General features: G+C 45.4%; 5 protein-coding genes across 6 annotated transcripts; 1 reads left to right on the forward strand and 4 right to left on the reverse strand.

Moving 5' to 3' along the window:
* Positions 1-3,476: 3,476 nt before the first annotated feature.
* Positions 3,477-17,725, reverse strand: ndufa11 (NADH:ubiquinone oxidoreductase subunit A11). Its single transcript, XM_078198450.1, has 4 exons — positions 17,553-17,725; positions 13,241-13,333; positions 8,446-8,568; positions 3,477-3,695 (listed from the first exon to the last, which is right to left on the reverse strand). The coding sequence occupies exons 1-4, from the start codon at positions 17,629-17,631 to the stop codon at positions 3,583-3,585; spliced, it is 408 nt and encodes a 135-aa protein (XP_078054576.1). The 5' UTR covers positions 17,632-17,725; the 3' UTR covers positions 3,477-3,582.
* A 5,020-nt stretch (positions 17,726-22,745) lies between these two features.
* On the reverse strand, positions 22,746-41,326 carry LOC144479755 (serine/threonine-protein kinase NIM1-like). 2 transcript variants are annotated; one of them, XM_078198788.1, is made up of 5 exons: positions 41,227-41,326; positions 35,819-36,520; positions 30,199-30,467; positions 25,472-26,257; positions 22,746-23,082 (listed from the first exon to the last, which is right to left on the reverse strand). In XM_078198788.1, exons 2-4 carry the CDS (start codon positions 36,096-36,098, stop codon positions 25,505-25,507), a joined length of 1,302 nt encoding a protein of 433 aa, XP_078054914.1. In that variant the 5' UTR covers positions 36,099-36,520; positions 41,227-41,326; the 3' UTR covers positions 22,746-23,082; positions 25,472-25,504. The 2 variants fall into 2 exon arrangements, with proteins under 2 accessions (XP_078054914.1, XP_078054915.1); XM_078198789.1 differs by having other exon boundaries at positions 22,946-23,082; positions 35,819-36,148; positions 41,227-41,325.
* Positions 41,327-45,424: 4,098 nt separating this feature from the next.
* On the forward strand, positions 45,425-66,377 carry pole4 (polymerase (DNA-directed), epsilon 4, accessory subunit). The gene is made up of 4 exons (XM_078198452.1): positions 45,425-45,678; positions 59,215-59,299; positions 59,518-59,559; positions 61,927-66,377. The coding sequence occupies exons 1-4, from the start codon at positions 45,472-45,474 to the stop codon at positions 61,938-61,940; spliced, it is 348 nt and encodes a 115-aa protein (XP_078054578.1). The 5' UTR covers positions 45,425-45,471; the 3' UTR covers positions 61,941-66,377.
* LOC144479700 (bone morphogenetic protein 2-like) lies at positions 66,184-72,732 on the reverse strand. The gene is made up of 5 exons (XM_078198729.1): positions 72,432-72,732; positions 72,195-72,337; positions 70,594-70,716; positions 68,897-69,092; positions 66,184-66,942 (listed from the first exon to the last, which is right to left on the reverse strand). The coding sequence occupies exons 1-5, from the start codon at positions 72,730-72,732 to the stop codon at positions 66,539-66,541; spliced, it is 1,167 nt and encodes a 388-aa protein (XP_078054855.1). The 3' UTR covers positions 66,184-66,538.
* A 12,183-nt stretch (positions 72,733-84,915) lies between these two features.
* pnhd (pinhead) lies at positions 84,916-102,001 on the reverse strand. Its single transcript, XM_078198730.1, has 7 exons — positions 101,932-102,001; positions 99,456-99,545; positions 94,637-94,779; positions 92,876-93,143; positions 88,696-88,877; positions 88,528-88,586; positions 84,916-85,075 (listed from the first exon to the last, which is right to left on the reverse strand). Exons 1-7 carry the CDS (start codon positions 101,999-102,001, stop codon positions 84,916-84,918), a joined length of 972 nt encoding a protein of 323 aa, XP_078054856.1.
* Between the last annotated feature and the right edge of the window lie 42,178 nt (positions 102,002-144,179).

A 144,179-nucleotide genomic window follows, 5' to 3' on the forward strand; every position in this document is an offset into this window, starting at 1 on the left:
GAGAAATGTCTCATTGTTGTGTTACTACACTATAAACGCACGTTGTTGTTAGAAATGCACCCTTTTGATGGTGACAGTAGAGAACACGCTTCACATAGTAGCACTTTAGCTGAATGGTCGCAAAATGTGTATCATATAAAAAGTCAGAGCGATAGTTCAGATATAAGTGAGTAATGGGAGGGTGGGAGGAAGGAGGCTAGCAAGCTAGAATGTCAGATAGGAGGATGATATCCAAAGATCGTGCTCAATAAACTGATCAATAGTAACAAAGTTGAGGAATAGTTAGAGCTGACGTCCTGTGCTCGAGCAGCTAGCAGGGATAAACCATTATAGAAAACGCTTTAGTCCGCAGCGCTACTGTTGCCCACACAGCTGTTATTAATGACCACATGGAGCGACGGTTTTTCACCTCTTGGTTTCACGTGAGCAGATCATGGCAGTAAATTAGCATGGTCTTAGGCAAAACAAACACAATGGGATTCCACACATGTGCCACAGACATCACTCCTAATTGTTTGCAGAGGACGGGGGAGTGCTGCTTTGTAACAGGCTTAGGGAGTTAAAAGGAATTACTGACAACATTCAGCAGGGCTGAGTTTTGTAAGCTTGCTTTACTTGTTGCAAAACTGGCCCCTACTGTCGGGATTCCAACTGACAAAAGTTTCGGGATCAAATGGAAAGAAAGACATCTCACAATGCTTCTGAAGATATATGTCTCATGTGGCTAATGCTGAGCCATATAAACATAGAACGTGCCAGGTTTGTTCCCTGCTCGAAGGTAAATTAACTGATTTCATTGGCATCACTCCCAAATCCAAGGGTAGCAAAAGTAGGCGATAGAAATCTCCCTAGACCACTATTCAGGCCTCCAGCTGAAACCAGACAAGTGAGAAAATTGCCAAACTTAGCATCTTTATCTTGTAAATATTTACTATCTGAATTTCTATCAAGAATTTCTATCTCACTCCCCTGACCTTCCCTCCCCAAGCCATCCAAGCAGCAGCATTAAGCAGGCCTACGCATCACTTTTAACATTTCACCTTCAGAGAGGCAGAGATTTGCATGGTTGCCTACCCACTAGGATTAACCTGTAACTTCCTGGAGTTGGAAGACTAATCCCCAAAAACGTTGCTGCAGGCAGCCAGGTGAAAATCATTGGGATATCAAAAACACATTTCACGTTCTGATTTTCTTTGAACATTTTGACTCATTGGTTATAAACATATTGAGATGGAGAAAATAAATCGACTGAGTCAAGAATCACCCAGTCAAATAAGCTGTTTGAATGGGAAGGCAGCGTGCCAGAAGGGTGGACATGACGGGCGGCCAGGAGCGTGGGGTTGAGCAATTAAGATGAAATCTTCAGGAACCCCACGTTTTCCCTCTCAAAATGTATCTGGTCAATTCAGACTCAGCTAATGTTAAACTGGATTGAAAGTCTCAGGATGTAGTAGCACTTTGCCTTCTGCCTGTTTAACTTATTTAACTGTAGCAGTCCCTAGCTCCTTGTGGATTTTTTTGGGGAAGCCTGCACACTTGTATCAGAGCACATATACTATCTTTTGGATAGTCTATTTCACTTGTGTACACACCTGAAATCTTGGCTGCAGAGGATGGAGTTCTTGAATAAAGGCACAGCTTCTGCGGAATAGATCTATCAAGTCTTGTGTATCACTACCGTAATGTTTGATACAGTTTCTCTTCCAGTGTCACCACTGCAGCCAATTTACTTTGAAGTCTCACTTTAGGATTTCACCAAATTTAAGGATGAAAATGATCCCAATGTTGCCAAAATACACCACTGCAGCCACCTTTAGAGTTGGTCGTGTTGTAGACCAGGCCTCAATGTCCTTTGCTTGCTTGTGCACCTATGACTGCTGCTGCTGATTTTCATCCACACAGGATTATGTATACATCAGGTACCTCTGAAGGCCTGGGGCGTTGAAATTCTCAACATAGGAAACCCTTGGCAGCACTCGGGCAGAGACTCTGCCCCAAATAAGGCCATCCACATTCTTCAACATAATATCTGGAGCCAAAGTACCCAGGTCCCAGCTACTCCAACACAAACACAGTTACTGCAGGGAGCACACTAGAACCACCATGTATTTTTGCAGCCTGAATCTCCATTAAGCAAGTGTTGCACACATTGGCACCTTATCATGACTGGAGTTCTCAACAGTTGTGCCAGAGGGCTTCATTGTATCCAGTCACTACTATTACAACCTCATAATTGGAACCTAGTTCTACCCATTTGGAGTCATGAGGGCATCTGTCCATATATTCTGAAGTAATCTCAAAGTTCACATTTTGGATAATTACAGAATAAAATGTCCTTCACTGACCTCCAGTGGAGATTAATTGGTGCAGTCAGACATTCAACTTCCTTTTAAACATCACTGTGCAATACATTCTTGTTTAGGAGCATGAGAGAATACCAAAAATACAGATGGCCATGAAAATTGTCAAATTATTAGTGAATTATGTAGAGATAAATTTCCTTAAAATATGAGCTTTCATTCTGGTATTCAAAATACACAGTACTCCAACAGTGGACAGAGTTTGGCAAATCTCTGGCAAATACCCAGGAAGGCAGCTAGAAGGCTCAGAGATTGGGGGCCAAATCTTTATCCTCCTACAACCTAGAATAACCTTCAATGCTTTATGTGGATGTGGATTCAGTCAGAACAAGCAACTATTTTACTGTTGATGAGGATATAAATTTAAAAATTGTCGGGGTCATATATATGAAATTAAACATAGCAATATAATTGACTGATAATAAGCTTATATCAGAAACAAGCATTTCGTAAATGCAAATATTACAGCAGAAAGAATACTTTCCAAAAGATAAAACAATTAATTTCTAAACTGCAATAATAAAAAAGGCTCCAGTCTCTTTAACCAATATTTAACGATCACTATCCTGTTTGTTCACTGAAGTTCCTACAACTTTCAATTATATACCACTTTAAACACATCACAATCCAAGTGACTCCCCAGCTCTGCCACTGCCAAGGAGGGGGTTTAGTTAATAATGCTGAAACAGCAGCAATAGATTCTACCATTGAGTCATCACACTAATATTTAATGCAATATACAAAGAAACATGGACCATGAAAAACCACACTTCCCAATACAAACGTGCAGGATTCTCTCTTCCCACGTCACCATCTCAGGTGGATCACTGTAATTGGCCTCATGAGGAAGGGGAAAATTGCACATTGGCTCCAGCTAGATACGTCCGGCTGAAAATAAGCTTCACTTTAATGTTAACGCTCGAATAGGAAAAAAGAGCAACTTGAGTGAAATACTGAGGACCTGGGAAAATGTTCCATCAACAGGCCTACATTTTGAGGAGCAGAGCGAACAATACACAATCAGCGCACATTTCTAAAGGTGCCCTGGAGAAGAAAATGAAAGGGACTGAAAACTGAAATATTAAAGCTACTTTCACTCATTTGGCAACCCAACACATATGCACTTGGCTAAGTTTTGAAGTGACACCGTGAAGCAGAATTATATTTGTTTTATTGGACAGAATACACTATATTACAATAGTTTGCACTGCTTGAGCTGTTTTCAAAGTTTGGGAGGTCCTGATATGCGCCAACCTTCCATCTTGCCCATCTTCATGAGAGCGGCAATTACGCCAAAACCAAGGCAGGCGGAGGTACCCGTCATGTAGCTGTGAGCTGTGGAAAGAGACAAGGTATGTATTAAAATTATCACAGTTCAGATGAATCATCAACCTGAAATACTTAACTCTCTACACTATTGCTGCCAGACCTGAAGTTCCAGCATTTTTCTGATTCTAAAATTGTACAGCCCTTTCCGCTTTACTAAAGCAAATAATACACCAATGCCAGAACATGAAATATTCAGCACCGAATCAGGTCAGATCACCACACATTCAAAAAAAACATGAACTGGACACACAGTAAGAGCTACATGTGTGAAACATTGTAGTATCTTCATCACAAATACTCAAGAGCCCATTCTATGAGAAACCATTACAATGAAACATACTGGAAGCATTTCAAAAGCACGCTGGGACATAGAAACCAGCATGCAGAATTTCAAATGTTACTTGTTAAATCACAAATCATGGGAAATGCTGCTCCAGTGAGAACATTACCATGTTTGGACCTTAAAGTGTTCATAAAACCATCTATCTGGTGCTATCTAGTGGACAACATTAGGAACAGCAGCTGTCGCAACAACCAGTCAACTACTGAGCCATTAATCACAGGGCCCCTCAATTGTGAGCCCTCCAATCGAACGAGAAATCTGGCTCAAATCCAACTGGGAAAAAGAGGGTGGGATAAACTGCTAATTCAGATACTCCAAATTTATACCAGTTTTTCAATAAACCAGGGGATTATCACAATTGAAAATCTCCCACTTCCGCATCCCCATCACTTTAGGGAACCTCTGGAATACACATTTGTTACAAGTGCCACCACTCTTCCCAATTATCGCTAGAATGTTCACTATACTGCTGCCTACTGTACATAATATAGTTCAAGAACCTCAGGATGGGCAGCAAAGTTAAAAGGATACAATTCCAAGGCCAGTATTCATCTTGCATGGCCCAGATCAGGTGTAAGGGATCAGGGTGGCCAAGGCTTCACCTGATGCAATTTTTTTAAAGTCATCGTGACCTTTTGGCCAAGATAAAGCACAGCTCGAGCCCAGGAGTGGGTGCAATGCCTCATCCTCTCAGCTTGGATCTTGCTTGATCAAGCCCAAGGTGGGATGTACACCCTTGCTTTATCAACTTGGATCTGGTTTGCCCCTCATGTGGGGACTCTGATTGAACTTCATTGGCTTTTTGATTAGGAATGAAGTACCAAAAAGGCACAAAAAAAAATTGTCAATCAGTCCAGTAATTCAGTTAATACCCTATCCAGGATCAGTCAGTCTGATCACCAAAATTGAGCAGGGGAGCCACAATTCAAACACAACTCAGTCATCAAATTGACTTCATACAAATCACTTAATACTCTAGAGTAATATTGTTTAATTCTATCAGATATTTGACGTGAAGATGCTGGCGTTGGACTGGGGTAAGCACAGTAAGAAGTCTCACAACACCAGATTAAAGTCCAACGGGTTTATTTGGTATCACAAGCTTTCGGAGCGCTGCTCCACTCAACTGATGAAGGAGCAGCGCTCCGAAAGATCACGATACCAAATAAACCTGTTGGACTTTAATCTGGTGATCAGATATTTAGACCAAGGGAAATTTGAGTAACTCCATTATAAAGGCTTACACACGTTGGCATGTGCACATTTAAGAATTCGTTCAATTCAAATGGGAAAACCTATGCCAAGTGCTGAAGGGGCAGAGTAGGTTTGTTTTTAAATTTCAAAGTTCTCACTGCAGATCACGGCTTCATTGGTTGAAATTTTTTCAGAACTTTTTTTTTTTTAAATGGTGCACCTGCTTAGTGACTATGCATTATCTTTTTTCCCTGATGCCCAGCTCTCGAAGTCTCAAAGTAGCAGGTTTACAGCTTATAAAATAAAACAGCTAAAAATCCACTGGCCTACTCGGTGCTCACTGCCAACCAGAAGGGAGAAAGGCCTCAGCCAGAATTACCAACAGTTGCCCAAAGGACAAGAGTACAATTTCAAAAATCTCCAAGTTCAAGCAAATGCCATTAGTTCGGCTGATGGACCACGACAATTTTCAGGTCATGAAATGTTAATGATAAAAACAGTAAAGACATGGATGACAGTGAATCTGGTAGAGAAAGGGCCCATGGATGTTGTTGTGAAGATGTGTGACAGGTTGAAATATGCATTTATAGGTGAGCTAGAAATAATGTCAATCTATAAACTAAAAGACAAAACCACGAAACAAAAACCCAATGCTGATGAGGCATCTGAAGCATCAGTAAGGACCAAATGCAAAGTAATAAATGTGCTGGCTGCTATCTCTTTACTTGGAATAATGATATAAGCACTTTACTGGTCCATTACAAGACCTAGATCCATGAAGATATTTCTGATATTGTTGAAAAGGTATGCCAAAGAAATAGCAATCTTTCCTGGGTAAGGCACTCTTTCGGCCTCCTTCTGCACAGAATTGTCCAGGAGGGCTAACTTTTCCTGGATAATTGTGCAGTGTCGAACAGTCCGGACCCCGCCTCCACCAATGCCGGCTGCATTCATCATCTCTCTAAATTCCCCCTCCCTCCAACCACCCTCCCCACCCCCCCCTCCCCCTCCAACCACCCCCCCCCCTCCCCCTCCAACCACCCTCCCCCCCCCAACCACCCTCCCCCCTCCAACCACCCTCCCCCCTCCCCATTTTCCCTTCCTCCCCCTCCTCTCCGCCAATTTATGTCCCCTCCACCCCTATCTCATCCACTTGCTGCAGAAACTTACCTTCCCCCTGGCCTGTTATTTTCAATTGAACCTTTAAACTCATCTGCTTTGTAGTAGCTAGTGCCGTTAAAAGGGGGGTGAGTCCTCCTGTGCTTTGCTGCTCGAGTCTCACCCGGCCCGAGTCCGGAAGGTCAGGCGTGACAGAATTGAAGCATAGGCAAGTTGGCATGGTAACCCACTGCGGATTGCCACTCCGAGGAAGTTACAGCCCAACTAGTAACGATTTATACAGACCCTCAATTTTTCTTTTCAATAATTTACCCATTGCTGAAATGAAGGTGACTGACCTGTAGTTACTTGGCCTATCCATTTTAAATAATGGTACAACATTGGTAGTCCTCAGGCACCATGTTTGCAGCCAGAGAGAATTGGAACTGAGTCCAAGTTCTGGACTCAGAGGTAGGATCTGAAGGCATCGGAGAGAGTTTGGAGGGAGTACAGAAGAGTTCACAAGAATGATTCCAGGGATAAACAACTGTAGCTGAGAGGTTAGATTGGAGACATTAGGAATGTTTTCTTTGGAGAAAAGGTGGTTGAGAGGAGTATCAATAGGGATATTCAAAATCCTGAGGGTATGAACAAGGTAAATAGTGAGAAACTGTTCCCTTTCAAGAAAGCACAGATTCAAAATAATTGGCAAATGAGTAAAAGTGATAAGGAAAACTTTTCTCATCCAAATGGTGGTTGGAGTCTGGAACAAACTTCCAGAGTAGGGGAGGTAGGTTCAATTGAGGTATTCAAAAAGGAATTGGATTGCTATCTGATAAGAAAGAATGTGCAAGGTAACAAGGGAGTGGGACTAGGTAGAATGTTTTTTTCAGAGTCAGTACAAACTCAATGGGCCAAATGACCCAAGGTGGCACAGTGGTTAGCACTGCTGCCTCACAGTGGCAAGGATCTGGGCTCGATTCCTAGCTTGGGTCACTGTCTGTATGGAGTCTACACGTTCTCCTCATACTTGCGTGGGTTTCCTCTGGGTGCTCCGGTTTCCTCCCACAGTCCGAAAGGCGTGCTGGTTAGGGGCATTGGCCATGCTAAATTCACCCTCAGTGTACCCAAACAGACGCCAGAGTGTGGCGACTAGGGGATTTTCCCAGTAACTTCATTGCAGTGTTAATGTATGCCGACTTGTGACTCATCAATAAACTTTACTTTTTAGTTTTAGGCCCAAATTTCTTACCCTGTGAAAGTCATCATGTTACGATCACTCTGAGATCTAGAGGATCCTTTGCTATGAGGTTATTAATTAATCCTGTCCTGTCTCATTACACATCAGGTCTAAAATTGCCAGTGCCATGGTTTGCTCCAGAATGTATTATTCTAAGGAAGTGTTCCAGGTACACTATGAATTCATCCACCAGGCTACCTTTGCCAATTTGATTCATCCAATCTAAGATTATTAAAATCTCCCTCGATATTGCTTTCTTATAAGCCCTCATTATTTCTTGATTTATATTCTGTCCAACAGCATAGCTATTGGTCAATAGGGCTGTAAACCTTATGGCTTCTTTCCTTTGCTACCAATTTCCACTCAAGTTGATTCTACATTTTGATCCTCCAAACAAAGATCAATTCTCACGACTGTACTGATCTCATGCTTCATTAACAGAGGAACCCGACTCCTTATCCTTTCTCCCTGTCCTTCTGAAATGATAAATGCCTTTGAATATTCAGGTCCCAGCTGTGGCCACTTTGCAACCATGTCTCTATAATGGCTATCATAACATATCATAACACATTTCTATTTATGCTATCATCTTGCTATCCAAATGTATACAGCTTTCTTAAAGGAATGTTTTATTCATCATTTTTTCTAACTCTGACCTGACTTGTGTACTCTTAATTGTATGCCCTTTCGCTTTCACTGCCTTCAGCCCACAAATAAATACACCCAAAGAAAAAGACGTGAATAGACATAATGTGAATAAGTACTCTGCAATGTTTAAATTTTTTAAAAACAGATTATTTTTTTGACAGGATCACTTTCCAAAACCTTATCAGAGATTTCTAGAATTCAAGCACCATCAGACAGCTGTAACAAGCACTCACCTTTCACTCCGAGGAGGGCACCTGAAGCACAACCTCCAATGAAATAATTCAGTGGATCATCTTCTGTTCCTCGGATTTGTGCAGTTAGGCAAGTGGTCACTCCAAAAATTGCGCCAAGTGCGGCTAAAAGGCAAGCAAACGGGCATGAGCTTGTTATATTCCTCAATATACAGCCCTCAAAATAAGACAAGAGAAAGAACATGATGCAGCTGCTAATTACACAAGGCTTTCGATCAAACAGCAGCAGCAAAAAATATCCAGAATATAATCTATTAAGAGAGAGTGAGTCATGGAGGTTTACAGCATGGAAACAGGCCCTGCGGCTCAACTTGTCCATGCCACCTTGTTTTACCATTAAGCGAGTCCCAATTGCCCGCATCTGGCCCATATCCCTCTATACCTATCTCACCCATGTAACTGTTTAAATGGTTTTTAAAAGACAAAATTGTACCTGCCTCTGGCAACTTGTTCCAGACATTCACCACACTCAGTGAAAAATTGCCTCTCTGGACCCTTTTATATTTCTCCCCTCTCACCTTAAACCTATGCCCACTAGCTTTAGACCCCCCTACCTTTGTGAAAAGATGTTGACCCTATGCCCCTCATGATTTTATAGACCTCTACAAGATCACTCCTAAGCCTATGCTCCAGGGAAAAAAATACCAGTCTTCTTATAACTCAAACCATCAAGTCCCGGTAGCATCCTAGTAAATCTTTTCTGCACTCTTTAGTTTAATAATATCCTTTCCACAATAGGATGACCAGAACTGTACACAGTATTCCAAGTGTGGCCTTACTAATGTCTTGTACAACTTCAACAAGACGTCCCAACTCCTGTATTCAATGTTCTGACCAATGAAACCAAGCATGCCAAATGCCTTCTTCATTCACCCTGCCCAGTTGTGACTCCACTTTCAAGGAGCTACGAACCTGTACCCTCAGGTCTCTCTGTTCTATAACTCTCCCCAACACCTTACCATTAACTGAGTAAGTTCTGCCCTGCTTCAACCTACCAAAATGCATCACCTCGCATTTATCTAAATTAAACTCCATTCATCAGCCCACTGGCCCAATTGATCAAGATCCCATTGCAATCCTAGATAACTTTCTTCACTGTCCACTATGCCACCAATCTTGGTGCTTTCTGCAAACTTACTAACTATGTCTCCTAAATTCTCATCCAAATCATTAATGTAAATAACAAATAACAGTGAACCCAGCACCAATCCCAGAGGCACACCACTGGTCACAGGCCTCCAGTTTGAAAAACAACCCTCTACAACCACCCTCTAGCTTCTGTCATCAAGCCAATTTTGTATCCAATTGGCTCCCTCACCCTGGATTCGGTGAGATTTAACCTTCTGCAACAACCTACCATGTAGTACCTTGTCAAAGCCCTTGCTAAAGTCCATGTAGACAATGTCCACTGCACTGCCCTCATCTACCTTCTTGGTTACCCCTTCAGAAAATTCAATCAAATTCATGAGACATGATTTTCCACTCACAAAGCCATGCTGACTGTCCCCAATCAGTCCTTGCCTTGTCTCTCAGTTCCTACAGATCTTATCTCTCAGAATACCTTCTCACAACTTACCCACTACAGATGTTAGGCTCACCAGCCTGTAGTTCCCAGGCTTTTCCCTGCAGCCCTTTTTAAACAGCAGGGTAGCACAGTGGTTAGCACTGCTGCTTCACAGCTCCAGGGACCTGGGTTCGATTCCTGGCTTGGGTCACTGTCTGTGTGGAGTTTGCACATTCTCCTCGTGTCTGCGTGGGTTTCCTCCCACAGTCCAAAGATGTGCGGGTTAGGTTGATCGGCCATGCTAAAATTGCCCCTTAGTGTCCTGAGATGCGTAGGTTAGAGGGATTAGTGAGTAAATATGTAGGGATATGGGGGTAGGGCCTGGGTGGGATTGTGGTCGATGCAGACTCGATGGGCCACTGTAGGGTTTCTATGATATCAAAATTGGCCTTGCCCCAATTCAGAATTTTAACTTTTGGGCCAGACTATAATTTTCTATAGTTATCTTAAAACTAATGGAATTATGGTCACTGGTCCCAAAGTGATCCCTCACTAACACTTCTATCAAGATTGACAATATATTCAACACAATTGGATTTGGGAAGTCAGCAAAGGAAATTAGCAGCCTTTAAAGTAATAGATGCACCGGCAGTGTAAGGCAGTACTCCACGATAATCATACTCTGGAGAAAGTAGACTTGATTATCTGAAATGTCTTTTCTCTCTCTGGATTTTAACACTCAGGAGATCAATCATTTCAGTTGCAGGATTTGACTGCAGGAGCTCCTCAGGGTAATGTAGGAATCACCTTCAGCTACTTCATTAATTACCTTCTCTCCACTGTAAGGTTAGAGGTGGGGATGCTTGCTGCTGATAATGCAAAGTTCAGCACTATTCACAACTTCAAATACTGAAGCATACCGTGCCCTTATGCATCAAGACATGGACAACATTCAGGCTTGGGCTGATAAATGGCAAATTACATATGCATCATACAATGACCACCTCCAACAAGAGAGAATCCAACCATCGCCACCTGACATTCATTGGCATTACCATCACTGAATTCCTCATTATCAACATCCTGAAGGCTACCATGGACCAAAAACGGAGCAGGAAAAACCATATGATTACAGTGATTACAAGAACAGGGCAGAAACTGGGAATTCCGCACCAAGTGATTCGAATCCTCACTCCCCAAAGCCTGACCACCATCTAAAAGGCACTAGTTGGGAATGTTTTGGAATAGTCTCCACTTGCCTGGATGAGTGCAACAACACTCAAGAAACTCGACACCATCCAGGACAATATAGTCCATCTTAAACATTCATTCCTTTGACCACCAACACACAAGTGTCAGCAATGTGTACCATCTACAAGATGCACTGCAACAATTTACCAAGGCTCCTTCGACAGCACCTTCCAAACTTGCAACCTTTACCACCAAGGACAAGGCAGCAGATGCATGGAACACTACGACCTGCAACACACCATTCTTCCTTCATTGTTGCCAGGTCAAAAGTCCTTCCCTAACATCACTGAGTGCAACTACACCCACAGGGATTGCAGTGGCGGTTCACCACCACCTTCAAGGATAAATAGGGATGGGCAACAAATGCTGGCTTAGCCAACAACACTCACATACTGTGAAAGAGTTTTTTTAAATTTCCAACCATGTTTTTTAATAATTGACATTCTGAATGAAGTCCACCCTTTGACATGAATTATGCTTTTCCATTTCCTCCTTGGGCCTCAGCACAAATCTCCTCCATTAAACTATCTTCTCCTCAATTTCCTTCTGTTCCCACACCGAATTATACTACTTTATCTCTTCGGTCCCAAATAACATCAACCACTGGTCCCTTTGCTGCAGAATTGCTTCAATGCTGTTCCCTTCACCTAAAATCAAAAGTGGAGATGTTCGCTGATCATTGCCATGTCAGTACCTCAACTCCTTAGATACTGAAGCAGTCCATGCCTACAAACAGCAAGGCCTCAACATCATTCAGGCTTATGCTGATGAATGGCAAGTTCCTTCACTGTTGCTGGGTCAAAATCCTGGAACCCCGTCTGAACAGCACTGCGTCAGCATCAACACCAGTTCAAGGCGGCAGCTCATCATCATCTTCTCAAAGGCAATTAGGAATGGTCAATAAATAATGGCCGAGCCAGTGATAGTCATATCTCATGAACAAATTAATAAATTCATACCACAAATGCCAGGCAATGACCATCTACCACTTTTGCTTGCCATTCCTCACTATGAACATGCTGGAGAAGCCACATAAGTTCAGTGGCAACAAGAGCAGGGTCCTGCCCACCCACAGTGGCAGCAGTGTATACCATCTACAAGTTACACTGTGGCAACTCATCAAGCCTCCTCCAACAGCACCTTCCAAATGCATGACTACTGCCTCACAGACAGGCAATGGAGACAAATGCATGAAAACACCACCATTTGAAAGTTTCATTTCATGTCACCCACTATCCTGACTTGGAAGTTTATCATTCTTTCACTGTCACTAGGTCAAAATCCTGGAACTGCCTCCCTGTATTGACACCACATGGACTGCAGTGGATCAAGAAGCTGGCTCACCACCACTTTCTCAAGGACAATTGGGGATGAGCAATAAATACTGAGTTTGTCAGTGATCTGCCCCATCCACATTCCAAGAGCCAATAAAAATACTTTCCTCACCTTCTTGAAGTCTGCTGTTGACATCTACTTTATTCCCATAACAGCATTGATGATATAAATCTCCTGATGCCTGTTTTACCATTCAGCAACAGTTCTCTTGCTGTCTCGCTGCCTAAAGCTGCACTTATGTTAATCATGTCAGCATCACCATGTAGGTATGTGGGAGTAAAACTACTGAAGCGATCAGGACTCCTGATTTATACTCCACATCCGAATCTTCAAAATCAATATAACACTCCCATTTCCCTTCCTTAATATTTTAACTATTTATCTTTAACTTCACTGTTACTTTCATACTCACCTGTGTTCAACTTCTCTTTTGCTGTGTATCATAGTGCCCCACTGCAGACCACAATGACCTCAGCATTCAAGCACTCCAGAGAGTCAGTGCCTCCGAAGGGTTCATGCAGCCCAATGGAGCTACATTTCCCAAGACCACATGCATCCACAGTAAACAGTACACAAGTAAAATAATAGAAGTTCTTGGTGAAAATTGATTCTCCTGAGAATCATATCGAGCGAAGCAGACTTCTTCACAAACAATCTTGGACTGGAGTGTAACAGAGATGTCCTTACCCATAGTCAAGGTGCCATTGGTTGCTCTCTGCACCGCTTCAACAACATTTGTAGGTGGCAATGCAACAATATGATAGGCTGAGCCAACGAGGCCTATGAAGAGAAGTTACAAGAATAAGACAATCAAAGGAAGATCTGACATTCTGTAGAGAATGACTGTTTTATTATGACACAAAGTTACACCACCACAGAAATCTAGTTACTGTACCCCTTGTACCCCTTTCAACAGCTCTCAAATAGAAACAGGTTGAAGTGGCACCTCTGACAAAATGGATCACAAACAATTTCCAAATGTTACCGTCAAGCCTGTAACTGATAATATCCAAAACGTAACTATTTACATTTTACCTCCCCTTCAGATGCAAATAATCATATCGCTAAATGGTCAATCTAACTGAAAAAAACTATCAACACACATCCGTGGTCAAGAACTCACTGCGTAAGGTTAGTCTTAAACATAAATAAAGGCAACTAAAAGGGTAAGACAACAGAAATGGTCAGTACGATAAAAAGGTTAAAAAGATGGTAGGGATTCAATGCCAGATATGTATCCAGGGCCCAGAGATGGGGATACACCCGATACAAAACTTTAGGGCCTGGGAGGGTTAGAGAAGGTCATGATGTGGAGATGCCGGCGTTGGACTGGGGTAAACACAGTAAGAGTTTTAACAACACCAGGTTAAAGTCCAACAGGTTTATTCGGTAGCAAATGCCATTAGCTTTCGGAGCCCTGCTCCTTCGTCAGATGGAGTGGAAATTTCCTCTCAAACAGGGCATACAGAGACACAAAATCAAGTTACAGAATACTGATTTAGAATGCGAATCTCTACAGCCAACCAGGTCTTAAAGCTACAGACAATGTGAGTGGAGGGAGCATTAAGCATAGGTTAAAGAGATGTGTATTGTCTCCAGACAGGACAGCCAGTGAGATTCTGCAAGTCCAGGAGGCAAGCTGTGGGGGTTACTGATAGTGTGACATAAACCCAACATCCCGGTTTAGGCCGTCCTTATGTGTTAGAGAAGCCCAAGCTTGATGTCCTAAAGGACACCAAGATCTGAAAACTTGGCTTTAAAAAGCAGAGGGCAGTGACAATGATCAATGGCAGTTGTCATGGTTACTATGATTGGCTTTTTAATTCCAGATTTATTAATTGAATTAAAAATAAAATCAGAACCATCAGCCTCACTTTTTTTTAAAGTTTTGGTCTCCTTATTTGGTGAAGGATGTGGTGGCATTGGAGGCAGTTCAGAGGAGGTCATCAGATTCATTCCTGGAATGAAAGGGTTGATATACGAGGAGAGATTAAACAGTTTGGGCTTATATTTGCTGGAGTTTAGAAGGATGAGAGGGGATCTGATCGAAATATGTGAAATGTCAAAAGGAATTGATAAAGTAAATGTAGACCAAATGTTTCCTCTTATGGGGCAATCTAGAACAAGAGGTTACAGGTATAGTGAGAGGCAGTAGATTTAAAACTGAGATGAGGATGAATGACTTCGCAGAGGGTGTGAATTTGTGGAACTCACTGCCCCATAGTGCATTGGAGTCTGAATCGTTGAATGGCTTCAAGAAGGAGATAGATATATTTCTAATAAAAAAAGGTACAAAGGGATATGGGAAATAGGTGAGAAGGTGAATTTGAGACCAGGGAGAGCTCAGCCATGATCTGACTGATGGCGGAGCAGGATCGAAAGGCTGAATTTGCTTATTTCTGTTCTTAATTCCTATGTCCCTATGTTTAATGGGGTTGCTGCGCTGCAACTTTCAACCTTGGGCGATTTCATGGATCAGAATTTTTTTTAAGCCAGACAACTCTGAAGCTGTCCGAAGGTCAAACTGACAGCCAAGCAGTGACTGGAGGAGCATCTGGCATGGGAAAGATAGACTCCTGATAGATAGTGCCTCCAACAGGTCCTGCTTCTCCACTTGTGCACTGGCCTGCAAAACTCTTCTGATAACCTTTAGTGAATACAGATTTTTTAAAGATCTGTTACAAGGGGATTTATGCATTGAACTCATTGGAATAAAAATGGAAGCCAATCTGATCAAAATACAGAAGTTACCGTTAGAGATGGTTAGGACAAGAGGCATGGGGTGGAGAGAGAGAGAGCGTATGCCCAGGACTACATGCCGAATGACTCACAATGCATACAGTGAACATTACATGCATCTCAGTTGTACTGAAGACCTCGGAGTGCAACTTGTTCTTTGGAGACAACCTTTAAAACAACTTGGCAATCTTTGTAAGGACCATTGTAAAATGTCTGAAATATTTCCTTTACTGTACTGAAGCATCTCAATGTTCCTTGATGAATGTAAAGAACATGAATATTACTGCTTTTTGTATCATGGCTATTTTGGAATGTTTGTAATGTTCTTTCAGATTTCTTATGAATAAAGTATATTTTTGGGGGGAAAAGCCTCCATTGTCCATGGCGAACTAGAGGTGGATGAAGGTGCATATGGAAATATATGCAGGTTCGAGGTAAAGCAGCAAAGATTTCTTGGGCTCTCATTTTTGCAGGTATTCTATGGGCCCATGGGGCTGTGGCACGTCGGGGGTGGGGTGTGGTTTCAACAGCTGGAATCACACCTCATCTGTTTAAGGTTTCAATGGAAACCTGCTTATTGTCTCAAGGGAGTCAGATGAATATTTGTGCTTTTCAATATTTTTTAGGGACCAGCACCAGGGATATCCGTAGAGCGGTGCTGCTGTTGGCGCAAGTAATCGTTTGTATATCCATTAAAAATCATCAGGGCTTTCAACAGCATCAAATTCACAGAATTAAAAAGATTACGGCCACCATGCAGGAGTCTTTCAGCTGTAATGAACAATTAATGATAACATCTTCTGGGAGATCAAGGAAAATCAGAAAATTAAAGTAGAGAGTCCTAGTTGGTAACAATGCCAGTGCAGACCCGGGAAGCTGTCAATCAGCCTTGTGCCAAGATGGACCCGGTTGTCATCCACATATGCTCCCAGGGAATTGAAATGTCGCTTCTAGTGATACCAAGTTATCTTGAGTGATGTGAGTGAGTGCTGTCAGTATTTCCAGGGAAGGAGAAAGGAGTTCAGGCAGCAGCAAGCGAATGGGACCATCTCTTCTCCTCCATCCCTCTTTCCCTTCTACAACTATCCAACAATGAAACAATGCAAGCTGCAGCACCGGGACAGACTCTCTTTTCTCTATAGAGCAAGTAGCTGAAATATATAAAAACAGAACCAGAAAGCTTTCCTTGCACTCTGGTTTACAAGTATTGAATCTTTCTCCCAAATTTGAATTTACTGCCACCAATGTACAGAACATGTTAAAGAGGCAATCATAAAATCAGTGAGATTCTTTGCAATGTTATAAACAATCAGATATTTTCCTGTTAAATTAACAATGTTAAACTAAATTTTGTACTGAGGGTTTATTTAATAGTCAGGTTTAATAGTCACAAGCTATCACTGCAGCTCTTAATAGTAATGATCCATATTGCACATATATTAGAAAATATTTTTAAACAGATGCCAAGTTATTTAGTTTAGTCATTAGTGTCACAAGTAGGACTGTATTAACACTGCAATGAAGTTACTGTGAAAATCCCCGATCCACAACACTCCGGCTCCTGATCGGGTACACTGAGGGAGAATTTAGCATGGCCAATGCACCCAACCATTACATCTTTCGGACTGCGGGAACAAACCAGAGCACCGGGAGAAAACCCATGCAGGGCCGGAGAGAACATGCAGACTCCACACAGACAGTGACCTAAGCCAGGAATCAAACCCAGCTTCCTGCACCATGAAGCAGCAGTGCTAACCACTGTGCCACCGACCTCCTTAAGTGATGAGATACTGACAATATCAAAAGTCATTTCACGGCTCAATTGCCATGGATCCTTAATTTAAACGTAATATCTTTAAAGTGTTGAATGTGCAGGGTCCTTTCTTCCCAGTTTTGTTTTCATCTGAAACCTTTATTACACATCATAGACTTCATTTAATCACAGTCTAAACTGATTTACTTCACCTTGATATCCAACACCCATGGCCCTTCCTTGTTTTTTGTTCGGGCTGTTCCCCCTCCTTTTGGGGAGCTGCTCCTTTTAATTTGTCCCTATGTTAATTTGAGTTAGTTTATTTGTTTGGTATTCAAAAGGGATACCCATGGCCCTTAGGTTTTGCAGTGTTAACGCAAGCCTACTGGTGACGCTGGCTCTGTGTTAATTAGAGGTTAGGCTGGGCTCTCCCCGCCTGCCTCCAGCTCGGTATGCCACCCTTCGCCCTGCCGCTATCCTAAGGCCCCGAGCCCTGCCCTTACTCACCGAGGCCGACCCCGGCCCGGGTGGTCTCCCAGGTTTTGCTGGGACATTCCTCGCCATCCGCCGCCTCCCAGTAACCCATAGCCGCGCGCCTCAAGGACACGGTCACCGGGGGAACCGACTCAAACACCGCGAGAGCTCGGCGCCGCCCATGTGATCACCTCCCAGTCGTCACGTGACCGCTTTTCTCGGCCGCCGGCCATATGCCCTGGTGCGCAGGCGCAGTCAGGCCAGCCGTCTGTCGCAGCGCGCAGGCGCAGTCAGGCCAGCCGTATGTCGCAGCGCGCAGGCGCAGTCAGGCCAGCCGTATGTCGCAGCGCGCAGTCGCAGTCAGGCCAGCCTCAGCTGGAGCCTGTTTAAGTTTCGGCCTTTTGGCGAAGATCAAGTGTAGTATGCGGATGCTGCACTTGGTTGAGGTCATTAGATTACATTTAAGCTTCATTTTCATATGAAGCAATTTTTAAAAGCGGCATCTCGGCCTTTTGGCTAAGGTGCAAATGAGATCAAGCCTTGGAGGAGGAAGACCTGCACCTACTCCAATCAGCTTGGCTCATGTCGATCAGGCCCAAGACAACATACCCTGCCTTGTCAGTTTGGATCGGAAATGTCTCAACTTGTTGAGACTCTGAATTGGATTTGATTGAATTGGGGAAAGTATGAAAAGAAAGTCTATTTACTACTGTCACAAGTAGGCTTATATTAACACTGCAATGAACAGAGAGATCTTGGGGTCCATATCCACAGATCTCTGAAGGTTGCCACTCAAGTGGATAGAGGTGTGAAGAAGGCCTAAAGTGTGTTAGCTTTTATTAACAGGGGGTTGGAGTTTAAGAGCCGTGGGGTTATGCTGCAACTGTACAGGACCTTGGTGAGACCACATTTGGAATATTGTGTGCAGTTCTGGTCACCTCACTATAAGAAGGATGTGGAAGCGCTGGAAAAAGTGCAAAGGAGATTTACCAGGATGCTGCCTGGTTTGGAGGGTAGGTCTTATGAGGAAAGGTTGAGGGAGCTAGGGCTGTTCTCTGGAGCGGAGGAGGTTGAGGGGAGACTTAATAGAGGTTTATAAAATGATGAAGGGGATAGATAGAGTGAACGTTCAAAGACTATTTCCTCGGGTGGATGGAGCTATTACAAGGGGGCATAACTATAGGGTTCATGGTGGGAGATATAGGAAGGATGTCCGAGGTAGGTTCTTTACTCAGAGAGTGGTTGGGGTGTGGAATGGACTGCCTGCAGTGATAGTGGAGTCATTTAAGAACATAATAGGAACATTTAAGTGGTTATTGGATCGGCACATGGAGCACACCAAGATGATAGGGAGTGGGGTAGCTTGATCTTGGTTTCAGATAAAGCTCGGCACAACATCGTGGGCCGAAGGGCCTGTTCTGTGCTGTACTGTTCTATGTTCTATAATGAAGTTACCGTGAAAATCCCCTCGTCGCCACACTCTGGTGCCTATTTGGGAACACCAAGGGAGAATTTAGCATGGCCAATGCACCTTAACCAGCACGCCTTTCGGACTGTGGGAGGAAACCGGAGCACCCGGAGGAAACCCACATGGACTGGGTGCTCTTGAGTTAAAATTGGGGTTAGCTGAGTTTCGGGATGAGCTGAAGTTTTAGTGTGGGTGAAAAGTGAGAGCCTGGCCCAAAGAGCATTGGAACACTCGGGTCTGGAGGTAACAAATGCCAGGATTTCAGCAGCAGATGGACTGAGGCAGGTGATATTAGAGAGACGGATAGGATCAGAACTTTAGCCCAGAGTTAAATTGGATGGCAACATTATTAACAGTGATTCAGCCTGGGACTTGTGAGGAGGGGGAGAGGTGGAGATGGTGTATTGCAGGCAACATTTTTAATGCAATCCTTCTTCACAATTTTTAATTGGAGATGAAATTTCAGCTCATCTACTACTGGATATTAGAAAAGCACAGTGACAAATCAAAAGCATTTAAGCAGTTCGAGAGGTGATGATGAGGTGGAGTTGGATGTTATTAGCGTACACATGAAATGCGTCATTGTATTTTGACCCCCACTCCCCCCCCCCCTCAAAGATATGCTGGGAAATTTGTCTTGGAAAATCCCACGTAAGCGTTTACCCAGCAATTGTCCAGAAGAGCTAACTTCCCCTGCAATTTAAATTACTAACTTTGGATGATTCTCCCAGTTTTACACTCAGTGTTACTCTAAGAGTAAGAAGAAAAAGAAGTATTCTAACTTCAGTGTATCTTATAGCTCCTGCTGTGTCCAAGACGGCAAGAAACTACAAAAGGTCACGAATTAAGTCCAGTCCATCACTCAAACCAGCCTCCCATCCATTGACTCTGTCTACACTTACTGCTGCCTCAGAAAAGCAGCCAGCATAATCAAGGAATCCATGCAGTCCGGACATACGCTCTTCCACCTTCTGTCGGGAAACAGATACAAAAGTCTGCGATCACATACCAACCGACTCAAAAACAGCTTCCCTGCTGCCATCGGATTTTTGAATGGACCGACCTTACATTAAATTGATCTTTCTCTACACCCTAGTATGACTGTAACACTACATTCTGCATGCTCTCCTTCCCTATGTACGGTATACTTTATCTGTATAGCGTGCAAGAAACAATACTTTTCACTGTATACTAATGTGACAATAATAAATCAAATCAAAGGGACGACAGCGCGGCTCCCACCACCACCTACTCAAGGGCAAATAGGGATGGACAATAAATGCTGGCTTAGCCAATGATGCCCACATCCCATAAAAATGAATCTGAAGAAAATTGCAAATAAAATCATTTGCTTATTTTGAAAGAGTGCTTATTTTTGATTCCTGTAAATCGAGAATTCATAGTGTAGCACGCAATACATTTTATGAGCTGGGATTTGGAGTGAGTGGTCACTGTCCTGATCCCGGGTAGCGTTTATCATTCAATTAGATACTGGACAAGAAACAGACAAGAAACACTCTGGATTACTGGGGACAATGGGGGGAGCGGGGTGGGATTTTAAGGCCTCGCTTGTCCCGAAACCGTAAAATCCCACTCAAGATCAATGGACCTTCCCGTGCTCTGCCCCTCACCCACTCTGATTCCCGTGGCGGGCAGGCCGGTAAAATTCCAGCCGAGATCTCTTTGCAGGGGTATGACAAATAATGCCGATATCTAGTGTGCAAATCCCAGAACTGTGACAGTAGGGAAATGCAATAATCAACTTGTACACAACAATATCTCATAAACAGCAAATGACTTGAATAAGGAGTCCATCTGTTTTTGTTGCTGTTGGTTGGTCATGAAGGGGATTTTGGCTACCATGCTGACAGAACTCCATGCTTTCTAATAATTTTACAGAATTTTCTATATCCACCCAACATGGTAGACAAAGCTGGAGTTCTGCAGTGAAGCAGTGCCCTCTCAGCTCTGTCTGCTGATGTTGTCTAGATTACACCCACTTGTGATATTGTTGTTCACGCTTAACTGCAAGGATCATGTAAGATTATGGAATGGTAAATCTACAAAATCTGTAAAGAATATGAGTTGTGCCAACTCCATGTTCAGCACTTTCACATCAGAGCTTGACTTTGATTCATTTTACACCCTCTATTCCCTGTTTTATTAACAGGTATACAGGCCCAAACCCATCACAGACAGGACACTACGAAAATTTCTCTACATGCAAGGCATCACAATCAAAGTCAGACATGGAGATGTACCAATTAGCACCACTTTAATTAATTAATCAATGCCTATTGTAATACAACAAATGCCACCGTAAGGTTAAACATGAAGATTTACAATAAGAACTTTATCCCTAAATGTATTAGTCTTTTTTTATTTACTGTTATTATTACAGAGCTATGTCCAATATCCAAGATTGTGATACAGTTAACAAGATTAAATTTACAGTTCACATTCAGCGTAACACTGTCAAATCCAGGCTACTTCCAAAATGAAAGCATAAACCTACGACCCCCTTCCCTGAATAGGTTGGTGCATATAGCTTTATCTTCCTCGACTATCATCATCTTCACCCCTCTTAAGTAATGTAGCATGCATTTTATCTCATTATAATGAATACAATTACTTTCTTCCAGTTTGGCAATGTAAACCATTAGGCATTATCTATAGAATCATAGAATTGAATCATAGAATTCCTACAGTGCAGAAGGAGGCCATGAGAATGTGAAAGATGAGAACTTGTAAACTCCACACAGACAGTCACCAAAGGTCGGAATTGAACCCGAGTCCCTGACACTGTGAGGCAGCAGTGCTAACCACTCTGCCACCGTGTTGCCTCGATGATCCACTTTTGAATTTATTTCTGTCTACATATTCTCTGCTGCTTTCAGAAATGCTTCAGAAATTCTTTTTATGTTTTAGCTTTCCTGGAATCCTTCTGAATTGTTTTTTTTCTCAATTGTCTACATTTTGTTCTGAACTATATGGGGGTTGAATTGATTAGCCCTTGATCAGGGATTGTTGTGAACCCATGCCCTTTCAGTGGAATGCAGGGGGTATATGATGTGCTGCTTGCTGATTATCATTGGGATCCAAACATTATTGCTGCCTGGCACTACTAAAAACTGGCCTGTACTGCTTAAAGTTTGCCTGCACCTTTACAAAGGAAGGGGCATTGTGGCTGTGGGAGGTACTGAGATAATTGGGGATGTGTACAGTGCAATAATCAACAATGGTTGGACATGGAAGAGAGTGGACATCAAGGTTTTCACGTGCCCCACTAGAGATCTTCGTGAAGAGCTGGAAATGAGGAAAAGTAGCCTGTGCTCTCAGGGCATGCTCAGAAAGCAGTGGCAAGGAAAAACAGAGAGGCGCTAAAGCAATTAGTTCCCGGTCAGCTCTGCTTGTTCAAGATCTTCTATGGACTGGACTTGTATTGCTAACCCTTGTAATGCTGTGGATCTCATCTTGGGCTATAATGTGGCTGTGGTGCAACTCTAATGGAGACTTTGTCCTTCGCGAGAAACTGTTTATTCAATAGTTTGTTAAAAACCCATACCTTGCCTGCAATGAACATGGAAATATCTGCATTCTTCAGAGCTGCAATATTTAGGGCTGTACACCTCATTTATTTCACCATAGCAATGCGTTGTGTCGTTCCAGTCTGCATTCGATTGAATCCATCAGCTCTTTTCTCCTTTCAATTATATTTCATTTGACACATTTGCTTGAACCGGAACCCAAATCATTTTGTGATATGTTTTATTTGCATTCGAGTTCATTACTTACAGGTGCTACACTTCAACAAGTTCTGCAGTGAATGAACAGCTCTTGTTTATTGTCTGAGTCCATCAGTAGCATCACATCTAAGTGCCTGATAAACTCTGAAACAGTTCAGTGAGTATATGGTTGGCTTGCTGGTAGTAATACGAAGTGTACCATGTGGAGGTCAGTCCAGCATTCCGCTCCATGATGCTGGTCATCTTTATGCACTGCAAATTACGTTGCCAGATGCTGATGTAATCAATAAGAAGCCATATCCTTGTTACAGGGAGCAGTCAAGATGTTTCGTATTGGTCTAGAAAAAGACTGTAGAAGGGAAAGAAAGAATTTGTATTTATTAGTGATAACCAGCACATGCTTGACATAGTGGCCACAAAATTGGACTCCATAATGTCGCTGGGTGAAACCCGGGGTACCAAATATGGTGGTCAATCCACTACACTAGTGTGAGCGTGCCATGTATATGTCAGAAGCATGTGGATTGGGCAGATCACTCAGCATGTAATGCTAACCAGCTCCCCCCACCCCCCACCCCAACCTCTTCCCCTCCCTGTTTACTTATAGTAATCAGCATGGGACTTTCAGCTGAGCTCCCTTTGACATTTTGTGTTCAGCAGAGTCAGTGGAAGATCCGTCTATGGTTTTGTTGCTAAAAAGTTGTTGGAGTCAGATGGGAAAGGTGCTGGATTTTCCTAAGGAGTTCAGTAGCATTTCGAGATCGCCGGGCAGAAAACCGGCACTCAACTCCTGAGGCTCAATATTTGCAGTCCCTGTGGGGTTGCAGAATGAACAGGGAGCATGGGCAGCGGAGAGGGGAAGCTATGCATGGAGGGAGGAAAAGGAAAGCTCTCGGTAGAAGGTTGTACCCAGCTAGGGTCTTCAGGGAGCATTTCATCAACCTCCACCTCAGGCAGGAGCAGTGTCTAACGAGCAAGAAGGTGATCTGTGCCACCTCCTTCATGATGTGGAGATGCCGGTGTTGGACTGGGGTGAACACAGTAAGAAGTTTAACAACACCAGGTTAAAGTCCAACAGGTTTATTTGGTAGCAAAAGCCACACAAGCTTTCGGAGCTCTAAGCCCCTTTGCTCTGTTTGTGAACAGAATTCCCACTCACCTGAAGAAGGGGCTTAGAGCTCCGAAAGCTTGTGTGGCTTTTGCTACCAAATAAACCTGTTGGACTTTAACCTGGTGTTGTTAAACTTCTTACTGTGTCCACCTCCTTCAAACAGACCTGAGGTATTGCTTTTTAGAAGACTTGCAAATAGTTCCCCACACCATTCATCTAATTTTGCTAAAATTCCCAGAGGAGAATATAGGTTTACAGTACATAAGCAAATGAAAACAATTTTTCACAATTTTAAACTTACATGAAATTGTTATGCGAAACAAATTTTTAAATTTAAATAGCTGTCATTTAAAATTTATGTAAGTTATAATATGCAACTCAAGTTGTGTTCATTTGAGCAGTATTGAAGGGTGCTGCATTGTTGTAGGTGCTATCTAGCTTTCAATGAGATATTGTGGGTGATTTTATAGCCCTGTTCACCATAGGCACAAATCCCATTATGGCCAGAAACTCTCGCGAGAGAGCCATATGGAGAGAGCCTATCTCAGTTTGAGATCTTCCCCGCCCTCGGCAGCAATGTAATCTGGTTCACAACCAGTGAGGACATGACATTACCATACATTAACATCTATTTAAATATTCAAAATTGGCTTAATACCGTATCTTCTGGGAACGTCAGATGTTCCCACCTGCCGGCATGAAGTAACGCCGGTGGGAATCACCACTGATCTTCAGAAATTGGAGACCAGATGTGTTGAGCACACCGGGGGAGCTGGGAGGCCAGTGTAGCCTTAGGGTGGTCATGGACATGGCTGTGCAGTGTCCTGGCACTGCTCCCTGGCACCGCCAACCTGGCTGTACCAACCTGACAATAATTTCCAAGTCCCATCTGCCTACTTTGTTAATTCTGGTTAATGCGAAAATCACTATCTCACTACCTGAAGAGGAGCAGGGAATTCGCCTGGTGTCCTAATCAAATAGTCCACCCACGACAAAAGTTACTAAAACATTCATCTCAATGTTGTTTGCTTTGGGCAAAATGGCCACAACATTTGTCTACAAATAATAGTTGTTACTGCCCTTGAATGCACAATAATTGAAAGATTTTTTGGGAGTGTTTGTAAGAAATGTGTTAAGATTTCAGAAAAAAAGGTAGACATTTAGATGCTTTTGCATGGGTGTTTGTTTAATGAAAGTTATGGCAAACAGTACTTCTGTAGAGCCTTTTAAACCTGTCTCTCTTATCCCAGTGATAGAATGATGCATCCACTTTTTCTATTCTGAATATCTGTGCAGTATAAAAACATTATTTACGTTTCTTTTAAAAAGGGGTGTAAAAATTAGAATCCCCTTCCTTAATCATCTACTTAATGTTAAATTGAGTGTATTTATCCACCTGGTCATTTATTTAATCTGTTGGAATGTTCGTGGCATGTGAGAAAAAAAAATCAACATTTCATTTATTTTCATTGGGCCATTATACGCAGAACCTACACAGGCCCCAGCTGAATCCCAAACCTCTTATGGCTATTTGCCACTTGAAAGCCAGAGAAGCTTCTTCATATTCACTGCCTCATTGCCAACTCCATCCTCAGCACTGGCAACATCTGGCTGCAACTTTTCCTACCTTGTTAGAATGACACTGGTGTATGTGCTGATTTTATAAAATCAGACACATCCGAGAGGTCTGCGCACGTGCTTTGAACCGCCGCCTCTTCCTGCTTTCATTCAGCCTGTATCTTGCAGTGCAGTGGTTCGCCATGGTAGAACCCTCCGGAAAGTGCCTCTTTTGTCTCCGATGGAGAATGATGCGGTAAATCCCAGTTATGGCACTGTGGGAGTCCTGAGTAGGATTATTGCAGATGTGTTCCTCCGTGATTCCCAAATTTCTCAATGCTTTCTTCACCTCCTTTTCCTCTTCGTTTAGAGGGAGAGAGCTGGCCAAGTGGGCTGGGTTCAAGCGGTATGGTAGGTATGGCTCTGGACATTCTATTCCCTTCAACCATGGGCTTTCCAGGATGTTGGATAGGGTGTAGCGGTTTGTTGGGATGTTCTGAAGAATTCCTTGGATGAGTTTCTGGCAGGGTTCCGATACATAGGCTGGAATTGTGTATGATCCAAGTAAAACGCACTTTTTCAACTTCCTGATGTTCTCTGCACGGAAAGGCAAGGTTCCTGTCACCATAAAGTAAAGCAGGATGCCCAGAGCCCAGATGTCCACATAGATTCCAAAGTAGCTCTTTTCTTGAAAAAGTTCTGGGGCTGCGTAAGGCGGGGAGCCACAACAAATGTTTAAGGGTTCACTCAGAGGACACAGTGCACTGAAGCCAAAGTCACCCACCTTCACACAGTTAGTACCTGAGTAGAACACGTTTTCTGCTTTGAGATCCCGATGGATCACATTGTTCTCGTGCTGAAAAAGGAAAATGGAAAGTTAGTCAGGCAAAATGAGGAGAAATCAGGGAAGGAACAGATGAGAACATTGAGGAGATGATAGTCTATCAGTTGTAATACACATACCAGGGCCACCCAGTATCAGGACTATCACCAGTACCAGCTCCATTTTTCCATTCTAGCAAAGACTTCTCCCCAGAGCACAGCCAAAATTAATTTTTGCATTATTATCAATCCTTTCTCTTTACTTCTCTTACAATAATAGGGCTGCATTTTCCCACAGGGTTCAGGATCCCGATATTGGGATCAATAGAAGGACCCGGACCTGCACACTTCCCAATAAGCAAGACTGGCTCAGCAATTCTCTGGGAGGCAGCCTACCAACTGGTTCTTTATGAGCTTCTTTATCTGAATAAGGTAGCGGTAACTCTTGTACACCTTCCTGAATACTAGAAACAAACAGATCTAACTCAACAGCACAATAGCAGTTCGGCCATCTTCGTTCCAATTTCTGTTACATCTACCCAGTCCTTTCTGTTGGACCTCCACTGTGGGTGCCCTTCCTGCACTGTGGGAGCCCTTTCTGCACTGTGGGTGCCCTTCCTGCACTGTGGGTGCCCTTCCTGCTCTGTGGGAGCCCTTCCTGCATTGTGGGTATCCTTCCTGCTCTGTGGGTGCCTTTAGCGCAGGACAGTTGTTCTCTATTAGGAAGCGAAAAGGATAAAAATCAACAGAGAGACACTCATCCCAATCACGTTGATGGGATTGACCATTTTAAAGTATAGGATGGCTATGGTTTAAGGTGGGTATCCTGCTTCAACTTCCACAAAAGCTGCCTTCCTTGGTTGCTCTTTCTTCCTTTTTCTGGGTCAGTGCTGAGGTAGTCTGGGAAGGATCCACAGATGTTAAGTTCTGCTTCCAGAGGAGACATTTCCTATGAGGTTACTTGGGTCACTACAGACCTCTTTGGCCCTAGCCGTTGTTTTATCAGATAGTTAACATTCACTGAAAGATCACTTTTCCATTAAGAATACAAATAGCTACATCTTGGGCTGAAAGCTTGGATACAGAATGCTACAAATTGGGTTGCCCTGGTTTTTGGAGGTGAGGGAAGTGATGCCCATACAGTCAGTTTTTTTTTTGCCCATACAGTCAGTAACACACAATTGTCATGTACCCATTTCAGCTGTACGATTGTGGAACATTGGTTTGAGCAGTTCCAGTGATGTTTCTCTGTCCTCCAAGCTATCTGCAGCCTCTGCGCACAGTATCAGTTGCTGATCACGAGCTACCACTAGGCTTCCTATTAAAGAGAGGCTGCATTCCTGAGACTATGGGTGGGATTTTATGGCCTCGCTCATCCTGAAACCGGAAAATCCCACCCGAGGTCAACGGACATTTCCATGGTCCGCCCCTTGCCCACTCCAATTCCCATGGCGGGCGGGGTGGTAAAGTTGCAACCTATGACTGAGGAAAAATCATTTCGAAAGATTGGGAGAATGTCGCAGCAGGCAAGGTTGAGGGCTTATTTCTTTATTGATGCTGCACTGGAGGCTCTGATCACTTGAGATGGACTCCTGGATGGAGTTTTCCCAAGTGGGAAAGAAATCCAGAAGGCACAGCCTGAAGAGACAATGGGAACATTTGCCCTGAAGGTGAAGGCCTGGAACCCGGACAGGGGCAGACCTGCTTAGGGATGTCCTGTACAGCAATCTGCTGTCTTCCCCAGTGCAAGTCAGCAGCCTTCCATCAACCACACAGTAACCACAGGGGTAGCACTGTGTAGAGGCAAGAGCACTTATATGACAGACTCTACAGGATTGCGCAAGGGGGATTAGTTCATTGTTGTTTCTATAGTTGGACATGCTGTTGCATAAAGATGCTTTGTAAAGGTCTTTATTGGTGACCTTTATTGCTGGATGTTGGGCAAGGAGTCATTGTGATGGAGAGCGTGAAATGAATGTAGGGGTGGTGCTAGGTGGGCCCATGTTGAGACGGGAAAGTTGTTTGAAATGGAAATGTAGCTTCACAATCCTCCGTCTGACATTCCATTTAGCTACGGGACGCAGGAAGCCAACAGGGATGGCAGCAAAGACATGTTTGATGGACATTCTGCATATTCTGCGAAAGGTTACAGCTAACCACTATGGATCAGGGCTGATCAATTAACAAGCTGATGTAGGGGCAACAATCTTTTATTTGCTCAGGCTAGAATAACAGAGGCCATGATTATTCTACCTGGATCAGTTCAAACAGGGAGAGCTACTTGTAGGTTTATTCATGATCCACCCAACTCAGTTGTGACTCATCATTGATTGATTACTGGAGCTTTGCTACAGGATGTGAGCAGAGATTACCCTCTTTGTTAGAACATAGAATCTTTGAAAAGAAATGTTGGTGACCTTCGCCTAATATCTAAACTGGTGACAGGATCAGGATGGTACTTTATTATCTGAGGGCACAAAGCAAGTTCCCTTAGCTCAGAGGAAAGCTTCAGTGCAGTAACCCTACCCTGATCCTTCAGGCCGTTTGCTAGGAAACTGGTGAAACCAACGCTTACATTCACATCACATAGTGGGGCATGGTGGCACAGTGGTTAGCACTGCTGCCTCACAGCGCCAGGGACCGGGGTTTGATTCCCAGCTTGGGTCACTGTCTGTGCAGAGTCTGCATGTTCTCCCCGTGTCTGTGTGGGTTTCCTCCGGGTGCTCCGGTTTCCTTCCACAGTGCGAAAGACGTAATGGTTGGATGCATTGCTAAATTCTCCCTCAGTGTATCCGAACAGGTGGAATGTGGTGGATCGGGGATTTTCACAGTAACTTCATTGCAGTGTTAATGTAAGCCTACTTGTGACTAATAAATAAATAATCCCACCTGGTTATTACAGATAACCACACATTCAATTTTTAGGATCACAGAACATGGGTCTATGCAACCAAACAGTTAGCTGGCTTATTCTTACTGCGTCATGAAAGATGCATCTATTGTTGTAGTTTAATTGTAGTCACAGCACCTACTTTTCACTTTCCGAGATTAAATGTCTGGCTTTTTGAAGGTTGGTTTGTGATTAAGTATCTCAACCTACTCTGAAAGCTCAACTTTCTCATTTCTAGAAATCTCAGCTGTCACCGCGCCAGGAGATGATTTTTCAGACAACCCCTTCTTTGCAGGCTTCCAATGCGATAGGGACCGTCTTCATGCAGGGGGCAATACCATATGTGCTTGTATTCAGGCTGAGTGCAGCGCAGTCCTATGCATAACATGCGCAGGTGATCGCTGCATCGGAACGTGCTTTAACAGCATTCCCACAAGAAGTGCCCCTGTTGATAGAGGCAGATGAGGATGACGGTCTCAGGAGTTAATATTGCTCTTGGAATTTTGTAGCAAACATCATCTTGGATCACTGACCTTAGTCATAAATGCTTGCCTATTGAGTTGGGGAAATCAAGGTCAGGAGGGTGATCACATTGATTATGCAGTGTCTGTCTGCCTCATAAACAGCCGGATCACCACAGTTAACTCCAATTCACTTCAGTGAAGGATCAGTGCTTTAAGACGCAAGTGGTATATGGAAGAGTGCAGAAGAAGTAAAGAATGACCTACCTTGTAGGGTTTTCTTCATTCTCTGAATGCTGTGGCAATCTCTACACTATGCTGCTACCTTGTCATTCCATAAGGACTTTGAAGGATATAAAATTGACACTGTTTTCTTCCTCTCACAATGTTCTCTGGCAGTCTGAAAACTAAATGCAACCTTGTGGACACATCAGAATTCATTAATGATGCTGGAGTGGAAAGATCAGATAGACAATCTACTTTAAACCATCTGACCTTAAAATGAGATTGCCCATTAGGTGAATTTGTGCAATTCGGTGGTGTGTAAAGCAGGTGGCATCAATTCAAAGATGACAATACAAGACAGACTTTTATTTTTAAGCCAAGCTTAAATCACCCACTTACCATGTGTTTGACAGCCGATATAATCTGAACAAATATAAATTTACACTCATATTCCAAAAGTCGCCCATGCATGGAGACCTTGGTGAACAGATCCCCTCCATCCGCATACTCCAAGACCAGGTAGAGTCGAGACTGTGTCTCCAGCATCTCGTACAATCGGATGACGTTCGGGTGATTAAGTTGCTCCATACACTGGACTTCGCTCATGAATGGTTGATGTGACTTATGGCTCAGATGCTTTTTATCCATGATCTTGATCGCTACCTTCTCTACAAATTACAAAGAGAAAGACATTGGTTACTTTCTTGTATGAGTGACAATGTACTGAGTGTAGTCTCTACACTTCTATATTGCAGTCAATGGAAAGAGTAGATAAGTTTGTGTCTGATTCCTCATTTAGGTGACTGGACGTGTAGCGTGTTCAGAGGATTGCATTACATACCAGGGTAGCATGTACTGGGATGCTTAATTTACTGAGATACTGTGTGCTGACTGGTGCTGAAGTAATCCAAGTGGTTTATAGCCTCTGCATGTTTTTGAGCTGCTTTAATATGGTCCCTCCCAAGTTAATCATGGTTTGTAATCTCCCTGAGGACAATCTAATGTGGTTTTGATGGATCTAATATAATCTTGGAGAGATGTGCATTGACAGATCAATATTTCTTTATGATGATATGATTATGTTGTCATGGGTCCAAAAGGGCAATCCAGGGAGCAGGGTTAAGCATGCTTATTATCAATTTCAATGGCTACTCATGAATCTGATACTTTTCATGTTGGTATTACTCATTTGATCTTACTACCTCTTCTTATCACCCAGAAACAGGCTTGGTAATCTATCACTCGAGTGTCCCATCCAATGCTGACTGTATCTGGTCTCGGCTGTTACATCCATTATGGATGAGAAAAAAATTAGATGAAAATCCAGGATTGTTGGAGGCAGCATTCTTTTTATAGTGCACCTCATGAGTAAAACTGGGAAAATGGGGAAGGGAAAAAACCATTTTGGAAGCTGTTCAACAGGTCAAGAGTGGCCCTTTTCCATATCTTTTATTCTTAATATGAGGGATCTTCCTTTACTGCGTCTTCTTCCTTAGAATCATAGAATTCCTACAGTGCAGAAGGAGGCCATATGGCCCATCAAGTATACACTGGATCTCCAACAGAGCATCTTACCCAGGCCCTATCCCCGTAACCCCATGTATTTACCCTGCTAATCCCCCTAATTTACACACATTAGAATACTAAGAGGCAATTTAACATAGCTAATCAAACTAACTGGCACATCTTTGGAGTGTAGGAGGAAACTGGAATACTCAGAGAAAGCCCATGCAGACACGGGGAGAACGTGCAAACTCCACACAGTCACCCAAAGCCAGATTGAACCCGGGTCCCTGGCGCTGTGGGATCCGCTAACCATTGTGCCGCTCTTCATTCGTCTCTTTCACTTTCTCCAACTGAGCAAGTGACAGTGCAATATTTTATAATAACATTATAAATTTATAAAGTTTAATTACTCATGTCACAAGTAGGCTTACATTAACAATGCAATGAAGTTACTGTGAAAATCCCCTAGTCGATACACTCCGGCCCCTGTTCGGGTACCCTGAGGGAGAATTTAGCATGGCCAATGCACCTCAGCAGCACGTCTTTCAGACTGTGGGAGGAAACCAGAGCACCCGGAGGAAACCCACGCAGACAAGGGGAGAATGTGCACACTCCGCAGTGACCCAAACCGGGAATCGAATCCAGGTCCCTGGCGCTGTGAGGCAGCAGTACTAACCACTGTGCCACCATGCGGCACTAAGACTCATCTAGTAAAGAAAGTGTTCATTCCCAGCCTTCAGTGTTCAAGATTACGAACATCCTTGACAGCCTGAACCAATCATATCTGTGCTCTGGGATGGGATCAGTGAGATGGCGGGGTGGGAGGGTCAGGAGTGGTCCTGTGCCTTGCTGAATAAAACTCGGGAAGATTATTGTCCCAGTGTCCATGCATGTGATATATGACCATTACTAATTTCATCATCACTTAATTACTGGCCTGAATTATTAGATTTCTGTTTTAGTCCCAAGAACAGACAGCTAAATCTTTACCAACACAATGCGATTTAATATTCTTTCATTCACAATCTCTTGATGTGCTAGGATTTATGAATCTTGCCTTTTAGAATAATTTTGTGTCTTATCAAATGCCAGATCTCATTGTAATGGGTATATTGTAATTGCCACTGTCACCAACTTTAAGGATTGCTAATGTACAATGCTGCTGGGCATTATGTACCTGGTTAAAAGCAAAATACTGTGGATGTTGGAATCTGAAACAAAAACAGAAAATGCTAGATGCAGGTCTGACAGCATCTGTGGAGAGAGAATAGAGCCAAAGTTTCGAGTCTGGATGGGTCAAAGGGCCAGCATTTTCTGATTATGTACCAGGTCCGAGTTTGGCAAAATACTGAGACACAGATCACTTCACAACTCGGTTGTGCTTCAAATAATTGGAGCCTCCAGTGCAATTGAATATCAGATTAATTGATTGGTAAGGGTAGAAGAGGTGCACAAGAGGCCAGAGTCAGAGAAATTCAGAGTTTAGGTGGGGACTGAAGGTATGCAGGAGGGTACAGAAATAAGGAAGGGCAGAATGAGTATTTTAAATTTGAAACACTGTCAGGAGAAAGCCAATGTCAGTGATTGAGGGAAGGAAGAGAGAATAGGGTCCTGAGCTAGCAGACAGTGATTCACTCACAGAGTGTCATTCTCCTGTCTGGTCAATCAATGAGAGTGGCACAGTGGTTAACACTGCTGCTGCACAGTGCCAGGGACCTGGGTTCAATTCCGGCCTCGGGTGACTGTCTGTGTGGAGTTTGCACGTTCTCCCCGTGTTTGTGCGGGTGCTCCAGTTTCTTCCCACAGTCCAAAGATGTGCAGGTTAGTTGATTGGCCATGCTAAATTGCCCCTTGGGGTCAGGAGGATTACCTGGGTAAATACTTGGGGTTAAGGGATAGGGCCTGGGTGGAATTGTGGTTGGTGCAGGCTCGATGGGCCAAGTGGGCTCCTTCTGCGCTGTAGGGATTCTATCTATGATTCCCACAGACGGAGAGCGTGGGTTCAAGACCGCCCCTAATGGCTTTGGTCTTCAAACCCTCTGTTTAACTGAACCACTGTGCCACTCTCATTGATTGACCAGACAGGAGAATGACACTCTGTGAGTGAATCGCTGTTTGCTAGCTCAGGGCCCTATTCTCCCGAGTTGAACTTTTAAGTCCACATCTTCATTGTAACGGAGTTCATCCACTTCCACCTCCACAAAATGCCTCATCCTATTCTGCAGCTGAAATACTCATCCACGTCTTAATGCCTTTAGACTCAATTACATCAATGCTGCAGGCTGGAATCCCATCGTTCCCCCTCTGATATCCTTTAAGGGACTTGATGGACCAAATGGTCTCCTTCTGTGACATTATGACTCATCAAAACTCTGCTGTTTGTATCTTATCCCGCGTCAAGTCCCGCTGATCTTTCATCCTTCCCTCAATCACTGACAGCGATCTTAGTGAGAGTGCATTTTAGGTGAGAATGGAATCAGACGAGGAAAAATCCACTGTGCTGGACAATGGAAGGGAGATATTGGAGGATATTACAGTGGGAGACCACATCAAAGGCTGTGGAAAGATTGAGAAAGATAAGATAATTCCACCATGGCCACATTCAGATAGGATGTCAATAGTGATTTTGGTGAGGGACATTTCAGTGCTTTGCCTCAGGAGAAACCTAATTGGAGATTCAACCGTAGAATTACATAAATCTGAACATAGATTTGGAAAGTAGAACCATATTTAATTAGGTTGGAAAGGAAAGAGAGATAGAACATGAAGCAACGGTTTGCAACAACAGAGGTTGTGATTTTATTTTCAGGAGTACCCCAATATGGTGATTTTGAAAGGGAGAAGGGCAGTATCCTCGAGCCATTTATAACGTCAAATGGCATGGGGGCCAGGAAAGGATCTGAGGTTCCATCGATGTGGAGTCAAGGGAGCAGAAACTGGGTTTCGTGAACAAGACAGGAGATAAGAGAGAAACTAGAAAAATATATGGGTTCAGGGCTAAGGCGGGAGAACTTGGTGGAGAGAGAGTTTGGCTTGGTAGCTAAAGGAAGCGATGCTGCAGCAGAAGTTATGGGGATTATCTCTGTAATAACTTTACCGAGACCAGTATCCCTTCACCAAAAGTTAGATTTATTTACAATAGCTAATAATACTCCGACAGGTATTTCTCAATACAGAGTGTACACTCTGAGTGTCAGTAACCCAGACACTCCACATTTTCCCATTGGACAGTGTTAACTGCCTAAATCAGGGAGCTCATATTCTAACAGGTCCACGTCGTTGACCTCGATAAAGTCATTACAGTCTCAATCTTAGTAACATAGTCTATGAGCTCCTCAGACTTATTATTGGAGGTGGGCATGGAGGGGCACAGGGCAGGTGGACTGAAGGAGATGGTTGCTCTTGTGAAAAGGAAACCAGGATAGTTTTAAGCCTGCACCAAATTAAGGTAATTGTCATGAGGGGAGAGAGCAAAGATTTTGCTAGCACTTGGGACACCAGAGGTGGGGTCGGAGTGTGGTTGAACAAACTGAATGCTGCTTTAGTGATGAAGAAATGAAGGACTGTGATCTTATTGAATAAGAGACAGGCTCAAGGGAATGAACAGCCCACTCCTGCTCCTAAATTCAAAAGCTAGGCAAACTGCATGAGGACAGGATTGGAACTATAAGAACATGTGTCCATGACATTCTGTGCTCTTCACCCCCAGTGCTGCTTCAGTCGTGCCTCCATTGGTCCGTGTTTTCAAATTGTCAGTTTAATAATGTCAAAGATTATTGATAATTGCTACTCGTATTTTCCTCTACCAGTTTTAGCTAATCACTGAATGCATTATTTATAGATGGATTGCTTGAAGCACTAAACTCCATATTTGTTTTATAATGTTTAGTTTAGAACAATTTTAGCATTACATCATTTGATAACAGCAGAATGACAGCATGGCACCAACTTGGACATTATAATAATTTGGATATTATATGGTGGCACAGTGGTTAGCACTGCTGCCTTACAGCACCAGGGACCCGGGTTCGATTCCAGCCTTGGGTGTCTGTCTGGGTGGAGTTTGCATGTTCTCCCCGCATCTGTGTGGGTTTCTCCCGGGTGCTCCGGTTTCCTCCCACAATCCAAGTATATGTAGGTTAGGTGGATTGCCCACACTAAATTGCCCCTTAGTGTCCCAAGATACATAGGTTAGGGGGATTAGCAGGGTAAATAGGTGGGGTTTCAGAGTATGCCTGAGGTATGAGTCGGTGCAGACTCGATGGGCCGAATGGCCTCCTTCGGCACTGTAAGGATTCTGTGATTCTATTCTATGATAAGGCAGACAGTGTTATTTCTAATCTTGATACCAGCGTGAGCTGTTCCTAAAGCTCTGTAGCTTTGTGTATATCCTCTTCCATTGCAAATGTAGACAGCCTGTTCAAATAATCTTTTAACAATATGTTTACCTTATCTCTTAATCAGCCAGAGTGCTCAATATACAGGGTTGATTGAGTAAAGTAAATTCATTTACCTTTCGTCAAGCAGTGTATTCCAAGCTTCACCTTTGAGAAGTTCCCAATGCCAATTTCTCCACGGAGTTGGTAAAATCCAATCCTTTTTCCAAGTATCAGTTCATTTTTCACTATCTTGTTGTTCCGCATGTCATAAATAGCTTTCTCAAAGGGTGTGAGAAACACATTTTGCTGCTCTCCCTCCTCGTCATCCTCCGTCTTGCATTGTATCAGCCGCTTCACGTCTTGTGTCGGGCTGAGGTAATCTTCAGTGTGAACAGAAAGCTTTGCTACGGCCATCGTGAGGGTTCACAGTTTGTATCTGAGAAACTGGAACTCCGTCACCATCCCTTTTAAAAAAAAATTCTGTCAAAGTCAACAAGGAAAATTTCCCCTCTCAAAGAATGGTGGAATAGCTGGTCTTTATGGAATCTCATCTCTATGGAATCTCTGTGCCTAATGATCTTCTTTCTCAGAAGAATCTTCCCAGACTTTGATACAAGTTATGCTTGTTAGTCTCTGCAGAGAGTCCAGATCTAAGTGATTTTGCCATAGAAGATGGTTGCTGCTTATGGGTCTGGAATGTTGTTATTTGATCATCTTAATCAGTTGTAAGTTGAACGGCAACTACTTTATCTTCTACTCAATGACTGAATGGATTCTGAATGGCGAGAGTACCTTCTTCAACTTCTAGACACTGTCTAAGGTTCTCTGAGATGAAACTGGAGGAAAAATAAATTGAATTTCAGTAACGGGCATTAAGTAAAGCTGTGCAGAGAGCGTTCGTTTGGAGGAGTCACAAAAATCCACTTGACAGCTTGTAAATTAGGAGGAAATCAGCCCAGAGAAAACTGTTTTGAATTTTATGTCTTTCTGGCAAAGTGCAGTTGGAGGGTCTTTCAGCAGTTTACACAGTACTAAACCTCTCTTCACAGAGGAGAAAGCAAACACTGAGCAGTGACGGGGAAAGCACGTTCACAGTCAAATGTAACACCCTATGTGATGGGCTCTACCCCTCCTTACCCTTCTTGAACCATCTGTGACCTTTGACGTGATTGACCACAACATCTTTTGCAACGACTCTCCGCCATTGACCAGCTGGATAGGATTGCCCTTGCGTGACGATACTTTGCCTTTGAGAAATGTATTTCAGTCATGTGCAGGATCTGTTTTAGTAGGCTTTTTTTATTATCAGTGCTGCTGGGTCTATAACCGGCATCTTCCATTGTTACTGCAGCAGTATAAATGCTCCTAATTGCTAGAATGTTTGTTTTAATTTGAACAATGTTGCTCTGCTGATTTTAGTGATTTTCCCTGGGGTTTTGTAGAGTAGGACATGATTGGGTTGATTGACAGTAATATCAGGTGACTGGGTGGAGCTAGGCTTACACAGAGAAATCAAGCTCAGATGCTGCTTAGAGTTGATAGAGAGCAGTACCCCTCTTTTCTCTCTGAAATCTGGAGACTGGGATCTGCCAGAGACTAGGTTTATTTCTTTGAAGTTCTGCTGAGGATATAGCTTTCTCTGAGAGTCTGCTGTATGAGTTGGAAGACAGATGTCTGTTTGGATTTCTGTCCAGAGGTGGTGGCTGGAAATCTAGCATCCACGTAAGCATATCTGCTTTTGGTGCTAACTGGTTCTGAAGAAGAGATTTATATCTATGGGGATACTGCTAAATTGGAATAATAGAGATGGATAGTTGTCAAGAATTATAGTTTGTCATGTTTAAATATTTTAATTGGTAAAAGTTATGCTAATTCTTATTATATTTGAACTGTGTTCTTAAATAAAGTTTGTTCTGATAAAAGCTTCCAAATAGGTCAATTGAATCATACCTGGAGTGAAATCCGTTAATGCCAAAACCAAAAGGAAAAGTTAGAGTCTAGGCTAACTTCAAAATATACCTTTGAGTTTCTGATCTAGTCCCTAACACTTGCCTGGGTCAAACATTAAATCATAACCAGAGAATCCCCGACAATGGCTTCTCTTCCCACTCCTGCACCATTCCCTCTGGAGGCTCCCAAGTACTTATCCTTGTCTCCTTCCTATTTCTCATTAATATGCTGCCCCTCACTGACATCATCCGAAAACAAGTGTGATTCCATATGTAAACTGATGAGACCCAGCTCCATCTTACCACCACCTCTCTTGACCCCCTTCTCATTGTCACGCTACTTGACCAGCATCCAGAATTGGGTCTGAAATATCCTCCAATTAAATATTAAAAACACAGAAGTCTTTTTCCTCAGCTCTCCCTACAAACGTCATTCCCTAGCCGCCAATTCTCTTCCCCTCCCTGGCCACTGTCTGAGACTGAACCAAACCATTTGCCTCCCCCGTATCCTCCCCAACACCAAATCAACTACCTCCATAAAATCTCTCATCTATGTCCTTGCCTCAGCCCATCAGCTGCTCAAACCCTCACCCACACCATTTTTAACATTACACTTGACGACTGCAATACTTTCCTTGTCGACGCCCTCAGGAATTTCGAGTTTATCCAAAAGTCTGCTGTTTGCACCCTACTCACATCAGGTCCTATTCTCCCATCATCTGCCCCCTACATTTGATTTAGCTCAGTTGGCTGGACAGCTGGTTAGTGATGCAGAACGACACCAACAGTGCGGGTTCAATTCGCGTACTGACTGAGGTTATTCATCAAGGTCCCGCCTTCTCAACCTTTCCCCTCGCCTGAGGCATGGTGATCCTCAGGTTAAATCACCACCAGTCAGCTCTCCTCCTCAAAGCTTATCATCTGGGACTACGGTGACTTTACTTTTACACTGGTACCTGGTCCAGCAACGCCTGTATTAAATCACATGTTTTTGTGATCCAATCTTTCGAAAGTTTCACCCCTCCCTATCTCTGTAACTTCATCTAGCCCAACAACCCTCCAAGAACTCTGCATTTCCTTCATCTCACCATTGATAACTCTGACTTCCTTTGAGAATATAATTCCTGAGTGATCAGTATGCGACTAGTTTTGGGAAAATGAGAGTTATGAGCAAATTAGTTGTTCACATAATGACATATGTAAATTAATTTCCAATGCTGATTTTGGAAGAACACTCTGTGCTTGCATAAAAGGCCCTCTGGGAAATCAGCCAATAGGTGTGCAGAATGCACGTCTGATGGCTGATCAGTGATTTAGGGCGGCACGGTAGCACAGTGGTTAGCACTGCTGCTTCACAGCTCCAGGGACCTGGGTTCGATTCCCGGCTTGGGTCACTGTCTGTGTGGAGTTTACACATTCTCCTCGTGTTTCCGTGGGTTTCCTCTGGGTGCTCCAGTTTCCTCCCACAGTCCAAAGATGAGAGTTAGGTTGATTGGCCATGCTAAAATTGCCCTTTAGTGTCCTGAGATGTGTAGCTTAGAGGGATTAGAGGATAAATGTGTAGGGTTATGGGGGTAGGGCCTGGGTGGGATTGTGGTCGGTGCAGACTCGATGGGCCAGATGGCCTCTTTCTGCATTGTAGGGTTTCTATGATTCTATGAATGGAGAGCTGGCAAAACGGTTCCCCATGTAATTTTCTGGCATGCCTGAAACCAATTGGTAGGAACCATGCCAGGCAGATAACTGACCTCTCAAAGAGAGAAGATGGGTAGGGCAGTGGAAGAGAAAATGAAGTAGCTGAGAGTGAGCATTCTGAGGGAGTGTAGGCGAATTTTCGGATTTTAGGGGCAGTGGAACAGAGGCTGAGGAAGGGCCATCAGTGCAAATTGGGCTACGTGCAGATAGGTAGTTACGTAGCCAGGAGTTGAGTTGGGGATAGTTGAGCATGTCCCATACAGGAAACAAGCCTAAAGGGTGCAGGGAAAAAGAGTGTGGAACAAAAGTGCCGATTTGATGAGTGATACAAGATCAAAGTGGAGGAGTCAAATGTGTGGAGAGGTAGAGCCAGATGTTATCAGCATACTTGTGAAAGCTGTCATAGAATCAATACAATACAGAAGAAGGCCATTCAGCCTACTGAGTCCATTCTGGCTCTCTCTATACAGCAATCCAGTGAGTCTCATTCTCCTGCTGCATCCCTGTAGCCCTGCCAGTTTATTTCACTCAAGTTCCCTTTTGAACTGACTGACTCTCCATTTTCACCACCCACGTAGGCAGCAAGTTCCAGATCATTAGCATTTACTGCTTAGAAACATTTTTCCTCATATTTCCCCCTGCATTATTTGCTCAAAACTTTAAGGGCAGAATTTCCCTGTCCCACCTGCATTACGCGAGCAGGAAAATCCCAACCTAAATCTGTGTTACCAGTTCCTTGTACCATCAGCAAATGGGAACAGTTTTATTTTCATTAGGCACAAGCTGTTTCTGTAACTTCAAATGTTGGCCAATCATAATATGGTCCTGCTTATGGAGGACTGAAAGTCCTACTCTCCCACACTCTTCCCTTTGGCATTCTCTCTTTAGGGAAATTGCAGGTCAAACTCTCTTCGGTCAAGAAGGTCAGCACAATGGAGCCCATAAAATACGTGCAAAGAAGCTAAGGCAAACATGAGGTAATGCTTGCAAACAAAAAGAATGGCAAAGACTTTCTCTCTCAGGTGATTTACTGAGCTGATATTATTAATAGCTAACCGGACATACCCAGTTTATCATGGTGAGGCCTCCTGCATGGACAGAACCTGATGTCCCCAAATCTGTTCAAAATGCTGAGGGAATTTGCATATATTTTCGAGCCCCATCTCACAAAAAAGACCCAAACCCTGGATTTGGTGCACGGTGGTCTTGACCTGACTTTGTAACCTCACCGACTATATGTGTGATGTGCTGCCGGTGAGACTGAGGGTGCGGGATCCAGTATAATCAGGGCTTCAATGTCTAAACTGAAGAGTGGCTACTTGGACATAATACCTGGGACCAATTGACCTTGTTGACCTGTATCCAAACAAAAAGTCAATACCTTCAGAACAGCAAATTTATGTTTTAAAAAAGCCAACTTGGCAACTTCACTCACGAGTACTCAACGAGTACATTCAAGTGAAATCCAACATATCATACTGCAGGGCTAATGCTTCAGGTTTGAGCAGATTAGAGTTTAACAAATTGGAGTGCCTCCTAGTGACCGTACATGAAGGAGGTCTCTTCCTAATTCTCTCACTCAGCTGCTGTTTACATTCCAATTGCGCTCTGCCCTGTCCCAACCTCATGATAACTGGATTGCGACTGCACCCTGGAGCTGGCAAAATAGTAACATACAGTACGACACAATCACACATAATTTCTAGGTGAGCACAGCATTAACCTTCGGATTTGTTCTGGTATCGGCAAAGAAGCTTAACAGTGTCCAGCAATTTGGTGCACGAATAATTTTAGAATTGAATTAAATTGGTTACAATATAATTTCTTTTGAATGTCCAATTGCATACACTTTTAGACAGAAAATGGCTTGTCATGCATTCACAGGATTAGTTAGTTACCTGTTTAATTGGAATTGTGTTTCCTTCTCCGTCTGTTGTAACTTATGTTGATTGGTCACTTTTGCTTTGTCCTTGTTGCATGGGGCGCCCCCCTCCCGATGTCTTTTGATGTTTTCGGTTCTCTGTCAGCTGCACTCGAGTCCGGGGAGAGCTTCAATCTCTGAGGAGCGTTACAAAGAACAGGCAACAGTGAGGCTGCTCACTGGGTTAATCTAATTCGGTCATGGCAGTCTTAAGAACGAGGATTAATGGGGGTTACTTTTCTTTTTTCTATCTGGCCTGGTTATTCTTAACAGGATTTCAAGAATTACTGCCTGAAATGAAATGACACAATTTATTAAAATGTGTCATTAGTGCAATCACTTCTTCTAACAGAATGTAGACAAGCATCTTACAATCACCTGCCAGTTCTGCTGTAATCTATCATGCAAAGCTCCTAAAGCCACTTCTCGCACGACATACCTACTTACATTAATATTTAGATTTGACATGGAGGGAGAGAGTAGTCTCTCAGGGGCAGATTGAGACAAAATGTAGAGAATCGGCAGCCAATTTTTCAGCGCTAGCGTTTTTTAAATTTTCCATTGACTTAGAAATTATTGCCAAGATTCTTAATTTTAAACCAAATAAAAGCGACTGTGACGAGGAAACAGATTTCCAAAAAAACCTCAAAAAATTATTGTTCTATGAACCAAAGAATCCCCACAGTGCAGAAGGAGACCATCTGGCCCATCAAATCTACACCAACTCTTTGAAAGTGAATCTTACCCAGGCCCACGCCCCATCCTCACCCTATCCCCATAGCCCTGCACATTTCCCATGGTTAATCCACCTAACCTACACATATTTGGACACTAAGGGGCAATGTAGCTTGGTCAATCCACTTAATCTGCACATCATTGGACTGTGGGAGGAAACCGGAGCACCCGGAGGAAACCCATGCAGACACTGGGAGAACGTGCAAACTCTACACAGACAGTGACCCAAGGCCGGAATCGAACCCGGACCCCCGGCGCTTTGAGGCAGCAGTGCTAACCACTGTGCTGCCTTGGCTGAAAGAGTCAAAAATCAGCATCACTACGAATCTGTTTCGCTTTGCTAGTGTAGGTCCATCTTATCCAAGAGGTGTGTATTAAGGAGGGTATTCAAAGGAGAAGCAGTTGGAGAGGTTCTGCAAAGGAATTTCAAGGCAATCGGGCTGAGATGACTGAAGGCACGCTCAACAATTGTGGGGCAAAGTGAATATGGGATGCATAAAAGGCAGGAGCTGGAGGATCCCCACTTCACTCACAAAGGTGTGCTTGTTAATGGGTGCTTCAATCTTCCAATTTTCACACTGCAGTGTGTATATGTAATACCCAACTAAATCATGTGTATGTCTGGCCAATTTATAACACACCTGTGAAACCTTGAGATAGTTGACTTTGTTAAAGCTGCTATATAAATGCAAGTTGTTGCTGTTCTCCACTTTTGCCACTGTGTTGTGGTTTGTAAACCCAGCTATGCTTGCCCTGCCTCCCACCACTATTCCCCTCACCCCATTCTTGAAGTTGCTGTCCTGGTTTCTCTGGGGCAAACCTTTGCATCAGACAGATTGAGTCCACCATCTCTAAGGCTGTGTGACCAGCAAAAGCTTCAGGCTGACTCTGCAGCTTATGTGGAACCCACCTGGACCCCAGAAGCAGGATTTTTACTTAGTCAGGTTGTCATTACTGTAACAGGAGATAATCCAGATAAATATATGCCAGCACTTAGTGGGAGCAGGTCATTAAAGGGGTGGCGGGAGGGGAGGAGAAGAAACCTGTCACTGGATAGATTAAAAACCTGCTTGGAGAGGAAGCAGTTAGGTGAATTTCTTTGCAGCATATGTCAGCATGCTAATACAGTAAGAAGTTTAACAACACCAGGTTAAAGTCCAACAGGTTTATTTGGTAGCAAAAGCCACACAAGCTTTCGAGGCTCTGAGCCCCTTCTTCAGGTGAGTGGGAATTCTGTTCACAAACAGAACTTATAAGACACAGACTCAATTTACATGAATAATGGTTGGAATGCGAATACTTACAACTAATCCAGTCTGGAGACTGTCTGGACCCCCGGCGTACCTGGGGTACCTGGACGAGCACTCAGAGCCTGCGCGGACCAATTGTCGGGGGTATTCGCAGACATCTTTAACATAGCTTTACATTGTCTGGAGACAATACACATCTTTTTAGCCTGTCTTGATGCTCTCTCCACTCCCATTGTTTTGTTTCTTAAAGACTGGATTAGTTGTAAGTATTCGCATTCCAACCATTATTCATGTAAATTGAGTCTGTGTCTTATAAGTTCTGTTTGTGAACAGAATTCCCACTCACCTGAAGAAGGGGCTCAGAGCCTCGAAAGCTTGTGTGGCTTTTGCTACCAAATAAACCTGTTGGACTTTAACCTGGTGTTGTTAAACTTCTTACTGTGTTTACCCCAGTCCAACGCCGGCATCTCCACATCATGACTAGCATGCTAATATCCAGGGAATACTCACCTAGCTTACTTGTGTTTCTGCAAAGTCAGGTTTAGACAGGACAGCATCACTTCCAGGTACCCAGTGACTTAACGCCAACTGCATTACAAGTGTCAGAAGTTCCAGGCAGGTCCCCGTAGCCAAAAGACCAAAGTATAGAATTCATGTTTTCTCAGAGGCTAACACACAGGTGCTAATAGAATGGATCAGACTTGCAGGAAATGGTGACTGGGTATTCATGGAAGGAAACAGTGAAAGGAGTTAGAATAGCCATGTGTGGGGAGCTTTCGGTAGCTACATGTCTCATATTCAAGATTTTCAGACCAGTGTCAGGAGTTAACCCAATGACCCTGACCTATACAAGAAATCCAGATATGATCTACGGAGATCCTTCAAAGATGCCAAAAGACAGCACCGGACCAAGCGAGAGTCCCAGGGTAGCCACACAGACTCCCACCAACTATGGCAAGATCTGCAAGACACAACAGGCTACAAGATGAAGGCATGTAAAATTGCCCCTCCCCAATGAGCTCAACACATTCTTTGCCCATTTTGAGAAAGAGGTCAGCGAGAGCACGCACTCCACCCCGAAATCCTCGGACGAACCTCTATCCGAGGTCACCATCGCAGACATCAGAGCAACCTTCTCGAAAGTCAACCCATGGAAAGTGACTGGCTGGATGGGGTACCTGGACGAGCACTCAGAGCCTGCGCGGACCAATTGTCGGGGGTATTCGCAGACATCTTTAACATAGCTTTACATCAATGTGAGGTTCCTATCTGCTTCAAGAAGACAACCATTATCCTGGTACCAAAGAAAAGCCAGGCAGTGTGCTTTAGTGACTATCATCTAGTGGCTCTGACATCCATTATTACGAAAGGGTTATAAAGGTTAGTCATGGTACAAATCAATTCCGGGTTACCAGATTGCCTGGATCCACTACAGTTCACCTATCGCCGCACAGTGGTTAGCACAGCTGCCTCACAGAGCCTGGGACCGGGATTGGATTCCTGGCTTGGGTCACTGTCTGTGTGAAGTCTGCACATTCTCCCCGTGTCTGCGTGGGTTTCCTCCGGGTGCTCCAGTTTCCTCCCACAGTCCGAAAGACGTGCTGGTTAGGCCTCTTTTAGGGCAAACCAAATAAACCAACTCAAATTAACTCAGGGATAAAGTAAAAGGGGCAGCTCCCCAAAAGGAAGGGGAACAGCCCGAAAGGAACAGAAGTGCAAAGGAAACTTAAAACATCAAATCGTAATGTGATTATCGGGGTCTATAACGCACCCCAGCCCCTGCGGTGCCCAAGGGGCGCGGAAGGTGTCAACTGCGCCCGTGGAATGGGCTGGTTAAGGTGCATGGGCCATGCTAAATTCTCCCTCAGTGTACCCGAACAGGCCCTGGAGTGTGGCAACTTGGGGGTTTTCACAGTAACTTCATTGCAGTGTTAATGTAAACCTACTTGTGACAATAATAAATAAACTTTAAACTTTAGTGACTTTAGAGCCCTGCTGCTCATTGCACTCTGATTGGTTAGCAACTCATGCTAACAATCTGATTGGGCAATGGCCAGTGGTCATCTGTTGCGTTATTGGTCAATTCACCGGGTGGTCCGCCTCTTTCTCTCTCCTGATTGGTGGAGGCCGTGCCCAGTTCTGTGTTCTGATTGGTGGAGGGTGTGATTGACAGTGGGGAAAGAGCGCGCTGATTGGTGGTTGTGGGGCGGCTGCCGGTGCGGCGGGAAGGCCCGGTGATGGAGGAGATGGAGAGCGGCGCGACGGCGGCAGCGGAGCCGGGGCAGAGCCTGCAGCTGGAGGCCGAGGCCGAGAGGCCGGGCTCGGCCCCGCTGCAGCACAAGCTGCTCCGGCTGCCGCTCAGCCGCATCAAGGGGCTGATGAAGGCCGATCCTGACGTGTCGCTGGCGAGTCAGGAGGCCGTGTTCGCCATCGGCAAAGCCACGGTGAGAGAGAGTGAGCGGCCCCCGGGAGGCGGGCCCAGGCTGTCAGTGTGGCCGCTGGGCCCGCCTGTACTCCAGTCACCGCCGCCATCCTGGTCCCTGCCCAGCGCTGCTCTCCTTATTACAGATATATTGACCCAGAAGAGGGGTGCAGAGTATATTTGCCCCAAGGAGGGGGGGGGGGTGCAGAGTATATTTGCCCCAAGGAGGGGGGGGGGGTTGCAGAGTATATTTGCCCCAAGGAGGGGGGGGGGGGGGGTGCAGAGTATATTTGCCCCAAGGAGGGGGGGTGCAGAGTATATTTGCCCCAAGGAGGGGGGGTGCAGAGTATATTTGCCCCAAGGAGGGGGGGTGCAGAGTATATTTGCCCCAAGGAGGGGGGGGGGGGTGCAGAGTATATTTGCCCCAAGGAGGGGGGGGGGGGTGCAGAGTATATTTGCCCCAAGGAGGGGGGGTGCAGAGTATATTTGCCCCAAGGAGGAGGGGGTGGGGGTGCAGAGTACATTTGCCCCAAGGAGGAGGGGGTGGGGGTGCAGAGTACATTTGCCCCAAGGAGGGGGGGTGCAGAGTACATTTGCCCCAAGGAGGATGGGGGGGTGCAGAGTACATTTGCCCCAAGGAGGGGTGGGGGGGTGCAGAGTACATTTGCCCCAAGGAGGATGGGGGGGTGCAGAGTACATTTGCCCCAAGGAGGGGTGGGGGGTGCAGAGTACATTTGCCCCCGGGGGCGGGGGGGGGGTGCAGAGTACAATTGCCCCAAGGGGGGGGGTGCAGAGTACAATTGTCCCAAGGAGGGGGGGGGGGGGGGGCGGTGCAGAGTACATTTGCCCCAAGGAGGGGGGGGGGTGCAGAGTACATTTGCCCCAAGGAGGGGGGTGCAGGGTACCTTTGCCCCAAGGTGGGGGGTGCAGGGTACATAGAATCACGAGCTTTCGGAACACTGCTCCTTCATCAGATGAGTGTTGGCCTGATGAAGGAGCAGCATTCTGAAAGCTTGGGATTCCAAATAAACCTGGTGTTGTGAGACTTCTGACCGTGCCCACCCCAGTCCGACGCTGGCATATCCACATCAGAAGATAAAGGCTAACTACTGCATAAATTCCCACTATAAGACAAGGGACCAAGTGCTGGAAAGTGGGATTGGAATAGGTAGGTGCCTGGTGGCTGGTAGAGACACGAAGGGCCTCTTTCTGTGCTCTAAAAGTCTGACTCTGTGAAAAGCTAAAGAAAATAGAACATCTTAAGGTACTTCACCGCAGTATAATTACACTAGAAGTTGACAGGGTACCAAAGAGGAAGTATTGGGACAGTAACCATAGGCTTGGTCAGAAAGTAGGTTTTAAGAAGAGTCGAGAGAGGTTTGAGAAGGGAATTTGAGTTGAAGCCTAAGAAAGCTAAAGTCACGGCTGCCAATGGTGAGATGAAGAAGTGGGATCAATCACAATTTATTTAGTACAAGCAACTCCAAATATCATGTTCATCCTTTGAGGCTACTATGGGACAATTGAATTTTGGATGAGTTGTTGCTTGGGGTTTCTTCTCATGTGCTATTGTGGACCTGTTGAATCTTTGTGATCAATTTCCTTGGGCAGCCGAATGTTTCCATTACTTTCCAAAAGACCTTGGAATTGAATCTAAACGGCATTGGTCAGATCAAAAAAAAGTGTTGTCGAGATCCATGTTCTGTTCATGGCATTTCTCCTGCACTGTCTAACTGCAAACAGCATTTCAGTGGTTTCTGAAACCACACTGACTCTCGCAGCAGCTTAGCTCCTGGTTGAGATGGAGCACTAAGTGGTTCAAAAGGATTCTGGCAAAGGTTTTGCTGGTGATGGAAGGAAATGAGATTCCTCTCTGTTGGAAGATTGAGATCCTTTCTGCTTGTTCAGGTGGACAATGCTCGCACATATTCTGAAAGAATTCAGTGAGCTACCGTACCAGGTATTGATCTGCCTTATAGTCCTCAGCTGGGATAGCATGAGCTCCTGGAGCTTTGCCCTAGACAGGAGTTTGATGGCATTCATCATTTCTAACGGTGTGGAGAGCAGTGGATGACAACCTGTTGATTGCTTCTTCATTGATGGATGAAGGCTGATTGAGGTTGTGGTTAAATTGCTCTGCCCATCTTTCTAGAATTTGAGCTATTTCTGCGAGCAGTGTTGACCCATCAGCACTGAGGATTGGTGTTGAATCAGTGGACTGGCTGGGGCCCATAGACAGATTTCAGAACATTGTCAAATCTCTTCCAGTCTTTGTGGTTTGTATATGACTGAAGTTCATCTGCTTTCTGATTCAACCAAGTGTCTTGGATCTCTGAGTTTGCATTTGACCGACCCAGCAAATGTTTTGGTAGGCATTGTGCTTAGGTAGTGATAACTTGTCATTAAGGTAAATCGTCTAGAGGCGATGTTTCTCCTCCAGTAGTTTCTGGATTACCTCATTGTTTTCATCGAACCAATCTTGATGCTTATGAGAGGTTGGGCCAAAGGCCACTCGAAGGTGGAATACATTGAGGCAAATTTTCCACGTGGATCGTAGTGGGTGAGGGGCGGGCCATGGAAAGGTCCGTTGACCTCGAGCAGGATTTTCTGGTTTCGGGGCGAGTGTGGCTGGAAAATCCAGCCCTATATCTTTGAGGGGTCATTCGTCGTCCTCAATGCAGAGAGTGCCTATTTTCACTGTACAGGGAGACTCTCCAGCTTCTCTGGGAGAGATTTCATCATTACCGTCTATTTGAGTCTTGAGGCATTTCTCAACTTCGTGCCTTAAAGGTGTCTAGAGGGATAGATCTTGATGTTTAGCCATGAAATGATATGACTGGTCAGTCCAGCAGTCAGTGCTTTTGTTACAAGTTTATCCTACCTATTCTTCTGATTGATGATGACAGTCAATTAGCTACCAATGTATAGAGCAGGGGTGCATTCAAGATACCTTGTGATTAGGGAGGTGGAAAACTGTAGTGGTGATTTAAGAGCTCATGCTCAGCATGCATCTTCAGTAAGAGGAGACCAGTGCTGTTAGAACGGCCAATCCCATTTCTCCCAATTATCCCTTCCCACGGCTGATGATCTGCACCAATTCTTGTCTTGAAGTCACCAAGAACAATTAGCTTGGCTGACTTTGGTACTGTAGAAATCAAGAAGTTGAGGTCATCTGAGAGCTTATCCTCTACTTAATCAGGATTGGTCATTGTAGGGTTGTATATACAGAGAGCTTGTCTGTTGCTGTGAAGGGTGGGTTTAAGCAGCATCAGATGATCATTAATACCCTTGGGAAGGCAAGTCAACTTATGGATGAGATGATTAATGAGGCAAAGCCTACACCAGCTTCATGCAGTTATTCTTTTCTATGGCCATTCCAAAAGAATGTGTAACTTGCACAGATTTCCTTGAGCTGGCGAGTTCTGTGAGGATGGCGATCTGTACATTGTACCTAGCCAGCTCTCTACAGACAAGAGCAGTTCTTCTCAGGTCACACCGGGACCACGGGAGGAGGGTAACTGGGTAACAGTGAGGAAGGAGAAAGCTCAGTTGATGGTGAGCACCCCGGTGGATGTGCCCCTTAATAATAAGTACTCCTGTCTGAGTACTACTGGGGTGGACAGCCCACCTGGGGGAAGCAGCGGTGGCAGTGTCTCTGGAGCTGAGCCTGGCCCAGTAGTGCAAAAGGGTAAGGAAAGGAGGGTAGTGCTAATTGGGGACTCTACGGTGAGGGGGTCAGATAGGCGTTTTTGCGGACACAGACGGGACTCTCGGATGGTGGTTTGCCTCCCTGGTGCAGGGGTCCGGGATGTCTCTGGTCGAGTCCCAGAAATCCTGAAGGGGGAGGGAGAGGAGCCGAAGGTCGTGATGCATATAGGTACTGCTGACATAGGTAGGAAGAGGGAAGGGGTCATGAAAAGAGAATATAGGGAGTTAGGTAGACAGCTGAGAAAGAGGAATGCAAAGGTAGTAATCTCGGGATTGCTGCCTGTGCTGCGGGAGAGTGAGAACAGGAATCGGTGGAGAATGAATGCGTGGCTGAGGGACTGGAGCAAGGGACAAGGATTTGGGTACTTGGATCATTGGGACCTCTTTAGGGGCAGGTGTGACCTGTTTAAAAAAGACGGGTGGCACTTGAATCCCAGGGGGACCAATATCCTGGCGGGAAGGTTGGCTAAGGCTACTGGAGAGACTTTAAACTAGAAAGGTTGGGGGGAGGGAATCGAAATGAGGGGACTGAGAGCGAGGAGGTTAGCTCGCAAATAGATAAGGAATGTAAACAGGGTAAGAGGGAGGTTAGACGAGTGATGGAGAAGGGAAGTGCTCAGGCTGAAGGTCTGAGATGTGTCTATTTTAATGCCAGGAGTGTAGTGAATAAAGTGGATGAGCTTAGAGCGTGGATTGCTGCTTCGAATTGTGATGTGGTGGCCATTACGGAGACTTGGATGTCTCAGGGACAGGACTGGGTGCTTCAGGTGCCGGGTTTTAGATGTTTCAGGAAGGACAGGGAGGGAGGCAAGAGAGGGGGGGGAGTGGCACTGTTGATCAGGGATAGTGTCACGGCTGTAGAGAAGGTGGACGCCGTGGAGGGATTGACTACGGAGTCTCTGTGGGTGGAGGTTAGGAACAGGAAGGGGTCGGTAACGTTGCTGGGTGTTTTTTATAGGCCGCCCAATAGTAACAGAGATGTTGAGGAGCAGATGGGGAAACAGATCCTGGAGAGATGTAGGAATAACAGAGTTGTCGTGATGGGAGATTTTAATTTCCCAAACATAGATTGGAATATCCCTAGGGCTAGGGGTTTGGATGGAGAGGAGTTTGTTAGGTGTGTCCAGGAGAGTTTCCTGACACAGTATGTGGATAAGCCTACTAGAGGAGAGGCTGTACTTGATCTGGTGCTGGCTAATGAACCTGGACAGGTGGAGGATCTCTCGGTGGGTGAGCATCTTGGGGATAGCGATCATAATTCTATCTCCTTCACGATAGCATTGGAAAGAGATAGGATCAGGCAGGCTAGGAAAGTGCTTCTCTGGAGTAAAGGGAAATACAGTGTCATCAGGGAGGAAATTAGACGGGTAAATTGGAAGGAGGCATTCTTGGGGAAAAGTACCGAAGGAAAGTGGAGGATTTTCAAGGAATGTTTGTCTGGAGCTCTGCATGACAACGTTCCGATGAGACAGGGGGGTGTTGGTAGGGTACGGGAACCGTGGTGCACGAAGGTTGTGATGAACCTGGTGAATAAGAAAAGAGAGGCGTACAGAAGGTTCAGAGAGCTAGGAGGTGTTAAGGATTTAGAGGAGTATACGGGATGTAGGAAGGAGCTTAAGAAGGAAATTAGGAGAGCGAGAAGGGGTCATGAGAAGGCCTTGGCGGGTAAGATTAAGGAGAATCCCAAGGCTTTCTACAAATATGTCGAGAGTAAAAGGATGAGATGTGAAGGCATAGGACCCTTAAAAGGTGAAGGGGGAAAAGTTTGTGCGGAACCGTTAGAAATGGCGGAGGTGCTTAATGAATACTTTACCTCGGTATTCACGGTGGAAAGGGATCTGGGTGGTTGTACTGCTGGTTTGCGGTGGACAGAAAGGATCGAGCATGTGGACATAAAGAAAGAGGATGTGTTGGAACTATTGAATGGCATCAAGGTTGGTAAGTCGCCGGGACCGGATGGGATGTACCCCAGGTTACTGTGGGAGGCGAGGGAGGAGATTGCGGAGCCTTTGGCGATGATCTTTGCATCGTCGATGGAGACGGGAGAGGTTCCGGAGGATTGGAGGATTGCAGATGTGGTCCCTATATTCAAGAAAGGGAACAGGGACAGCCCGGGAAATTACCGACCGGTGAGTCTAACCTCAGTGGTTGGTAAGTTGATGGAGAGGATCCTGAGAGACAGGATTTATGATCATCTAGAGAAGTTTAGTATGATCAAAAGTAGTCAGCACGGCTTTGTCAAGGGCAGGTCGTGCCTTACGAGCCTGGTTGAGTTCTTTGAAAATGTGACCAAACACATTGACGAAGGAAGAGCGGTGGATGTGGTCTATATGGACTTCAGCAAGGCGTTCGATAAGGTCCCCCATGCAAGACTTCTTGAGAAAGTGAGAGGGCATGGGATCCAAGGGGCTGTTGCCTTGTGGATCCAGAACTGGCTTGCCTGCAGAAGGCAGAGAGTGGCTGTGGAGGGGTCTTTTCTGCATGGAGGTCAGTGACCAGTGGAGTGCCCCAGGGATCTGTTCTGGGACCCTTGCTGTTTGTCATTTTCATAAATGACCTGGATGAGGAAGTGGAGGGATGGGTTGGTAAGTTTGCTGACGACACCAAGGTAGGTGGTGTGGATAGTTTGGAGGGATGTCAGAAGTTGCAGCGAGACATAGATAGAATGCAAGACTGGGCGGAGAAGTGGCAGATGGACTTCAACCCGGATAAGTGTGTGGTGATCCATTTTGGCAGATCCAATGGGATGAAGCAGCAGTATAATATGAAGGGTACCATTCTTAGCAGTGTAGAGGATCAGAAGGACCTTGGGGTCCGGGTCCATAGGACTCTTAAATCGGCCTCGCAGGTGGAGGATGCGGTCAAGAAGGCGTACGGCGTACTAGCCTTCATTAATCGAGGGATTGAGTTTAGGAGTCGGGAGATAATGCTGCAGCTTTATAGGACCCTGGTTAGACCCCACTTGGAGTACTGCGCGCAGTTCTGGTCACCTCATTACAGGAAAGATGTTGAAGCCATTGAAAGGGTGCAGAGGAGATTTACAAGGATGTTGCCTGGATTGGGGGGCATGCCTTATGAGGATAGGTTGAGGGAGCTTGGTCTCTTCTCCCTGGAGAGACGAAGGATGAGAGGTGACCTGATAGAGGTTTACAAGATGTTGAGAGGTCTGGATAGGGTAGACTCTCAGAGGCTATTTCCAAGGGCTGAAATGGTTGCTACGAGAGGACACAGGTTTAAGGTGCTGGGGGGTAGGTACAGAGGAGATGTCAGGGGTACGTTTTTCACTCAGAGGGTGGTGGGTGAGTGGAATCGGCTGACGTCGGTGGTGGTGGAGGCAAACTCGTTGGGGTCTTTTAAGAGACTTCTGGATGAGTACATGGGATTTAATGGGATTGAGGGCTATAGATAGGCCTAGAGGTGGGGATGTGATCGGCGCAACTTGTGGGCCGAAGGGCCTGTTTGTGCTGTGGCTTTCTATGTTCTATGTCTGTTGATTTGTGTGCTGTCCATGAGGGTGCGCTCTTTCTGTGTGCCAGTGGTGACTATATCACCTTTTACTTTTTTGTGATTGCCTTATGACCGCATTGATGGGAGCACTGCCAGCTGTGGCCTACTGGCCAGGGAAGTGAAGCTGCCAACTTTTAAGACGTATTTTCTATAGGGTGGTAATAGTAGGGGATTTTAACTTTACCAACATTGACTGGGACAGACATAGTATTAGAGGGTTGAATGGAGAGAAATTTGTTGAGTGTGTTCAGGAGGAATTTCTCATTCAGTATGTGGTTGGCCCGACCAGAGAGGGGGCAAAACTTGACCTCCTCTTGGGCAATAAAGAAGGGCAGATGACAGAAGTATTAGTGAGGAATCACTTTGGGACTAGTGACCATAATTCCATTAGTTTTAAGATAGCTATGGAGAATGATAGGTCTGGCCCAAAAGTTAAAATTCTAAATTGGGGCAAGGCCAATTTTGATGGTATCAGGCAGGAACTTTCAGAAGTTAATTGGGGGAGTCTGGGAAGGCAAAGGGACGTCTGGTAAGTGGGAGGCTTTCAAAAGTGTGTTCATCAGGGTAAGTACATTCCTCTTAGAGTGAAAGGCAAGGCTGGCAGAAGTAGGGAACACTGGATGACTCGGGATATTGAGGCCCTGGTCAAGAAGAAGGAGGCTCATGACATGCATAGGCAACTGGAATCGTGTGAATCCCTTGAAGAGTATAGAGGGTGTAGGAATAGAGTTAAGAGAAAAATCAGGAGGGCAAAAAGGGGACACGAGATCTTTTGGTAGATAAGGCAAAGGAGAATCCAAAGAGCTTGTCCAAATACATAAAAGGCAAAAGAGTAACAAGGGAGAGAGTAGGGTCTCTTAAGGATCAACAAGGTCATCTATGTGCGGATCCACAAGAGATGGGTGAGATCCTAAATGAATATTTCTCATCTGTATTTGCTGTTGAGAAAAGCATGGATGTTAGGAAATTTGGGAAATCAATAGTGATGAATGGAGGAGTGTACATATTACAGAGAAGGAGGTGTGGAAGCCTTAAAGCGCATCAAGGTAGATAAATCCCCGGGACCTGATGAAGTGTATCCCAGGACATTGTGGGAGGCTGAGGAGGAAATTGCGGGTCCCCTCGCCGAAGTATTTGAATCATCGATAATCACGGGTGAGGTGCCTGAAGATTGGAAGGTGGCAAATGTTGTGCCTTTTTTTAATAAGGCTGCAGGGAAAAGCCTGGGAACTACAGGCCAGTGAGCCTCGCATCTGTAGTGGGTAAGTTGTTAGAAGGTATTTTGAGAGACAGGATCTACAGGCATTTAGAGATGCAAGGACTGATTAGGGACAGTCAGCATGGCTTTGAGAGTGGAAAATCATGTCTCTCAAATTTGATTGAATTTTTTGAAGGAGGTAGATGAGGGCAGTGCAGGTGATGTCTACATGGACGTTAGCAAGGCCTTTGACAAGGTACCACATGGTAGATTGTTGCATAAGGTTAGATCTCACAGGATCCAGGGTGAGGTATCTAAATGGATACAAAACTGGCTTCTTGACAGAAGCCAGAGGATGGTTGTAGAGGGTTGTTTTTCAAACTGGAGGCCTGTGACCAGCGGTGTGCCTCAGGGATCAGTGCTGGGTCCACTGTTATTTGTCATTTATATTAATGATTTGGATGAGAATATAGGAGGCATGGTTAATAAGTTTGCAGATGACACCAAGATTGGTGGCGTAGTGGATGGTGAAGAAAGTTATCTCGGATTGCAATGGGGTCTTGATCAATTGGGCCAGTGGGCTGACGAATGGCAGATGGAGTTTAATTTGGGTAAATGCGAGGTGATACATTTTGGTAGATTGAACCAGGGCAGAACTTACTCAGTTAATGGTAGGGCACTGGGGAGAGTTACAGAACAAAGAGATCTAGGGGTACATGTTCATAACTCCCTGAAAGTGGAGTCACCGGTGGACAGTGGTGAAGAAGGCATTCAGCATGCTTGGTTTCATTGGTCAGAACATTGAATACAGGAGTTGGGACGTCTTGTTGAAGTTGTACAAGACATTGGTAAGGCCACACTTGGAGTACTGTGTACAGTTCTGGTCACCTTATTATAGAAAGGGTAGTATTAAACTAGAAGGAGTGCAGAAAAGATTTATAAGGATGCTACCGGGACTTGATGGTTTGAGTTATAAGGAGAGGCTGGATAGAACATAGAATAGTACAGCACAGAACAGGCCCTTCGGCCCACAATGTTGTGCCGAGCTTTATCTGAAACCAAGATCAAGCTATCCCACTCCCTATCATCCTGGTGTACTCCATGTGCCTATCTAATAACCGCTTAAATGTTCCTAAAGTGTCTGACTCCACTATCACTGCAGGCAGTCCATTCCACACCCCAACCACTCTCTGCGTAAAGAACCTACCTCTGATGTCCTTCCTATATCTCCCACCATGAACCCTTGTTATGCCCCCTTGTAATAGCTCCATCCACCCAAGGAAATAGTCTTTGAACGTTCACTCTATCTATCCCCTTCATCATTTTATAAACCTCTATTAAGTCTCCCCTCAGCCTCCTCCGCTCCAGAGAGAACAGCCCTAGCTCCCTCAACCTTTCCTCATAAGAACCTCCAAACCAGGCAGCACCCTGGTAAATCTCCTCTGCACTCTTTCCAGCGCTTCCACATCCTTCTTATAGTGAGGTGACCAGAACTGCACACAATATTCCAAATGTGGTCTCACCAAGGTCCTGTACAGTTGCAGCATAACCCCACGGCTCTTAAACTCCAACCCCCTGTTAATAAAAGCTAACACACTATAGGCCTTCTTCACAGCTCTATCCACTTGAGTGGCAACCTTTAGAGATCTGTGGATATGGACCCCAAGATCTCTCTGTTCCTCCACAGTCTTCAAAACCCTACCTTTGACCCTGTAATCCACATTTAAATTAGTCCTACCAACATGAATCACCTCACATTTATCAGGGTTAAACTCCATTTGCCATTTTTCAGCCCAGCTTTGCATCCTATCTATGTCTCTTTGCAGCCTACAACAGCCATCCACCTCATCCACTACTCCACCAATCTTGGTGTCATCAGCAAATTTACTGATCCACCCTTCAGCCCCCTCCTCTAAGTCATTAATAAAAATCACAAAGAGCAGAGGACCAAGCACTGATCCCTGTGGCACTTCACTAGCAACCTGCCTCCAGTCAGAAAATTTTCCATCCACCACCAACCTCTGGTGGAGACTGGAACTTTTTTCTCTGGAGCGTAGAAGGCTGAGGGTGATCTTATAGAGGTCTATAAAATAATAAAGGGCATAGATCAGCTAGACAATCAATATCTTTTCCCAAAGGTAGGGGAGTCTAAAACTAGAGGGCATAGGTTTACGGTGAGAGGGGAGATGTACAAAAGGGTCCAGAGGAGCAATTTTTTCACAGAGGGTGGTGAGTGTCTGGAACAAGCTGCCGGTGGTAGTAGTAGAGGCGGGTACAATTTTGTCTTTTAAAAAGCATTTAAACAGTTACATGGGTAAGATGGGTATAAAGGAATCATAGAATCCTACAGTGCAGAAAGAGGCCATTCAGCCCATCGAGTCTGCACCAACCACAATCCCACCCAGGCCCTATCCACATATCCCTACATATTTACCCACTAATCCCTCTAACCTATGCATGCCGGGACACTAAGGGGCAATTTAGAATGGCCAATCAACCTAGCCCGCACATCTTTGGACTGTGGGAGGAAACCGGAGTACCCGGAGGAAACCCACGCAGACACGAGGAGAATGTGCAAACTCCACACAGACAGCGACCCGAGCCGGGATTCGAACCCGGGTCCCTGGAGCTGTGAAGCAGCAGTGCTAACCACTGTGCTACCGTGCCGCCCCATGTGGGCCAAATGCAGGCAATTGGGATTAGCTTAGGGATTTAAAAAAAAAAAGGGTGGCATGGATAAGTTGGGCCGGAGGGCTTGTTTCCATGCGGTAAACCTCTATGACTCTAACCCCTTCGTCATACGAGGAAGCTGAGCAATATAGCCCTGTTCAGTTGCTCAGGGCTGTCGAGTTCCATTACCTCAGTACAGTGTAAAACAACTCTCTGGGCTAAACTACCTTTCTGCAGATTCACAGCTCAAAATCCCAGTGAATTCACACTTGCCGTCGTGTTGCCCACTTATCGGCGCATGATTCTTGATGGGTAGATAATACATGGTAAATAAAAAGATGGTGAACATGACTTGTGTGCGAATTGGATTATAGTGAGCAAGGGTTGCTTCTTGTCAGCCTCACTCTCTTATCCTTACTTATCTTGATCCATGGTGAGATGAGACTAGACAGCTGGAGATAAATCTGGATGTAGTGAGTAACCAGGACGTCTTTATCTTGTCGAGCTCTGCACATTCCACAACATAGTGCTTACCGACCTTCAAGACCTCACATTGGTCGCATTGCCCAGTTTGGGGACGTCCACCTTCGCATGCCAAGGTAGACCAATCTCTAGATTGCTGAGAATAGGAGACCAGATGGCTACTCTCGCCTGGTTTGGCCAAGCCATTGGAAGAGTTTCCTGGGGTATGGCCCCTGTTGCATGCAAACAATACTTGGAGCCACAAGCAAAAGCTGGGTGATGGTGAGGGTAAATACAGGATAAGCAACTCCCAAAATTTGCAGTGAGCACGTTATGAGAGGCACCAACCCACCCTTGTATTCTGCCTCCAATTATAGGATTATTCCCTAATACGATCAGGCTCCTATCGCACTGATCCAATTTTTACTTACGGTGTTCATGTGTACTCTTTCTCTTCCCCTGCCATTGTCCTGTGTTAGATTTAAATCAGCATTGTTTAAGCACACTGAATGTGTTGGGATGAGCTACAAGTGGAATCAATCCTGAGGGAGCTGCGCTTGAATTTGCTACGTACTCAATTGAGATCCTTTTGGCATTCGGAAAATAATTCTATACATTGCAGTCTATTAAGTATCTGTATGTCCTAAGATTGTGGAAGGCACTATAAAAAAACACATCTTTCTTTATTAGCTAATTGAAGGTTCTGTAAATTGTTGGGATCTGATTCCATTGGATGGCTCACGTGTCTAACCTGCCTCACTCTTTAAATATAACTGGTATATATGTGAGTTTAGGAGTGTCCGGCGTTGGGAGGCCAGCAATGCTGCAATTGCCAGTATGAGCGGTGAAGGTAATCCATCCTGTTTTCAGATGTAAAGTTAACTTAGATGCTATTCGCTGCTTTGCATGCTGCTGATACCAATGCCAATATATTTATTTTATAGGGCTACCTTCTTGGTCATCAACAATTGTAAAGTATAGTGTGCCAACTCTGGCAGTCACTTACATGGGTCATCTTAAAAAGCAGGATCTGCATGAATACAGTGTAATGGACAGCTGCAATGGACGCAGTCACTGTGATGGGAACCATTAGGATGACTGGCTAATGGGCATGGGATAAGTGAACAATGACACCTTGCATTTATGTGGCTTTTTATGTTTAACATAAAATATTCTAAAGTGTTTAAAGGGGTGTTTACAGGGGTGTTATAAAGCAACATTTGTTTAAGGTTTATTTATTAGCGTCACAAGTAGGCTTACATTATCACTGCAATGAAGTTACTGTAAAAATCCCCCTAGTCGCCACACTCCAGCGCTAATTCGGGTACAGTGAGGGAGAACTTAGCACGGCTGATGCATTTACCGGCACATCTTTCGGTCTGTAGGAGGAAACCGGAGCACCTGGAGGATACTTATTTCTTCAAATGTTATCTTGCTCATCTTAACTTTTAAATTGAATCCCATAGTCCTCAAATAGTATAAGGAAGGGAAGAACCATTTGTATCCCCCAAAGTTTCCACATCTGCAAACATGTTTAATGACTTTTAACAAGTCTGTTTCCACCCCATTCCCTGAAAACTTTCCTCCAGGGAACAAAGTCCTTGGGTAAATGATCTTTTTTTCATATTTATCTGTTTGGCACTTGACATATTGTAAACTTATTTTTTTCAGCTTCATTTCACTTACTTTGTTATGTCAACGATTCTACCTGAGTTTGCATAATCGTTTAATCTCTGGTATTAAACAGTGACATTGAGCTTGCATAAGAGTGGATTCACAAAGCTTAAGACTTAAGAAAAGCTTCCATCTTGCTCCTGGGTTTGCTACTAATGAGGCATTGATAACTTTCCTTCTTTAGTAGGGTCGTCTGAATGAAGACATGCTGGCCTGCTTAGGAAAAATACTAGAGCTGTATAGGGCCTACTGGAATTATGTACTGAATCTCTGGAGAGGGGAGGCATACCGGACAATCTGGGTACCCCAGTGACTGAATGTGTTTGGTTTCTCTGACAGGAGCTGTTTGTTGAAGTGATCGCAAAGGATGCGTACACGTCCGCTTTGCAGGGAAAGCGGAAAACCATCCAAAGGAAGGACGTGGGTAAGACTGCCAGCAGTGCCTGTTATGTCAGACTCTTACCAGAGCAGACACCAGGGTCTTAGTTCTTGGGATTTTTGTGTGTGTGAATGATTGGATTTTGATCTATTGAGCTTATCTGGGGTGCGGGAATGGTCGCTTTGGTGAAATAGTCAATTGTGGTTATGATTGGAAGTTGTCCATGTTGTTGAATGATGCCTTTCTTTTTATTCCTCCTTCAGATAATGCAGTTGATGCCACGGACGAATTTGCATTTTTGGAAGGTGAGTGCTTCCTCCCTCTGTTTAGCAATCGGTGCCTTTGTTCTGGCAGGTTCTTGCTGCCATTACTTGGTTCCTTCTTAATTCATGGACACTGGAGAGCACAAAACAAACTGATGATACAACTCGGCCAGTAGAGGAGGCATTGTTGCTGCAAGTTGCCTCAGACACAGTTACCTTGAGTTGAGGGACTGATGTAAAGGCTTAAACGTTGCGAATTGCACAAACTATCTGACCTGTTCATAGAAATCACAGAAACCCTACAGTACAGAAAGAGGCCATTCGGCCCATCGAGTCTGCACCGACCACAATCCCACCCAGGCCCTACCCCCATATCCCTACATATTTTACCCGCTAATCCCTCTAATCTACGCATCCCAGGACACTAAGGGGCAATTTTAGCATGGCCAATCAACCTAACCCGCACATCTTTGGACTGTGGGAGGAAACCGGAGCACCCGGAGGAAATCCACGCAGACACGAGGAGAATTTGCAAACTCCACACAGACAGTGACCCAAGCCGGGAATGGAACCCAGGTCCCTGGAGCTGTGAAGCAGCAGTGCTAACCACTGTGCTACCGTGCCGGTGGTTGTGGAAGATTGTTAATCAATCTTCCACAACCACCGATGTAATCTATTCCTAACTGTTGATGTGGTCCCTACTTTAATCAGATTTTGATAATACATTCCACAGTTTTTTAAGTTCTACATCTTTTTGCGTTTAATCTTTTACCTATGTCCCCATATGCACAAGGAGCAGGAGTAGGCCATTCAGCCCCTCAAGCCTGCTCCACCATTTCATAAGATTATGGCTGATCTGTTAGTAACCTCAAATCTGCATCACACCTACCCCCGGTAACCTATCACCCCTGATCACCAAGAATTTATCCACCTCTGCGTTAAAAAATATGCAAAAGCTTCTGCTTCCACTAACTTTCAGGTCTAATGTGGAGTTAAGGATTTTCTGGTCAGTCATGATCTCATAGAACGGCGGAGCTGACTTGATGAGCCGAACGGTCTCCTGCTCCTAGGTTTTATGGTTTTAAGAGAGTTCCAGAAGATTCAGAGAGAGAAAAAAATGAATCTCATCTCTGTTTTAAATGGGCAATCTCTTATTTTTTTAAACAGTGACCACTAGTTTCAGAATCTCCAATAAAGGAAACATCCTCTCCAAGTCCACCCTGTCAAGACCCCTCGGGAAGCTTATGTTTCTAGACTCAATTGCTTTAAATATTTTCTATCCACTGTCTCACCCTTTCATAATTTTAAGCACTTATCAGTACACTTATAATAGCACAATGGGTGTGCCTGCACCGAATGGACTGCAGCAGTTCAAGAAGGCGCCTCACAAGCCCCTTTTTGAGGACAATTGCGGCTGGGCAAGAATTGCTGGCCTTACCAGTGAGACGCTCATCCCGTGAAAGAGAAAAAAAACCTTAAATTCATAGAGTTTCATAGAATCCTACAGTGCAAAAGGAGGCCATTCGGCCCATCGAGTCAGCACCGACCACTATCCCACTCAGGCGCTATCCCTACAACCCCATGCATTTGCCCTAGCTAGTCCCCCTTATTATTATTCTTCCTTTAGAAATGAGAGTGGGGCATCTTTCATTATCACATTATAATGTTTCAAGTCTTGTCTTTACATTTGCATTTTTACATATATGGCAGCAATCCAGTAACCCCCCTCCCCTCAGTTGTTTCAACATCCTTCTATACCGTAAGCCCCAAAACTGAATTGTACCCAATTGTGACTTTATGGTTTAATTAACCATTCTGTTGTTGACTCTTCTATATCTCTCGAAACCTAATACTCTGTTAGCTTTTCTCGTATGGTCCTATCCTGCTGCTTTTAATGTCTTGTAATCCTGAACTCCAAACAACCTTGCTTATCCGCGTCGCCTGGCCTCCACTTCAATTAATAAGTCATTACACTTCAACCTCGCTTCCCTCTCACAAACAATTTAAAAGTAATTAATTGGCTGCGCACTACTTTGAGATGTGGGGATATCGTTCACTTGAAACCTTAATGCTGTTTAATTCTCCACAAATACTGTCTGACCCGCGATTTGCAGCATTTTGTTTGTTCGAGCACCTGCAATATTTTGGGTTGGATTTAATCTCTTTCCCTGTCTCTTAAGCCTTTTCCCTTCTGTATATGGTGTCTCACTCGCCTTCATAATTTGATTGTTCCAACTCCCTAAATTCCATTGGTAAGGAATGTCTTCATCCTTACTTTCCCAGGTTCTGGTGGTGCTGTTGCAATACCAGAAAGGTTGAGACAACAAGTCACTGTTTTTGGGGCTGGCATTTTGTTATATCTGCTTATTCGTACGTTCCAGAGAATTTCAATACACTTTATTCTTCCAGGAACTCTCGATTGAACTGGAACCGATCTTGACTAGAGGCCAAATTAACTGTAGATGGGAGAGTTGTTCAGAGATTCTCATTTTGTAAGTGTGTGTACATTTTGTATAATATGTAAAAAGGGTGTTGTACCTGTTTAGCAATTGATATCGGGTTTGAATGTTTGCAGATTAAATGACTACATTAAGAAGCTTCTGTAATTTTTATCTTGAATATTACCCTTGACCACAAGGCCTTTCAGTCATGCTGCTGGTGGGGCTAGCATGTGATTGTACAGAAGAAAATCCCAATACGATTAGATGGGATCAATAGCTTACAGAATAGATGATCTCTTGGAATATAATTCTAATAATACACCGCTAGCTAGCATCACCACCCAATGACGCATGCCATCTTAGTAGGTGTGACGATGTTACGAAAAGTTAGCACTGCAATATAAAATCACTGGCTTTTACACAATTACAAATACATAGCAGGATCCGATCTGAAACCTGTACTGCTGATGAACAGAGGAAGACTCGAAGGGTAACTGAACTTGCGGCTAATTCTAACCTGAAACTTATTCCGAGGGGCCCACTATTCTATCCAGATCGTAATAGTTTCTACCTCAGTTCATTATCTTTCTGTATTGTAGGAGGATGGTATGTGTTAAATAATGATTGTATGTAAGTTTGTCAGACATTTCAATTCACTGTTGTGTTTATACCATCTGAAGTCGCCTTTGTGCTGCACAAGTGCCAAACCTCAATTAACACACTTTTGTATCCTTCTCCTCTTGAACCAAAATCACTCCACCACACCCTGCTCCATTGTTCTTGCTTGTCTACCTGTTCTGTAGCACAGGGAATTATTTGCCATGTGTATCTAAGAATAATGCACTTGCTTAGTTTTTCAAAAAATTATTTTATTGTCACAAGTAGGCAATGAAGTTACTGTGAAAATCCCCTAGTCGCCACACTCCAGTGCCTGTTTTGGTACACTGAGGGAGAATTTAGCACAGCCGATGCACCTAACCAGCATGTCTTTCGGACTGTGGGAGGAAACCAGAGCACCCGGAGGAAACACACGCAGACTCCACACAGACAGTGACCCAAACTGGGAATTTAACCCAGGTCTGTGAGGCAGCAGTGCCTCAAAAGCACTGCCTGCTTTCAGGGGCCTTAGACACTAATAGTACATTTTGTTACTCCATGTGCAAGGATTCTTGAGCTGTGCCATCAGGTATTGCAATATGGGCTTGGTGGTAAAGGGTAAGATTTATAGGTAAACTTATGTAACGTGTAAGATCCCAGTGACCTATATTCGAATGATGATCCTCTTTGTGGAATCCCACACAACCTAATTCTACTAATTTAAGTGACCTGTGCTGTATCATATTTGTCTGCTCTCTCCTCTCACAAATGACAAGAATACAAAATGTCTCCAATGAATGCAATTAGATTAACATTGACCAGGAATTGTTAAGCTGGATATAAAGCTGTTCACCATGCTTGTGAATGCTGATGGCCTGTAGCAGTCAGTCTAAGGGTCTGAAGCTTTAAAGGATAGTTATTGATTAAGGAAGGCTGTGTGTGCTTTACCTCTTTGAGCTCAACTTTTTTCTGACCTTTGTGCTTGGTGGTTGAGTTCTGCTCTTTTTCCACCTAATTTATTGTAGGAACTATTTCAATTATCTCTCAATCCAGCTGAATCAAGGGCCATGTTTTGATTTTGCTGTACCTTTCTGTGCAAGCGATTATTATGCCTGGCAGTACAATGACTCATTCTTTGGGGCTGGTTATCTGAACTGAACCATACATTATAGAAACATATATAGGAAATTAGAAGCAGGAGTAGGCTATTTGGCCCTTCAAGTCTGCTCCACCATTCAATATGATCATGGCTGATCATATTCAATCTCTTGATCCCTTTGGCCCCTAGAGCTATATCTATTTCCTTCTTGAAATCACACACTGTTTTGGCCTCAACTACTTTTTGTGGTAGTGAATTCCACACATTCACCACTCTCTGGCTGAAGAAATTTCTCCTCACTTCAGTCTTAAAAGGTTTACCCCTTATCCTCAGACTATGACCCTAGTTCTGGATTCCCCCACTATTGTAAACATTCTTTCTAAATCTATTCTGTCTAACCCTGTTAGAATTTTTTAAGATTCTATGCCATCTCCTCTCACTCTTCTAAACTCCAAAGAGTATTATTTTAACTATCTTCATATGACAGTCCTGCCATCCCAGGAGTCAGACTGGTAAACCTTTGCTGCACTCCCTCTATAGCAAGGGCATCATTCCTCAGATTAGGACACTAAAACTGCATGCAATACTCCAGATGTGGCCTCATGAATGCCATATATGATTGCAATAAAACATCCCTATTCCTATACTCATCCTCTCGCTATGAAGGCCAACATACCATTTACCTTCTTTACTGCCTGCTGTACAAGCACGCTTATTTTCAGCAAATGATACACGAGGACACCAAGGTCTTGCTGAGTATCTACCTCTCTCAATTTGCACCCACTTAAATAATAATCTGCCGTCCTATTTTTGCTACTGAAGTGGATAAGCTCACTTATCCAAATTATACAGAATCAAAGTCTTTTTTCTTTGTCCCTTGATTGCAGAAGACTGTGGGTCCAAGCCTCTCGGTATGGTTTGAGCAGACAAGCCTGATGTTTCAGGTCAATGTTGCATCAAATAGAAATAAATATTGATGAATTGATCAGAGAGGTAAAGAAAAACCTGAGGAAGAGAAACAGGGCCGTCGGTGCAAACTATAACAGTAAGATGTTCCTTCAGTGCTTTATCAGTGAGGGGTTATTCAGGGAGGAATGGAAAACCTTCAGCATGCAAATAGGTTAAAAACGTGACTGCTCGAGAGTAGAACTTCTTCATGATTGAAGGTATCAATCCTAGCCTGGCTGAAAGCTTTTACAGTTAATTAGACGCCAGGGATAGATGATACTTATCCCATCGTACTATTTGTGTAGTATTGGCAATCATTGAGGGTGTTGCTGGACTACATGAAGGGATTATAAGATTTGCAATAGGTTAACGTGGTCTCCTTATTTGAAAATACTGAGCTATTTAAAGCAGCCAGCTAGAATTTGTGAAACAAACAGCCAGTAGGCCCCAAAGTAAAAAGCTATCACCACTGCTACAGGCCTTTCTCTCTTTCTGAATGCGTGGTCATGTCTTTAAAGAAGGTTAAGTCCTGAATCCCAATATAGTTGGATTTAGGGGAAGTAAGGCGGGGCAGATTTTGCTTTATTTACATCCAAGCTTTTGGATTGTGGATGAGGAAAATCAGCTTTTAAACTCTATATGAAAGTGGGTAAATCAAGACTAAGGAAATGGAATTGAGATATCCACGAATGAGCAGCACGGTGACATGACAAGAGAAAATAACAGGAGCTTTGAGATTGTGAAAATAATGATAAAGCAGTGAAGGAAAGTGAAAAATCATTGAAAGTGAGCAACGGAATATAATTGGGTTTGAAGTGAGTGACTAGGGAGGAATGGTCCAAGTAAGAAACCAAATTGCAGTTAGTGGTGGGGAATGTGAATTATTGAGAAGACAGATAGCAGAGACTTGGAGTATAATAATGGGAGGAGTGAACAACAAAACGGGGAGGCGATGGCCTAGTGGTATTATCGCTAAACCATTAATCCAGAAACTCAGCTAATGTTCTGGGGACCTGAATTTGAATCCTGCCACGGCAGATGGTGGAATTTGAATCCGATTTTTAAAAAAAAATTGGAATTAAGAATCTACTGATGATCGTGAACCCATTGTAGATTGTTGAAAAAAACCCATCTGATTCACTTGTGTTCTTTAGGTAAGGATGGCAGATTTCCTTCCCTAGTCTGGTCTACATGTGAATCCAGAGCCACAGCAATGTGGTTGATTCTCAACTGCCCTCCAAGGGGCAACTAGGGATGGACAATAAATGCTGGCCAGCCAGCGACGCCCATGTCTCATGAACTAATTTTTAAAAAGGAATCTGAGGGTAGAGAGAGACTAGGATTGAGGGGTGAAGATAATGAGTGCCATGAAGAGCAGTGAAAAGACTATGAACTAATGAAAGAATAAAATTGAAGAGAATGGGAGGAGAGGGATAGTGTAATAGTGAAAAGAGTATTTTTCTCTGTGCCACAAGTGAGGAGAGATTGGAAGTAAGAGAATGCCTGAGAGGGATTATTCTGTTTGTTCGTGCTTCATTTGGTGTTTGGAAGTTTACAATGTGTTGAAATCACAAGTTTAATATGTTGTATTCATTTATTCTGTATCATACATCAATTTACAATGATTAAACTCTGGCAGTAATCATGAACCTGCATATATTAATACATTTCTATAGAATTATATACACATATGGATATTTTACAGCTAACTGCTTTGCAATCACCACACCTTTATGAAGTGACCTATTATTTTAAATAAAACGTCAGTTTCTCAGACGCCTTGCTCATGATTGCAGTAATGAAGAGATTCTGACTGATCCCACTGTTTCCAGATCGCTTGAGATGTGCCACTGTACTCCCCTCAAACCAATCATTAAGCAATACTGGTATGATCATGGTTCTCTGACTGGGTGGTGATTGAAGTGTCAATAACGGGTTAGTGGCACCCACAGCTGCCAGCAACCATGTCGTCATACTGTTTCAGCACCACATTCTCGTCGTCATCAAAATAAAGAAGATTAATAGAAAAGAGCTTGTCTGGAATGCAACATGGAGATGCCACATCATTGGCTAGCTTAAGAGCATTGATAATGGACTGGACAGTGGCATGGTTGGTGGGCCTCATATTTTGACCCAGTGGGAAGACGCAAGCTCCTTTACAGTGGTAGGCATTATAACCTCGAGGGGAGATGATCCAACCAGCCCAGCCAATGTCTTCAAAGTCTACATATAGAGGATACCTCTGACACGCTTGGAAACCCAAGGACCTTGTATTCCGGTTCTGGCTTGCTTTGTTCTGGAGTTTAGCATGGGGGAGTGATGGAGTCTCTGTGGGCACATCTGAAAGTGAGCAATGTAAAGAGTTAAAGGAAATTACTGCCGATGCTGGAATCTGAAACAAAAATAGAAAATGCCAGCAGGTCTGACAGCATCTGTGGAGAGAGAACAGAACCACCGTTTCAAGTCTGGATGGCTCTTCGTCAGAGCTCTGACGGACAGCCCTGACAAAGGGTCAATCCAGACTCGAAACATTAGCTCTTATTCTCTCTCCACAGATGCTGTCAGACCTGAATGTAATGAGTTGAATTGTCTCATTTATTCCAGGTGCTATTTGCTGATGTTGAAAAAGCAAATACTGAGTATTTCCAGCATATTATTTCGTCCATGGAGAGAGAAACGAAGTTAGTTGATGACCTTTCATTGGAATTGATACGTTAATTATTTTTCTCCTCTTTGGCTAGGCAGCCTGGAGTATTTCCAGCATTTTCTGTTTCTATTAGTACTTTCTACATTCCGGAGTGACAACAAGGATTCAACTTTCTCAACTGTCCCCTTGACTGAAATCAGTTTAGAAAAAACTGTGCTGAATTATGGTAATACTTAGAAGCATTAGTGCAGTGAAGAGGGAGAGAATCATTGAATTCCTACAATGCAGGAAGCCATTCAGCTATCAAGTCTGCACCAAGCCTCCAAAAGAATAGCTTTGACTATTGCACTTGCTGATAGTGAGCTGAATATTTTACTCCTTGATGTGGGCTACATATGGAGATTGCTAATGATTTGAACTGACCGTAGATTTGCCATGTAGATACATTGGGCTCTTGACGGTATGAAGCGGGCAGGTTAGAGAATGTTATAGAGCCTATAAGGCAGTAAATCAGATAGGAAAATCTCGGAGACTGAACCATCCAGAATGAAGAATTATAGTCACGCTTTCAAACCCTTCCCAGCTAACAGCCAATGACCCTTTCATTGGCCTTGCAGTCAGCACACAATTAGTAACTTGCAACTGATGTTTCTCTAGTTCTTGCTTTGCAGTAAAACTTTTGAAATAGTAAAACAAGAACCCTAAGCAATTGGGATTAGGCAACAAATGCTGGCCTTGCTAGTTCCCCAATCCACAGCATCAGTCGCCTGTTTACAGCCAAATCCTCTTTAACCAACACCCTCTCATGAGCACTTTGGCTATGGTTGAGATGCAGAGAAGTCATTTAAGAATTTTGTAAAGCCAATAAATAGTTGCGTGGGAAGTAAGGATATTAAGTGATTTGTAAATGGGATTAAAAGATAAATAGGTGTCACATAGGTGAAGGAGCCATCCTGTCCTTACAGCAATTGGGAGTGGTTGCACCAGCTGTTCTCTCAGCACCGAGATTAACTGTAATTCTGTCTGAACTAATGCAACAAATTAGGAATTAAATCTACAACATTCTGTGCTGCATGTCTGAGCAGCACACAGGACAATGCACAAGCCTTTTGAACCATCAGGAATTAAAAGTTACTCATTGTATGTAAGTGAATGGAATTGCTACTTTTGAGTCTCATTTAAATGCGTCTGGAGGAGACCTCCAAGGTACAGAAGGCGGCCATTTGGCCCATTGAGTTTGTGCAGACTCTTACAGAGCATCTTATCCAGGCTCTATCCCTCTAACCCCAAGTATTCACCTTACTAATCTCCCTAACTCAGACATCTTTGGATACTAAAGGGCAATTTAGCACAGCTAATCCACCTAACCTGCATATCTTTGGACTGTGGGAGTAAACCAGAGCACCCAGAAGAAACCCACGCAGACATGGGGAGAATATGCAAACTCCACACAGTCAGGGACTTGAACCCTGGTCCCTGGTGCTGTGAGGCAGCTGTGCTAACCACTGTGCCACCGTGCTGCCTAACCAAGACATTAAACTGGCTTGTTCAGGCATGTGTCTAAGGACAGCTTTTTGTAAGTGTGTTTAAACTCAATGCAGCAGTGATGTGGGTCCTACTCTTTGGGGCCAATCATAAGGATCTTACCTTTTAAGGAAGTTGAGGCGGCAATCCTTCTCCTCTCATCATCTGTGAAGAGGACCAGCATTGGTTGCTTGCTGGTGTGGTGGTCTCTGCCTGTGGCAAAGCGGACAATGTGATTGTTGAGTTGCTGTCCAGCCAGAGTTTGCACAATGACCAGTAAGCCTTTGTTGCTCTTTTTATCCTGTGTCCAGGCATACACCTGCACAAATAAACAAATCTTTCATTAGTGCTGTGCAGGACTCCTGTGTCTCATGATTGAATCACTGCCAGGTCAGGTACAGCAGCTGCAGAGCAAAAGAATCTCACTTTTCACAGCCCAAACGATATATCTTAACCCTCAACTGCAGAACAGCACTATTTTTTTAACCCATGCCCTGCTTGTTCTATTCTAGCATCAGTCCAAAAAGGGATCAGTCCAATACCTTTTCTTTGTACCCTCCCCGTAGATTGAATAAGCCCTTTATAAGCACTTAGACTGATTATTTTCAGTGGCACGAGGTCTTTATCCTCAGACTGACCTAGAAGTTTGTTGACACAATGTCTGTAATGCAGGAGCACAACTAACTCCCATGTCAAATATGCTGGTTGGCATATGCATTCTGCCCAGCACACTGTCAAAGGCTGAGGCCTGGGTGTTCTTCCCACAATCCAAGAACACAAATAAGAGTTTTTAGGTTGGGATTTCTAATTCTATAATCCCCAGTAAGGAGAAACACCTACTCTGACAAGTCATAACAAGGTTCTATAAAGCCCAAGAGTCTGAATAGTTAAGCTAGATGGGTATAATAAGCATTGATTCATTTACTGTTGCTGGTATCTCAATGATTGATGTGGTGACCACCATAGCTATAACAATCAATGTGAATACTTATCATTGAATCACTTAAGGCACAGAAGGGGCCAATCGGCCCATCAAGTCTATGCCTGCTTTTACAACGCAACTATTTTTCTCAAAATTCTATATACTCTGGACACCCTCCTCTCCCCACCCCTGAAAGTTAATTTCCTTTAAATACCCACCAATTTCCTTTTGAAATCATTGATTGTTGCTACTTCCACCATCTTTGTGGGCAGTGAGTTCCAGATCATAGAATCCCTACGATGCAGAAGGAGGCCATTCGGCCCATCGGGTCTGCATCGACAACAATCCCACCCATGCCCTAGCCCACAATGCCACATATTTACCTCACTAATCCCTTTAACCTTCATATCCTGGGACACTAAGGGGCAATTTATCATGGCCAATCAACCTAACCTGCACATCTTTGGACTGTGGGAGGAAACTGGAGCACCCGGAGGAAACCCACGCAGACACGGGGAGAACATGCAAACTCCACACAGACAGTGACTCAAGCCAGGAATTGAACCCAGCTCCCTGGCACTGAGAGGCAGCATGCTAACCACTGTGCCACCGTGCCGCTCTCATTGCTACTCGCTTTGTAATAAAAAACTTTACATTCCTCTGCATCTCTTGCCCAAAACCTTATACCGATGACCCCCCTCCCCCTGTACTTGTATCATCAGCAGTTAATGGGAAGAGTTTTTCCTTTGTGTACCCGTCATGATGCCACTATACGAGAGGCCAGTGTGGTTACTTTTGCAAGCTACTAGAGGGGATAGTGATTTGTTATGCAAGTGTGACAGCGGATCAAAATAAAGTAATCCCTCTGGGTATTATTGAACACAATAATGTAACTTACAGCCTGAGTGATAGTGAAGACCTCCCATGTGCTGTCATGGGCTGCCAGTACTCGGGATGACAGCAAGTGTTGCCCCTCTGCAGTAGACGTGTTATTCGTGTTTAATATCTGGTAGACATTGACCTGAAACAGAGTATACAGCTCAGGCAAGTTGTTGCAGCCGATTAGATTTTAAACAAAGCCAGAAAACAACCCAAGTGGAACAAGTGCACTGCCTCTGGCCATCAGTGGTTTCCACAGATCTGTAGGGGAAGCAGTGGCGTTGTTGTCACTGGACTAGTAATCCAGGGACCCAGGGCAATGCTCTGGGGACTTGGGTTCGAATCCCACCATGGTAGATGGTGAAATTTGAATTCAATAAAAATCAGGAATTAAAAGTCTAGTGACGACAATGAAACCATTGTCGATTGTTATTTAAAACAAACATCTGCTTCGCTTTAGGGAAGGAAATCTGTCATCCTTACCTGGCCTACATGTGGCCTCCAAATGTGATTGACTCTTAAATGCCCTCAGGTAGGGGCAATAAATCATCCCACATCCCATGAACGAACCATGGTGCGGCAATACATCCTACTGAGGTGGCAGTAGATTATTTCCCTCCCAGCTGTCCCATTATTCCCTACCTGAGAAACCATCCCATCATTGTGTGCAACCAATTGATTGGAAAAAGAACTACTGAGGCGCTTGTTTCCAGCCCCTTACAAAGACACCGAGAGGGGAGAGGGAGAGGGGGGGATTTCCTGTGGGAGTGGAGGTGGTAATCGAGAAATTACACCAGTATAACCATTCATTCAAACATTTGCATCCAGATGTCCCGCCAATCTCGTTGGTATAATTAATGCAGACATTAATGTGGGCGCTAATGTAGAAATCATTGTAAACAATGGTCCCCAATGAAGTGCCAAATTCATACCATATATTCTCCTTTAAGTATGATAACTAAAGCTTCGAGCCATCCATCATTCATGTGTATTAAGTGCAAAAACGTAGCTGTCACTTTATGGAGAAATGGCCACATATGATCAAATTCACTTTCACCTGCTCTACACAAGCCTTCAAAATCAAAATGATCCCTTTTTTTTAGATAATCAGAATCCAATCGAAGAAAATTCAATGCAGATCTCAGTGTGGACAATAAAAAGTGCAGAAAGCTCACTCCCGCTGCATCTACAAGCCTGGCTGCAGCTTTACAGAATTCTTCAAGCACTGTCACTTTAAGAGTGTTACAAACGCTAGTGTGTGTTTGGGACTATTGGAACCTGATGTCCCCTTGAGTACAGGGATCGTTAGACAGGCGTAAAAGACTTGAGGAAATTCGGGCGGAGCGTAATTCTATACCATCGCTCAGGCTTCCCTCTACCTATTCAGTCCCTATTCGACATAGTCTGCATGTACAGCAAATCCCACCGACACTGGCAGGGCGTGTGTAAATCTGCTCTTGAGTTTCTGAGTGTTCTTGCTCAATCTGTACTCTGTTTTCTCTGAATTTCTTTCTGCCTTGCTGCCCCTATCTCAGTTTCTCCCGGGATGTCTCGAATTCTCTCTCTGTTGCTATGTCGGTGCAGATTCCTGCAATACAGAACCACTCGCCCCTCTCTTACCTGGTAGAAGTGTTGTCTGCGGTACAGGATGTCCTGGCTGGGTCGGGCACGCAGTTTGAAGAGGTGTAACTCTGCGGTCAGAATGGTCTCACTCTTGGCCACGCTGGACAGGTTGAAGAAGAACAGGGACCGCTGGCTGTGGCCTGGGAAAGAGGAAAGATGTAGAGGTGAGCAGGGGGGGTGGTGCTGGGACAGTGACAATTTCTGACACTGGGGGAAATAACTGAATTCTCTCACTTCTCTCGGGGAAACTGCGCACCGTGTTCCCCAGCAGCAAGTCTGGAGCCTTGGTCACTCCGTCCACATCTGCCACCGTGTTGTAGAGGTCCAGCATGTACTGGGGGGGCTGGCGGAGCCTGTGGGGCGACTGCGGGGGGTCTTCCATCCCGAACACCTCCAGCAGCCTCTTCAATGCCTCGGAACGTACCTGCTGGCTGTGGCCGGGCAGAGAGACCGGCCAAGCCTGCCGCAGAGACAAGAGCAGCAGCACACAGGCACCGAACCTGGGGCACATGGCACTCAGAGTCGGGGTGGGCATTGGGATCTCTCCTGGCCACTGAGAGAACCGCAATATATCCTCAGTGCCCCCTCCCAGGGCAGCCCATCAGAATGCAATATGCAAGCGTTCAATTAGTGGGTGTGAGGGGCTCCTGCTAACGAGGTGTGACCCTACACCCAGGAAGGACAGTGCTCCTGACTCTCTAATACACAAAGTACTGACTGATCCCCGCCCCACATGGAGAGTTCCCCCCTCTCCCTCCCTCCCCATTGTACTGGCACAGTGGGGGCCGCTTGCTGAACCCTCCAGTGATTAATTTCCATCAGTGAAACCATTAGCTGTACAAACAGAGGCAGCTGGCATCCCCTGACATGTACAAAGGCCACAGGGAGGGAGACTGGCTCAGAGAAATAGCCCGAGTCACTTGAGAGGGAATTTGGGCCAGGGAGGGAGATATAAAATACTCAGATACAGACTGGTTAGAGCAGGGAGGGGTGGAATCTGAGTCTAACTGTGTCAACTAGTTTACCAGGCTGATTCTGCGGGTTTACCAGGCTGATTCCAGGGATGGCGGGATTGATATATGAGGAGAGATTGACTAGGTTAGGATTGGTTTTTTTGGAGTTCAGACGAATGAGGGGGGAATCTCATAGAGACTTATAAAATTCTAATAGGACTAGACAGGGTGGATGCAGGAAGGATGTTCCTGATGGTGCGGGTGTCCAGAACCAGGGGTCACAGTCTGAGGATTCGGGGTAAATCATTTAAGATGGAGGTGAGGAGATGTTTCTTCACCCAAAGAGTGGTGAGCCTGTGGAATTCATTACCACAGGAAGTAGTTGATGCCAAAACATTGAATGTATACAAGAGGCAGCTAGATATAGCACTTGGGGCGAATGGGATCAAAGGTTATGGGGAAAAAGCAGGATTAAGCTATTGAGTTGGACGATCCGCCATGATCGTGATGAATGGCAGAGCAGGCTTAAAGGGCCAAATGGCCTCCTCCTGTTCCTATTGTCTATGCTTCTATGTCATTTCCTGCAGCAGCTACCCTGGGCTGGTTCTTGCTGCAGGTTGGTGCTGTACCTGGAGGCCTGCTTTGCTCTTCAGATAAAAAAAGTGATGCGCAGACAGCAAGCAAGATCATCTGTTTCATTGAGAAAATGCTGGAAAATCTCAGCAGGTCTGACAGCACCTATGGAGAGAGAATAGAACCAACATTTCAAGTCTGGATGACCCTTCGTCAGAGCGCTATTTCTTTCTCCACTGATGCTGTGAGACCTGCTGGGATTTTCCAGCATTTTCTGTTTTTGTTTCAGATTCCAGCATCCGCAGTATTTTCTTTTATCTGTTTAATTGATGTTGGTTAAGGGATAAATATTGGTCGGGAATGGAGAGAATCACAGAGTTATGGAATTGTTATGCTCCAAAACCCCATGGAATCATAGTATCCCTACACTGCAAAAGGAGGCCTTTCGGCCCATCAACTCTGCAATTCTCAGACAGAGCATCTTACCTAGGCCCTATCCCCTCATATTTACCTCATTAATCCCCCTAACCTATGCAACTTTGGACACTAAGGGGCAATTGAGTATGACCAATCCACCTGCACATCTTTGGACTGTGGGAGGAACCCTGAGGAAACCCACACAGACATGGGGAGAATGTGCAAACTCCACAGTCACTCAAGGCTGGAATCAAACCCGGGTCCCTGGCGCTGTGAAGCAGCAATTCTAACCACTGTGCCAACGTGCAGCCCCAAGGAGGCCATTTGGCCCATCATGTCTGCACCGGCTCTCCAAATGAGTATCATGACTTAGTGCCATTCCCCTGCCTTTTCCCTGTACCCCTGCACATTGTTTCTATTCAAATAATCATCTAATCCCCACTCGAGTGCCTCAATTGAACCTGCCTTCACCACACTGCCAGGCAGTGCCTTCCAGACCCCAACCGCTCGCTGTGTGAAAAGGAATTACTTTGCTGTACTACAAAATGGGATGGTTTACACCCTCCTGAGAAGTCAGGTGGGGCTTTGGATTTTATGCCTCTTCCAAAGGATGGCTCATGGAACAGTGTGGCAGACCCTCCATACTGCACTGGAGTGTCAGCCAAAATGACATCCCTGAGGGGAACTTGAACCCGCAATCTCCTGACTCAGAGGGGAGAGTGTCATCACTGAGCCACACCTGGCAGCAGGAGAGAGCACTGAGGATGTAAAGATGAAGCACCCCATGTAACTATGGTGTTGCAGTAATACAAAGACAAAATACTGGCTATCATAGAATCCCTACAGTGCCGAGGAGGCAATTTGGGTCTGCACCAAATCACCTTTTTGTCTCACTCAGGCCCTATTCTCATTACCCCACATGCTTAACCCACTAATCCCCCTCACCTACACATCTTGGGACACTAAAGAGTCATTTAACATGGCCAATCTACCTAACCTGCACATCTTTGGACTGTGGGAGGAAATCGGAGCACCCGGAGGAAACCCACACAAACACGGGGAGAATGTGTAGATCGGAATTGAACCCGGTCCCCTGGCGCTGTGAGGCAGCGGTGCTAACCACTGTGCCGCCGTGCCACTGAAATAAAAATGGAAAAATGCTGGAAAAACTCAGCAGGTCTGGCAACATCTGTGGAGAGAGAAACAGAGTTAGCATTCAGGTTGTTTAATCAGAACTCCGGCAGTACAACATTGTGTAGCACAACTCAATCATGGACACCAATATAAAGAAGTCCAGGCATGAATGCAACCATTTATAACAAAGAAGGAAGGTAAGATTAGGGAAAATTGGGAAGCTAGTTCTGAGAAGGGAAAAGATTTAATTCCCATTCCTAAGCAAAGTACATCACAAAAGCAGATCAATGCCGAATCTTATCCACCATAGAAATTGAACATTTTAATACATTTCAACAATTGAATCCAAATTCCTTTCACTTTCTCTTCACTGCCTCCTGAAATGATAACTTTTCATTACCATTAACTATGTAAATTTTCTAATTAACTTACTATTTGCAATTCGGACAGCAGCATTAATTGCTGGTGTGGGGCTCAGTGTGCAGTAAGACATTATCCTAAAATTAGCAATACAAAGGCCAAGACATGGCAACAGGATAATCAAGCAAAATGGTCAGTGCTGCACATTCATGGAAATTACTTCTGAGTAGACTGGTAGCAAATCATAGAATCATTCGGCCGGCCCATCGAGTCTGCACTGACTCCCTGGCAGAATTTCTTACCCAGGCTCTCTCCCCCGCTCTATCCCCATAACCCCACACATTTCGCATGGCTATGGCTAATCCCTCTAACCTACAAATCTTGGGATACGAATGGACAATTTAGCATGGCCAATCCACCGAACCTACACATTTTTGAACTGTGGGAGGAAACTGGAGCACTCGGAGGAAACCCACGCAGACACAGAGAGAAGGTGCATACTCTAAACAGACAGTCACCCGAGGCCAGAATTGAACCCGGGTCCCTGGAGCTGTGAGGCAGCAGTGCTAACCACTGTGCCACAATACCACCTCCATGTGATAATAAAAGCAAAATACTGTGGATGCTGGAATCTGAAACAAAAAAATGCTGGGAAAGTTCAGCGCGTCTGGAAGCAGCTGTGGAGAGAGAAAATAGAATTAACTTTTTGAGTAGATATGACTCTTCTGAAGTCATCTGGACGCGAAACATTGGGCAGGATTTTATGGCCTCGCTTGTCCCGAAACCATAAGTTCCCGGCCGAGGTCAACGGACCTTCCCATTGTCCCTCCCCTCGCTCGCTTCGATTCCCGTGGCGGGTGGGGCGGTAGAATTCGGCGATTGACTCTCTTTTCTCCACGGATGCTGCCAGATCTGCTGAGTTTTTCCAGCATTTTTCTGTTTTTGCTGTGGTACTAAATGTTGCTGCTTTTAAGTTTCTGCTACTTTGTTTTATGAAGTAGGTTTCTCAGATGCAGTGCAAAGCCTCATCTGTAGGAGTATGATGAGCTTCCTTGAATATATTTGTGGCAATGGTGAGTTGCTGAGATGACATGGCTCCAGGAGCAGCAAAAAACGCAAGCAGGGGGAAGCAGAAATTAGGTCACTGGCACAAACAGGAACCTGATAATGATCTAAAAGATAAAAATGCACCTGAAGTAGAAAGGAGTTGGTCTGGGAGAGTAGAGCTGTAAGTGTGAAAGAACACTGTCCGAAGATTTGCAGGTTAGGTTGATTGACCGTGTTAAATTTGCCCTTAGTGGCCCATGGGTTAGAGGGGTTAGCGGGATAAATACGTGGGATTATGGGGTAAGCCTGGGTAAGAGTCAGCGCAGACTCGGTGGGCCGAATGGCCTCCTTCTGCACTGTAGTAATTCTATGAACATCAATAAATTGGTTTTTAAAAAAATATCTTCTTTCACAGACACCACACCCAATGGAAAACAACTTTGGAAATCTCTTGCAAAGAGTCACTCCAATGTGACAAGAACTGGGACATTCTGAGCCATATCAGCCTCTGAGCCCTGATGAACCAATCTTCAAAGATCAGATGTGTCCTTGTATTTTGTACTGACTGATTTTCACTCTGTGAATTGTGTGTGAAGATTTGTACTGTATCTTCAGCACCTCAAGCCTGCCTGCCTTTCAGTTTACGGCTGATTTCTACGTAATTTCCACTTATTCACCTTTGGCCCATATAACTGGATACTTAAAAACAGCCAATCTCCAATCTTGAGCATATTAATTGAGCCAGCATCTATATTTATTGGGGAGAGAGAGTTCCACATTTTCACCAATCTTGGCATGAAAAGCTACTTCCTGATTTCAATTTGAATGGCCAAGCTCCAGGTTTAAGATTGTGCTAAATTCCTGTACCAGAGGAAATAACTTCTCTGTATCTATGCTCTCAAATTCTCTCATGCTTTTAAACACCACTGTTGAATTAACCCTCAGCTTTCTAAACTCAAGGGAATGCAGACTTTATATGAAACCTATCCTTGAGCTCTGATATCATTTTGATTAATCTGTGCCTCGAATTAACTAGTCTCTAGAAGGCTAACATATCCTTCTAAGGTGAAGTGTCCAAAACTGAGTACAATATTCCATGTGGCATCTGACTAGTCTCTGTACAATGAAGGATAACTTGCTCCCCTTTGAATTCCAGCCCTTTGAGATACAGGCCAATATTTCATCAACCCTTGTACTTACAGTTCCTACATAGCTTTTAGTGATTTATTTGATCATGGGTCGTAGGTAACACTGGCTGGGTTGTTGCCAGTCCCTAATTGCCCTTGAACTGAGCTAGGCAACAGAGGGTGTTTAAGAGTCAACACATTGCTGTAGTTCAGGAGTCACATGTAGACCAGATCAGATAAGGACGGCAGATTTCCTTCCCTAAATGGCATTAATGAAATAGATGAACAATCCAATGATTGTTTCATGGTCACCGTTGGAGTTTTAATTCCAGATTTTTTTATTGGATTCAAATTTCACCATCTGCCGTGAACCCTAGATCCCCAGAGCATTACCCTGAGTCTAGTGACAATACCATTACGCCATTGCCACCACCTCTCCTTTGTTGAATTCTAAGTCATAACTCCAAGATCTGCTTGTTTCAAATACCTAAAACATGTGAGAATTTAATTGGATTTAAACTTAGTAAGAGAACCCAAGGTACACAACTATGACCAAAGACCAAAGCCTGGACATCCATTCTGTGGATCATGTGCCACTTCATACGTTTGCTCTCATATAGGTGTGATCTCATGCACTACATAATCTCTAGTCTCTTTTCACAGCTCAATTATTTTGAGAGGGATGTATAATATTTCTGGGCATCCTAGACAGAAAGTGACAAGAAATGCTCATTCTTACCACTATTGCCCCTCGATATTCAATGACATTACCTTCACTGAATCCCTCACTATCAACATCCTGGGGGGGTGTAACCATTGACCAGAAACTGAACTGGACTAGCCATATAAATACCGTAGCTACCAGAGCAGGGTAGAGGCTAGAAATCCTGTGAAGAGTAACTCACCTCCTGACCTCCCAAAGCCTGTCCACCATCTACAAGGCACAAGTCAGGAGTGTTAAGGAATACTCTTCACTAGCCTGGATGAGGGAAGCTCCAACAACACCCAAGAAGTTCAACACCATCCGGAACAAAGCAGCTCACTTGATTGACATCCCATCCACAAACAGTCACTCCCTCCCCCATCAGCACTGTGCACTACCTACAACATGCCTGAAGGAACTCACCAAGGCTCCTTAGACAGCACCTTCCAAACCCATGATTACTACCACCTAAAAGGACAAGGTCAGCAGACACATGGGAACAACATCACCTGGACATACCCCTCCAAGTAACTCGCCATCCTGACTTAGAAATATGTCGCCATTCCTTCACTGTCACTGGGTCAAAACCCTGGAATTCCCTCCCTAACAGCACTGTGGGTGTACCTACATCAGATGGATTGCAGCGGTTCAAAAAGGCAGCTCACCACCACCTTCTGAAGGGCAATAAATGCAGGCCTAGCCAGGGATATCCACATACCATAAATGAAAAAAAAAGTGCCACGTGAGGCCAGTAGAAAGAAAACCTGAGAAGTGTAAAAATAGCAGACTTCCCAGAAAAGCAACCAATACATATAATAGAAATTAATCAAGCTAGGGCAGGATCCCCAACATGCCTGGAGGAGTACAAACCTTCTATTAGCCACAGTTGGAAATCCAGCTGCATTGAAGCAATGGTAGTGAAGCTTATCCACACTGGCAGAGCAGCCTCTGTTTTGTTCCCGGAAGATTCTTTGTGACCAAAACCTTGGCCTGAATCCTAGACCCATCCTTCCTATAAAACTCCACACTTTTAGCACAGCTTCACAACTGTTAAACAGTTATGTACATCTGCTACTAATCCATACAGACCGCGGCTATGATCCCTGGTGAGAAAACGTTTGACTGCTATTGCATTAGCTAAGTTAGTGTGACATCAGGAACACTCATTACTCCTTCGAATTACTGCCTGTTGATATCTTGATATAATGTCCCGGACGACTATACAATGCATAATTTCAAAGTTTGCAAACACAGAGTGTTAAACACAATCTTAAAGAGTGTTCAGGAACAGGTAGACTTGGGGGAGTATGTACACACATGTTAGAAGTTGGTGGTAGAAGTTGAGAACCCTGTTAAAAAACTGATAAGATTCTTGGATTTATTAATGGGGGTATGCAGTACAAAAGAGGGAAGTGATGCTAAACCTTTCTAAAACTGGTTAGATCTCAGCTGGAGTATAGTGTTCAATTCTGTTATTATTCCATGTGATGTTAATACAAGACAAATCCGATTCCAGAGGGAAATCTGGTTTGATAGATCCTAACGTCTTATCTTGAATAGCTCTTTCAAAGAACTGGCACTAGTATGATGAGCTGAATAGCCTCCTTCTATGCCTCATCATTCTATGAATCTATGATAATTATTTGCCGCAATATACTCCAAATGTTTATTGTCAAAAGAGAGCATTTAATGTGCATTTTTCTGAAATTGAACCTCTTAAGCATTTGTCGGCTAATTATTTTCCTTCAGAGATGAGTTAGTTCTGATGCCCATATTAAAATCCAGCCCAGGCTAATGGGTTGGCTGTTTCCTCTGTCAGGCTCTGTAGGGTTCCGATGGGATATGTTGGATGGGAGCAATTCCATTCCAATTCCTGGTGCATCCACACAATGTGATTTATATTGGTAATCTCATTCAGAGAGGCCATTGGAGCAGTGTTTTTTTTTATATTCAATTCGTGGGACATGGGCGTCACTGGCTGGCCAGCATTTATTGCCTTTGTATAACTAAGTAGCCATTTCAGAGGGCAGTTGAGAGTCAACCCATTGCTGTGGCTCTGGAGTCACATGTAGACCAGGCCAGGTAAGTTTCCCAACCAGGGTGCCATGATGACCCCCCAGGGTGTGCCATGAAAAAGACTCAATATGATTCAAAATTCATGTCATTAAACTAAAACTAACTTTTGTCTTTAGCTCTGCGATAGGCATCTCTAAGACCTGATGAACTCAGGCCTCCCACGCATGCGTCGGCTGGGAAAGAGCCACACATGCGGTTTAGATTTGTTATGTTGGTCATGCCTATGACTATTGGGACTTGGAGCTAAAGACAAAGGCCCCATGTGCCCGCACAAATAGTAAAACTCAAAATGGGCACAAAAACTCTTGGAGAAGCGAGAGAGATAGGGAGAGGTTAAAAAAAAACAGGTCAGAGGACAGGGAGGAGTTAAAAACGAGGTTCCCAGTAAGGGAAGAAGACAGAGAAAATAGGAGGTGTGCCTCAGGAATTTTTTATAGTATAGAGGTGTCCATGATATATAATAGGTTGGGAATCATTGCATTGGAGTGTGAGAAATAAAAGTAAGGTGTAGAGGGTGCTCTTGAATTATAGAATCGCTACTCTGCAGAAGGGGACCATTCGGTCCATAAAGTAGGCATCTTAACCAAGCCCTCCCACCCCCATCTTTGGGCATTAAGGGGCAATTTAGCACATCTTTGGAGTGCGGAAGGAAACTGGAGCACCTGGAGGAAACCCACGCAGACACGGGGAGAATGTGCAAACTCCACATAGACAGTCACCCAAGGCTGGAATTGAACCCGGGTCCCTGGCGCTGTGAGGCAGCATGCTAACCACTGTGCCGCCTTCTGAGGTTCAGGGTAACAGAGTGGTGGTAGAACTTTCATTTATATAGCACCTTTCATGACCTTGCAACATCCCACAGATCTTTATAGCCAATGGAATTTTAAATTTACTCACTATTGTTGTTGGAAGAGTTCAACTGTGTACAGCTGTACAAGTACATGCCTTGGAAATGGATAGACAGTTCTGCTACATCGGGTGCTCAAAGTATCTTCTTGCAAGCACTTACAAACTTGTACCTGACCTGAGCTGGGAGTGACTGCTGTTGACAATGGGGGATAAAAGTGGAAAATAGTCCTTTTTTTAACAGTGAGAGGCGATGGCTTAGTGGTATTATTGCTAGACTATTAACTCAGAAACTCCAGAAACTCAGCTAATGTTCCGGGGGCCTGAATTCGAATCCCGCCACAGCAGATGGTCAAAATTTAGGGTGGTACGATGGCACAATGTCTAGCACTGCTGCCTCACAGTCTGCACATTCTCCCCGTGTTTGCGTGGGTTTCCTCCGGTGCTCTGGTTTCCTCCCGCAGTCCAAAGATGCACAGTTTAGGTGGATTAGCTATGCTAAATTCTCCCTCAGTGTACAGGCGCCGGAGTGTGGCGACTAGGGTATTTTCACAGTAACTTCATTGCAGTGTTAATGTAAGCCTACTCGTGACTAATAAATAAACTTTAACTTTTGATGTTCCTCCACAAAGAAACCAAAAATTACAAAGGGGAATAATGTGCCAACGTATATCATTCGGGATAGGTTGGAACAAGTTCAGTGAAAGACAGTTGGAACATTGTCCTGAGGGCACTTTCAACTTCCACACATTAAAGTCAACAGCAAAACTCCATTCCAAGAGATTACACTGCCGCAGATAGAATTGCTATAAATAGAGCAAGGCTGTCACAGGGCTTCAACGAGTTGTGTTCGATTGAATGACCTCATTGTTTAAGTGTTGTATTACAGAGACACTTCAAGACCATCTCATCAGCCTGCTGTTTGCAAACAGCTTTAAAGGAGCATCCCGCTGTGTGCTAGCTGTCAACATCCAACACCAATTTAGCTAGCAGCAGAAACCAATTGGTGAGGCTTCATCTAATCACACTCAGTTAGTTATATTCTTCTATAGCCTTCAATTCATTTCATTAAGCAGTTTTTTTTGTTGGAAATTACTTTGGTTTTCAGCATCATTTACCTGAAACTGAATAATTGATTTGGAGTATCTGTGCAATATCTAACCTCTCAGAATGTCAGACTCTGCAGTGTGACAAACCGATTAACCAAGGAAATGCAGAAAATGCTGGAGATACTGAAAGTATCTGGCATAACCTGTGGAGTAAGAAACAGAGTTAACAACGGTTCAAGTCAAGGACCTTTTGTCAGAGCTGGACAAATGACAAGGTTTTCATCTGTAAAGTTGTGTTATTTATTCACACAATAAAGCTTATTTTACATCTGGCTCAGTGTAGAGTCGTTACATAGGATCATTACATAGAACCCGACAGTGCAGAAACAGGGCATTCGGCCCATCGAATCTGCACTGACAACGATCCCACCCAAGCCCTTTTGCCGTAACCCCACATACTTACCCCGCTAATCCCTCTAACCTACGCATCCTGGGACACCAAGGGTCAATTTATCATGGCCAACCAACCTAACTGGCACATCTTTGGACAGTGAGAGGAAACCAGAGCACTGGAGGAAACCCACGCAGACACGGAGAGAACGTGCAAACTCCACACAGACAGTGACCCAAGCCGGGAATCGAACCTGGGTCCCTGGCGCTGTGAGGCAGCAGTGCTAACCACTGTGCCACTGTGTCGCCCCGCCATGTCAGAGCTGGACAAACAACACGGTTTTCATCTGTAAAGTTGCGTTATTTATTCACACGATAAAGCTTATTTTACATTTGGCTCAGTATGGCCATACTAGACAAATGTATTCGCATATTGAATACACAGAGCTATTGGAGCTCAATCGAGAGAACAGCAGCCACTGGGAACATGTCTGGACTGCTTGTTGTCGTTTTCCTCAGACGGACTTGTATACTCTCTTTGCTAAAGTGGGATCAATCCAATAGAATAGATCCAGCCCAGTTTAACAATCTCTTGAGCCCCAGTGGCTACATATGGGGCTCAGTGCATCTGAAACTCCAATTGTTCCCTGGGAGGAAAAGCAGCGGGTCATTACTGGTATCACCAGAGGGGTCAGAAGCCGATCCTGCGGGGAAGCCGCCCATATACACTCTTAAACAATTTCCCAAGAACAGAAACAAGGTACATTTTGCTAGTGCCTCCCTCCCCTTACCCACCTCCACCCACCTTCAAGTGGCACCTCTGGGAAAACTCAGGAATTCTGCCCAAAACACTCAACGGTCTTTAGGGAAACAAATACTAACTGAAGGCTGACATGAAATCACAGAAGTCCCAGGAAAGGCCCTGGAACATGTACAGTCATGAGTAGATCCCAGAGGGGACCAATTACTTTCTGAGAGATCCTTTTGAAGTGGAAGATTTGATTCAGTGAGTCCTTCCCTGACTTCCTCTCCGCTGTAAGAGTTTTAACAACACCAGGTTAAAGTCCAACAGGTTTATTTGGTAGCAAATGCCTGGTGTTAACCTGGTGTTGTTAACCTGGTGTTGTTAAAACTCTTACTGTGTTTACGCCAGTCCAACGCCGGCATCTCCACATCATTCCTCTCCGCTGTCAGAAGCAGGTTTGTTGCTGGTTGCTGGAGTGAGTGCTGCTGAGATGTCCTTACCGACACAGGCCTCTGCTCCCAAGTCTGCACATTGCCCCATTCATGTGATTTGTGATCAGGTCCCAGGCTCAATACCTCTGCTGTGCTGAGTTGCCAATATTTATTAATTTATCTTTATGCTTTGACTATGGTGCTAAGTACGTAGCTGGGGAATACTGCTTCTCAACCACACCTAATAACCCGTGCTGGTAAGTATAGGCTTGTGCTGGATACAGGTTTATACAAATCAAAAATGGCCACACCAGAGAGATAATGATGTCTCTTTAACCGTATCCAGTGTCCGGGAAAGGAAGAGGCCACGACTTGCATTAAAGTAAAGCATCAAGCAAGACAGCAGAGTAACATTTAAGTGTTTGGGCAGTGTCAGTTTTACCGGCACTGTGGATGTGAAACTGGACATATAGCAGCACCTTTCCACATTATTTGGGGCAGCACGGTGGCACAGTGGTTAGTACTGCTGCCTCATAGTGCCAGGGACCCGGGTTCGATGCCCGGCTTGGGTCACTGTCTGTGTGGAGTCTGCATGTTCTCCCCGTGTCTGTGTGGGTTTCCTCCGGGTACTCCGGTTTCCTCCCACAGTCCAAAGATGTGCAGGTTGGGTGGATTGGCCATGCTAAATTGTCCCTTGTTGTCAGGGGGACTAGCTAGGGTAAATGCATGGGGATAAGGCCTGGGTGGGATTGTGGTTGATGCAGACTTGATGGATTGAATAGCCTCCTTCTGCACTGTAGGATTCTATGATTCTAATAGTCAAAGCGTTTGTTGATGTAATCCTTCATTCTCTCTCTCTCTGGTTCGCTATAAGCTTGTCCTGTGGCATTTGCAGGATTTAATAGTGTAAACAGTCCTGAACTTCCCGCGTCTGCTCCTGAATGTGTGGGTTTCATATTCTCGAGGAAAGCAACCATTTGATGAGCCGTATTCACAAACTGTGCACCGGTCCTTGCTGTGAGTATCCCTGTAAAAAAAGGGGAAATAATCAGCTACATAAGAACATAAGAACTAGGAGCAGGAGTAGGACATCTGGCCCCTCGAGCCTGCTCCGCCATTCAATAAGATCATGGCTGATCTTTTTGTGGACTCAGCTCCACTTACCCGCCCGCTCACCATAGCCCTTAATTCCTTTACTGTTCAAAAATCTGTCTATCCTTGCCTTAAAAGCATTCAATGAGGTAGCCTCAACTGCTTCACTGGGAGGGAATTCCACAGATTCACAACCCTTTGTGTGAAGAAGTTCCTCCTCAACTCAGTCCTAAATCTGCTTCCCCGTATTTTGAGGCTATGCCCCTAGTTCTAGTTTCACCCGCCAGTGGAAACAACTTCCTTGCTTCTATCTTATCTATTCCCTTCATAATCTTACATGTTTCTATAAGATCTTCCCTCATTCTTCTGAATTCCAATGAGTATTGCCCCAGTCCACTCAGTCTCTCCTCATAAGCCAACCCTCTCAACTCTGGAATCAACCTAATGAATCTCCTCTGCACCCCCTCCAGTGCCAGTATATCCTTTCTCAAGTAAGGAGACCAAAACTGTACACAGTACTCCAGGTGTGGCCTCACCAGCACCTTATCTCGCTGTTTTTAAACTCCATCCTTCTAGCAATGAAGGACAAAATTCCATTTGTCTTCTTAATTACCTGCTGCACCTGCAAACCAACTCCTTGAGATTCCTGCACAAGGAGGTGAATGAAGTAAATCAGTTTATTCCATGATTAAGTGATGTCTATGGTGTGTACCACAGGTTTCGGATGAAAAAAAACTTAGAAGAAAGGACCCTATACATTCAACATTTTGAAGATCTTACTATTAAATTAAGGATCCATGGGCAATTGCGCCTTGAAATGACTTTCGATATTGTCAGTAGCTCATCACTTAAGATGGGCAGTGCGGTGACACAGTGGTTAGCACTGCTGCCTCACAGCGCCAGGGACCCAGGTTTGATTCCTGGCTTGGGTCACTGTCTGTGCGGAGTCTGTATGTTCTCCCCATGTCTGTGTGGGTTTCCTCCGGGTGCTCTAGTTTCCTTCCACAGTCTGAAAGATGTGCTGGTTAGGTGCACTGGTCATGCTAAATTCTTTTTTGATTTGATTTGATTTATTATTGTCACACGTCTTAGTATAGAGTGAAAAGTATTGTTTCTTGGGCTATACAGACAGAGCATACCATACATAGGGAAGGAAAGGAGAGGGTGCAGAATGTAGTGTTACAGTTATAGCTAGGGTGTATTGAATTAGAACATTGTCAGAGAGTTTAAAAGAGCTAGAATAAAGTTATAGAAACATAGAACTAGAGTAAAAGATAGAATTAGAAGATATGCCAGGCACAGCTTGCAAGAAGTCACCACGCTCCAGCGCCATCTTGGAATTTAGTTACCCTCAGTGTACCTGAACAGGCGTCGGAGTGTGGCGACGAGGGGATTTTCACAGTTATTTCATTGCAGTGATAATGTAAGCTGACTTGCGACACTAATAAATAAACTAAAAAAAATTGTTCACATTTCTCTGGCAGCTATTTAAAAAGCAGCAGTAATTTAAATGAGCTGACACTTCCCCTGAAATTGTGATCCAATGAACACCTTAGGAAGTATTCTTCTGGTAATAATGTTATGGTTTCTGAAGGCAGTTTGGCAGCAGGAGTTGAACAATTGAAGACCACTCTCGTCCGGAAGGTCTCGGAAATATGGAAATTCTTTCAACAGACCCAAAGAAAAGAACTCTTGATTCTCAATATCATCATAAAATAAGGGATTATCTTTGGCTTTTACTTTGCTTCTTTGATGTTTCTATTCCTCTGCTGCTCCATCTTATGAAGGTAATTCCATTTTCCTGTTTCATTAACATCAAGTAAATTCATTTAATCTCGTGTGCCTGCTCTGTTTCCATATCCATTCATCTCCCTTCCCTATAACCACCTAGCTAACTTGTTTTTAAGTGTTGACATGTGGTAGAATTTCCTCAGGGATTCTCCTGATCTCCCTCTGTAACTTTTGACAGAAACTTGGAAAAATAGTATAAACAGCTACTTATGCTGTTGCCACAGGATTTCTGTGAATGCTATTGCAAGAGGTTGGTGGAATCTTTTGGTTATTATTATACCCTGTGGTGTCTGCTTCAATCACTGATACCAGTAGTGTATTCAATAGCCTCACAGACCTTTGTGTAAAACATTGCTGCTGCTCCCCATCGTAAATCTTTTCTATTTAATCATATCCCCTCATTTTGGTCTCCTCAATCACTGGACTCTGTATCTATCAGTTCCGCCCCATCCTCTCATGGTTTCAAACATCTTTTTTAAATCACCCTGTAATCTCTCTTCAAGCGCAAACAATTTTTCACCTCTCTCTTCAGATCTGTCTTTCCCTTATAGCAGGCAACATCCTGTCAAATCCTTACTGTACCCTTTATCACCTTAACTTTCTCCCTAGAATATGAAGACAAAAACTGCACAAAGTAATTCCAACTGTGATCTTTCCATAGAATCCTTACAGTGCTGAAAGAGGCCATTTGGCCCATCGAATCTGCGCTGACTCTCTGAAAGAGCATCCCATCGAGGTCCCTTCTGCCATGTCTCCATAATCCCACAGCATTTACTGTGGCTAATTCTTTTGGCACTAAGGGGCAATTTGGCATGGTCAATCCACCTAACCTACACATCTTTGGACACTAAGAGGCAATTTAGCATGGCCAATCCACCTAATCTACACTTCTTTGGACACTAAGAGGCAATTTAGCATGGTCAATGCACCTAACCTACGCATCTTTGGACACTAAGGGGCAATTTAGCATGGTCAATGCACCTAACCCTACACATCTTTGGACACTAAGGGGCAATTTAGCATGGCCAATCCACCTAACATGTACATCTTTGGAGTGTGGGAGGAAACCGGAAAACCCAGAGGAAACCCACGCAGAAACGGGGAGAATGTGCAAACTCCATACAGTCAACCAAGGCGTGAATCAAACCCAGGTCCCTAATGCTGTGAGGCAGCATTGCTAACCATTGTGCCACTGTGCTCTTACTATGGTTCAATATGAATTTGCTTTACTTTTGTACTCCTCACATCTTGTCACACAGCAACATGCCATTAGCCTCTTTTGCTCATGGTTATCAAAAGTGCTGCTTTTGCTGTCTTGTAAATTTGAACCCTTAAATTAGTTTACTGTTGCTTGCAACCCCAGCAAAGTACCATTACTATTTTCAAAATATTTCCCTTGCAGCGGTACAGGGAGAAGCTGTTTCTTGTGCTTGGATTCCAAACATCTATAGGCAGTAACACTAACTCATTAAACTTCTAGATCTGTCGTGGCGGTCACGGCATCCACTGTCACGTTACAATGAGTGAAACTCAGCATCAGGCTGTGCCTTTCGGAAAAGATGGGGATGGGAGAGGACTAGGACCAGCTGTGCTTACCTTACGAGATAGCCACTTCCTGCTGTACATACTCCCAAACATCTGCCAACATCGATTTCCTGTAAGATTATCACAACAAAGAGACAGAGTCACTTCAGGAACCTGCACATGAACAACAGCCAAACACTGAGGAAACTGCAGCTGCTGCGTAATTAACACCTCCACTACCTCAAGTCTCTCTTCCTTCTCACCGCTGGAGTTAATGGTGATCACATAGTAATACTCCACATGGGGCAGTCTGTAGCAGTTCTCTCTCATCTCACACAATTCCACAGTTTGAATAAGCTCCAATCCGTTTGGACTGTCCAACACAACTGATGCAAATTTGGTGGGTACACATCCCAAGCCACCTGCAGGGAGTAAACAAAACAAGGACAATATACGTCAGGAAAAATCCCAAACTTCTTCCTTGTGGATTTACTCAGGGAGAAATACATAAGCAGCTGTCACCTCAGGGGGAGGTATAGGATTCCAGCTCTCAGCAGTGATAAATACTGCTTTCTAATATAAGTCATGACTCTGTACGTTTGGGGTCCGTGCTGTACGATGAATGCTGTACAAACTTTTCTACCACCTCTGACACCACCTGCAAGAAGGGAACCGCTATCCAAATCTTTTTTAAATTCTGCCAAGAATAATATTTACCATTATTTTAATTTTTTCTTGGAAGTTAGTGGCCCAGGAACCAGCACCGACCAATTTTCCTGTTGCCCATTACCGCTCACCTTTCTTAACATCCCCCCAACTATCTTTTGCCTTAATATTTCTGCTCCTACATCTCCAGATTTCAATCAGTGTGGAGTCCAATGTCTGCTGGATGCCCCGTGGAATATTATTGAAAATGATAGAATGGGCTGTGATTCATCACCTGTTTTACCCTATCACACATTAGGACATAATCTAGCCCCCTGAGGTTACACATTGAGATCACACATTGAAATTATACGCTAAAGTTGGGCTGAATTTTCCTGAGCTTGTTGGGGGGAGGGGTTGGAGGTGGCTTCCCACCACCAGCAGTATAGGGAGCGCGCTCGTAATGAATTCCCCTCGGTCCACTTCCTGGCAGCTCCTATACCTCGATGTCCACCCATTTACAATGTACTTCCTTTCCTCACAAGAAGGTCATTGGTGGTGAGACTTTCATTAAAATCCCTCCCAGTTCCAGTTCCAGAGAATCAATAGTCCCTCTTTTAGTGAAACTCTGAATGAACACAGTTTCATAAGACAACCATCAAGTCAATGGGTGAGAATTTTACAGGCACGTCTGCCTGAGGTTCATATGATTCCACCTGAGGCCAATGGAGAATGCTGTCCTCCGAACCTCGCCCGCCCCCCGAATCAGGGCAGGCGTGCCGGTAAAATTCTGGCCAATCTTTCCACTTGTGGAGGAAGCCAAAATTGCGGGTCATAAGTATATGGTAAAGGGCGGGATTTTCCAGCCCTTCAAGTCGGCAGGATCTTCCGGTTTCGATGAAGGTGACCCCCTGTGACGGGTTCCCCAGTGGTGGGACGGCAAACTATGTAAAAACCGTAGGTATTGGTGGGACTGGAGGATCCTGCTGGTGACCAATGGCGAGCCACCTCTGCTGCTGGAAAACATGCCACAGGGAAGCCGTAAAGTTCCATCCAATGATGAATAAAACCAGGAATGAATTCAGGATAAACGTTTTTACCCAGCAAGCTGGGAATGAACCGTGGTTAGAATGTGGAACTTGCTACCACATAGATCTGGGGAACATGGATCTGGGGAACACGGATCTGCAGAATATGGATCTGGGGAACATGGATCTGTGGAATATGGATCTGTAGAACATGGATCTGTGGAATCTGGCTCTGTGGAACATGGATCTGTGGAGGTGAATTAGTAAAGAAGTGTTTCAGAGGAAGCTGGATATGTACAAGAGGCAGAAAGAAGTCGGATATCCCGATAGACTTCAATGTAGTTACAGGAGGACGTTCATGTGGTAAATAAACATCAGAATGGGCCTGTTCTTGTACTGTAAATTCAACAGGAAATTCTTTCCTTGTTTTACCCAAAGACTCAAATAATGGGCCACAAACAGTCTGCAGGAGAGAAAGTAAAAATGCAGACCGTTACCCTGGAAAGCTGTTGCCTTTATTCCCTTTATTTTTATTGACAATCACATTAACTAACTGAATAGATTTATACTGAATGTAGATTCCTGAGCAGCAAATCACCATTCATTCACAACCCTCCAGTTCCATTCTTTGAGTGTGTGGGGAGTGTGTTCCAGAAGGCGTTCGATAAGGTGCCTCACAAAAGGTTGCTGCAGAAGATTAGGGTACACTGAGTTGGGGGTAAAGTGTTAGCGTGGATTGAGGATTGGCTATCTAACAGGAAGCAGACAGTTGGAATAAATGGGTGCTTTTCTAGTTGGCAGTTGGTGACTAGTGGCGTGCCACAGGGATCGGTGCTGGGGCCTCAACTGTTTACCATTTACATAGCTGATCTGGAGGAGGGGACCGAGTGTAGGGTAACAAAGTTTGCGGATGATACAAAGATGAGTGGGAAAGCGAATTGCGTGGAGGATGCGGAAAGTCTGCAGAGAGATTTGGATAGGCAAGTGAGTGTGCGAGGATCTGGCAGATGGAGTATAACGTTGACAAGTGTGAGGTTATCCACTTTGGAAGGAATAATAGTAAAATGGACTCTTATTTAAATGGTGAAAAATTACAACATGCTACTGTGCAAAGGGACCTGGGGGTCCTTGTGCATGAATCGCAAAAACTCAGTTTGCAGGTGCAGCAGGTGATCAAGAAGGCAAATGGAATGTTGGCCTTTATCGCGAAGGGGATGCAGTATAAAAGCAGGGAGGTCTTGCTGCAATTGTACAAGGTACTGGTGAGGCTGCAACTAGAGTACTGTGCGCAATTTTGGTCCCCTTATTTGCGGAAGGATGTATTGGCCTTGGAGGGAGTACAGAGAAGCTTCACCAGGTTGATACCGGAGATGAGGGGGTTAGCTTATGAGGAGAGATTGAGTAGATTGGGCCTGTACTTGTTGGAGTTTAGAAGGCTGAGGGGAGATCTTATAGAAACATATAAGATAATGAAGGGGCTAGACAGGGTAGAGGCAGAGAGATTCTTTCCACTTAGAAAGGAAACAAGAACTAGAGGACACAGCCTCAAAATAAGGGGGAGTCAGTTTAGGACAGAGTTGAGGAGGAACTTCTTCTCTCAGAGGGTAGTGAATCTCTGGAATTCTCTGCCCATTGAAGCAGTGGAGGCTACCTCGTTAAATATGTTTAAGTCACAGGTAGATAGATTTCTGATCAATAAGGGAATTAAAGGTTATGGTGAGCAGGGGGCTAAGTGGAACTGAACCCACTGTCAGATCAGCCATGATCTTATTGAATGGCGGGGCAGGCTCGAGGGGCTAGATGGCCTACTCCTGCTCCTATTTCTTATGTTCTTATGAATGAGGGCTGAAGCTCCTCAGTTCCCACCAGTTGCCACAGTGTTCCCTTCCCGCAGAGAATAAGATATTTTGAAAAGATTTGAGTGAGGTCAGCAAGGTGGACCAAAATCCACTTCGGCTGCGCAAAAATGCTGCTAATTTCAGCGGCCACCCCTCCCCCATCATCTTTCCATCTACCAGCCCTCCTCCTCCCTCTCCACCCACCCACCACCCCTCCCTACCCACTGACCCATCCCCTCCCTACCCACCACCTCTCCTCGCCCTCCCAACCACAACCTCTCCCCACCCGGCCCCACCGACCCCCCTGCACCCTCCCACCCACCCACCGACCCACCCCTCCCCACTCACCTCTCTCCACCCTCTCCAACCACCCACCCCTCTGACAACCCCCCCACCTACCCACCCACCCATCCCTCTCCACCCACCCCTCTCCACCTTCCCCAACCACCCACCCCTCTGACCACCCCCCTCCCTTCTCCATCCACCCACCCCTCTGACCCACCGCTCCCCTCTCCAACCACCCAATCCTCCGATCCACCCACATCCCTCTCCACCCACCCCTATCTAGCAAAAGATCTTTCAACTGATACGTTAAACTGAGGCCTCCCCTTGTCCCTCCCAGGTGCTGCTAAAGGATTCCATGGCTCTGTTACAAAAAGCTGAGGCATTCTCACCCTCTCTCCTGGTGAACTTTCATCCACCTCAACCTTCGTCACTGAATGCAGTTTTCCTGCTCTCTCTCTCACATTGCCGTTTGTGATGGGTAAATTGGCTGTCATCTTTCCTCAAGTACAAGGGTTGACTACACTTCAAGAAGCACTTCATTGGCTTTGGGAGGCCAAAGAGGTGCTGTATAAATGTAAGTCCTTTTGTTCTTTTGCTAATAGCTAACCACTTGGAATGAAGTACCTGGAGCTTTTGGATTGGAACACTTGCCCACATCCACAGTGACCTCCAGTGGACTGTCAGGTGAATATGTTTTCAGAAGAGGAGATCGAACACACGCTGTCGGTCTCACATTGCACTGACACCCCTCAATCACCTCCAGCACTCGGACTCCATCCAACAGCAGAAATCGCTCCACTCTCATGCGCACTGGCTCGCACAGAGAATCACGTGGGCATGATGAGCCCATTGGTGTCCTGGCAAGTTCCAACGCGCGCTCCGATAGCCGCCTCTGAAGAAAGGAGAAGAAGCAATGTGACACTAATGAGACAAGGTTCGAAATGAATCCGACACAATGTCCTGCAATGGTCTTCCAACGAAATAATATATCCCCAATTCTTAATAATAATCAGGTGATTTAGAAACATAGAAACATAGAAAACTACAGCACAAAACAGGCCCTTCGGCTCCACAAGTTGTGCCGAACATATCCCTACCTTTTAGGCCTACCTATAACCCTCCATCCTATTTAGTCCCATGTACTCATCCAGGAGTCTCTTAAAAGATCCTATTGAGTTTGCCTCCACCACCACTGACGGCAGCCGATTCCACTCGCCCACCACCCTCTGTGTGAAAAACTTCCCCCTAACATTTCCCCTGTACCTACACCCCAGCACCTTAAACCTGTGTCCTCTCGTAGCAGCCATTTCCACCCTGGGAAAAAGCCTCTGAGAGTCCACCCGATCTATGCTTCTCAACATCTTATATACCTCTATTAGGTCTCCTCTCATCCTACGTCTCTCCAAGGAGAAAAGATCGAGCTCCCTCAGCCTATCCTCATAAGGCATGCCACTCAATCCAGACAACATCCTTGTAAATCGCCTCTGCACCCTTTCAATCTTTTCCACATCCTTCCTGTAATGAGGTGACCAGAACTGATTTGCTCCATTGTTCCAGTGCATTTAACACTAAAATCCCATTTCCATTGGAATCATCTTTCTATTTCTGCAGAATTCCTGATCCTATTTATACTGAAACTTCCATTTATATCTTACAAAAGAACTTTGACAGCAAAGCAGAATACCCGAATGCTGTAAGTCTGCTGTAACAGAACATGCTTGAAAATAGTGGGACAGGCAGCATCTATTGAGGGGGAAACAGAGGTAATGGCTGGAATGGGTGGCACAGTGGCACAGTGGTTAGCACTGCTGCCTCACAGCGCCAGGGACCCGGATTCGATTCCCGGCTTGGGTCACTGTCTGTGTGGAGTTTGCATGGTCTCCCCGTGTCTGCGTGGGTTTCCTCTGGGTGCTCTGGTTCCCTCCCACAGTCCAAAAATGTGTGGGTTAGGTTGGTTGGCCATGCTAAATTGTCCCCTAGTGTCAGGGGCATTAGCAGGGTAAATATGTCGGGTTACGGGAATAGGGCCTGGGTGGGATTGTGGTCGGTGCAGGCTCGATGGGCTGAATGGCCTCCTTCTGCACTGTAGGGATTCTATGATTCTCATTCTCTGACCTCACCTGCAGCTGGGATTCCCCAGTCCCGCTGCAATGAATGGCGATTTGGCTGAGTGCCAGATTTTCCGTTCTCGCCAGCAGTGGTAGCAGGGCGCGTGAGACCGGAGAATTCCGGCCCAAGTTTCAGGGCGTGATCTTTCACAGAAGACTTAGGTTTGCACTGACCGCTGAGGGAATTCACTCCTGTAGTTTTCTTACGAAATACCTCACTTTGTTTGAAGTTTCAGTTTTCCTGCAAGTTAAAATGAAGAGTGTTCTCTTGAATTACCTTTTTACTCTGGAGTTGTTCCAGCACGGAGAGATGTTTAGGGAATCCCAGGAATTCAGAGTAGTAGTTTACCGATCTCTGGGGGTTGCCGCAGTGGGAATGACATTTTCCAATGTCCACACTGACAGGGCTGCTGGAGATATCTGCCAAGACAAAATGGTGATGGTCACTCCATTGAAAATGGAAATTGCAAAATGATCTTTTCAAACTCTATTCATTGAAAGCTCCACAAGCAAAGCAACCGAAAGAGTTTCACAAACTGAGCAAAGAGGAAAATGGTGAAAGTCTAGATGAGTTGGAAAAAGGTCTGCTTGAGCAAGAGAGAGGGAAAGAGAGAGAGAGAGAATCAGAGAGAGAGAATCCGACAGAGACAGAGAGACTGCATGCGCCTAACAGAGAGAACATAAGGAAGAGTAGGAGTGGTCCATATGGCTAGTCAAGCCTGCTCCCCCATTCAGTTTGATCATGGCTGATCTTGGGCTTTGACTCCATTTTGCCGCCCGCTCTCCATGTTCCTCAATTCCCTAAGAGACCAGAAGTCTGCCTATCCCAGCCTGAGATTGATTCACTGAGGGAGGATGCTCATCCCACTGAGAATTCCAAAGGTTCACAATCCTTTGAGTGAAAATTTTTCTTCTCATCTTAGTCCTAAATGATCCCCACTGATTCTGAGATGGCTTTTATTGTGCCGCCAACTAATCACTCCTCACCCCTCTCACCCACTTCCCACTCCACAGTCCGCATCCCGCTCCCCCCCCCCCCCACCCCCGCCCCATCCCCCACCCCCCAACTGATGTTCAGGGCCCTACGATAGTCACACTATAGGATAGGGACAGAGCACCACATAAAGTTGGCAGATAGAGCTGGGATGGCCATTTGTCGAGTTTTATAATAAGCAGTCTGATTTTCAGGAGGCCTGGCCCCTGTCTGATACTAAACACCTTTATGTTCTCGTCCAAAGATGTGCAGGTTAGGTGGATTGACCGTGCTAAATTATCCCTTAGTGTCAGGGGGACTAGCTAGGGTAAATGCATGAGGTTGTGGGGGTAGGGGCTGAGTGGGATTGTGGTCAGTGCACACTCAATGGGCCAAATGTCCTCCTTCTGCACTGTAGGATTCTGTGATTCCATGATTATATGTCCGGTATTTCACCCTTCTTTCACTAACGGCACAGTGGCACAGTGGTTAGCATTGCTGCCTCACAGCGCCAGGGTCCCAGGTTCAATTCCGGCCTTGGGTGACTGTCTGGATGGAGTTTATACATTCTCCCCATGTCTGTGTGGACTTCCTCCGGGTGCTCCGGTTTCCTCCCACAGTCCAAAGATGTGTAGTTTAGGTGGATTCACCATGCTGAACTGACACTTAATGCCAAGGAAATTAGCAGGGTAAATCCATGGGGTTACGGGGATAGGGCTTGGTTGGGATTGTTGTTGGTGTAGCTCGATGGACTGAATGGCCTCCTTCTGCACTGTAGGGATTCTATGATTCTTCTGTGAACAATCTATGGGCCTTGGATTGTGTTGCTGGCCCACAAAACGATGCAAGAGTTCACCTCAACCGGATGCTGTACTAATCCTGGCCCCATTCCTGATTTGCATAGTAACGGGCGCTCGAGCATGGACACTCCGTGGCAACGAGCTTCATGCTCCCTCGCCACTGAGAACCAGGCGGCAAACTGAGGATAACAAGGGGCAGTCAGCACAGGAGGGTGGCCCGAAACAAACAGAGGGCCTTTCACCCAGGAAAATTTAATCCAGGGCGACGACTGGCTTCAATCTGCTACCTCCGGAGATAAACCAGCCCAGGAGAAAGAGAACTTTGCAACCGTGGGACACCCCCATGGGGAGGGCCCAGCACCTCGAGCACTACCCCACTGAAAAACACCCCCAAAATAGAAAATCAGAACTCACCGACTGATTATACCCCAATCTTGCAATCTTCCAAAACTTTCACGGTGATAGCTAAGATTAGTCGGTGGTTAGATTTATATGTTTTGAAGCATTTTGAATTACCTGGGCTTGCATCAGTCACATGACCAGCCCTCTTCCAACCCCTTTGTTTCTAGTTGGTGTCCGTTAGGGACCCCACGGAGTAAAACTGCACCTCAGGTGGAAGTGTTGTGAAGGAAGGTGTGAGAGGAACAGAGTTAAGCTGCAAACTGGGAAAAGAGGATGCGCTGAATGATGCACTATCAATCAAGCAAAGACTAGTTTGTATGCTAGAACAAATAGGCTTTTATTCGCAAAAGACTTGGAGCACACCCATGCCGATGAACTGGTCCAGGGACTGAGGCAGGAGGGTGGGGAGCAGTCACCTTTATACCTGCACCAGGGGGGAGGAGTCTCAGGCAGGGCCGGCAGGGGCATGTCCAGGCATGTCACACACACACACACACACACAGGCAATAAGCTTAACAGTGGTTTACCACACTGAAAGACAGGCTCAAGACAGAGAGATACAGAGTGTGGAATTAATTCAACAGAGTAAATGTATGGAGAAGCGAAAAGACCTGCATAGAATGAGTGCATTCCCACTGAAGGAGAAAGGAGAGTACGGCAGGAGTGTGGGAGTGAGACTGAATAGAAAGAGAGATTACAGTTGGAAAAATTGATGCTAAATTCACACCACTGCTATGGGTGTGAGACAGGTCCGCTGGCCATTTGTAATCCCCTCCTGCTTCCTGCATTGCACACTCACCAGATCAGCCCACCCTTGAAATGCTGAAATCTCTGTTCTCCCCACAGAGTCTGCCTGACCTAGGGGAAGGCAGTGGCATTATGGTATTGTGGCTGGATCAGTAATCCAGAGACCCAGGATAGTTTTTTAGTTTACTTTAGTTTATTTATTAGTATCACAAGTAGGCTTACATTAACACAGCAACGAAGTTACTGTGAAAATCCCCTAGTTGCCTGTTTGGGTACACTGAGGGAGAATTTAGCATGGCCAGCATGTCTTTCGGACTGTGGGAGGAAACTGGAGGAAACCCATGTGGACACTGGGAGAACATACAGACTCCGCACAGACAGTGACCCAAGCCGGGAATCGAACCCTTTCCCTGCCGTGTGAGGCAACAATGCTAACCACTGTGCCACCGTGCCTCCCTGTCAGATAATGTTCTGGGGTCCCACGTTCAAATGCCACCACGGCAGATAGTGCAATTTGAATTCAATAAAATGTCTGGAATTAAAAATCTAATGATGACCCTGAAGCTGTTGTTGATTGTTGTAAAAACCCACCACTAAAGTCCTTCACGGAAGGAAATCTGCCACCCTTACCCGGTCAGGCCTACATGTGACTCCAGACCCACAGCTTAACTGCCCTCTGAAATGGCCTAGCAAGCCACTCAGTTCATGGGCAATTAGGAATGGGCAACAAATGCTGTCCTGGCCAGCAACACCCACATCCTATGAAAGAATAAAGGAAAAAAACCCCTGCTGACTCATGTATCTTTTGGGTTGTACCTTAAAATCCGATGATCGTAATCCCCAAATTATTTTGCAAGTTTGTTTTTCTGCAATGTTTTGCTTCATGAGAAACTTTTCAAAGTTCCGTTTGCTCAAGCATTAACATTAAATACCTGTCACGTTTAAAGGAAAGCAGATCATTTCTGGCATGTTATTTAATATTCCATTTATTCTCTATTTTATCTTCTGGTTTTAGACTTCCAATGTCTGCAGTTTCTTGCTTTCTATGTCCAGAAGGGAGTTTTCCATCGCCCACATACAGGCTGGAGAAAGGCTGACACCTTAACAATTAAACATTTGAATCATTAAGGGAAAGTTTCCTAACCATGTAACAGTTAACTTGAGTTTAAGTGGGTTAACAAAGTTTTCCAGGGTGTCAGGATTGACGGTGAACATTATACAGATCAGGTTTGACATTTCATTGGATTTACAAGGTTGTTTCCCCATGTGGGAGAGTCTAGGACCAGAGGGCATAATCTCAGAATATGGGGTCACCCATTTAAAACAAAGATGGGATGAGGCAGCACGGTAGCACAGTGGTTAGCACTGCTGCCTCACAGCGCTAGGGACCCGGGTTCGATTCCCTGATTGGGTCACTGTCTGTGTGGAGTCTGCACATTCTCCCCGGGGTCTGCGTGGTTTTCCTCCGGGTGCTCCGTTTTCCTCCCACAGTCCAAAGATGTGCTGGTTAGGTGCATTGACCATGCTAAATTCTCCCTCAGTGTACCCGAACAGGCTCCGGAGTGTGGCGACGAGGGGATTTTCACAGTAACTTCATTGCAGTGTCAATGTAAGCTTACTTGTGGCTAATAAATAAACTTTACTTTTCTTACTTCACTCAGAGGGTCATGAATCTGTGGAATTCTTTATCGCAGAGGGCTGTCGAGGCTGGGTCATTAATTATGTCCAAGGCTGAGATAGATAGATTTTTAATCAGTAGGGGAATCTAGGGTTATTGGGGGATAGGCAGGAAAGTGGAGCTGAGGATTATCATATCAGATCTGTCATGATCTCATTGAATGGCCGAACAGACCCGATGGGCTGAATACTTCTGCTCCCATGTCTTATGGCCTTACAGTCCATGATGTTCTCCTCCAGCTAGCCTTATTCCAGGATCTGGTTGGAACCTGACTCCAGATTTATACTGTATGTTTAGCATTGGTGAAAGCTAAACTTGTTTACTAGAAATGCCCAACTTGCAGATGGATTTAATCTTGGAGAGCTATAGACAGAGGCAGTCTGGAGACATGGAATGGAGCGATTGAGCAGATTGCAATGTATACTGTCTATAGAAAAAATTGAAAAGAGGAAGTGGGAAAGAGATTGACTGCAAGGTATCTGTGATCTTCTCTAACCTTTCCCTATGAAGATATAATGAGGTTGTCTCCTACAGCAGTGCCTCTCTTTGAACACAATGTTCCTGGGAGCAGCCTGAATTCCAGCACCTAGACAGCAAGCACATTAATCATAAAAATAATTAATGTTACAAATGTGAAAGAAACACTCAAATGTTCGCTTTTGAATTTGCAAGATGGATAAAAGAAAAAACATTCTTTATATTCTAATGTGACGCTAAGCTTCATCCAAGGCCTCTTCCAAGCTCCAGAAGGCGGCACGGTGGCACAATGGTTAGCGCTACTGCCTCACAGCGCCAGGGACCCAGGTTCGATTCCCAGCTTGGCTCACTGCCTGTGTGGAGTTTGCACATTCTCCACGTGTCTGCATGGGTTTCCTCCCACTGTCCGAAAGTTAGGTGCATGCTAAATTCTCCCTCGGTGTTCCCGAACAGGTGCCGGAGTGTGGCCACTAGGGGATTTTCACAGTAACTTCATTGCAATGTTAATGTAAGCCTACTTGTGACACTAATAAATAAATTTTAAAAAACAGTCTCCTATTTCTCATTATCTGAAAGTACAGTGTTGGTTTTCATGAGTACTCTGGCATCTCTAACTCACTGCCACCTCCCGCAATGACTCCACTGTTAAATCACCAGACTGCCTTATCAAACACCCAGTATTGGATGAACAGAAAATTCCTTTGATGGGAAGACTGAAGCCATTGTTTTTGGGCCTTGCTAGATTCTGACCCCCTCCCTCTCCCTGGCAACTGTGTGTGGTGAAACCAGACTGTTTGTATAGTAAGAAGTTTCACCTGGAATCAGGTGAGTCACTGTTTGTGACCTTGATGTTATATTTGACCCCGAGATGAACTAACGACCAGATATTCACGCATTCATTAAGACCATCTATTTCTTTTTTTAAAGTTTTTAAAGTTTATTTATTAATCACAAGTAAGACTTACATTAACACTGCAATGAAGTTACTGTGACATTCCCCTAGTTGCCACAGACCGGCGCCTGTTGGGTCAATGCACCCTAACCAGCACATCTTTCAGACTGTGGGAGGAAACCAGAACACCCGGAGGAAACCCGCAGACACGGGGAGAATGTGCAAACTCCATCCAGACAGTGACCCAAGCGGAAATCGAACCCAGGTCCCTGGTGCTGTGAAGCAGCAGTGCTAACCACTATGCTACTGTGCAGCTTCACTTCACCTCAAAAACACTGTCCGACTTCATCCCTGCCTCAGCTCAGCTCCTGCTGAAATGCTCATTCATGCCTTTGGTACCTCTAGATTGGATTATTCCAGTGCACTCTGGGCTGATCTCCCATATTCTACCCATCCTTAACTTGAGGTCATCCAACACATCGGACTCACACCTAGTCCATTTCACCTCTTTGCTCTCTAACCTTCATTGGCTCCCAGTTGAGCAACATAGAAACCATAGAATCCCGACAGTGCAGAAGAAGGCCATTCGGCCCATCGAGTCTGCACTGACAACAGTCCCACCCAGGCCCTATCCCCGAAACCCCACACATTCACCTGCTAATCCCTCTAACATACACATCCCGGGACACTAAGGGGCAATTTACCATGGCCAATCAACCTAACCCGCACATCTTTGGATTGTGGGAGGAACCAGAACACCTGGAGGAAACCCACGCAGACACGGGGAGAACGTGCAGACCCTGCACAGACAGTAACCCAAGCTGGGAATTGAAACCAGGTCCCTGGAGCTGGGAGGAAGCAGTGCCAACCACTGTGCCACCGTGCCGCCCCAAAATGCATAAAAATATCTTGAATTTATATTTCTTGTCCTTGTCTTCAAATCTATCTGGCCTTGTCCCTTCCTCTCTCTGTTACCTCCCCCTGCCTCACAACCCTCCAAGGTCTCTGCACTCGCTAATTCTGCCCTCTTAGAGTATTCCTGATTTTAATCACTCCGCCATTGGTGTCTGCACCTTCAGTTGCCAAGTCTTTAAACTCTGGAATTCCCTACCTATCTGCCTAACTTTCCTCCTTTCAGACGCCCCATAAAACCTATCCCTGACCAAACGTTTGGTCATCTGACATGATGGGCAACATTTTCCAGCTGTTTATGCCGGTGGGATTCTCCGGTCCCGCTGCAATGAACGGAAATTTGGCTGAGTGCCAAATTCTCTGTCCTTCCTTGCGTGAATGGCCAGAAAATTAAAGCCAATATCTCCTTATGTGGCTCCGTGTCAAAGTTTGCTTTATAGTGCTCGTGTGAAGTGCTTTAGGATGTTTAATTACCTTAAAAGGTGGTATATAAATATAGGTGGTTGTTGTTGTTGACTGTAACTTTAAGCACCAATAAATACAGTTCGTTACCAGGTACGATGTGTCAACTTCAACTGACTTCCATCCTATCATACCTCCCATTGCCTGTTCGTTTCTGTGTCTTTCTTAACCAATCTACTTTCCCGTTTAACCCTGAACTTTATAGACAACAGCTAAGCTGTGTAAATACCTGTTGAACCACCAGAGAGGAGGATGAGGGCAGCAAGCAGACACAGAGCTTTCCCAACCAGTCCAGGCATCTTCGTACTGGGAACCGCTGAGTTTTGGCACTGGCCGGTGTGATCAATGAGGACCTACTTATGTTTGGGAACACAAAAGGCGTGGCATGTATACTGCTGACTTCACCCTTCATATAATGCCAAACGGGTGTCAAAACAACATGTTCCAGACAAGCACTTCAAAGCGACTCTCTGCAAATTGGTGCAAGTGTGGGTCTGCTCGGACCTGTGGCTAGTAGAATGGGGTCTCAGAGTGTTTATGAATAGAATTGGCTGGGATTACTGTTTAATTCAGTCAAAAACCTGCAGTGGTCACTTTGAAATTGGGAAACTTGAAAGGGTTCCTCCAGCAGATTAGCAGAGATCAGACTAGGGGGGTGCGAGGGAAGACCTGACAAACACAGCAGGAGGACAGGGACACTGAGAAAAATCAAAGACTCACTCTTATCAGAGTCTGCTGCACTCCAGATTCAGTATGCACAACTCTATTTGATTATTCCTCTCTCCTGACCAGCTGGCATTGGCTTTTGATTAACCCCAATTGTCCTCCCAAAAGGATTTAAATAACCTAAAATTACGATCAGATTGTGTCTGACACATGGAAGCCCCTCACAACGTGAAACAAAACCCAAACAATGTCAAATAAACCCCTGGGATCACAGGATAATTTAACTCATTATGTGCGGATCCCTCAAACAGCCCAAGACACAAGCGGTGTGAACCCACATATCTGCTCTGAGGAGGAAGGCTAATCGGCCCACCCTAATTCACCCACCCAGAGAGGTCACCCAATCTTCACCCTGCACCATCACTTCAAACAACTTTGGGGCTTTTGTCCCCACTGGACATTTGTGTGAAGGAGAATTTTCAGATATAAATCCGAAGATGACCTGTCACCACTTTGAACCCACATCCCAGACGATAATCCACTACAATATTCTTGGTTTATTTATTCCGTTCCTTTAACGATATGATTCAATTTTATAAAATCTCCTTGCAGTTGCCTCCTTCCGAGGCTGAAAAAAATCCAACTCTGTCCAGTCTTTCCTCAGGCCCTTGTCAGGAGGGGTCAAGCCATAGGCCTAAAAATTCAGCCGAATAGCACATGCTTTTCAAATATCAGCTCTTACGCCTCCATTATGGTGGGTAAGAAGTACACACTCATAATGAGCCAGGGTGACTTTTGGTAACGGCCAAAAAATATAGGTGTCTATTACCCATGCCTGAAACAGGCATTGGATCCTTTACATTAATGGCCTTTTCGAAGCCCCCCCCCCCCCCCACACTATGAAACTTTAGCTATCCTTTCATCCAGTCCCTTATTCTAACGATGGTACCTGTGCATTCTTGACACACAGGAGTAGATCTTGGTTACTTTTGACAATAGATGGACAATGCTAACTAATTGGAAACACACACAATCTCCGGTCATTTTGTGTCCCAGGCCGGTACATGGTGCTGAAACTCCTTGTTGCCAGTTTCAGCAGCAGCAAAATTTAAATAAGTCTCCAATTCTGTCATTTAGACATGAATTTAAATTTATAAATTTTGTGTGTAAGTAGCACTGACTGCTAAGCCCAACCATATGCAATGGGTGTCCACGTTCCTTGTGCTATGTGCAGAAGTGTGTTCAAGGAGGTGCATAGAAAACTCTTGCATTTATATAGCACCTTCCACAACCGCAGGACATCTCAAAATACTTAGCACCCAAGGATATATCATGCAGGAATGCTTTGATTTAGGAAACAGGGCAACCAATTTGTGCACAAAGCCCCATAGTCTGCAATGTGATAATAACCAGATAATCTCTTTCAGTGATCTTGGCTGAGGGATAACAGAGAGAACTCACCTGCTCTTTCTCAAAACCACGGCTATGGGATCTTTCACATCCTTTGAGAGTTTGGACGGGGTCTTTGGTTTAACGATTAATACAAAAGTCAGCCCCTCTAACAGTGCAGCACTCACTCAGTGCAACACTCAGTACCAACCTCGGGGGGAATTTTCCATCTCCTGCCCCATCCCATGGTGTGTTTTCTGTCAGTGGCAGCAGCAGCTCTCCATTGGCCACCAAACGTGACCCCTCTTGTGTGGGGGGAGGGGGGGGCGGGATTCCCAGATGGTGGGACGCTTGAGCCACATCAAACGCCATCGACATCGGGATGACTGGAAGATCCCACCAGTAGCAACTGGAGCTAACTCCAGAAAATTCCACCCTAGAGTTACATACCCGAGTCTCTGGAGTGGGAGTTGAACTCATGACCTCCTGGCTCATAAGTGAGAGTGTTACTGATTGAATCACAGCTGACACATCTTTCCTGTATTGGGAGATTTATGTTCCCCCTGTTCCCCATCAGCACACAGGAGATTTGCTCCCAAGTGTTTCTGGGAGCCCAATCCATTAGTGTTTTGGTTTTGAAAGCGCGGGAGCCCCTCTCTATATGTTTTCTTTAGGAGGAAAACACAGAGGAGAGAGAGGAAGGTTATCCTGCGTGCCTTAAGCCCAAGATCGGTCAGGAAGAGGTGAAGATTCTGATAAACACTTGAATGACTTTCTTGCTTCTTGTCTTCAGTCTCTCACTGGGACCCCCATGGACCCTCTGGTTTCTTTGCCAGACCAATTTGCTGTTTTTTTGGAAAAGGATACAGCCTGTTGGAATGATGCCCTCCTGCCTCATTACATGCTGGTCCTGTCCCTACCCTGTGTACAGGCCCACATGGACTTTTGGGAAAGCCCAAAACCTCCCAGCTCAACATTGTGACGCTTTGATGTTTCCTCTCATTGTTCCTAAGTTATCCTCATGCATAAAGAAAGCAGAAACCCCCTCTCACCTCTTCTGTCCACAGAAAGCTCTACTGGGCCCATTCTGACTCTTCCAGATTCTGCCACTGCTATAAGTGTTTCTTAATGTTACAATTGTTGTCCAGCTTTACAATGTCAGCATACGTTGTGTGAACATTACCTCAGAGCTGCCCCTTCTCCCCAACCGCAGCTTTGCTGGGCTGACACTGGTAAATGGAACTTCTGCTGCACTTCTGGTGCAGTTAGAATGGCAGAGCACAAGCAACACCAAGAATATTCCGTCCATTGTGTTCTCCAACCTTGCTCGCGTAGGCCAGGTGGTGTGCACTTAACAATCTTCTTCTTAGGCAGTCGCTCGGGACAGAGGATGAGATGCTTCCACTCCCGTTCAATGGGTTCTGAGGTGATCGGTCCAATGCGTGGTCTGATGACTCTAACACATGTGGGGCAAGTGGTGCTTGTATGGTCAAGTAGCTGAGATGAATTTGTGCACTCTTTCTCCCAATATATAGGCCTTGCCTAGACGGCGTCCTGACAAAGTTCCTCCATATTTTTGGTGTATTCCCAATGAACCATCTCCATTTTGATTGGTCACAATCCAGAGACTCCCATCAGTGGCACAGTGGTTAGCACTGCTGCCTCACAGCGCCAGGGACCCGGGTTCGATTCCTGGTTTGGGTCACTGTCTGTGCGGAGTTTTGCACATTCTCCCCGTGTCTGCGTGGGTTTCCTCCAGGTGGTTCAGCTTCCTCCCACAGTCCAAAGATGTGCACGTTAGGTGGATTGGCCATGCTAAATTGCCCCTTAGTGTCAGGGGGACTAACAGGGTAAATACATGGGGTTACAGGGATAGGGGCTGGGTGGGATTGTGGCCGGTTCAGACTCGATGGGCCGAATGGCCTCCTTGCGCATTGTGAGTCAGTGAGGATGTTTGATCTCCTCAGGGATGTTTTGAGGACATCCCTGAAATTTTTCTGTTTTCCTCCTGGGAGTCTCACTACTGTGACCACAAGTTGCTTTTGGAGTCTGGTATCAGGCAAAACAACACCCTGTTCCACCCTGTGGAGATGGTTTTGAGTGATTAGTGCCTCAATGCTAGGTGTGTTAGTATGTGTATGAAACAGAATGTCCTGATGTTAGCCCCAACTTTGTTTCTTACTTGTTTGAACCCGTGTCTCATTGACTTACACTCATAATCCTGCGCTATTGGAAATATAAATAGCTTGACCTAACTTGTTCCAATGACAGCAAGAATGCTTTGGGAGTGGTCATTCATAGTTGTCAAAGAAGGTTCTTTAAGAATCCACCGCTTAGTTTACGTGGCGGCCATTTTTCCTTCTCTTGATTTGACTTGATTTGATTTATTATTGTCACATGTATTGGGATACAGTGAAAGTATTGTTTCTTGCGCGCTACACAGACAAAACATACCGTTCATAGAGTACATAGGGGTGAAGGAAAGGAGGGGGTGCAGAATGTAGTGCTATAGTCATAACTTGGGCGTGGAGAAAGATTAACTTAACATATAATAGGTCCATTCAAAATTCCGATGGCAGCAGGGAAGAAGCTGTTTTTGAGTTGGTTGGTAAGTGATCTCAGACTTTTGTATTTCTTTCCTGATGGAAGAAGGTGGAAGAGAGTATGTCCGGGGTGTGTGTGGCCCTTGATTATGCTGGCTGCTTTTCCGAGGCAGCGGGAAGTGTAGACAGAGTCAATGGATGGGACTGGATGAAAACAGGCAGTTGATTCACTGGAAGCTGGCTGCTGCTGGCAAGGATTATTGCTCTGTTAATGTTTCCGATGAGCTATGAGCTAAGAAAGCAATGTAAAGATGGGAGAACATCCCGAGGAGGCCATTTCCCTTAAACCAGAACAAAGGCTCATTCTCAACCTGTCTGAGCTCCCGATATTTTAATTTGTTGCTCCAGTCCCGATGGGAATTTCCCAAGCTGCAAGATGTTGCCTCACTCAGAAGCCACATCATATCAGCTCAGCAGAGGGGACTGCAGGGCGGCGGCACAGGCATCACAATAGACCAGGGCAGTTACTGCCTCAGAACAGCAGAGGGCGCCTCAACACCAGGTAGTCCGCCAGTCGCGTTGGCACCAGCCACATTCTGTCACCAAATAGTCATTGGTGTGTTTCGGTGCTGTAATAACTCAAGAAGCCAACTGTAAAGGAACGTTGTCTATTCATCAAAGCAAAGGTTAAACCACAAACCTGTGGCACGTGCACATGAGTTCCTTTCCGGATGATAGGACACAGGAGCCACTCAGGGCCTTATCAAAGGCTGGGGATACGCGTTACAACTGGTTAGGCAATTGTCTGTTATCATGGGAACTTGCATTCCATGAGTCCCACAGGGAGGTCAGCTAGCGATTCCCCACGTGAGTACTGGGGATTATCACAGGAAGAGTTTTAACAACATCAGGTTAAAGTCCAACAGGTTTATTTGGTAGCAAACGGCATTTGCTACCAAATAAACCTGTTGGACTTTAACCTGGTGTTGTTAAAACTCTTGCTGTGTTCACCCCAGTCCAACGCCGGCATCTCCACATCATGATTATCACAGGTGCAGCATTTGACCTGTCCAAACAAATGGGGTAAACACGTGGGGTTACGGGGATAGGGCCTGGGTGGGATTGTGGTCGGTGCAGACTCGATGGGCCGAATGGCCTCCCTCTACACTGTAGGATTTCTATGGTTTCTAAAACCAAGCACAGCATGAGAAAGATAAAGCGACACTCCTCGAGACTCTTAAAGGCACAGAGAGCCTCGAATGGTCACATACAAGAATCAGTGGAGGTGAGAGACAGGCACTAGACTACAACCACAATCCCCACACACCCAGCCAGCAGACATTGATATGGGGAGCTAATGGGAAATTGGAGTTAAAAAACTAAAATCAACCAGGTCAAATTGAATGGCAGAGCAGACTCGAGGGGCAGGTGGTCCATTCCTGATTCTTGTCTCTGATGAGTTTAGGATAAGGATTCACAGTGCCACACACACACATAAAAGCTGCATGACTGCAGAAGTGTTTCCAGCATTCTTCCTTTTATGGTTTAAAAGTAAGTGAAAGCCTGGCAGAGAAGGCAAGGTCACAAATAGTAGCGCCGAGGTATTCAGCATGAGAGGCCATTTGGCCTGCTAACTGGTGCTGGCCCGAGGTCAGAATTGATCCACTTTTCTCCCCTACCCTCCTGAGGCAGTCACTGTGAAGCAGCGATGATTCCTCAGGTGCTGAAGGAACCCAAGGCGTTGGGGTTTGGTGGGGTGGGCGAGGGTGGCAGTGGCTAGCACGGGTGTGGGGGCGCACTGAAAATAGCTTTCGCGGAGGATGTCTCTGGTACCTGCCCGGAATGGAGGTGGAGTGTGGGGGAGGGTGGGGGTGAGCTGTGAATCCGCTCGCCCGTCAGGTTGTTAATCTCATTGATGAGATCAGTAACGGGCCTCAGACAAGCAGTTCCAAATTTTCAATCGGAAAGTAAGAGGAACACACATTCTCCAGGACACGTCTGTGTGCAGCTGTCATAAACACAGCTGGGGATCGGATGCACTCAATATAAAGTAGAGAATCATTCACAGCAGTTCAGCCAGTGACACAAAGCTCCCACCCAGTGACACAGAGATCCCAGCCAGTGACACAGAGATCCCAGCCAGTGACACAGAGCTCCCAGCCAGTGACTCAGAGCTCCCAGCCAGTGACACAGAGCTCGCAGCCAGTGACACAGAGCTCCCAGCCAGTGACTCAGAGCTCCCAGCCAGTGACACAAAGCTCCCACCCAGTGGCACAGAGATCCCAGCCAGTGACACAGAGCTCCCACCCAGTGGCACAGAGCTCGCAGCCAGTGACACAGAGCTCCCACCCAGTGACACAGAGCTTGCAGCCAGTGACACAGAGCTCCCAGCCAGTGACTCAGAGCTCCCACCCAGTGGCACAGAGATCCCAGCCAGTGACACAGAGCTCCCAACCAGTGACTCAGAGCTCCCACCCAGTGGCACAGAGATCCCAGCCAGTGACACAGAGCTCCCAGCCAGTGGCACAGAGCTCCCAGCCAGTGACACAGAGCTCCCAGTCAGTGACACAGAGCTCCCACCCAGTGGCACAGAGATCCCAGCCAGTGACACAGAGATCCCAGCCAGCGACACAGAGATCCCAGCCAGTGACACAGAGCTCCCACCCAGTGGCTCAGAGCTCCCAGCCAGTGACACAGAGCTCCCACCCAGTGGCTCAGAGCTCCCAGCCAGTGACACAGAGCTCCCACCCAGTGGCTCAGAGCTCCCAGCCAGTGACACAGAGCTCCCACCCAGTGGCTCAGAGCTCCCAGCCAGTGACACAGAGCTCCCACCCAGTGGCACAGCTCCCACCCAGTGGCACAGAGCTCCCAGCCAGTGACACAGAGCTCCCACCCAGTGGCACAGCTCCCAGCCAGTGACACAGAGTTCCCAGTCAGTGACACAGAGCTCCCAGACAGTGATACAGAGCTCTCAACCAGTGGCAAGGAGCTCCCAGCCATTGGCACTCAGACACTGGAATGGGTGAGTGATGGGTCTCCCCAGAATGGTGTGTGGCTGCTGGCATCACTTGGGCATCAGAGGTTGGTAGAGGAAGCCCTGGTGAATGAATAGGCACCGATTGAACGAGTTGGAAGAGCAGGGTAGTCTCACATTGGATGAGGGATGAGGAGCTCCGGCAGATGCAACTCCAGGTTAAGAGGAGGCCGGAGGGAGCACAGCAAGCGGCCGCAAGGGGAAGAAGGCACTGCCCAAGTCATCTGGTGTACTGCACCCGCAAAAAGCAGAGCTCCAGTGCTGGAGGAGACCACACCTCTCTCAATATTTGTGGTTTGACCCACAGTGACCCCCCCGACATTCACCTCCATGCAGCTGTCAAAGTCATTATGGCACTGAATATTTATCTCTCTGGATCACTCCAAGGATTAGCTGCCCTGGCAGTTGGCAGGTCCGAATTTTGTCCCCATGGCTGTTCCGTGTGTCTGGATGAAGAACTGGTTGTTGAAGGTGAAGATATTGTGGTCCAGGATGAAGCGGATGAGTTGTAAAATTGCATCTGGAAAGTCACCAGGCAGGCCATGGAAGCCCAATTCCGGAGAGCAGGAGGATGCATCCATTTTGAGACAGATGGGCCTGGGCAAGCTTTGGAATTTGCCACCATCAATGCATTCCTGTCTGTACCGCTGACTTGCGTAACCACCTCCAGCCAGGCCGTCTGCGGGTCTCTGGGCAGATTGCATCTGACCAATGTCGGGAACAATATCCCTGGCCTCTCAGAGTTGACCTCAGTTAATGCCTCAGTTGCAAACCTTGAGGCCACCCACTGGCCCTTTGCGAACTGCGTGCCATTCCCTCAGTGAAGGGCAAGTCAAACCATGGCTGCTGTTTGCCTTTTCAAAGGGCACTATGGTAGCTACCTCCAGGTATCTCTCTACAATGCTAATTAGGTGCTGAACCTGCCCCAGGGCCAATTAGGACCTTTTCATTTTAGCCTCAGCTCCGTCAGTGGATCAGGACCCAGAACATCCCGGGCATTGGGTTTCCAATCCCAGATTGGAAATCCAGTCCTATGGCATCTCTTGTCATATTCAGAGTTCTACACGGCCCATGGATTTTAACCAGCAGCCAGTCGAGAGAGACTTAGTTTAATTATAAGCAATATTTATGGATCACAGAGTCACAGATTCTTACAGAAAGATCCATCACAGCTTCTGCCTTAACTCAAATTTGAATAGAGTGATAGCAATTGCTTAACGGTGTCTGCATTTCTTGAAGTGCCTTCTTTGCTAAACATGAAACTTGTTAAGTACAAAGAACTCCTGTAGCACCCTGATAATATATTGTGGTAATATAAACAGGGCCTAGTTTTAAGATTGATAAAATTGGATATCCTAAATTAAAGAATTGGGCATATTAAAATCAAACACAGTCAAACCTCGGGCAGGCCAATTGTACAAATACACAAACATGTCTGGGCCTGACCCATCAACCACCCATCACAGGTCGTCGCACTCTACTGATACTTAGCAGGAGATCATTGCACCCCATTGAAATGCACCGGCCTATTGTTAGAAGCCCAGATCGGGCCAGACTTTCTGTCACCGAGAGTTCCTGCAGTTAGCTTATCTGATAACAGGTTACATGTAAGCAACAGCATGGAGATGGACACCTGGGGGCGGACCCTGGTGTCCTGTCAGGCAGACATCAAGAAACCCACTGGGTATTGGAACCCACTCCTGGGTCCTCATTGGCTGGAAGCCAGAGAAGTTTCTGGAAAAGCAAGCAGGCCGGGGGGGACAAAGGGACACATTTCAGACACACCAGGAGCGAAGACTCGACGAAGGAGGCGACCTTGACCATCCAGAAGACTGACCAGAGAAGGAAGGAAGGAAGAAGCTGCCATCGAGATTCACCTTCATGACGACGGACCAGAGGGACTCAGAGAATCGAGCCTGCAGTTCAACCAAACCATCTTTGCGGGTAGTATACTTGAATCTGGGGTATCCTCTTGTTTTATGTGGGTAATTTAAGGGTTAATCGTGTTATTATTAATAAACTTGTTGAACCCTTACTTGTGTTTGTCCTTTGTCTATCTTGCAAATAAGGACACCGGGGTAAAACCTTAGAGTAAGCAAACTGGTCGAAAGTATCTGAGAATTAACAGGTACAACAATATATATTGCTGTAGGTATATCAAATGATCAGAAGATGATGAAGGGCTCCAGAGTTCACACCAGAACAAGTTTGTTGGCTTTAAGTGTGACTGCGCTAATCAGTTTGTAACAAAAACCTTTGAGCATTTGGGTTCAGCAATATTTCCAATGCAAAATATCTTATATCTTGCCCTGTCTAATCTTTTTCCATAATAAGTCTAACAACACCAGGTTAAAGTCCAACTTTAGCCTGTTGGACTTTAACCTGGTGTTGTTAGACTTCTTACTGTGTTTACCCCAGTCCAACGCCGGCATCTCCACATCATAATCTTTTTCAATCCAGGCGTAAAAATTGGCTTGTTTTTGGTCTTTGTCACTAAGGGTGGCACTGTGGCACAGTGGTTGGCACTGCTGCCTCACGGCGCCAGGGACCCGGGTTCGATTCCCGGCTTGGGTCACTATCTCTGTGGAGTCTGCACATTCTCCCCATGTCTGCGTGGGTTTCCTCCAGGTGCTCCGGTTTCCTCCCACAGTCTGAAAGATGTGCTGATTAGGTGCATTGGCCATGATAAATTCTCCCTCAGTGTACCAGAATAGGTGCCGGAGTGTGGCGACTAGGGGATTTTCACAGTAACTTCATTGCAGTGTTAATGTAAGCCTTACTTGTCGCACTTATAAATAAACTTTAAACTGTCTCTGCAGCCTCATCCTGATAGCCGGGTGCCATTTCTCACCTGATGAAGGGGCAACGCTCTGAAAGCTCGTGCTACCAAATAAACCTGCTGGACTTTAACCTGGTGTTGTGGGACTACTTATTGTGCCTACCCCAGTCCAACGCCGGCAACTCCACATCATTTCTCTGTGACAGCTCTTGCTGGTGGAATTTTGTTTCACCTCCTGGCAGCGTTAGTGCTGGAATTCCAACAGTTGGAGATAGACTTACAAGTTTACAACAGTGAGTGCACTTCAAAAATATTTCATTGTCTGTGAAATATCTTGGGACATCCCAAGGTGATGAAAGACATGATATAGCATTGATCTTTTACCAGCCGACCAATTATCAGGGTTATTGAATTCGGTTTCATAACTTATAAAACAAAGAACAAAGAAAATTACAGCACAGGAACAGGCCCTTCGACCCTCCAAGCCTGCACCGACCATGCTGCCCGTCTGAACTAAAACCCCCTACCCTTCCAGGACCATATCCCTCTATTCCCATCCTATTCATGTATTTGTCAAGACGCCCCCTTAAAAATTATGTTGGATTAAATTTCAAGGTTGGTAGCCTCATGGCCTTTAAAAGTAAAAATTGAGTTTTTATAGCATCCTCCATGAGCTCAGAATGTTTCAACCCACTCTGCAGTCAATGACGTATTTTATGTTCACAATCACTCTTATTGTGTAGGAAGAACAGCAGCCAATTAGTGTCCAATAAACACCCCAAGGCGGGATTTTCCGGCCGCGCTCACCCCAAGACTGGAAAATCCCACCTGAGGTCAACGGACCTTTGCATGGTCTGTGTCCCACCCGCTACGATTCCCGGGGTGGCCGAGACGGGAAAATTCCCCCCAACAAATCACAATGCAATAATAACCAGATAATCCAATTTAATTAATAATTGATAAATATTGGTAATGACACTGGGGAGAACTACTTTTCTTCAATTTGCATCCATTTGAGAGCAGACTGAACCTCCAAACAATGTTTAATCTCATCTGGTTCACTAATGTCCTTTCGGGAAAGGAAATCAGCCGTCCTTACCTGGTCTGGTCTACATGTGACTCTAGAACCACAGCAATGTGGTTGATTCTCAACTGCTCTCTGAAATGGCCTAGCAACCTACTCAGTTGTATCAATCGTTACAAAGTCTCAACAAAGAAATGAATCCAGACAGACCACCTGGCATCGACCTAGGCACCAGAAAAGACAACGGAAAAACAAACAGTCCTGTTGACCCTGCAAAGTCCTCCTTACTAACACCTGGGGGCTACTGCCAAAATTGGGAGAGCTGTCTCACAGACTAGCCAAGCAACAGCCTGACAGAGTCATTCTCACGGAATCATATCTTACAGATAACACCCCAGACACCACCATTACCATCCCTGGATATGTTCTGTCCCACCGGCAGGACAGACCCAGCAGAGGTGGTGGCACGGTGTTATACAGTCGGGAGGGAGCTGCCCTGGGGGTCTTTAACATCAACTCTGGACCCCATGAAGTCTCATGGCTTCAGGTTAAACATGGGCAAGGAAACCTCTTACTGGGTACCACCTACCGTCCTCCTTCGGCTGATCAGTCAGTACTCTTTCATGTTGAAAACACTCGGAGGAAGCACTGAGGGTGGCAAGGGCGCAAAATGTACTCTGGGTGGGGGATTTCAATGTCCACCACCAAGAGTGCTCAGTAGCAGCACTACTGATCCAGCTGGTCAGGTCCTAAAGGACAGAACTGCCAGGCTGGGTCTGCAGCAGGAGGTGAAGGAACCAACAAGAGGAAATAACATCTTGACTTCATCCTTACCAATCTGCCGGCTACAGATGCATCTGTCCACGACAGTATTGGTAAGAGTGAACACCGCACAGTCCTTGTGGAGGCAAAGTCCCGCCTTCACATTGAGAATAACCTCCATCATGTTGTGTGGCACCATCACCGTGCTAAATGGGACAGACTTCGAACAGATCTAGCAACTCAAGACTGGGCATCTAGGAGGTTCTGTGGGCCATTAACAGCAGCAGAACTGTACTCCAGCACAATCTGCAACCTCATGGCCCAGCATACCCCCCACTCAACCATTACCATCAAGCCAGGGGATCAACCCTGGTTCAATGGAGAGTGCAGGAGGGCATGCCAGGAGCAGCACCAGGCATACCTGGTGAAGCTACCAAACAGGACTACTTGCATGCCAAACAGCATAAACAGCAAGTGATAGACAGAACTCAGCGATTGCACAACCATCGGATCAGATCTAAACTCTGCAGTCCTGCCACATCCAGTTGTGAATGGTGGTGGACAATTAAACAACTCACTGGAGGAGGAGGCTCCACAAATATCCCCATCCTCAATGATGGAGGAGCCCAGCACATCAGTGCAAAAGATAAGGCTGAAGTATTCGCAGCAATCTTCAGCCAGAAGTGCCGAGTGGATGATCCATCTCAGCCTCCTCCAGTGGTCCCCAGCATCTCAGATGCCAGAGTCTAACCAATTCAATTCACTCCCCGTGATATCAAGAAACAGTTGAAGGCACTGGATGCTGCAAAGGCAATGGGCCCTGGTAACATTCCAGCAATAGTACTGAAGACTTGTGCTCCAGAACTTGCTGCTCCCCTAGCCAAGCTCTTCCAGTACAGTTACAACACCGGCATCTACCCGGCAATGTGGAAAATTGCCCAGGTATGTCCTGTACATTAAACATCAACTGAAAGATTGCTGAAAGATGCCCTCATAAGAACAGGATATGGCGCTCGACTCATTGATCAACAGTTCCAACGCGCCACAGCGAAAAACCGCACCGACCTCCTCAGAAGACAAACACGGGACACAGTGGACAGAGTACCCTTCGTTGTCCAGTACTTCCCCGGAGCGGAGAAGCTACGGCATCTCCTCCGGAGCCTTCAACATGTCATTGATGAAGACGAACATCTCGCCAAGGCCATCCCCACACCCCCACTTCTTGCCTTCAAACAACCGCACAACGTCAAACAGACCATTGTCCGCAGCAAACTACCCAGCCTTCAGGAGAACAGTGACCATGACACCACACAACCCTGCCACAGCAACCTCTGCAAGACGTGCCGGATCATCGACACAGATGCCATCATCTCACGTGAGAACACCATCCACCAGGTACACGGTACATACTCTTGCAATTCGGCCAACGTTGTCTACCTGATACGCTGCAAGAAAGGATGTCCCGAGGCATGGTACATTGGGGAAACTATGCAGACGCTGCGACAACGGATGAATGAACACCGCTCGACAATCACCAGGCAAGACTGTTCTCTTCCTGTTGGGGAGCACTTCAGCGGTCACGGGCATTCGGCCTCTGATATTCGGGTAAGCGTTCTCCAAGGCGGCCTTCGCGACACACGACAGCGCAGAGTCGCTGAGCAGAAACTGATAGCCAAGTTCCGCACACACGAGGACGGCCTCAACCGGGATATTGGGCTCATGTCACACTATTTGTAACTCCCACAGTTGCGTGGACCTGCAGAGTTTCACTGGCTGTCTTGTCTGGAGACAATACACATCTTTTTAGCCTGTCTTAATGCTCTCTCCACTCACATTGTTTTGTTTCTTAAAGACTTGATTAGTTGTAAGTATTCGCATTCCAACCATTATTCATGTAAATTGAGTCTGTGTCTTTATAAGCTCTGTTTGTGAACAGAATTCCCACTCACCTGAAGAAGGGGCTAAGAGCTCCGAAAGCTTGTGTGGCTTTTGCTACCAAATAAACCTGTTGGACTTTAACCTGGTGTTGTTAAACTTCTTACTGTACATTAAAAGCAGAACAAATCCAACCCGGCCAATTACCCCAGTCTACTCTCGATCATCAGTAAAGTGATGGAAGGGGTCATCAACAGTGCTATCAAGCAGCACCTGCTCAACAATAACCTGCTCAGTGACGCCCAGTTTGAGTTCCGCCAGGGTCACTCAGCTCCTGACCTCATTACAGTCTTGGTTCAAACATGGACGAAAGAGCTGAATTTCAGAGGTGAGGTAAGAGTGAGAGCCCTTGACATCAAGGCATCATTGAACCGAGTGTGGCATCAAGGAGCCCTAGCGAAACTGGAATCAATGGGTATCGGGGGCAAACTCTCCACTGGTTGGAGTCATACCTGGCACATAGGAAATTGGTTGTGCTTGTGGAGGGTCATTCATCTCAGCTGCAGGACTTCTCTGCAGGAGTCCCTCAGGGTAGTGTCCAAGGCCCAACAATCTTCAGCTGCTTCATCAATGACCTTCCCTCTGTCATAAGGTCAGAAGTGGGGATATTCGCCGATGATTGCAACATGTTCAGCACCATTCGTGACTCCTCAGATATTGAAGCAGTCCATGTTCAAATGCAACAAGATCTAGACAATATCCAGGCTTGGGCTGACAAGTGGCAAGTAACATTTGTGCCACACAAATGTCAAGCAATGACCATCACCAATAAGAGACACTCTAACCACCACCCCTTGACATTCAATGGTGTTACCATCACTGAATCCCCCACTGTCAACATGCTTGGGGTTACCATTGACCAGAAATTCAACTGGACTCACTACATAAACACAATGGCTGCAAGAGAAGGTTAGAGGCTCAGAATACTGTGGCGAGTAACTCACCTTCTGACTCTCCAAAGCCTGTCCACCATTCACAAGGCACAAGTCAGGAGTGTGATGGAATACTCCCCACTTGCCTGGATGGTGCAGCTCCAACAACACTCCAGAAGGTTGACACCATCCAGATCAAAGCAGCCCGCTTGATTGGCACCACACCTATAAACACTCAATCCCTCCACCACTGATGCTCAGTAGCTGCAGTGTGTACTGTACAAGATACACTGCAGCAATTCACCACAGGTCCTTAGACAGCACCTTCCAAACCCATGACCACTTCTATCTAGAAGGACAAGGATATCAGATACATGGGAACATCACCGCCTGCAACTTCCCTTCCAAGCCACTCACCATCCTGACTTGGAAATATATCGCTGTTCCTTCGCAGTCGCTGGGTCAAAATCCTGGAATTCCCTCCCTAACAACCTTGTGGGTCAACCCACATCATGTAGACTGCAGCGATTCAAGAAGGCAGCTCGCCACCACCTTCTCAAGGGCAACTAGGGATGGGGCAATAAATGCTGGCCAGCCAGCGACACCCATGTCTCACGAATGAATAAAAAAAAGAGGGGGGTATTACACTCAAATAGCAGCTTTGATTTTTATGCTTAAGATTTGAATCACAACTTTCTAACTTAGAGGAAAGTGTGCTGTTAACTAAGTCATAACAGGCACGATTGCTGCTGTCTTGCATCTTACATAAACTGTGCGACACACCTATAGCCAGAAGGCTGGGGTTCTGGCATTTTCCCTGCATTGAGCAACGTCAAGGTGTCTGTGGGATCTCTGGTCTCACGATTCTCAATGCAATGGTGCCAACCTCCAGCACAATGCCCTGGAATCTTGATATGGGGAATTTCTAACCAGTTAGTAAGGTTTTTAGACAGTAGACATTAAGGCAGTGACAGGGCCACCAGCAAAGAGTTTAATGATTCATAAAGCAAGATTATAAGCCAACAAGAGAATAGTTTACACGCATATGAAATGCGGTAAAGAGATTTAAACAAGTGACTATGATTTAAAACATATGTACTGACATTTTGAATGCATTTTAAGTATATTATGAATTATAAACTAAGTTAGTCAAGGCAAGTTACCGCAAGGCACAATGGTTTAGTTGAAGAGTTTATTAGCATTTTTGAAAAACCTTAGAGTAAGAAGGCTGATATCAGACAGTGCCTTTTCCAAGGACAGAAAGTGAAGCATTTATTTATGAATTGGCTTTTCATTGTTCCGATCAGCTGACAATGGGCCCGGACATGGGAATGCATGGCTATCTGATTTAACAGTGATCTGAAAACGAACCCATGAGAACTCTCACCTTTCTTGAAGGCATTCGGGGTAACTTAGCAATGGAAAGTTAGTCTTAGCCAGAATAGGTGGTAACATCCGGATTTAAAGGACAAATAGAATACCATAATGCTGGATGGTAAATGCCAATTGACTGGAGTACATGACAGTTATTATTATAGATTTGTATTTGATGAAGGTGATTTGATTTAAAGCTAATGAAGGGCTGGTACTTTGATGAGGAAAATGTATAATTGTGCTATTCTTTCACTGATAACCTCAGAACTTGTCTGCGAGGTCTCGGTGTTCTGTATCTGTGGCCCATGAGATAATTTCTCCCATTGGCACCTGGTCTTAATGAAGTTGTCTTTTGCACCAGTGACATTAGTTTCGTGAGTGAATCTTTGCTACCTCGTAAAAACCCCACTTACAAATCCCTGCACCTGAATGGTGATGGCACAGATGCCCCTACCTCAGGCCTTGGCCGCCATTGACATCAGGCTGTCGAGAGGAATGTGCAGCTCATAAACAAAGCACAACTGGAAATTGGAGAGCTCTGTTGCCACAGTGACCCTCAAGGAAAGTGAGTCGGGGGGGGGGGGGCGGGGGGCAGCATTGGTGGTGATGGTGTGATCGGGAACGGGGGTAGGGTAAACAGATTGGGAAGTGACGGTAACATGAGGGATCTTGTTGTGCGCAAAGTGGTGGCTATGTTAACCCAGTGACTTGCACTTCAGAAAAGAGACCTCCGTGTCCGAACTGTCACACAAATTCTTATCCCAACTGATGTTCTACCTTTAATTCTGAAAACAATTTGTTTTTAAATGGAGACCTTTCGCATGAAACTTTGTCACATTCATTCTGAAAATCCAAATAAATTATCTCTTCATCATCTATTTAATCTGTAATGTTTTTCAAAGAATCACTCAGAGGGTGGTGGGTGAGTGGAATCGGCTGCCGTCAGTGGTGGTGGAGGCAAACTCGATAGGGTCTTTTAAGAGACTTCTGGATGAGTACATGGAACTTAATAGGATTGAGGGTTATAGGTAAGCCTATATATAAGCCGAGGTAGGTAGGGACATGACTGGTGCAACCTGTGGGCCGTAGGGCCTGTTTGTGCTGTATTCTTTCTATGTTCTATAGAATCCCTACAGTGCCGAAGGGTGCCATTTGGCCCATCAAGCCTGCACCGACAACAATCCCCACCAGGCCCCAGTGCTTTCACTGAGTAGAGTTTGAAAAGGTCATTTTGTAAAAAGATGCAATTTCCATTTTCAATGGAGTGTAAATGTGGTCTCTGCTGCTCCTTAGTGACCATCACCATTTTGTCTTGGCAGATATCTCCAGCAGCCCTGTCAGTGTGGACATTGGGAAATGTCATTCCCACTGCGGCAACCCCCAGAGATCGGTAAACTACTACTCTGAATTCCTGGGATTCCCTAAACATCTCTCTGTGTTGGAACAACTCCAGACTGAAAAGGTAATTTGAGAGAACACTCTTCATTTGAACTTGTAGAAAAACTGAAACTTCAAACAAAGTGAGGTATTTCGTAAGAAAACTACAGGAGTGAATTCCCTCAGCGGTGGGAGCGAACCTAATCCTCTGTGAAAGATCGTTGTCCTGAGACATTGGCCGGAATTCTCCGGTCTCACGCGCCACACTACCACTGCCAGCGAGAACGGAAAATCTGGCACTCAGCCAAATCGCCATTCATTGCAGCGGGACTGGGGAGTCCCAGCCGCAGGCGAGGTCAGAGAATTGGAATCATAGAATCCCTGCAGTGCAGAAGGAGGACATTCAGCCTATCAAGCCTGCACCAACAACGTTCCCACCTAGGCCCCATCCCCGTAACCCCCATGCTAATCCCCCTGACACTAAGGGGCAATTTAGCATGACCAACGCACCTAACCAGCACGTCTTTTGGACTGTGGGAGGAAACCGGAGGAAACCCATGCAGACACGGGAAGAACGTGCAAACTCCACACAGTCGCCCTTGGCCGGAATTGAACCCAGGTCCCTGGCGCTGTGAAGAAGCAGTGCTAGCTACTGTGCCACCGTGCACAGAAGAGTGATAGAGTGAGCCGAAATCGAGAATGGAACAGGAGAGGGTGATCAGTCCAGAGTAACTGATTGAGGTATATAAGATTATGTGGGGTGTGGACGGGGTGAGTCGGGAGCAGTGTTCCACTTGGTTGAGGGGTAAATTACAAGGGGGTGTAGTTTTAGAGAAAAGGGCAGGAGGTTTTAGAAAAACCTTTTCAATCAGAGGGTGATGAAAATCTGGAATGAATTATCTGGGCAGGTAGTGGAGGTTGGAAACCTTACCACCTTTTAAAAAATATTTGGATGTGTGATGCGCGTTATCATACACGAGGCTTGATGCTCAGGAAATAAAGGCTTTTATTTGCTGTAACAAAGCAGCTAACAATTATATACACGATCCCAGACTGAGGGGTCCCAGCCAGAGCAGGGACCTTTATACCTCTCCCAAGAGGCGGAGCCCGACTGGGATGTACCACAACACTACAATACAAAGGTGTAACAACCCCACCCTAACCCCAACAGCAACAAGTAGCACAACCCATCCCTAACCCAACAGCAACATATGTACATACTTGTAGTACTGGCCAGACCCTGGCTCAGTACTATCCAGTGGGAACCAACGATGGTTCACCACAATGTGCACTTGAAATATCATAACATCAAAGGATATGGGACAGATACAGGAAAATGGGATTGGCGTGACTTTGGTGGCAGTTATTGAAGGTACAGATTTGATGGGCCGAATGGCCTTTTCTGTGTGCCTCTATGACTCTGTAGCTGCAGAATTTACAGTTCCCCCTCATGAAGTGGACAAATGCAGAGACATAGCAGATACATTACCCAGAGTAACTGCCACCAGCCAAATTAATTTGGTGCTGTAGTGGGGGTGGGTTTGGGGGGGGTGGGGTGGCGGCGGAGTGAGAAGGGCCTTGATGTACGAAGGGAACAGCAGGATTAAGAGCACTTAAAGTGGAAGTTTAGAGCCCGCCGTTCACGGAATAGTTAACAAATGCACGTCAACTTAACACAGTTGGCTTTGTGTGTTTGGTGCAATAGAATATTAATAACTGTTTGGTGTTAAAACCGTTCAAAGTATCTGTTAAATAATTCATTAATTTAAGTGTTTTATTCAAATATCAAAGTAACTGACTTATGTCAACTCAGTTCACAATTTATATTTTAACTAACTGAATTTAATGATTAACTAATCTGTTGAAAATATGAGTTAACCACCGCTTATTTATTCATTAATTGCTGGATATATTTATCTATTAGTAGTTAGCATTTACTTTCCAACACACCTGTAGTTATTTACTTATGTTTATTCATCCAGTCAAACTACTGAATCCATTGATCTTATCAATTAAATCAATTAAATCTTCCCTGATAAGAAGGTGCGTGAGGTCTTTGAACACAATCATTACCAGATAGCGCAGTTGTGGGGGTTAGTTGCGTCTCATCTGTCACTTTTTATGTTAAATTTCTTTTTGAAGAGCATTATTTGTGAATTTAGTCGAGTGGATCAGGTCTGATGGTCCCGAACCTTTCATCTCTCAGCCGATAATCAGGCTGTTATCCCTGATGGATCCTGGACTTCTTGCTCAATACACTCTAGTTATATTAATGATCCACTTTCCCAGGTTGTGAAACAGTGCCTCAGGTAAGTGTGGGACTGGGTTACCAGGTGCTGCAGAGAGAGAGAGAAAGAGAGAGAATTTAACCCATTGCATACCTTTTCCGAGCAATTGATAAACTGGAGGGGAGGTTTAGTGATCATCCCGCAGCCTTGTTTGCACATATTTATCACCAGGAGGAGACGGGTCTTGGAGGATGGCTTTGTGTCTGCTGGACCTCTCAGCATTGCTCAAACCGCCTCCCATCATCACTTGACTTCCCCAGCATCACTCAAACGTCACAGCCTTGACTTCCCCAGCATCATTTGACTCCCCCTTCCCCATATCACTGGATCCCCCCATTAAATTGAAGTAAAAGTAAAGTTTATTTATTAGTGTCACAAGTAGGCTTACAGTAATGCTGCAATGAAGTTACTGTGAAAATCTCCTAGTCGCCACATTCCGGCGCCTGCTCGGGTTACACTGAGGGAGAATTTAGCATGGCCAATGCACCTAACCAGCACATACTTTGGACTGTGGGAGGAAACCGGAGAGCACCCAGAGGAAACCCACACAGACACGGGGAGAACGTGCAGACTCCACACAGACAGTGACCCAAGCCGGGAATCGAACCCGGGCCCCTGGCGCTGTGAGGCAGCAGCGCTAACCACTGTATCAACCAGCCCCTTCTCAGCACTACTCAACAACCAACCCACACCCCCACCCAGCATCACCGGATCCCCCCCAAGTATGAAGCAGCCAACCTCAGCATTACACAACAACCACCCACCACCGCCCCCCCCGACCACTGCACCCCCCTCCCCCCCCAACCCATCCCCCCCCTCCCCCCCAGAATTACTGGGTTCCCCTCCAGTATCAGCCAGCCCCTTCTCAGCATTACTCAACCCTCCCCCTGCCACTGCCATAAGGTTGGTAAGCTGATGGAGAAGATCCTGAGGGACAAGATTTATGAGCATTTAGAGAGGTTTAGTATGCTCAAGAATACTCAGCATGGCTTTGTCAAAGGCAGATCATGCCTTACGAGCCTGGTGGAGTTCTTTGAAAATGTGACTAAACACATTGACGAAGGGAAGGCGGTAGATGTGATTTATATGGATTTTAGCAAGGCGTTCGATAAGGTCCCCCATGCAAGGCTTCTAGAAAAAGTGAGAGGGCATGCGATCCAAGGGGCTGCTGCCCTGTGGATCTAGAACTGGCTTGCCCAAAGCAGGCAGAGAGTGGGTATAAATGGGTCTTTCTCTAAATGGAGGTCGGTCACCAGTGGTGTGCCCCAGGGATCTGTTCTGGGACCCTTGCTGTTTGTCATTTTCATAAATGACCTGGATGAGGAAGTGGAGGGATGGGTTGGTAAGTTTGCCGACAACACGAAGGTTGGTGGGGTTGTGGATAGTCTGGAGGGATGTCAGAAGTTACAGAGGGACATAGATAGGATGCAAGACTGGGCAGAGAAGTGACAGATGGACTTCAAACCAGATAAATGCGTAGTGGTCCATTTTGGCAGGTCAAATGGGATGAAGGAGTACAATATAAAGGGAAAGACTCTTAGTCCTGTAGAGGATCAGAAGGACCTTGGCGTTCGGGTCCATAGGACTCTAAAATCGGCCCCGTAGGTGGAGGAGGTGGTTAAGAAGGCGTATGGTGTGCTGGCCTTTATCAATCGAGGGATTGAGTTTAGGAGTACGGGGATAATGTTGCAACTATATAAGACCGTTGTCAGACCCCACTTGGAGTACTGTGCTCAGTTCTGGTTGCCTCATTACAGGAAGGATGTGGAAAAGATTGAAAGGGTGCAGAGGAGATTTACAAGGATGTTGCCTGGATTGAGTGGCATGCCTTATGAGGATAGGCTGAGGGAGCTCGGTCTTTTCTCCTTGGAGAGACGTAGGATGAGAGGAGACCTAATAGAGGTATATAAGATGTTGAGAGGCATAGATCGGGTGGACTCTCAGAGGCTTTTCCCAGGGTGGAAATGTCTACTACGAGAGGACACAGGTTTAAGGTGCTGGGGGGTAGGTACAGGGGAAATGTTAGGGGGAAGTTTTTCACACAGAGGGTGGTGGGAGAGTGGAATCGGCTGACATCAGTGGTGGTGGAGGCAAACTCAATAGGGTCTTTTAAGAGACTCCTGGATGAGTATATGGGACTTAATAGGATGGAGGGTTATAGGTCGGCCTAAAAGGTAGGGATATGTTCAGCACAACTTGTGGGCCGAAGGGCCTGTTTTGTGCTGTAGTTTTTCTATGTTTCTATATCTACTGACCACTCCCCGTATCAACCAATTCATCCAGGGTGACTCGACACTACCCCACCCCCAACCCCACTGCATCATCTGAACTCCTAACATGACTAAATGGCCCGAGCTCAGAAAGGTGACTGCTATTTGAACATAGGATTTAGGCAGGCCTTCAAGCAATGCTGAACAAATGAGCAAATAAAGTATAGTATTCCACATAGATGAGAATGCAGCTCTCTTTGTGTTTATCGGACCAAAGTACTTGATTAATTGAGGTTTTGTGTTGCTGGAAAGCAAAGGGAATTTGTCATGACAGCAATTAACATTATTGACATAAGCCATGAGTTGGCAAGTGTGCCGGAAAACAGTAAAAACTGTTATCCAAATTGAATCCTATTCTGACCCATTCAATCCCACAAACATTATGTAATAATTAATGCTGTATTTGGGCATCAGCTGTTAGGTGATTGTTGTAAATGCTTTATTTATTTGTCCTATGCGCTACTGTTGGCACCAATGGGTTTTCCAGTGGGAATATTTGCACCTACGTTCTTTTAGATGAGTGTCATGGACAGAATGTATCTGCTCTCTCACTGCCCAATAATCAGTGTGTTTTGTATGGAAATAAGAGTGCTGTTCTGAACCTTGGAGTGTATATTCCAATTAAATAAATCAGCAGCAAGCTTTTGTGAGTTTAAAATGAAGAAGATTATTTATTCTCACTCATGTACCCCAAATTAACGCAATGTCACACACTCAGTCACAAACACACGCGTGTGCGCACACACACACACACACACATACACACACACACATGCACACGCACATACTCTCACACACAGACACACACACAGATTGGATACAGATATAAAGATAGTGCACTTCTACAAATTACAGTTAATTCAGTCTCTGATTTATGATTTCTGGTCTCCCCCGTGGCAAATCTGAATGGATTTGATTATTTTAATTTGAAGTGAGGGTCTTGTGAAGAGAAAGATTCACAGGTTATGAGATTTCTTGTCGTTGAATATCGAGGAGTCGGCACTCAGGCGAACTTTTAAACTGGAGCAGGTAAAGTGCTTTGACTACTTGTTTTGAGTTTGGATTTCTGGCTGGCTGAAGAATGATGGGTCTGCTGTGTCCTGGGGTAATAAGGGTGCAGTCCCTTGATCACATGATTGCTTGGTTAACACTTCTGAGGCTCACCCAGTCTAGTTTTGATGGGAGAAGTCATTGTGAATGAATGGGATGTTGATAGTTGCCATTGAGTTTCAATTATCTCTTTTGTCCAGGATGAAACATGGAGGCATGCAGTCTGGAAACTCCACAGTCTTTAGATGTTGGCCCATCCTTGAACAATGAGATGTGTAAATTCCCCAGATGGTAGTGAGGTATCCTCCCCTCTGTCCATATTTAATTCGAGATTCACAGGAGACTTGATATTGTCCGTAATCTAAATAGCAAAAGTCACCTGATTTGGATAAACTATCTTAGCATATTTGTTAATGTATTGACTGAAAAGTCCATACTGGGTATGACATGAGGGTGACTGACAATAAAATGTAATCCTAATTAGGTGATCCTAATTAGCTGCGTCTTACTCCACCTTCACACTCCTTCCCTCGACTGCTATCTGCATTTTCAGCCAGGTGTGAGTGTAGCTTGCTTTGATATACAGTCAGAACATCTTGTTCCCCAAGGAACCTAGGATATAAATCTGACGGCATCACTAAGGTAGACAAACGCTTGACTAACCGTAGTGACAAGGCGCCATCAGAAACAGCTCAACCACAGTAATTTATGCTTTCACAGGCACTATTTGAAAGAAAACAAACCAATATTACCAGTTTCCAGCATTTTCTGAATGCATTTAGTTGCCAAGTGTCACTAACCTCACCTGACAGCCCAGGCACATTTCCTGAGAACAGCCATGGGAAGTTGTTTTCTCATGGGTCTAGTTGAGTGAGTTGAAGTGGTAGAAATATACAGATGGGTACACATAAAATGGCTGCCTGGCACATAAACAGTCACCTGGGAAAGAGACATTAAACAGGCACTGACTTTCAGTACAGACAGCCACCTGAGATTAAAACATAAAGGACAGACAGTTATTCAAAGCTAAACATGCAGGAATCAAGTCCTGCAGGAAGCCAGCCAGGGCTTGAGGCACTCTTTAGGATAAGGACAATAGGGTTGGATAACGAGATTAGCTACAGGTGGGATAGGGAATACATAACTTCAGGAAAACCAATTACTGTAAATTACTATATGAATAGACCGAAACTAAAACCATTGATGGTCACTGACGAAGGAAATGTATCCATTCATAGAACAATGCGATGTTAACATGCTTATGTCTGTGTCTGTCTGTATTTGTCTATAACGATGTGTTAACAAGAACAAAGAACAACAAAGAACAATACAGCACAGGAACAGGCCCTTCGGCCCTCCAAGCCCGCGCCGCTCCCCGGTCCAGGATTGAATCCTGAATCCAGGATCCCCGCCCAATTTTCCAGCCTATCTACATACCAATATCCTATCCACCGAGCTGTCCCTCGCAGCTACGATGCTTTGTTCATTACACCTATTAACTCACCCCCACCCCCCCATTCCAGACCATGTGATCTCCAGGGAGAGGCGAAAACCCAGAGTGAAAAACCCCAGGGCCAATATGGGGAAAAAAAATCTGGGAAATTCCTCTCCGACCCCCTGAGGCGATCGAAACGAGTCCAGGAGATCACAATGGCCCCGATCGGAAAATGCTTCCCAACCCTAGTCATTTCCACTTCCACGAACACCATATGAATTCCCTGCCCCCGAGACAGGTTCCCAACTATCCGCAGTCTCGCTCTGTACTGGCACCAGCAAGATGATCATAGAATGAAGCCTTGAAACGAGAAACAAGGAACAATTAGCCCGCGCCGCTCCCTGGTCCAAACTAGACCACTCTTTTGTATCCCTCCATTCCCACTCCGTTCATATAGCTGTCTAGATAAGTCTTAAACGTTCCCAGTGTGTCCGCCTCCACCACCTTGCCCGGCAACACATTCCAGGCCCCCACGACCCTCTGTGTGAAATATGTCCTTCTGATATCTGTGTTAAACCTCCCCCCCTTCACCTTGAACCTATGACCCCTCGTGAACGTCACCACCGACCCGGGGAAAAGCTTCCCACCGTTCACCCTATCTATGCCTTTCATAATTTTATACACCTCTATTAAGTCTCCCCTCATCCTCCGTCTTTCCAAGGAGAACAACCCCAGTTTCCCCAATCTCTCCTCATAACCAAGCCCCTCCATACCAGGCAACATCCTGGTAAACCTCCTCTGTACTCTCTCCAAAGCCTCCACGTCCTTCAATCGATCACCTACTTGATTACAACAATGTGATAATGGCTAGATGTCCGGTCCATCTATTGTGTAAAGGATATAAAGATGGGCTGCTCTTATTGTCCCATTGAGAGAAGGTTTGCTGCTTGTTAGTGCCTTTTCTCCACAAAGCTTCATTAAAATAAAACTGTATTCTTGAAACCTTCAAGCCTGACTCAGTGGTACATTTCCCACAACAGAGTGATAGTCTGTGTATTAATACCATTCACCTCTGGACCAGGTCTGGAGTTTCCAAACTGTGGTCAGTGTTCCCTATGAGGCGACGTACGCAAAATTGTCTAATGGTGGATTTAATGTCTAATGCAAATTTGATTGTTTCTAATTTTTAAGTTTATTAATCTTTCATTGTGCGTGTGTGCAAGTGTGTGCATACTTGTGTGCCACAATGTGTGTGCAAGAGTGTGTTTTTGATTTGATTTTTGATTCAATTTATTATTGTCACATATATTAACACACATAGAAAAGTATTGTTTCTTGCGTGCTATACAGACAAAGCATACCGTTCATAGAGATGGAAAGGAGAGAGTGCAGGATGTAGTGTTACAGTCATAGCTAGGGCATAGAGAAAGATCAACTTAATGCAAGGTAAGTCTATTCAAAAGTCTGATGGCAGCAGGGAAGAAGCTGTTCTTGAGTCGGTCGGTCCCTGACCTCAGATGTTTGCATCTTTTTCCGATGGAAGAAGGTGGAATAGAGAATGTCCGTGGTGCGTGGCTGGTTTGCTGAGGCAGCGGGAAGTGTAGACGGAGTCAATGGATGGGAGGCTGCTTTGCATGATGGATTGGGCTACATTTATGATCTTTTGTAGTTCCTTGCGGTCTTGGGCAGAGCAGGAGCCATACCAAGTTGTGATACAACCAGAAAGAATGCTTTCTATGGTACATCTGTAAAAGTGTGAGCAAGAGCGTGTGTACACACGTATGTGTACGCGTGTGTGCATAAGTATCTGTGTGTGTGCATATGTGTGTGTGCATACATGTTTGTGTGTGCGCCTGTGTACGTGTGTGCGTGTGCAAGAGTGTGTGTGTGCGTACATGCATATGCGTGCGCATGTGTGTGTGAAGAAAAAAAGTTAAGATGTTTCACAGTGTATGCTTGCATCGCCTACTATACTTCCTGCAAATGCAAGGAGGTGCAGTGTGGGCCAGTGGTGGGCTGTGAGATCCCACTGCAAAGCAGCTGGACAGGGAGGGCAAGGCTGGACAATTACTGGGATCCGGGATGAGAGATTCTTCTAAAAACTTTAAGCTAGGTAAGAATTCTGCAGTGTTTCCATACTTTAAAAATAAAGTATGCTACCACAAAATCATCCCTGGGTATGAGGGAACTTGAGTATTAATGAAAGAAGAAACATGTCATCAAAGTTTTTTACCTTGCACTCATCAGGACAGATTACCAAATCTCAAAGGGAACAATAATTTATACTGCATACAAAGATTTGTTGGCAAGTGACCTTTTTTTTATTCTTTTCATGGGATGTGGGCACTGGTGGTAAGGCCAGCAGTTTCTGCCCATCCCTAACAGCCCTTGAGCTAAGTACTAGGCTATTTCAGAGAGAAGGACTGCATAACTATGGGTCTGGAGTCACATGTAGGTAAGGTCAGCAGATTTGTTTTTACGACAATCGACAATGGTTTCATGGTCACTGTTACTGACTCGCTTTGTAATTCCATATTTTTATTAATTGAATTTAATGTCTCCAGAGCATTATGCTGGGCTTCAGGATTACTAATCCAGTGACATGACCATTACGCCACTGTTTCCCCCAAAGAGTAAAAGGCGACTTGGCTGGTTTGACTTTAAATGAAAGCTTGGCAGTTACCTGTTCCCTGGTACATTCTCTATGGCAATGCCTCTACCAATCAGAGTCCATGAGTTAATCTCTTCTCAAGCAATATAAATTGTTGTTCCTTTTGAGGTTTGGTATTCTTGTAATTCTGTTTTGATGAGTGCAATATGAAGTTTCTTTAGCGTGTCTCTTTGTTCAGTAATATCACAGAATCAGGAAATCTACATATCATGTAACACTCTATTAAGACAAAATACCATCTACATTTTATATAAACGTGGGCATTGATGGTACTCACAGTTAAAGCAATAGTCTCATTTTTTTTTAAAATCCATTGATTTGTGTGCAGATACAACACTGCAACCTGAATAATTACTTCAAATAAAAGCATACATTCATATCGTGCCTTTGACGTAAAGAAAAGGGACGTCACAGATGGAAGTTGACAGCTTGGGATTCGAGCCATGAAGATTAATATGATTATATTAATCATATTACACACTCACATACACACACATGTCTGTAACACACACATACACACATGTACACATACACAAACACACACATATACACATATTAATCATATAATTATATAATTAATCATTAATATGGAGATGACCAAAACCTGGCCAACAAGATGAGTTTGGAGAAGATGTTTAATGGGGCAGAGGCTGGTGGCAATGCTGTGGAGATTGAGTGCCAGTGGAGCCAAAACCAACAAGGGATCCACCTCTGGTGAGGTAACTGAAGGAAGATATATAAAAACAAAATCAAAGGGTTGAAGGATGCTGGAGAAGGGAATCATGATGTGGAGATGCCGGCGTTGGACTGGGGGAAACACAGTAAGGAGTTTAACAACACCAGGTTAAAGTCCAACAGGTTTATTTGGTAGCAAAAGCCACTCACCTGAAGAAGGGGCTTAGAGCTTCGAAAGCTTGTGTGGCTTTTGCTACCAAATAAACCTGTTGGACTTTAACCTGGTGTTGTTAAACTTCTTACGGAGAAGGGAATAGCAGACTTAGCAGATGTTGTAGAGATCAGGTGCTGCAAGGACATGGAAGAATTTGTTACAGGTGAATAGTTCAAATTGAATATGTTTGGTGGCCAGGGATCAGTGTCTGTCAATAATGGGTGACTGTATCTTATCGCAGAATAGGGTAGAGTGTATAGGTTGCTGCGTTTTGAATAACTGGAAGTTGTGAAGAATTAGGGAGGACAGAGATGGGGGGCATAGTGGCAATGTTACTGGACCAGTAACCAACAGACCTGGATGAATATTCCAGAGACAGGAGTTCATGATCCCACCATTGCCGGTGAGGAAATTTAAATACAACTAACTAAATATATCTGAAATAAACTCCCAGTCTCGATAATGATTATCATGAATCTACAGAGTTGTTGTACAGAGCCATCTGGTTCCTTCATGCTCTCCAGGGAAAGAAAGCAGCTGTCCTTACCTGGTCTGATCCACATATGAGTGCAAACCCATGGCAGTGCGGTCACTGCTCGCTGGAAGGGCCCAGCAAGCCGGTTAGGTACAGGTGGTTCACCACCACCTGCTCGAGGGCACTCTATGGATGGCCGATAAATATTGGCCTTGCTAGCAATGCTCAAATCCCGAGAATGAAACGAAAAATCCAGAACTAACAAAGAATGGATAATGTTTCAGTAGCAGAAGGTTGGCAGTGCTGTGCAGGTGGATATTGGTAGTGTGTCTGTAGGTCATGACTGGGACATGTGGTGAAAAACCCGGTATAAAATAGAATGCCAAGGAGTCAGACACTTTGGGCAGAAATCCCCCCTCCCCCCCCCGAACCCCCACCCCACCCGCCATGAGAATTGTAGCGGGCGGAACACAGACTGTTAGCGTTTTCTTGGGTAGCAGCAATCTAGAGGCACACTCAGTCAACTCTTAACACAAACAGTGCTGGATACCATGCATCCAATGCAAGGTCTTTAATGACTTATGCACAAGGGGAACCCTCAAATGGCCAACACTGAATGACCGGAGCAGTTCTCCTTGTGCATAAGTAACTAAAGGCCTTGTATTGGATGCATGGTGTCCAGCACTGTTTGTGTTAAGAGTCGACTGAGTGTGCCTCTACATTGCTGTTACCCAAGAAAACGCTAACAGTTTTTGGAGGTTCCACCGAGATTACAAACCCCTGGAGTGTCTGCACGGGAAGGAAGAGTGGCGCCTCGCTGACCAAGGGCTCGGAGACCGCGGCTGCCTGATTTTTGGGCATTGAGCCAACTTGGCCAGGGGAGCGCACACGTTGTCCTGCATGGACATTACCAGGATAAGCATGAGGTGAGAGTTCAAGTCCCTTGAGGGTACAGCTAAGGGCTGGGGGTTGGACCCCTGTAGAGGCATTTTTCAGGGTTTGAGTCCCTGGAAAACCGCGGTCCCGATTTGATTGATTACCTAATTCTAAATTGATTCAGATCTTTTTGCTGTTATACCCTTTTCTGCCACATGATGGCGTTAAGTGTTTTAACCCTTTGTTAGCCTTTTTATTAGTCTTGACTGTCTTATCTGTGTGTCGGTTTTTTGTCTGTCTGTGTATAACCATATCTCACGTCGGCCGGCAGGATAGAATAGATCTGAAATGGGTGAAGTGGACACAGGGTAAGGAGAAGTCTTTTCCGTCTGATGGTACCTTTAATAGGGACCGCATTTGGGATGTGTTATGGAAAAAAATCTGGTCTTGTTCACCCAAGGAAAATGTTATGGGGGCTTGTGAAGAAATAGCAGAGACTGACTCCTTTAGAAGGTCAGTAAGCTGATAAACATTTCCCACTACTGTACAGAGAAAGCATGAGTTTTTAATTTGAACACTTTAACTTCCGCACAATTTAACTTCCAAACTATGAAACTTCAAACTGAACTTTTTAATTTCCACAGGACCAGGCAAAGGTCAGTTGACCTCGGGCGTGATTTTCCGGCCTTGGGACGAGCGCGGCTGGAAAAATCCCATCCTTTGTTTCCATCTGATTGAGTGGTTGAGATAGGGACTGAAATCAGTAGTAGGAGAAACACGGGTTAAAAAAGAACAGCCGTCTAAATTGACCTTGAGTGTAAGGGGGATTAGCAGGGTAAATACGTGGAGTTACGGGGATAGGACTTGGGTGGGATTGTGGTCGGTGCAGACTCAATGGGCCGAATGGCCTCCTTCTACACTGTACGGATTCCATGATTCTATGATTCTGTGATCTCAGATTCGTTAACCGGAAATTATTCCTGACTCCCCGATGGGGTTTTTTGATGAAGCAACAAAGAGAGTCTGGAGATAATACAATCAATGTTGTATTAGCATGTCACTTCACACACCTGGATGGTGGTAACTTGGACAAGAAATTGGCTAAGGAATAAGAGTAAGAGGATTTTATTTTCTGATTGGAGAGGAGGGTGCCTTACTATTGGGATCATGATTGTTTTTGTTACATTTAAACAATTTGGACCTTGGGATGATCTCCTTCTGCCTCTGCTCCAGCTGTGTCAGCATCTCAGACTAACGTCTGTATTCCACCAATATAGCTAGGGGCAGCACTAGAAAGATAAACCAGGCATGACCCACTGAAATGGTGAGCCTGATAACTAATTCTAAATGGGAATAATCTACATTTCAAGATTGCAAGGCCATAACTTTTTACAAGGCTGTAAATATTCTCTTTGGCAATTTGTTCCACTGCGGGATAGTCCTTGGAAAGAAAGATTGTTGACTCACTATCAAGGGAACAAATGGTCTTTGTAGTGTGTGAGGGCGGTTCCCTCATGTTTTGCCATAGCCTGAGGGCACCAGGGTTCTGTTTCTGTGGATTCCAGCCGATCTATTTCATATCTTATAGAACATGGTCAGTATATGGACAGAATTTCACACGCGACATGTGCGCTTGGTGGGCTGAACTGAAAGTTGCCATGAATCCTGGTCCTGCCTGGGATTGAGAATCATGAGATTAAGCTGTCTGGCCAATTAATTGGCAGCTGGTGCAAACTGCGGCCACATTGGGCCAGTGGGGGTCTGTGGGGCAGGGCACAAGGCAGGCACCATGTCCAATGGTGGCCCGCCATGTAGTTTAAAGACAGCATGCAAAGGCGGCTGCAGCATCACGGGATGACCAGCACCGAGCGACGCTACAGGCAGGAGGAGAGCCCCTCCTTTCCCAAATGACTGCCTCAGAGACCCGGTTGAGGCAGTGACAGCTAGGAGGGACATATTGATGCCCGTGGATGGAAGGAGGAGGCCACCACACCAAGACAGCATGGATATAGGTGGTTGCTGAGGTCAGCGGGCATGACCTTGTCTGGTACACCTGGTTCCAATGTCGGAAAAGGATCAATGACCTTCTGCATGGGTGAGTGATGAGTGGGCGAGGTGCAGAGTGGGGGAGAGGAAAGGTGTCTGTTCATAATTGTAATGGAGTGTGTAGGTTTCAGGGAGTCTCAGGGCACACATCTGTCCGTCTGTCTCAAGGCTGGAGAGATGAGTCTAGAGCCTTGGGTTCATCCAAGGGTCAGTGTCCAAAGGGGTGGTGACATTCTCCAATCTATTGGAGGTGGTCTGAATTGGGGGCGGCGGGGGAGAGGCTGGGTAGCATGGTATGCTGCTGAAGGTAAAGAGTTGAGTACTCAATGGAGCTCTGCACCTACTCACAGGAGAAACCTCACCACAACAACAAGGAGAGAGCAGCAATTGGTGATGGGATGTCTAACCTGGCCACCCTCACCAGCCATGAGATGGGAGCACAGGAGGTCAAGTACGAGTTGGGGAGGGAGGTCGCTAGGTTGTGGTGAGGCTGGTATCTGAGGAAGGTAAGAGCTCATTGGGCAGAATGGTGACAGGATGAGGGTGATGACTGTGCATCTCATCCCTCAGAATGATTCCAGTGAGGCACTTCAGTGCATCTGAGACCAAATGCAATGGGCAGCGTGTGTTGAATGTTAAGTCTTTGTGACCTGAGTAATGTGTCAGAACGTTTGTTTTCACCCCTCAGATGAACCATACACCAGAGCCAGTCAAGAGACCGATGGCCCTCCTTTGACACCGGAGTGTGACAACTCACAGGATGCCCTCGTGACACAATGTTTCTTGGCAGCAAGCACTAGCACAGATACTGGCACATCGGAGGGCATAATGTTTTCGGGAGCATTGGTAGTGCACAGCAGTGAGGGCACATCATGCCCGCTGCTGCAGATGGCGGAGGTAGGGAGTGCCCAGTGTGCCAGCTGTCAGAGGGCTGCTGGAGAGCAAAACCATGTTGGGCCCGAGGAAGATGAGCCTCTGGTGTTGTCCATAAGGCGGCAACTGTTGGATGTCCAGCGGGATGTAGGGGGAAATTTGACGGAGGCGACTGAGGGAGTGCCATGGTGTCTGTCATGGAGGCATCCCTTCTGAGTATGAGCACTGCCTTAACCCTTAGCTTCGGGCACACAGCCTCATCCGATGAGAGTGGCGACTCTGGTGGTGACACAGCTCCGGAATCGGAATGAGGCATTCCCGATGTAGTGTTCAGATTTGCAAGACCTCTTCCAGGTACTGACCTCACATCTCACACCTCAGGAGGTCATTGCCTGTGTGGGAGAAGGATGCAGCATCCACCTTCTCCGATGGGTGCCCATTCATCATAGGCGAGTAGGGAGGTGAGAACTCACCTCACAATGGCAGACAAGCTGGCTGTTGTCTCTGGGGCTTCCTGTCATGGTGCCCCGGATGAGGGCAGATTACCTCTGCCTCTCTGCCAGTTCCTGTGCCGTCCTGAGTACATGGTGACTGAGGAGTGCCCAGCCATGTCACTGAGCGAATCCTTCCAGGTAGAGCCTTCTCAGGTCCTGCCAGCCTGAGGATGATCACCAAGGTGCCAAGAGGGCATTGACCTCAGCAATCTGCCTCTCGTGCCACTGACAGTGAGGGTTGGGGAGGAGTGAGGGGGCACCTAGACACAGCACCCACAAATGTCTCAGTGAGCACAAGCAGGCATTTGCACTTACTTCCTGCTCATCGTTTTCTGTAGATTATCCAGCTGGATTCTGGGTTATGTAATTGCCGTCACCATTAAATACTTATTGCTCACAAAACATCAGTACTCCGTCTGCTTGAATGGTCTCAGCCTCATAAATGGCTGTGGATAGACGCCTGGGGTATAAACTTTTATTAGTCAGACATTTGGGCTCGTGGAGTGGTTCACTGTAAGATTGGGGTGCTGTCCATGGACTCTGTAGGAGGGCAGGACATGGCAGAATACCCAAAAAGGTGCTGAGCCAGGGCTGCACTTGTGTCCATCCCCTCCACCGCCCGAACGTTCCTGGTGTCAGTCAGCTCACCTTCATCTTCTGGCTGTCCGGGATTTGCGTCTGGGTCGACATTGATGTCCTCCTCTGATCCAGGTCTATCAACCACATCGATGTCCCAGTCCAGAGGTTCACCTCTGGAGAGAGAGAGATTATGATGTGCTCAGCAGATGATGAGTGACGCTCACTCATGGGAATACTGCCGGGCGCCTCCAATCGGTGCAGACATTGGAACATTATCTTCAGCAGCCGAATGGTCCTCTCCACCACCACCATTGTGGATGTACGGGCAGTGTTGTATTTCTCCTCTGCTTCTGTAATTAAGCACCTCACAGGCATCATCAGCCACCTCTTCAGCGGATACCCCTTGTCACCAATTAGCCACCTTTCAAGGCGAGCTGGAGCAGTGAAGAGCCTTGGCAGAGTGCTGTAGTATGTGGGCATCATGAGAGCTGCCCGTGGGTACCTTGCACAGACCTGCAGAATCTGGGCCCTGTGGTCACGGACTATCCAAATGCTGAAGGAGTGAAAACTCTTCCTGTTCATAGATGTGCCAGGCTGGTTGGCTGGCGCCTCGATGGCCACATGGGTGCGATCTATGCCACCCTGGGTGTGGGGGAACATTGCAATGGCAATGAAGCTTCTGGCCTGCTCAGCCTACCTGACCTGATCTGCCCTGGAATGGATGAATGTTCACATCCGTCTGAACAGAGCGTCAGTCATCGGCTTGACACAGCTGGGTTCAGCTGGTCGTGAGACTCTGCTCAGGTCACCCACTGCACTCTGGAAGGATCTGGAGGCATAAAGGTTTAGTGCCACAGTGACCACCATGAGTGTCCACCCATGTAATTGGAGGCAAACTCCAGGCCGATCATCTGGCACCTTGGGGTCCGGGTCCATAGGACTCTGAAATCGGCCCCGCAGGTGGAGGAGGTGGTTAAGAAGGTGTATGGTGTGCTGGCCTTTATCAACCGAGGGATTGAGTTTAGGAGTCCGGGGATAATGATGCAGCTATATAAGACCCTCGTCACACCCCACTTGGAGTACTGTGCTCAGTTCTGGTCGCCTCATTACAGGAAGGATGTGGAAAAGATTGAAAGGGTGCAGAGGAGATTTACAAGGATGTTGCCTGGATTGAGTGGCATGCCTTATGAGGATAGGCTGAGGGAGCTCGGTCTTTTCTCCTTGGAGAGACGAAGGATGAGAGGAGACCTAATAGAGGTATATAAAATGTTGAGAGGCATAGATCGGGTGGACTCTCAGAGACATTTTCCCAGGGTGGAAATGTCTGCTACGAGAGGACGCAGGTTTAGGGTGCTGGGGGGTAGGTACAGGGGAGATGTTAGGGGTAAGTTTTTCACACAGAGGGTGGTGGGCGAGTGGAATCGGCTGCCGTCAGTGGTGGTGGAGGCGAGCTCAATAGGGTCTTTTAAGAGACCCCTGAATGAGTACACGAAGCTTAATAGGATGGAGGGTTATGGGTAGGCCTAGAAGGTAGGGATGTGTTCGGCACAACTTGTGGGCCGAAGGGCCTGTTTGTGCTGTAGTTTTTCTATGTTTCTATGTTTCTATATCGAATCATCGAATCATAGAATCCCTACAGTGAAGAAGGAGGCCATTCAGCCCATCGACTCTGCACCAACCACAATCCCACCCAAGCCCTATTCCCGTAACCCCAATATTTACCCTGCTAATCCCCCTGAAACACGGGTCAATTAAGCAAGGCCAATCAACCTAACCTGCACATCTTTGGACAGTGGGAGGAAACCAGAGCACCCGGAGGAAACCCACGCAGGCACGGGGAGAACGTACAGACTCCGCACAGACAGTGATCCGAGGCCGGAATTGAACCCGGGTCCCTGGCGCTGTGAGGCAGCAGTGCTAACCACTATGCCACCGTACCCATTACAGCTTCCCTTGAAAGCCATTGCCCTCTGTGGCACTGCACCTCAGTCATGTCCAAGTAGTTTGAACGCTGCCTGTATGCCCTGGCAGCTGGGTGGTGGCATTTTCTGCAGGGGCATGCACCTTGCCTTCTCTGCTGTCCCTCATGATCCTGTGCCCATGCCACTGCCAGGAACTGCCAGGCCTCCTTCCTCTTTGTCCTCTGGCGCCTCCTCCTCCTCAGAGGAGGTGCTCCATGCTGACTAGACAATAACCATTGGTCTGCAGACGGGGCTGACCCGTGCACAGAGGGTGACGGAGGGAATCAAATCTCTGGTGCCAGTGGACAGCAATGTCCTGAGGGCTCCACGCTGTGCTGAGCCCAGCACAGAACGCACTCTCTCAAAAGCACAAAACACCAACTCAACTCTCTCCCTGAAACTCCCAACTCCTCATCCAACATTCGCTCCATTCCCCTTTTATTCCACTCTTGTATCTAAGAAGTTTGATTCCAGCCTCGGGTCACTGTCTGTGTGGAGTCTGCATGTTCTCCCTGTTTCTGCATGCGTTTCCTCCGGGTGCTCCGCTTTCCTCCCACAGTCCAAAGATGTGCAGGTTAGGTGGATTGACCATGATCAATGCACGGCGTTACAGGATTAGGGCAGGGAATTAGGCCTAGGTAGGGTACTCTTACCGGGGGTCGGTACAGACTCGATAGGCTGAATGGCCTCTTTTGTACTGTAGGGATTCTATGATTCTATGAAATGTCCCCGACAACATCACACACCATTTAACGTGTTTCCTGGTCAGGTGGGCACACGGCTGGCAGATGTAAAATTCGACTCGATGTTTCTCTCTCCTTTCTTGTAGCAATTCCCATTCCGAATCTTTGGGCAAGGATGTAACACTGGTATATTTCCCGACACTGGTGCATTTCCCGTATTGATTCATACAGCATGGCATTGAGTTGCTTCAATCTTTTATATCTCACACCCGCACATAACTCGTATATCCCAGGATTGGACAATCAAATGTTTGGGAGGCTGTCACTCTGACTTCTTTAAGATTCCTGCTCAGAAATCGAAGAATTCTCTCGTGGTGTGAGGTTGTCTGCATGCCAGTTTCATCATCACCTGTCCACACAGCACTGATACCCGTGAGAGAGTATTCCCATTGTCAAACAATTCGAAATACTGTGACCAAAGCTAATGAATTTGTTAAAGAGGTGCAATAGTCCAGGGCTGTTGGCAGAGTAGGGAGGAAGTGGGTAAGGTGGTGTAAGTGCAGAGAGTTAACTGAAATTTCATTTACCCAACTGTGGAGAGCACAGAAGTGTGACATCACGCTTCACCATCCAATTTACTGAGCATCTTAGGATTGAGGTATCTCCTATCATTCCAAACGCATATATGCTCCAAAGCACAACCTCGCTCACCACATTCATGACGAGTTTAAAGTTCAAACTTTAATCTTTAAACTTTATTTATTAGTGTCACAAGTAGGCTTACATTAACACTGCAATGAAGTTACTGTGAAAATCCCCGAGTCACCACACTCCGGCGCCTGTTCGGGTACACCGAGGGAGAATTTAGTATGGCCAATGCACCTAACCAGCACGTCATTTGGACCGTGCAAGGAAACTGGAGTACCCGGAGGAAACCCATGCAGACACGGGGAGAATGTGCAGACTCCGCACAGGCAATGACCCAAGCCGAGAATTGAACCCTGGCACTGTGAGGCAGCAGTGCTGCCGTGCCACCATGCCACTCTGCCAAATATACAAGTAGACATTGTTAGAGTTTTATGTGTGTATTATAACTAGTACATTTTTAACAATATTTGGGCAATAAAGGGGTTAAAATATTGAACATGCTGGATATCCAGGCAGATGGTAGATCTGGAAGGAGGTACGCAATAAGCACTGTCTGGGAATGCCTACAGTAGATGACTAGTGAGAACTGGGGGCTTCAATTTTACAGCAGAACCCTCAGAGACTTTCAGTCACCTAATGTTCTGTCATTAGAGTCATGTTTCACCCAGAGCCAAGTATTCATGCATCGTAAAGAACGGAGTTCTCACCTGAACTGAACAGTTGAGCTTTTGTTCTCAAACAACAACTTTCAGAATCATAATTGCTATCTTATCTTGATGGTGCTGAGTTGTGCTTTCTGGCAAGCAGCCATCACCAGCAGCAATTCTAAATTCCATTCTGTGTTTTTGTTCATTTTGGCAGGATGGCTGCCTGTAATGAGGCTGGTGTTTACTCCCATCCCTGAGAAGCCGCCTTCTTGAATCATTACAGTATCAGGGCCAAGCAGCATGTCGTTGAGAAACAGGAGGGATGTTGGGGGTCACCCACCTATTAACCTTCACCTTCATGAGCACCTCATAGACTTTCTTTGTCACTAAGATTAAGACCTTGCGCTCAGCTGCCTCTGCTCTTTCCCTCTCTTTCTCCTGCCCAAGCGACTAAACCTCCCCTAAGGTTCTTCCTACCCTGATCCATATCTTTCTCTATTTCCTCCTCGGTGTCTCCCCTCAGGCCTCCTTTAAGCTTATCTTGCTCAAGAGACCGATTTCCACTCAACTGCTGAGCACCTAACTTCCCCCCCGGTCCCCAGGTTAGCTGATATTGTTAACGTTTACCTCTTCTCACGTACTATCCCTCTACCCTTCAAACCATCACCCCTCGCCTCAGACAAAAGAGACATCACTAAGACACTCTGTGCTTTCAAACCACTTCCCTACCTCCAACCTCTGTCTTAAATCTTACATCAGGGCGGCACGGTGGCACAGTGGTTAGCACTGCTGCCTCATAGCGCCAAGGACCCCGGTTCGATTCCTGGCTTGCGTCATTGTCTGAGTGGAGTTTGCACATTCTCCTCGTGTCTGCGTGGGTTTCCTCCGGGTGCTCCGGATTCCTCCTACAGTCCGAAAGACATGCTGGTTAGGTGTATTGGCCATGCTAAATTCTCCCTCAGTATCCCCGAACAGGCGCCGGAGTGTGGCAACTAGGGGATTTTCACAGTAACTTCATTGCAGTGTTAATGTAAGCCTACTTGTGACTAATAAATAAACTTTAAACTTTCTTTCCAAAGGCCTCCTATCCAAATCTATCTTCAGGTTTCCACCCATGTCTCAAGGATAAATCAGCTTTCATCAAAATCACAAGTGATATCCTATGTGACAGTTACTTTGGCAATCTGTCCCTCTTCATCCTTCTCGAGTTATCTGCAGCCTTTAACAGAATTGAGCACACTATCTCCCTCCGAAGCTTCTCAGTTCTTCAGCTAGGTGAGACTGTATTCGCCATATCCCATGCTTATCTATATCATCATAGTCAGAGAACCATCTGAAGCAGCTTCTCTTCACGCTTCTAGTTCATGACCTCTGGCACTCCCAAAGATCTATCCCTAAGTGTCCGCCTAATTCTCCTCCTCATTCTGCCTCTAGGCCAAGTCCTCTGAAGACATTATCAAGGGGTTCCACATATACGCCGATGGCACCTCACCACCACCTCTCTCCACCCCTCCACTCTCCCTAAGTCGTCAGCCTGCTTGACAGGCCTCCAGTTCCAGATAAGCAGACATTTTCTCAACTAAATACCGGGAAGATTGCAGCCGGTGGGCGTGATCTTACCGGCCGTTCAAGCCACGCCTCCGCTGCAGCGAGGTCGGAGAATTTGACAGCCAGCCAAATCTCCGTTCACTGCAGCGGGATGGGAAAATCCCGCCGGCTGGAACAGTGATAAGATTCTTGTCAATGTCTTTGGAACCTGCCAAAAGCTATGTTTCTGAGCCATTGACTGTCAAACAAAATTTGCCACTGAGTCACATAAAGGAATATTAAGGTGGATTAATCAAAAGCTTGGTCAAAGAGGTAAGTTTAAAGAGTGTCTGTTAAGTTAATAATTGTTTTAATTAATTGATCACAGGACTGTTCTGTTCCTCCTTTGTTTGTACATCTCTTCTCACATTATACCAAATTGAGAATATACACTACCAAGGACATTCCTCTCCCTGGCAACTGCTTGAGGTTAAACTGGATTGTTCATAACCTTGTTGTTATTATTAATTCTGAGACAAGACTAGAATCTTATATCCGTTAGATCACTAAGACTGCCTATCTCCACTTCCATGATATCACCCAACTTGTCCCTGCTTCAGCTTTTCAGCTGCTGAAACCCTCACCCAGGCATTTGTTATCACTGGACAACCATTTCGGGCCAATCTCCCATCTTCTACCCTTGAACATAATCTCATGCCAAACTCTTCTGCCTGCATACTGTTAAAAACCCCGCTGATGTTAAATGTGAGGGTATCCCAAAACCCAGAAGGATAACATGAAACACCTGTCCTTGGTAGCGTATAGTCTCCATTTGGTATAATATGAGAAGAGATATACAAACAAAGGAGGAACAGAACAGTCCTGTGATCAATTAATTAAAACATTAATTAACTTAAAAGACACTCCTTAAACTTACCTCTTTGACCAAGCTTTTGATTAATCCACCTTAATATTCCTTTATGTGACTCAGTGGCAAATTTTGTTTGACAGTACTACTATGAAGCACCTTGGGATGCTTTATGATGTAAAAGGTGCTATCTGAATGCAAGTTATTGTTGATATGATTTCAGCAGACAACTTAGAGTCCAGGTATGGGATGGTAAGGAGCCTTGGGAGCATTCTTATGACCAGTTGTGTTTTTGCAATAATTCTTGGTCGTTTTTACAGTTTTTTAAAACTGTATTTGTCCTCACTGGAACAATGGAGGTTGAAGGGCGACCTGATAGAAGTCTATAAGATTATGAGGAGCATGGACAGACTGGATAGCCAGAACCTGTTTCCCAGGGTGGAAGAGTCAATTACTAGGGGGCACATGTTTAAGGTGCGAGGGGCAAGGTTTAAAGGAGATGTATGAGGCAAGTTTTTTACACAGAGGGCGGTGGGTGCCTGGAACTCGCTGCCAGGGGAGGCAGTGGAAGCAGATATGACAGTGACTTTTAAGGGGCATCTGGACAAATACATGAATAGAATGGGAATAGAGGGAAATGATCCCCGGAAAGGTGGGGGGGCGGGGGGTTAGTTCAGTAGGGCAGCATGGTCGATGCAGGCTTGGAGGGCCGAAGGGCCTGTTCCTGTGCTTTAATTTTCTTTGTTCTTTGTTTTTTGTATTTAAAATCTCAAATGATCATTTTGCATTGAAAAATGTAGGAGGGCACGGCAGGAGCCATGCATACAAGCGTACCTAAAATGAGGTGTCACCTTGCTCCCTAACAGCACCGTAGGTGTATCTACATCACATTGAACTGCAGCACATCAAGAAGGTGGCTCACCACCACCTTCTCAAGGGAATTTACCGATGGATAATAAATACTGTCCTTGCCAGCAAACCCTGCATCCCAAGAAAGAATAAAAAAGGCTCACATGTTAAAATCATAGAATGCTTCCAGTATAAAAGGAGGCCATTCAGCCAATGAGGCCCGTGCTGGCTCCCTCAGGAACAATCAAGTCTATCCTACTTGCCTTTCCTTTCCCCATAGCCCAACCATTATTTTTTTCCAATTATGTATCAATATGTTTTGAAAACAATTATTGAATCCGCAACCACCACCCTTCCAGGCAAGGCATTCCAGATAACCACTTATTGTGTAACAGGATGCTATCATCAAGCCAATTGCCCATGTGAGTAATGTGGTATATGAATTTTAGTGCCAGTACGATGCCAGGTATGTAGGCTGTATGTCCCAATAACTGGTGGATTGTAATCAACAACAAGCCCCTTTGGCTGTTCATGACGGGCAAAGTACTGATGGTATTTAACCAGCCTGTGCTTGAAAAAGACAAAGCTTAGTATATAATATTAGATGTAATTCTGTGGTTGGACAACATTTGCTAAAGAATCATGAATGTGCTAAGAATTACACTGAAAATCATGATAAGATTATGAGTCGGGCTCACGATGTGGCTCACTAAAGTGGGCTAGAAGCTACAAATATTCACAGGCAAGGCCTTGTCCTTTGCAGACTGAAGTAGAATGTCCACACACTGCACCTTTTTCAATTAAATGAGAACTTTGGGCACAGCCATTTCCCGTTTCATTCCTCATGGTAATGCTTTGGCCAATCACAGCCAATATGCCTGGTTTGAATTTGAACAATAGCTTGGCAGTTAACTGTTCCCTGATGCATTCTCTGTGGCAATGGCTTCTACCGATCAGAGTCCACTTGCCAGCCCATCAACACTCTTCCCATGCAGTATAGACTGTTGTTCCCTTTACTGTCAGTCATTTCTTGTGATTTGTCCTAATGAATGCATGATGACAAGCTTCGACAGTATGTCTCTTTTTCAACAATAAAATAGTTTTTCCTTATGTTGTTGTGGTAGCGTGGCCCCTTTAAGGGAGCATTCCCTGAGACCCACCTGATTGGGTCGGACCTTATGGAGTGTCGAGGCGGGAAGTCGAGCCAATCAGATGTAAAGGCACGTTTCCCAGGTTGGGAAGGATCCTCACTTGGAGCCAGGGAGGAGTGGAGAATAGTCACATATTTAGTTCTGTCGGATCCTTGTTGTAAATAACTATTTATCATTGGTAATAAACCCTTTTATAGTTTGAGCCACAACTGGTCACCTTCAATTTCTTACACTGGCAACGAGGAAAAATGTTGATAGTAGTGAGGGACGGCAGTGTGCAGTTGGAGGGGGAAGGAGAGTTGAGTGTCGAAACTATGAAGAAGTAAGGTACAGACGCACATTAAAATGCCTTTGATTGGAAAGATTGAACCATCTGATCTAGAAGTGCGGACAGCATATTGAAAAGCTGTGTTACTTCTTTGATGCCAATGAAATCTCAGCA

The sequence above is a fragment of the Mustelus asterias genome, chromosome 26 (assembly GCF_964213995.1).
Source record: "Mustelus asterias chromosome 26, sMusAst1.hap1.1, whole genome shotgun sequence".
NCBI lineage: Eukaryota > Metazoa > Chordata > Chondrichthyes > Carcharhiniformes > Triakidae > Mustelus > Mustelus asterias.

What these genes read in the sequence shown, in the direction of transcription:
- ndufa11 (XM_078198450.1), bottom strand. Translation starts at nt 17,631, where the DNA reads ATGGGTTACTGGGAGGCGGCGGATGGCGAGGAATGTCCCAGCAAAACC. An exon ending in CCGGGCCGGGGTCGGCCTCG is followed by an intron (nt 13,334 to 17,552) that starts GTGAGTAAGGGC and finishes TTCTCTTCATAG; the next exon opens with GCCTCGTTGGCTCAGCCTAT. An exon ending in TGCCCTCCTCGGAGTGAAAG is followed by an intron (nt 3,696 to 8,445) that starts GTGAGTGCTTGT and finishes CTCTTTCCACAG; the next exon opens with CTCACAGCTACATGACGGGT.
- LOC144479755 (XM_078198788.1), bottom strand. Translation starts at nt 36,098, where the DNA reads ATGGCCGTAGCAAAGCTTTCTGTTCACACTGAAGATTACCTCAGCCCG. An exon ending in AATACACTGCTTGACGAAAG is followed by an intron (nt 30,468 to 35,818) that starts GTAAATGAATTT and finishes TGTAATTTGTAG; the next exon opens with AGAAGGTAGCGATCAAGATC. An exon ending in TATCGGCTGTCAAACACATG is followed by an intron (nt 26,258 to 30,198) that starts GTAAGTGGGTGA and finishes TTCCTTTTTCAG; the next exon opens with CACGAGAACAATGTGATCCA.
- LOC144479700 (XM_078198729.1), bottom strand. Translation starts at nt 72,732, where the DNA reads ATGCCCACCCCGACTCTGAGTGCCATGTGCCCCAGGTTCGGTGCCTGT. An exon ending in GCGCAGTTTCCCCGAGAGAA is followed by an intron (nt 72,338 to 72,431) that starts GTGAGAGAATTC and finishes CCTCTTTCCCAG; the next exon opens with GCCACAGCCAGCGGTCCCTG. An exon ending in TCTTCACTATCACTCAGGCT is followed by an intron (nt 69,093 to 70,593) that starts GTAAGTTACATT and finishes TTATTTGTGCAG; the next exon opens with GTGTATGCCTGGACACAGGA.
- pole4 (XM_078198452.1), top strand. Translation starts at nt 45,472, where the DNA reads ATGGAGGAGATGGAGAGCGGCGCGACGGCGGCAGCGGAGCCGGGGCAG. An exon ending in TCGCCATCGGCAAAGCCACG is followed by an intron (nt 45,679 to 59,214) that starts GTGAGAGAGAGT and finishes TTTCTCTGACAG; the next exon opens with GAGCTGTTTGTTGAAGTGAT. An exon ending in CATCCAAAGGAAGGACGTGG is followed by an intron (nt 59,300 to 59,517) that starts GTAAGACTGCCA and finishes TTCCTCCTTCAG; the next exon opens with ATAATGCAGTTGATGCCACG.
- pnhd (XM_078198730.1), bottom strand. Translation starts at nt 102,001, where the DNA reads ATGCCTGGACTGGTTGGGAAAGCTCTGTGTCTGCTTGCTGCCCTCATC. An exon ending in TTATATCTTCATAGGGAAAG is followed by an intron (nt 94,780 to 99,455) that starts GTTAGAGAAGAT and finishes TTGTCTTGGCAG; the next exon opens with ATATCTCCAGCAGCCCTGTC. An exon ending in GGAAGTGGCTATCTCGTAAG is followed by an intron (nt 85,076 to 88,527) that starts GTAAGCACAGCT and finishes CTTTTTTTACAG; the next exon opens with GGATACTCACAGCAAGGACC.